General features: G+C 42.2%; 2 protein-coding genes across 5 annotated transcripts; both read right to left on the reverse strand.

Annotated features, from left to right (window-relative positions):
• Nucleotides 1-7,226: 7,226 nt before the first annotated feature.
• Nucleotides 7,227-95,950, reverse strand: LOC114549212 (disco-interacting protein 2 homolog C). Of its 3 annotated transcripts, XM_028569439.1 has the most exons (38): nucleotides 95,474-95,950; nucleotides 72,022-72,093; nucleotides 71,296-71,400; nucleotides 67,525-67,650; nucleotides 65,013-65,312; nucleotides 64,390-64,512; nucleotides 62,261-62,407; nucleotides 61,360-61,479; nucleotides 55,650-55,847; nucleotides 53,634-53,725; nucleotides 51,180-51,290; nucleotides 48,293-48,416; nucleotides 46,459-46,568; nucleotides 45,947-46,049; nucleotides 45,788-45,852; nucleotides 45,508-45,601; nucleotides 45,185-45,304; nucleotides 42,186-42,300; nucleotides 40,987-41,126; nucleotides 35,496-35,632; nucleotides 34,165-34,373; nucleotides 33,747-33,861; nucleotides 32,600-32,801; nucleotides 32,346-32,446; nucleotides 29,523-29,603; nucleotides 27,519-27,642; nucleotides 27,089-27,210; nucleotides 26,429-26,540; nucleotides 24,808-24,917; nucleotides 23,394-23,524; nucleotides 22,605-22,773; nucleotides 19,034-19,204; nucleotides 17,638-17,699; nucleotides 17,477-17,534; nucleotides 12,315-12,389; nucleotides 11,522-11,696; nucleotides 9,854-9,977; nucleotides 7,227-8,397 (listed from the first exon to the last, which is right to left on the reverse strand). In XM_028569439.1, the coding sequence occupies exons 1-38, from the start codon at nucleotides 95,550-95,552 to the stop codon at nucleotides 8,145-8,147; spliced, it is 4,875 nt and encodes a 1,624-aa protein (XP_028425240.1). In that variant the 5' UTR covers nucleotides 95,553-95,950; the 3' UTR covers nucleotides 7,227-8,144. The 3 variants fall into 3 exon arrangements, with proteins under 3 accessions (XP_028425240.1, XP_028425241.1, XP_028425243.1); XM_028569440.1 differs by lacking the exon at nucleotides 72,022-72,093; XM_028569442.1 differs by lacking the exons at nucleotides 7,227-8,397; nucleotides 9,854-9,977; nucleotides 11,522-11,696; ... (2 more) ...; nucleotides 17,638-17,699; nucleotides 19,034-19,204 and adding an exon at nucleotides 21,796-21,852.
• Nucleotides 95,951-99,637: 3,687 nt separating this feature from the next.
• LOC114549214 (uncharacterized) lies at nucleotides 99,638-111,186 on the reverse strand. 2 transcript variants are annotated; one of them, XM_028569443.1, is made up of 17 exons: nucleotides 111,099-111,186; nucleotides 107,069-110,120; nucleotides 106,939-106,971; nucleotides 106,227-106,368; nucleotides 105,917-106,051; nucleotides 105,773-105,821; nucleotides 105,296-105,432; nucleotides 103,931-104,034; nucleotides 103,681-103,791; nucleotides 103,221-103,481; nucleotides 102,964-103,034; nucleotides 102,619-102,804; nucleotides 101,721-101,790; nucleotides 101,469-101,597; nucleotides 100,853-100,926; nucleotides 100,514-100,583; nucleotides 99,638-99,975 (listed from the first exon to the last, which is right to left on the reverse strand). In XM_028569443.1, exons 2-17 carry the CDS (start codon nucleotides 110,108-110,110, stop codon nucleotides 99,829-99,831), a joined length of 4,761 nt encoding a protein of 1,586 aa, XP_028425244.1. In that variant the 5' UTR covers nucleotides 110,111-110,120; nucleotides 111,099-111,186; the 3' UTR covers nucleotides 99,638-99,828. The 2 variants fall into 2 exon arrangements, with proteins under 2 accessions (XP_028425244.1, XP_028425245.1); XM_028569444.1 differs by lacking the exon at nucleotides 106,939-106,971.
• Between the last annotated feature and the right edge of the window lie 2,096 nt (nucleotides 111,187-113,282).

Here is a 113,282-nt window from a genome sequence, read left to right on the forward strand (position 1 = left end):
TACAGTATTAGGAGACCACTAAGGTCTATATAAAAGAGACTTCAGATACAGTATTAGGGGACCACTAAGGTCTATATAAAAGAGACTTCAGATACAGTATTAGGGGACCACTAAGGTCTATATAAAAGAGACTTCAGATACAGTATTAGGGGACCACTAAGGTCTATATAAAAGAGACTTCAGATACAGTATTAGGGGACCACTAAGGTCTATATAAAAGAGACTTCAGATACAGTATTAGGAGACCACTAAGGTCTATATAAAAGAGACTTCAGATACAGTATTAGGGGACCACTAAGGTCTATATAAAAGAGACTTCAGATACAGTATTAGGGGACCACTAAGGTCTATATAAAAGAGACTTCAGATACAGTATTAGGGGACCACTAAGGTCTATATAAAAGAGACTTCAGATACAGTTTTAAGGGACCACTAAGGTCTATATAAAAGAGACTTCAGATACAGTATTAGGGGACCACTAAGGTCTATATAAAAGAGACTTTAGATACAGTATTAGGGGACCACTAAGGTCTATATAAAAGAGACTTCAGATACAGTATTAGGGGACCACTAAGGTCTATATAAAAGAGACTTCAGATACAGTATTAGGGGACCACTAAGGTCTATATAAAAAGACTTCAGATACAGTATTAGGGGACCACTAAGGTCTATATAAAAGAGACTTCAGATACAGTATTAGGAGACCACTAAGGTCTATATAAAAGAGACTTCAGATACAGTATTAGGGGACCACTAAGGTCTATATAAAAGAGACTTCAGATACAGTATTAGGGGACCACTAAGGTCTATATAAAAGAGACTTCAGATACAGTATTAGGGGACCACTAAGGTCTATAGAAAAAGAGACTTCAGATACAGTATTAGGGGACCACTAAGGTCTATATAAAAGAGACTTCAGATACAGTATTAGGGGACCACTAAGGTCTATATAAAAGAGACTTCAGATACAGTTTTAAGGGACCACTAAGGTCTATATAAAAGAGACTTCAGATACAGTACTAGGGGACCACTAAGGTCTATATAAAAGAGACTTCAGATACAGTATTAGGGGACCACTAAGGTCTATATAAAATAGACTTTAGATACAGTATTAGGGGACCACTAAGGTCTATATAAAAGAGACTTCAGATACAGTATTAGGGGACCACTAAGGTCTATATAAAAGAGACTTCAGATACAGTATTAGGGGACCACTAAGGTCTATATAAAAGAGACATCAGATACAGTATTAGGGGACCACTAAGGTCTATATAAAAGAGACTTCAGATACAGTATTAGGGGACCACTAAGGTCTATATAAAAGAGACTTCAGATACAGTTTTAAGGGACCACTAAGGTCTATATAAAAGAGACTTCAGATACAGTATTAGGGGACCACTAAGGTCTATATAAAAGAGACTTTAGATACAGTATTAGGGGACCACTAAGGTCTATATAAAAGAGACTTCAGATACAGTATTAGGGGACCACTAAGGTCTATATAAAAGAGACTTCAGATACAGTATTAGGGGACCACTAAGGTCTATATAAAAGAGACTTCAGATACAGTATTAGGAGACCACTAAGGTCTATATAAAAGAGACTTCAGATACAGTATTAGGGGACCACTAAGGTCTATATAAAAGAGACTTCAGATACAGTATTAGGGGACCACTAAGGTCTATATAAAAGAGACTTCAGATACAGTATTAGGGGACCACTAAGGTCTATAGAAAAAGAGACTTCAGATACAGTATTAGGGGACCACTAAGGTCTATATAAAAGAGACTTCAGATACAGTATTAGGGGACCACTAAGGTCTATATAAAAGAGACTTCAGATACAGTTTTAAGGGACCACTAAGGTCTATATAAAAGAGACTTCAGATACAGTACTAGGGGACCACTAAGGTCTATATAAAAGAGACTTCAGATACAGTATTAGGGGACCACTAAGGTCTATATAAAATAGACTTTAGATACAGTATTAGGGGACCACTAAGGTCTATATAAAAGAGACTTCAGATACAGTATTAGGGGACCACTAAGGTCTATATAAAAGAGACTTCAGATACAGTATTAGGGGACCACTAAGGTCTATATAAAAGAGACATCAGATACAGTATTAGGGGACCACTAAGGTCTATATAAAAGAGACTTCAGATACAGTATTAGGGGACCACTAAGGCCTATATAAAAGAGACTTCAGATACAGTATTAGAGGACCACTAAGGTCTATATAAAAGAGACTTCAGATACAGTATTAGGGAATCACTAAGGTCTATATAGAAGAGACTTCAGATACAGTATTAGGGGACCACTAAGGTCTATATAAAAGAGACTTCAGATACAGTATTAGAAGAAGAAGAAGATTTATTTATTTATATTAGGACAATGCACATTAATCAACATTTCTGTAAATGCGCCAGTGTTAGCCAGTCGGCTAATTTTCAACTGTAGTCCTAGTTGCATGCACAGTTAGGGGACCACTAAGGTCTATATAAAAGAGACTTCAGATACAGTATTAGGGGACCACTAAGGTCTATATAAAAGAGACTTCAGATACAGTATTAGGGGACCACTAAGGTCTATATAAAAGAGACTTCAGATAGAGTATTAGGGGACCACTAAGGTCTATATAAAAGAGACTTCAGATACAGTATTAGGGGACCACTAAGGTCTATATAAAAGAGACTTCAGATACAGTATTAGGGGACCACTAAGGTCTATATAAAAGCATCCAAAAAGCACCATGTCATGGGACCTTTAAAGTGCTATATAAATAAAGTGTTGTTTACTCACTTACTTATGAGGACACATTATTGTCTGATTTTATTTGTCTGTTTCAAAGTGGTGTCATGGTTTAAGTATATTTTCCTAATTATAAGGACTATTTTTAATGCAGGATTTTACTTGTAACATAATATTTTCACAGTGTGGTATTAGTACTTTTACTTCAGTGAAGGACCTGAATACGTCTTCTTGTTTTTAACTTGAGTTCTGTCTGAACTGTTTGTCTAACTGTTTACAGACTGAAATAAACTCTGAACATGTAGGGAGTTTAACGACCTGTATTTGTTGCAAATGACAGGACATGAGAAGAAGAAGAAAAGAAAGATGACTCAACAGATCGTTTAAATCAGTCAGGAATGCTTTTAAAAGTCTGATCGGACCTGAAGAGAGGACAGCAAATCAGAAACAGAAAGAAGATAGAGATTAAAAGAGGTAAAAGGTTTGTATTTATACTGAAGAGTAAATCATTCTGTTGGTGTCGGTCTTTTATTAGCAGCCGCTGCATTTCTCTAAATGCTGTTGGCATGTGTTAAACTTTCTGTTCTTCCACCTTTTCATATCCAAACTTCATATAGAACTCCTACATTTTGCGTTTTGTACACATTGTGTCCACACCCCGGTAGCTCACTGGGTACAGTGCGTACCAGGGCTCGAATCCGGCCCTGGGCCCTTTGCTGCATGTCTTCCTCTTTCCTCTCTGTTTCTGTGTAAATAAAAGCATAACATGCCATAAAAAAAAATGACTTTGTTAGGTTTAATAGTTCTGAAAAGTATCTTTTGGTCATATAGCACTGGATGTGCAGATTTAAGGACAATATGAAAACAATGAGCTCTTTGCTTGTTAAAAAAGAAGCAAAATAAGTCACAGTTTCTTATCCTGAAACCTGTTTTTCATCTGTCGTTCATATTCTAACTTAAAAAAATACACTGCAGTTTTCTATTCATTCTGTATTATCAGTTTTTTGTAAGATAATTCCCCCCCTCCCCCCTTAGTTTAAGAGTGACAGTGGATAGACAGGAAAGGTTGGAGATAGATGGGGGATGACACACAGAAAAGGGCAGCAGGTCGGATTCGAACCCGGGCCGCTGTAAAGGACTCAGCCTACGTGGGGCGCACGCTCTTACTGGGTGAACTAGAGGTCGCCCCCTGTATTGTCAGTTCATTTGATTTAAATGTGGTAAAAAATAAAGTCTATTCGTGTAGAATATCCCGTTGGATGAATGTGTCACCATAAAATGTGTTTCATGCTTCTTGAACCTCCGCGCACAGTCGCCGTCCACGCTGCCCGAGTCTTTATCGACAACGTTTCATTTCCAGGATTGTTCAAATTCCGCCGGATGTCCCTCATTTCGATCTTCCTCTTCCTTTGTGTTGGCGTTCTAACCTCCGGTGGATTTGTGAGGACTATGGTTAACTTCTCCTCAGATCTCTGCAGGGTAAATCCAGACAGCTAGCTAGACTATCTGTCCAATCAGAGTTTTCTGTTGCATGACTACAACAACTTTTGAAAGTACACACGTTCCACCAAAACAAGTTCCTTCCCGAGGCTATTTTGCTGAGGCACCGCGGCTCTGTACAGCGCTTAGCACCGCCCAAGACGATTGTGATTGGTTTATAGAAATGCAAATAATCCAAAGCTATCTTTTCACTATCCCGGAACGCTGTCTGGACTTACTAGCCAGACCCTCCTCCGCAGCCCTGTGGAGGAAGGTCTGGCAATGGAAGCCTAACACTGGACATTTTTCTTGTTTTTTTCATGGTGGCCAGCACAAAATGGTCTATACGGAGATTAACGGGGAAAGCAAACGTCACACACCGGGAGACGGCCGCAGGGAACGCGCGACAATAACGGGACGGTTGACGAGGAAACGACACGCCACACGCGGGACACGATCCACCACGCCAACCAACCTCCTTTCGCGGATTTTCGGCATTTCATACTACTCGCTGCCGTAGTCGTGCTGTGACCACGACATATGCGTCCCATTTAAATACATTAGTTAAAATTTTCGTGCCGGCCACCACGGAAAAAATTAGAAAAATTGATGAATCAATAGATTAAATAACGTTAATTAAATTTCACAAACTGCCATGAGACTGGGTTGGTATTCTACGTGATACGCAGGTATACATTAGACTACACCACTGGCCCTGCTCACCGCAAGAAGAATAAAACACGTTTACTGTAAGTCTGAAGCATGAAAACAAACCGGTCACATACTACTAATAATAATAATAATAACAAAAACTAGTCTGAGTTTTAGCCAATCAAAGCACTTTATTGCACTGTATAGTGTGACGGTGAGCCCATAGCAGGCTCTTATAAAAGTGTCATTTAATCTTTTTATCATGTGTACAAAACAAGTCACACACACTTGTACCGTACAAAATCAACACTATTTACATACAATACACACACACATACACACACACACACGCGCGCGCACACAAACACCCACGCAGGGACTGAAACATGACCGCTACGCTGCTACCAACAGACCCAAACAGCTATGTTAGCCAAACAAGCGCTAAGCAACTTCTGATATGCATAAAGTTTATTTTCTTCTCATAAAAAGACAATTTAAACAAATGAATGTTTATGAATTATTCTTAATAAAAGTTTCCATATAACCTGGAGACTCACGCACAGCCTGACAATTCCCAGAATTCACAGCAAGGTGTGGATTACTAACACCTAGTTTGGGGATAAACTGTTGCCTTAAAGTCTCTTTAAATAATAACAATATTCCCTCTTCTATATTCACACAGTGCACGTTGCTTGACGAGATTCTTTCAGGTGCTTTACGGGCTGAATTTCACGAGTTCACTGCAAGTCATTCAGTACGATGACTGAAAGCTCGGTTGACTGGCGCGGTGAAAAAGGAGGACTGTTGGGCTCCTTAAAGGCAGAGTGAGTAGGCTTGGTGGGCCTGGGTATCGCCAAGGATTTCCCGAATGGGTTCCGATTTACACGGTCACCGTTCGATTCGATGTCCATTAGGTTAGGCGAATTTCAGCGACAATACCAATTTAGCTCGGGTATAAAAGAACTTCTGCTGTAAATTGTACAAGCAAGAAGCAACCCTCAAATCTTTTTTACAATGTTTATATTAAAAATTATGTTGTCTTCCCGTTGACCTTGCAACTTTTAGTTTTCCTGGGTCAAAATTACAACTTTCTTTTTCAACGTTTTGGTCGTCTTTTTCAAAACTTTTTGTCCCCCGATGTTTTTGTCACTTTTTCCGATGTTTTGGTCAGTTGTTTTCTGCGCCTTTTTACATTTTTGTGGGTTTCCCACCCCTCCCCACGTTTTTTGAAGCTTTTGCGAAAATTTTTGTCGCTTTTTTCAACGTTTTTTTCATAATTCTTTTTTTGAATGCTATAAAATTGAATAAAACATCCAAATTTAAAGAAAGTAGTGGGCTCATCATTTATTTTACTTGTGAAGAGCGTTGTGTGGAACAATCCGCGTTATTCTTCTGAAAATTTGGTTTCTAAAAATGGGTCAAATTTGACAACACGAGGGTTAAGAACTGTACACCACATTCATTGAGTGAAAAGGCATATATTAAAAAGATCGATATCAGATCACTCAAACAAAGATCGATTTGAATTGATAAAAGAGAATCGATCATTTTAACCCAGCCCTAGCGGTTTGTAAACACATTTAAAGTTGGCCCCTCCTCCCCGAGGGTTACGGTGCCAACCCCAGATTTGTTTTCGCCGCTGCTGTTTCCGCCATTTTTGTAGTGTCCTTCTTGGATGTGTGTTTACGATCTGACACCTGGAAGCTACGTTTTTAAAGAGGCTGACGCCCAGAAAACGCCCCAGAAATACAGGCAGAGGGTGTCTGCAGATACACACACTTAACACAGGTTATTTACATTGCTTTTTAGGACAATCCTACTCATTGTGCCTTTAAAGTCAGTCCCTCCAGAAAAACGCGATTTAGCGATCGCATAATTCAATGCATAATCAGCCGAAGTCCGCATATTTATGCGGGGGCCGCAGCTTTTCAAATATGCTGCACTTTTGCTGCACAAATTACCGATTTCTGCACAAAATATGCGGGGCTTGCACGATTTCATAATCCCCGCATTTTCGTTGCAAAAAAGTCACATATATCTTAGCAGAAAGTTGAAAAATGTTGCGTTTACTTCACACAAGAGCAGCCATTTCCCCCTGTTGCCATGGGAACGTTATGAAGTGACGTAATTACGCGACGTGAACATCATCGAAAAGCAGGGTGTTGGGGGGGAGGGGGGAGGGGAAATCACTTTTTTTTCTCTTTTTCATCAAACCGCAGTTTGTGCAAGTTCCCGCAATTTCATCGCATAAAATTGCATAAATATCCTGCATATTCCATCGCATTTTTTAAGAAAACGTGCCGCATAATTTCTGGAAGGACTGTAAAGTTTTGCTGCATTTGCTTTAAATCAACTTCTTTACTGAGAAATATTGCACTTCCACGTGTGTGTCTGTGGTCAGAACCTTGACGTGAGAAAAAGGCTGGTTTTGTCTCCCAAGCTTCAATCAAAGTCTCTCTTCTGAGCCACACACATATAGTTTGACGGTCTTTTTTTGGGGGATGTTTTTAGTTTCAAGTCTCCAAAAAAACGTTGTTCTTATTTGTGGATAAGGATAAAAAAAAAAAATCTGTTGCGTGAATCACATTAAAACTATGTCAGATGTCTCTGTCACACACATTAACACATGAGGAACGAACACGCCTACACGCACACACGCGCACGCACACACACACTCAGGGTGCAGGTGGAGAGAGCTGCATATAGGGGCTACTATACCTCATTGTGTTTTAGGTACCTCTCCATATAGATTATTATGTCTATGTACAATATTTATATTTTTACAATTATCTGGCTGCCCCTGTTTCTAATTGAAATAATACCACAAATCTGGGATTTACTGTGTTTTGAATCGACCAGTAAAACATGACAGACACAGTCTCTAGTTTCTCTCTCTCTCTACTTCTTAAACCTCTGAAAAACGCTCGGAGCTGACGCTCCGTACACAGTGTTCCCCTAAGGCTTTCTACAGTGACGAGCTCCCGGTAAAGGTCACGAGATTGAACGGGGGTGTAAAAAAAGAAGAAGCGCATACTCCCACTGGACAATCAATCAATCAATCAGCCAATCAATCAACCAACCGGCACAACACGACTTTAAAGAAAACGGACGACTTGACACCACACCATATGCAGGTTCAAAAATACAGTACATCTTGATTCTGAGAAATAAATGAACAACGGCAATATGCACGGCATACAAACGCATGCTCGCTCACTCCTGAACACACACACACACACACACACACGCGCGCACACACTCAGGCTACATGTTGTAGGCCACGTAGATGGGATCCAGCTGGTCTTGTAAGAAGCCGTCGCGGAGGTGCATGCGCTGTTTCTCGCCGCGGGAGTTGATGGGGATGACGCCGATGTCCGTCACCACGACCACGCCCACAATCAGGTAGTGCTCCTCCAGCACCGCCTTGGTCACCATGGGAACCAGGTCTAGGGCCTCCTGCTCGGAGCCCTCCAGCTCCACCACCACCACCAGCAGGTTGGTCCAGGGGAAGACCGCACTGAGGGGACACACACATTTGATTTATTAGGTTTCTACTGTTAATAAAGCCGCAGTCATTGTTGGTTTTTTTGGGTCACTAGGGAGCAGCAGAACTCCTCAACAAGATTAAAGCAGACCCATAATGTACCGTATTGGTTAGGGTTGGGCATCGAGAACCGATTCCTAATCGGAATCGTTTCAAAAATTACGATTCCATCAGAATCGTTTCTGTATTGGAATCGTTTTGGAATCGTTTGGAGGATTTGGTTTCAAATCCAATCATCACTTCCCAATTTAACATGCGCAGGTTTTGGTTTCCGTAGCAGCCAGGCGCTTGTTGTGTTACAGCCATGGAGCACAGTAAGCGGCGCTCTAGCGTGGCTTTATTTTACGTTGAAAAAGCTGTAAAACTGCAAATCACCGTTGAATCAAAATAAAACTTTCCTCTTATTTGTGAAAGTAGGCATGTGACCCGTTTCAACTCCACCCCTCAGAGAATCGGAATCGAGAATCGATAAGAACCGGAATCGAAAGGAAGAATCGGAATTGGAATCAGAATCGTTAAAATCCAAACGATGCCCAACCCTAGTATTGGTTCATACTTGTATTTTGGGTTTTCGGGATTCGGCTGCCCAGATAACAGCTTTCCCTGGCATTAGCATGTAGCTCCATGTACTGAGCAGTGGATTGTAGGGGGGGAATAGCAGCACTTTCTACCGTCAAAAATCACCAATAAAAGGCGTCTACACCAAATATTACACAAGCGGACATCTGCAGCCAAAATGTGACCTGACATTTGGGAGAAATTGTCAACATTTGCAGCCAAGATTACAGGTTTCCCTGATGTTAGCATGTGGCTACACGTGACAGAGAACGTAATGTAAACATTGCAGTAGCCTGGAGCAGATGACCATATATGGAAACCGGCTCTGTACGACGGAGCCGAGAGTAGAAAAAACAGTTGGAACCGGAGCGTTCGGAACAGTGGGAAATCTGAGGTTTGGTCTCACAGGGATTTCTTTTAACCCTTGTGTTGTCTTCCCGTCAACGATGACGTTTTTGATGCCCTTTTTTTCAGTTTGTTGTTGCTTTTTCCAACGTTTTTGTAAAAAATTGTAACATTTTTCTTCTTTACTTTTCAGCGCTTATTTCTACGTCCCATATTTTCTGATATAAAACAAAAATTGAAAACGGGTCAATTTGACCCTAAGTCAACACAAGGGTTGTATAGGGTTACCTCATTATTTGAAGCTTTGGCCACATTTAACGTGAACATACGACATTGTAACATTATAGATATGGCAGAAAATACAGAAAAGGTCTCATTTAAGAAACACATCTGACCCTTGTCATGATGAACATTTGACTATTTAGACAACCATCTGTCTCTTAAGCTGCTAGACGTTCCACTTCTTCCCCAGCTGGTCTCGAACTGCGTCTGTGTGATGCAGGCAGCGTGCACACATCCAACCTACCACTCCATGATGCTCTTGTGCGCGCGGATGACGGAGGTCTCGATGTCGATGGGATGGTACCTCATTCCCCTCAGCTCCATGGCCTCCTCCAGAGCTCCCACCACAAACAGAGCATCGTGTCTCTCTGTTTTGGAGAATCGATATTTCGGGTCATTCACAGGTTAAATAACTGATTGAAGTGAACTCGTTCCAATCTGTCGTCCCCAGCACACTTACGACACGAGGGAAAAACATCTGCTCACTGGTAAAAAAAAAAAAAAAATGGCTGAAGTGTACAAGCATGAGTTTAGTGTGTAGGGGACTGCAGATCTGGGACGAGCTGGATGAAAGATTGAAATTGTTGTATTCTGACTCCGTCTTCATGTCTGAAGGAAAACTTGCTTATAACATATGATTGCTTAATATTATTTGGGTGTTATAATTGCACTGGGATCGTCTGTATATCGTGGTATTTGTCTGTGTTGTGTGTGCTGTGAATTGATTATTTCAGTGTCTGTATATTCTCTGTTGTATGTTTAATGTTAATGGTCCCCTCCGAAAAGCTTTTAGTAGCTTATTATGTTTGCTTATTGTTTGTTTATTAAAAGGATCCACATTAGCTGATGCCAAAGCAGTCAGCTACTCTTCATGGAGGCTACTCTAACCCCCCCAATACATTACATCAACATTACAAGGATATATGTAAATCAATGTGCAATACACATACTGTACACACATGTACATTTCCCTTAAAACGAGAGATCAAACTAACAGTCACACTCAGGAACTATTACATTGTAAATAACGCATCTAAAACCTTTCGCATTGACAAACATTTTCATTTAAGTTTAAAGGTCCAATGTGTGGGAATTTCTCCCATCTAGCGTTGAGATCATATAACGGAATCAACTCTCTCGCACCACGCAGTTCAAAGTACGTATTACAGCTACGGTAGACTGATGACGCTTGCTCTTTTCAATCTCCTTTTTCTTTTTCTGGGCGATGAAGAAGACTCCTGTTCCTGAAATTTGGATTTTGAATACGTGTGGTCCTCCATGTGTCCTTCTTCAAACTCGCCGTGTCCCGGGAAGCTACGATACCCGTTAGCAGCATTAGCAGCATTGTGAGTTTATCATGTGACAGCGAAAACGTGAAAGGCGGAGCAGTTTGTCCTGTATGTCCCTCACCTGCTAACGTATTTCAAGATGGAGCGTGAATATGGAGCGTTTACCCCAGTTCATGCAAATGAAAATGTAAAATTTCAAGCCAATAGGAATACTTGGAATTGATGGTGGAGGTAAATATTCATGAAAAAGGACAAGTTTGTGAACGGGCAACACAGATTTTGGTAATGAACAACTACATATGTTACACACTGGACCTTTAAGAATCATACAAGACTAATACTTATAATACTAATACTAGGTACTTTCCAGTATTCAATCTTTAATCTGCATGATTTATGCCCCTGCATGTGCTTTTTGAAAGATTATTTATATTTAATTAACCAAATATTCAGTTTTTGTTTTGGGGGTGTTCCCCATTTCACGCGTCCTACATATGATCATTGTACCTTCTGAAATTGTGTTTTATTGACACGACGATGAGGTGTGAATAAAACATTTTTAAAACAAGGCAGAGAGAGAGACTTGTTGGTGAAGCGGGCGGAGAGTCAGAGAGGAAACTAACCTCCGTTGGCGTCGGTGAGCTCGGTGCGGCGGAGGAAGCCCAGGTAGCCCGTCCTGGCCCAGACCGTCTGAGTGTCTCCGAAACTGAGTCTGGAGTTGAAGTGATCCGACTGCAGGACCTCCTCGCCGTAACCGCTGTAGTAGCCGCTGCCGTTATGAGCGCTGTGCACCCAGATCTGCAGAAACCCACAGAGCAGAGCACAGACTTCACTCTACTACACATTAATGAGGCCGCCTGCTACTACTTCATTCAAATCTATTTCAAAATTTGGTGAAGAAATAATGCAGGCAACAACAGAATATTTCAGAGTGGAGACCGTAAATAATTAACCCTTGTGTTGTCACACAACACAATTATATATATATTTTTAAACTAAAATGCCCAAAAATAACATGGATGCATGGATGTATTTCATACAACGATATTCGCAGGTAAAAATCAATGATTACTTTCATTGAATTTTGGGTGTTTTATTCAGTTTTATAGCATTTGAAAATGATATCAGTCTGTGATTCACTCAACATCCTCTGATCTTAACTATTATGCAAAATAATTCATAATTTCTGCTTTTTTTAATCTAAAAAAAATAGGTATAATTTCATTTGAACTAGTTTATTGACCATGAATAAAAATGAGCCTTAAAAAAGTGACAAGAAAAGTTTTAAAAAGTGTCAAAAGCATTGAAAAAGAGACAAAAACGTTGGAAAAAAGAAAAAGAAAAAAGAACAGGAAAGGAGAAGGAAAACCAGAAAGGAAGAAAAAGAGCAAAGAAAGAGTTAATATGTGTGTGGACCTCTCCGAGGTGGGAGTCTCCCAGCGGCCCTTTGGTCTCTGGGTTGGCGATGATGATGCGAACTCCGGGGAGGATCTGAGGAAACAAAAAAAAGAAAAGAAAGTAAAATGGGTTGCCATGGTTACCGCTTCCCTCTGACTCCCGTCTTCAGTTCCAGCACAAACACAAAAATAGACCCAGCTGTTTACATTGAACTCGCAGCCATAGCTCACGACTTCTTAACGCAGATTTGACTTTAGGACAGACAGATGTGTCAGGGACAGATGTGTCAGGGACAGATGTGTAAGGGACAGATGTGTCAGGGACAAATGCAGATGCGATTACACCTCGCATCTCATCATCTTTTCCACGAAAACAACAAACAGAAACCCAGTCAAACATTTTGTTCAGGAAGCATTCAAAGAACATAACGGGCTGACTGGTAAACAGGCTGTCCCCCCCCCCCCGTCCTCCTCCTCCCACATACAGTGAGTCAAATAAAGCGCGGGCTGATCAATAAAACCATGACGTCCTTGATTTGTGTGTCAGTGTGGGGGAAGAAGACACGCCGACGTCTCATCAGGCTCCGAGAAAAGATCCATCATGCTGCTTTCCTGCAGCTACACAGAGTCACTTCCCTTCGCAGATCAGGACTGGCTTTTTATTTTTACACACCGTTTATCAGACAGAGCTCATTTCTGTTAATCTGTTAAACACGAGGGGCTGCACGATACCAGATATGATGACCGATATTTGGAACCGATATGCATTTACAGTGAAAATGAACATCTTGAAGTCAAAATTAAGATTTTGGAATGTTACAAACTCCAACACCAAACTTTGTTTAAATGCTATAAGCAAGTATTTCATAAATTAGAAACTTTCAACATAATAGCCAGTAACAGATAGTCAGACAGGTGGTGATGGCGCAGTGGATACGACACGTGGATACGTCAACCAGAGCGCCCCTGAGGAAGGCACTTAACCCCTAGTTGCTCCAGAGGCGTGCGACCTATGACATATATAGCAATTGTAAGTCACTTTGGATAAAAACGTCAGCTCAATGACATTTAACGTAATAGTGTTGTGGATGGGACATTAAGTCAGACTCAGTGGGGAGTGAATCCGAAGAAGAGGGACAGACATAGAGCTGGAGCTGTTTCATGTCAGCAAACTTTCTCACAAAGTTATGGATCTTTTCTCTCAGGTTGACCCTTATATCACTAGGACCAAGAAAGGGGATCACATCACTCCCGTTCTGAAGTCTTTACCCTGGCTTCCAATACTTCTGCTGGTTTATAAATCACTAAACGGTTTAGGGCCAAAATACATTTCTGATCTGTTACTACACTATGAACCCCCCCAGACCTCTCAGGTGGTCTGGGACAGGTCTGTTTGCTGTCCCCAGAGTCAGGACTAAACATGGGGAAGCAGCGTTCAGTTTTTAATGCTCCACATATCTGGAACTAACTCCCAGAAAACTGCAGGTCTGCCCCAACTCTCGGTTCTTTAAAATCAAGGCTTTCTTTTTGATGTTGCCTTTCTTTAAATAACTGTTCATTTAACTGTTATTACCTGCTCTTTAATGTTTAATTTCTTATACTGCACTGTAACTTTCATTCTTGTATTTGAATCGTTTTTATGTAAAGCACTTTGAATTGCCCTGTTGCTGAAATGTGCTATACAAATAAAGCCGCCTTGCCTTATATATTTAGACATTACGTGACGCTGTCAGCTCTGCTGCTGACCTCGCTGACAGACCTCGCTTTAGTTGCTAAGAGATCTGTAATGAAACTGAAATAAGTGCTGCTCAGCGATCAGATGAGCACAATGTAATTTGCTCCGGGATGAAAACCTGCCGCTTTCAAGTGCTGCGGGAGGACTCAGATGATAAGATGATTTGAAAAGAAAAAAAAAAAGAAGCTTTTCGAGGACATTTCTTGTCTTTATCAGACAGTCAGAAGAAGAAAACGCTCGTTGGCGCGACATGTTTGCACAAGTTGTATGCATATCCACATATCGGATTCTTATTGTGAGAATGGAATTTCAGCTGATAATCACATTAAGTTAACCCCAATAATGTGGATATTTTTCTTACAAAAGCTGCAAAACAACAGCAAGCTTTAGGCAACAAAGAACCTGTTTAATATGAAGACACTGGCAGCAGTTTGGGAGAGAAAATATATTCTTATTTAACTACAATTTGTCTACAATAAACAGTGTTGGCTGTAGGAAAGTACAGTGATCATTTTAAAAAGTTAGCCTTTATTGTGTCTTCACATTTCTGTAGATCAGCGTTGTTTTTCACCAGCCACAACTAACGGATCACCTCTCAGTTCTACCTTGGCAACAGTACGAAGGCAAAAAAAAGGATGATTGTTAATGATGAATGACGACGGAAATGAACAGAAACAAAATGTACTAGTTGTTCCAACACGTGTTGTTTTTTAAAATGTCCACTATAAATAAAGTCAAATAAAAGACGTGAATCCTTCTCCTGAATGTGGGGGCGAGAGTCGTGTACTGCCGGTTAGGAGATCTTCTTCCTTCACCATCTGCCACGATGTGATGAGTGGTTGCAATCATTTATAATTATATCTAGATCAGGAGTTAACTAGTTAAGAGTTTGTTATCTTGGGAAAACAAAAAGTGAGTGAAAGAGTTTTCTCGTTATAACTGATAATTATCTTGAGTCAAATATTTTCGGCTTTCTCACGAAAAAAAACAACTTTGTTAGTCAGACTTAAAGCTTTAGTGCGTAACTTTTTGATATTAGTGAACGTCCGTTACATTCAAGCCATTGCCAAATGAGTTGCTACAAAGCTAATTAAAGGTGCCATGCCACACGTAGTTCATTACTTTGTGGTAATGTCTGAAATTCGACCGGACTCCGGACTACCGGGAAGATTTCTGCCAGTTCTCATTAATATTCAACGAGCTAAGCTGCTTGATGCTGATTGGCTAACAGCTAGCCAATGAGAGCCTGGCTGTCAGAATCCTTTACCCAGCCCAACTGGGCGAGCTCATGAATAGTAACGAGCTCAGTATTATGCTTGTATTATGTGCACGCGCCGATAGTGTTGCTGTCATCACTTAGAATACCTTATGGGGGCGACGGAAACTACGCACTATAGCTTTAATGAGCAACTCAATCCAGACAGCTAGCTAGTCTGTCCAATCTGAGTTTTCTGTTGCACGACTAAAACAACCTTTGAACGGACACACGTTCCACCAAAACAAGTTTCTTCCTGAGGCTATTTTGCAGAGGCACTGTGGCTCCGTCCGGTGCTTAGCACCGCCCAAGATGTTTGTGATTGGTTTAAAGAAATGGCAATAAACCAGAGCACGTTTTTCTCCCATCCCAGAATGCTGTGTGGACTAGCCAGACCCTCCTCTGCAGCGCTGTGGAGGAAGGTCAGGCAAAGCAAGACTAGGCACAAGTGGACTTCTTCAAGTCACTGGACATGTATACAGAGCATTCGGAATCTGCGTCTCAATTAGGGGTTTTTACCACAGTTTGCGACAGTTTACGGCCTCTTGCCTGTTTACGGCAACAGTTTGCAGGGCTGCGGTAGAGATGCATGCCCAAAAGAAAAGAAGGAGAAACTCCGCTACTTTTAAACTTTATGAAAGACGTGGATATCAACAGGTTTTTGGATATGCGCACACATCACAAGGCTGAATCTTTTCAAAAAGCTGGTTGAAGGAATGAAAGAGGGACGCTGTGTTCGCACGGTCCAACAAGCCCGCCGGCGCTATAAAACTCTGAAACAAATCCTATTTTATAGTCACTTTCATCTGCAATGTAAACAGCTTATTCTGAAGATTGTCTTTTTTCCAAATAAAGACAAAAATAGGAATAACGTGCATGTAAATGTAGCCATTTATGGTTTCTGGTTTTAGGATTTTTACCAACGAAGAAAGGCAACATATCAGACAACCATCTGATGAATGTGATGTTATCCTTCCTTCACCCACGTCTCCACAGACAGACAGTGTCGACTCAAACCTGCTGTCAGCTTTGACTCAGCCGATGTGGGAGGATGTGCAGTCGAGAACAGAAATAGCCCGATCTTCTGTCAGTCAATTTGCTGCATCTAGAGAGTCTCTCCGTTGTGAGCTTGTGTCTGTCGTGCGTCAGTTGTGCCTGACAGTTAAGTAGGGCTTTCTAAATTAAAGCTCTAGTTCGTAACTTTTAGATATTAGTGAACGTCCGTCGTCCGTTGCATTCAAGCCGTTGCCAAATGAGTTGCTAATAAAGACTATCAGTTAGGCCTGCACGATTTGGGGAAAAATATGAATCACGATTTTTTTTTAGCTTAGAATTGATATCACGATTCTCTGCCACGATTTTTTTCTCACGAAGTGTAAGTGGCAGTACCAAACATAGATTTTTTTGGCACCTATAGCACATTGCGCATCACAACAAGCCTGTAAACATAGAGGCTTCAATGAATAAAGAAAATAAAGTACATACTGGCCTTTTAAGTATAGTAGGTGACCAAAAATAGTGACATATAACACATTGAACTAAATATGGCCCTGATATAGGCTCTATCTGAACTCCTTGAACATGTCTTTACATCGTGCAGGCCTACTATCAGCTCCACACAACTCTCAGTATGGCTGTGTTCAGAAGATTGTGGTGTCCGGCGACTTTCCCACTGTGAAGATAATGACCTCTTCAGTGAAGCTAATTACCTCTTCTGAAGAGTCCATCGTGTTTTTTTAATCCTCTGTGTCCTCCTTGGCTACTAGCAACTGTTTGGAGGAAGAGGAATGGGGGTGGTGCACGATCACAGAAGGCTTGTATCATGTGAATGCGCCAACAGTGTTGTTGTCAGTTGTTGTTAGAATTCCTCATGGGGCCGACACAAACTACGCACTATAGCTTTAAAGAGTCCGTGGCAAAATGTAATAATTTCAAAATGACTGTTGTTTAATTTGTTTCATTTTGATCTCCTCAGGTTGCACACACAAAGTCATGAATCATATCTTGCAACGAGGGAAATAAATCTAATAAAACGTGCAGTTTAATTGGATCAGTTTGGAAAAAAACATTGTGTGGGCACGCTTGTTTTTAATAAACCCAACCTGCAATCACAGTTTAGGACAAGGACAAGTCTTGAGCTTGAAAAGATGAGCCCATGCTACACATCAATCTTAATGTAAATCAAACTCACCTTGCCAGATTCCATTAATGGCAGACTGTGAGGAGAGCCTCTTTCCACCAAGCGAACCCTGAAACACACACATGTGGAAATGTAACAGTTCTGTACCCTGAAGAGAAAGAAAAAAAAAAAAAAAAAAGAAAAACTAAAGCTGACAGGACAGACTGTGGTACCTGTCATGACGCAGCGCTCTCATGTCCACGTACACAGTGGTAGGGTCCGGTCCTGAAGTGCCCTGCAGCCAATCACAGCACAGACACAGTGAGCAGGAGAACTGAGACAAAGACCATAGCTACCAGTTCTTTTTGTTTCTTTTCTGGCTCTTGCTTTCCATTGTGGAAAGATTAACAGTGGATCTGGCAATACCAGTAACCAGTAACGATACCATGTTTTTCTCCCAAAACTTGTTCATCATTTAGCAGAAGACAACACGTTTTTAAAATGACAAATGTCGTCTGAATACAAGCAGCTATATAAGAACTTTGTGTCAAGAAAATAAACTACATTTAGATTTCAATCAGGAACTATCTGATCAAAGAACAAGTCAACTAGATCACACGTCTGACCATATATTCAATGCTGCGTTTCAGTATTTGACAGTAGAGTTTCAAAGATTAATGGATTAGTTGTCAACTATTAAAATCGCAAACTATTTTGATAATCGATTAATCGTTTTCAGCCATTTCTATGAAATAAAACTCTCTGATTCCAGCTTCTTAAATGTGAATATGTTCAATTTTTGAGATCAACCGACGATGAAAATAATCTTTAGTTGCAGTCCTGTTTGACAGCTCTAAAGTAACAGAAAGATATTGTGGACTCATTCCCAGCCTTGTGACTAAACAGCATGTAAATAAAGTTACTTTACATAGTCAGCAGAGGTGGATCCTTTAAGTTTAGTCCTTCAGTACTAATAGCACAGCGTAAATGTGCATTGAAAATGTTACTTAAGTAAAAGTATGTAAGTATCATCACAAAATAGTACTTAGAGTAGTAAAAGTGAAAGTATTCAATGCAGAAAAATCCTCCCAATCAAGTGTTTAATCGGCATAGATAAAGGCATGAAAAGAAAAGACTGAAGTAAGGTACATGTACCTCAAATTTCTACTTAAGTACAGTATTTGAGTAAATGTACTTAGTTACATCCCACCACTAATATTCAGATTGAACTGCTGTCAATTAGCGCTTCAAAATGATACAATCTTTATGAAGGTTGCGCATTTTTTGAGTAAAAAAAAAAGAAGTGTTTTCATTGCAACATCATTACTGTGTGCGTATAGGGTGGCATAGGGGGGCAATAATGTCTGTACATTTGTATGACTTTATTTATCTGTATTGTATACTGTGAATACTGTGTCTGTATTTTACTGCGCCATCTACCTGCCCAGTGACTACAGGTGGAAACTAGCAATTTGCTACAACCTGGCACAAGACATCTATTAATGTTTTTTTGTGCAATGTCCCTGTACAAATGAATACATTACAAATGACAAAGTCTCCTTTTACAATCTGTGGAGTTTCTGTGGTGTCGGTGTGCAGCTGCTGCTGTTGTCGCTCGTCTGTTTCTACCTGCAGGCAGATGGCCAGGTTGACTCGGCAGCCGAAGGCCGTGCTGACAGACCGTGGGTGAAGGCCAAGGTCTTTGAAGAGCTTGGAGAAGGAGTGTGTGAGCGACATCCTGGGCCTCTCCTCCGCCACCACGACGCAGGCCCGAACCCGGGACAGATCCAGCCCCCGAGCCTGGACCAGAGACGAGAAAACACACATTTGATCACAAAATAGACAATGGAGGGGCTTCCACCTTCGACCTATCTTCCTATTCTTAAGGCAAGGCCAGGCAAGGCAGCTTTATTTGTATAGAAAATTTCAGCAACAGGGCAATTCAAAGTGCTTTACATAAAAACAGATTTAAAAAAAAATTAAAAACAGATAAAATACGAGAATAAAAGTTACAGTGCAGTATAAGAAATTAAACATTAAACAGCAGTTAAAACAGTTAAACATATAAAAGCAGATAAAATAGGAATTTCTCTTTATATGCTTATATAGATTGTCATACAATTTCAACAATGTAACTTCAGTATAACAAATGAACAGTTATTTAAAGAAATGCTGTAATCGGAGATAATTGTCATAGATGTATATAATATCAGTGTTCAATGCTAAGGTTTTTTTTTTTTTTTTTTTCGGGCTAGTAAAAAACAATTCTACTTGCCCAAAGTACATTTTTACTGGCCCCTGTACAATAGTCGTCGAAAAAATGTTTTACTCCAAAAAAATTTAATTAAATTAAAAAAACGTAGAAAAAAAACGTCAAAAATATATAGAAAAAACTGTCCAACTTTGAAAAAACCCTGCCCAAAAAAAAAAAAGCTTAAAAAATGCATTAAAAAAGCGTAAAAAATGTAAACAAAAACGTTGAAAAAAACAGCATTAAAAAAAAAATGATTATGATACGATGATGCCCGAACAGGCAAGTGGGTTGTTTTATTTACTTACTGCCCCGGGCCATCGGGCAACCCTTACTGTTGAACCCTGAATATATATGTTTTTTAAAGAAGCCGTCTACATCCCTGATTTTATATATATATATATATATATATATATATATATATATATATATATATATATATATATATATATATATATATTTTTTTTGTTTTGTTTGTTTTTGTTTTTAGGAGGTCTTTGTATAAACGTTTAGCTTCCTACCTCTCTGACACAAGCTTTTTAAAACTTTAGTAGAGTAAAAACATCCAAATCCATCTTGTCCAGCTGCTGCTAGACGAGACAGAACCCCCCCCCCCCATTTTCTTACATAATATAGGATTAAGGGGCTTCTTTTTATTAGGAGACTGACTGGTCAGTTGTGTTTTACAAATGTATTTACAGAGTTGACTGTTGGACAACTGTAATCAGAAATAATGATGCAAGGGCCTGACATGGTCCTACTCAGATTCTAGTCAGAATAGAAGTCTGATACTGCTCCATTGGGCTGTGATTATGGGACGTCTTTCAACCAAACCAGACTCTGAACTGAATTGGATAGACCTACAACCAATCAGAGCATCGGATAAACCTACAACCAATCAGAGCAACGGAGTATGTGACGTATGTTGAGCGACGCATAGTTGTCAACAGAACTCAACTGCACGCACGCTGGAAGAAGTAGAAGAAGAAGATGAGTGTAAACGATCCTTCCTGGTGTTGTAAAAAGACTTTAAGGATACACGGAGTACTTACCAACACGATCATCATTTTTGAGGGAAATAGTAAAGGTGAATGCATATTCCAACAAGTTCTCTGTTTAGGATTAGAACTCGACAACACAGCAAACAAATCTTATCGCATTTTTCGGTCCTGTCAGGACTTAATAATACGGTTGGAACTGTTGATCATCTGTCCATCATCGTATAAAGCCCACCCTGACAATTTGATTGGTCCAAACAGCTCAGGTTGGAGAATAGTTGCTCCACAACGGATCAAGTCCAGACCGAACTTCCCGACCTCAAATGGTGTGGGCGGGGCTAAATTCGGCTGGCATCCAGGCTACAAGGGCACACTACAGATGATGCGTCCAGCGCCCAATCGACCCAAAGATTTACCTCCCACACAACTTGGATAACCCCATCAGTCGATCGTCGACCACTCCCGACAACAAAACAATTTAGAAAGTGCTCACCACCGATTGGCCCAAGGGCCTGTTGTAACACCTCGTCCTGTGTTTACCGATTCTTGTTTTTTTTTCCTTCATTATTTGAATTGAATGTAATCCTGTTTATACTGGCTTTAATTTTTAGGAGAGGTCTTTGTTTAAAGTTTTAGCTTCCTACCTGTCTTACAAAAGCGTTTCTTTAATACTTTATTAGAGTAAAAACACATCCAATCCATCTTGTCGAGCTGCTTTTTTGGGGGCATTTTTAGGCCTTTATTTCCACAGGACAGCTGAAGAATTGAAAGGGGAGAGAGTGGGTGGGTGTTATTTTCCAGTTTGAAGGTTTAGCTTTGGTTTGGGCTTCATTGCTTCATGTCACAAGTCCTCACAAGTAGAGAAATATGCAGGTGTGTGTAAGTAAAGAACATTTCTACTTTTCACTCTGTGTTCAGCCTTCCGTCTCCATGGAGACTTAAACAAAAAAAAGATTTAAAATTAACTCTGCGGTGACCAATCAGAGGCGTCGGAGAGTTCAGACGTGGCCTCAGGCTTCAGCAGACAGAGACGGAGTTTATTAGCCGAGCCGAGTCAGAGGACAGATTGGAGACAGCTGGACAGCGTCAGAGTGGGTGGGCTGTTCACATTTAGCTACAGGACCAGTTCTAGTCCAGCTGTTCAGATTCTGACTGTGACTGGCGTTGGAGCTGGTAATCAGACTTCAGTGGGGGCCAATCTGCTGGGAGAATAGTGACAAAGTGGCCAATACGGTGACATCACTTCCTGTCCTGTACAAGACTTCTCCCAGAGGAAGACTTGTCTCACACTTACTTTGAACAGAAATTCTTTCCGTCGGGTGAAAAAACAATGTCTGATTTATCAGCATTATTGTTATTGTAAATAGCCGTTATAATCTCATTATAAATGATTTATTCAGAATTAACAATTGGCTAAAACAAAACTGCTCTTGCCTGGGTTAACCGTTTGTTGATCTGCTGCTACTAACATGTCGGATGATTGAATGACTGCAATGGTGTTATTCTTGTTTTGCTTTTATGTAGTCTCGCTTTGCCAGAACCCTCCTCCGAAGCGCGCTGGATTGGTGGAACACGTGTACGTTTAAAAGTTGTTTTAGTCGCGCAACAGAAAACTCTGATTGGACAGCTAGTCTAGCTATAGCTGTCTGGATTTACCCTGCAGAGATCTGAGGAGCAGTTCACAATTAGTCCTCAGAAATCCACCGCAGTTTAGAATGCCAACACAAAGGAAGCCCAAGGCAACAAATATCCGGCCTAAATGAGTGAAATCTGGCGGCAACAGAGCAATCCCGGAAGCGTAACGTCGTGGATATAGACTGTGACTGGTTGACTGTAAAATTGAATTGCCCTTTTGGCATAAATGAAGCTGTTTGATTCAAATTGAATTGAAATAAATGTCAGAAATATCACTTGACGTGACGTGTCGGTTTGCTGCTTGTGTCTTGCTGACCTTGAGCGCCTCGGTCTGCAGGCCGAGTCCTTTGGTGCACAGCTCCATGACGCTGTAGGAGCAGAAGGTGTCTCGCACCCTCAGCTGGCTGACGGCCAGCAGCCACAGCGCCGGGTTGGACTCCAGCTCCACCGGGGGGATCAGGATGGACTGGTGGCCTGAATACACACTGCAGAAAACACGGAATGTATTTTCCAGAGAAACATGGGAGTCGTTCATAATAACAGTCAGGGGCAAATGTGAGTTATTGTTGCTATAAAGTCCTTGAGGCTGAGATAACTCTCATACCGGAGGTGATTTGCAGTCTGCTTTATTTATAAGACATTCGGCAGCAGAAAATCTGCTCTCGCCAAGTTCACAATTTATGAGCCGAGGATTTCAAACTAAGCAGACCTGAGATCTAGTCTGCTTTTGTTATTAAAGGACAACTTTGTGACATGAATCACAGTTTGAGTATATCGTGTAGAAAACCTTCCATAACCTGCGGTGAACTATGATGAAAGATGATCGTCAGTGATAATAAAAGAACATACGTTATGTGGCCAGAAGGCCGGGAGACTAGAAATTTGCAATGCAAACTGGACTTTGTTGAGATTACAGTATATCAGGCAGGAAGAGGCTAATAACGGATTAGTTAAATTATGGGAAATGTAGGATCCAGTGTTTTGGGAGCTTGATTCATATCAGCAGTTAAAAGTCAGAAAGAAAGTAACATTAGGTATATACTATTAAAGATGGCTAACTAAAATACATCTTTAAAAAGGTGCTTAAGTGGACGGAGACTCGGACCTGCAGAGACACCAGAGGACGAAGCCGAGGCCGCAGTAGGGATCCAGACAGATGGCCACTTCTCTGGACGGGTACAGCTCACACTGCAGCTTCACCGACCGACAGAAGGCTCCAACGGCATTATGGGACATCTGGAGAGAGTGAAGGAGGGAAGGGAAGAGACACAACAACAACAACACACACACACACACACACACACACACACAGACGAACAACGAACAGGGTAGAAAAATGGACAGTTAATCTTAAAATGTCATACTTTTTTGGATTACTTTTTATTAGACTTGGCCTCTTTTCCTGAATACAACAAGACCTGAATATGCTCAGATTCATGTTCCGTTCTAGATGTATCTGCTCTGGTGTAAACTGGGAGAGGACACACTTTCACACACATATTTAAGAAGCTTTGGGGTTTGGGGGCTTTCATTCTGCTCTTTCATAAGCCTGTAACAATTATTACATAATTGTCTGTTAATTATTAAAAAATAATCACGGTTTCTTTGTTTAACTGCAACTAATTGCTAACATTAGCTATGGTCTTAAGGTGTGTGACTGGTTATTGTTAATTATTTTTAATTTTATAAGTGATCCATGGTCATACTATATATTTTGATTATTATTTCAGTTGTAAGTTGTTGGCACTTGACCCTGAACACGTTCATGTTTTATGATAATAAAGAGGCGCGGTTTACTTCATAGGCTGTGTGTTTGTGTTATTATATTATTATCTGGGTCACATGACTGTGATATATAACCAAAATATGTATCCTGGCATTCACTGAAAACTTGAATTTGTTTTAAAAAAAAGTAATAAATCAATAAATATTTTTTAAATTTGACTGAAAGAGGCAATTATATTGGTAATCGCAATTATTTCTGAGACAATTCATTGGCCAGCAAAATTTTGAATTCTTATTGCTCTAGTCTTTCACCACGTTTCCTGTACAGTATGTTGTGTTAACGACTGAATGGAATAAGGAGTTGTAGGAGCCACATATTGTATGTCGTTTATGGTCTCATTTATATTATGTATTGATTATTATATTGTAGGTGGTGGGCGTTTTCATCACGGTTTGAGCCGAAGTGATAACATATTTGTTTGCTTCACCTGTTCACCTGGGAGCAAACGCTTTCTGTTGACCGCCGCACTAACGCACTTATTTCGACTCACAAAGTAACTTTACATTTGGTAACTGCAGTGCTAGTTGTATTTTACGTGTGGAGGAATAAATCATTTCAATACAATCTTGAGCGCGGCACAGTGTTTATGCATCTCTCAGTGTTTAGTCCCTCGCGGCAGCACTCTGTTGGACTGCTTACAGCCGCACCAGGAGGGACTCCTGTCCCGGGCGACGGGGACGAGAGGCCGTGAGCGGTTTTTGGTTCGGGTGATGAGAATTAACGCTGAGCTGACCTGAACTCCGGCCAGCATGCCGGTCGTCGACACGCTGAAGTCCAGATAGGCCAGGCCGTCGGGGTTGGTGGGCTTATAGAGAGCTGGGGGCTTCTTCTTTGGCAGGTCATCTGCAGGACACACACACACACACACACACACACACACACACACACACACACACACACACACACACACACACACACACACACACACACACACACACACACACACACACACACACACACACACACACACACACACACACATTTTTGTTTTATTACAGTCAAGAGGACAGTCTGTTGAGTTACACTCAGAAACACTAACCTCAAGTTGAACCCACAATGCAGTAAGCAGTCACTGATGGAGGTTTAAAACGTCCTGTTGTAGCCGATGTTTTGTTACATGGCTAATACTTAAGTTACTATTTACCAGATTCTTTTTTTTTTCCTTAATAAAATTAAAGAATTTTACATTTCAGGTAGGGCTGTGCAATTAATCGACTTTTAATCGCGATTACGATTTCGGCTCCTAACGATCACAAAAACAATGTAATCGGTTATTTTGCACATTACATTTTGCAAATAAACTCTTATTTTGTCTCGTGTTCTGAAGAGGAGTTTAAAAAGTTCAATAGGAAAAGTATAAAGGGACATTTCACAGTTCAAGTGTATTCACTGTTGATTTGTTCAACTGTTTCACTGGTTTTTTTAAGTTCAATGAATGCAACATCTTTCCAAAAAGTCAATGAGTAGTCCTGTTAAATAATCGTGCTTTCAATATTGAAAGTATAATAGTTGCAATCATGATTTTTTATCCATAATCGAACAGCAGCTCTACTTTCAAGTGTAGAAAAAAGTCAAAAGTTCACATTTTTATGTTCTTTATGACTGAATGTTTATCGCAATTTACTGCATACCTAAAAAAAAGTGCACTCTGTAATAGTGACCAGCAGCAAACCCAGTCACATTTTACAGTAGGGGCTCCTTCTACAGGTTTATTTTACGGTTGAAGTGCAACACACACCAGATATGTCAAACAGACAAAGAAGTAAAAAGTAGAGTAACAATTATCTTCCAATCCAGGAAGCAAATGTGACAAAATTGCAGCTTAATGTGGAAAGTAATGGTGGAATGTTTTGGGTTAAACAATATCCTGTGCAGTTTTCCACCAATATTGGCAACGGTGGAGCAGTGTTTTGGATGAGTGGGTCCATGTTTTGTTTGTATCTCATGCTGTTGACGGTTTCACAATACAGCTGGTGGCGGTAACGCGCCAAGAAACATGGCAGTTTTCCCATTCAAACGCAGGGAAACAGAAGACTGCTAGAAAGTGTGGATGTAATCTGAAATCTACTTTTCTCAGGGGAGCTTTAAGGTTGACGTTAAAGTTAAAGGTGCTCGAAGTCATGTGATGCGTTTTTAGGCTACAACATTTTTCGTCACATACAGCAAACATCTCACTATCCGCTAGCTGCCTGTCCCCTGAACACACTGTAAAAAAAAACGCGGTAACGTCGTGGATATAGACAGCCCAGGCTCCACAAACGCCAACTGCTTACAGCCGCAACACAGTCCATTTCCATTTCCATTTCCAAATACATATCTTCACAAGTATAGTCCAACAGGAAAAGCTGCGGTACCGGTGTCGAGGACTGGCGGCCAGTTCCTGATGTCCACGGTGGCCGTGGCCTCTTTGGAGCGCAGCAGCTTACAGATGACCGCCGTGGTCATCACGCAGGCCGAGTGGCTGACCTGCAGGGACAGACGGGGGAGGATATTCAGGTTACAGCTATGGGATAAGGGTTTAATTGTAATTTTTTATTTAACAATTTTCCCAAATAAGGTCAGATGTCAGCTACACAGCGGCAGCCCTGGAGCTAGCAGGGCAAGCTAGAGTCCCTTAGATACTTTTTTATATATTTTAATATTAGATACAAGCAAGGGAAATAACAAAAGGACGTTGATAGGACTTGATAATCATTATCTTTGTCCCAAAGGTTGTCCATGCCTAGATTTTAGTTCATGAAATGACTTGTACAAATGTTGTTTTCATATAAGACAAAGCCTTTATTGATCCTTTATGGCTATATAGAGAAAAGTAAAAAATAAATAATTAGAAGTAGTGCATATAAAATGAAAATAAGAAGAGATGAGACTACTAACTAATGGTGGGTTAGTAGTGGGTTAGTAGCAGCAAAGTCCCTAGAAACTCGACTTTAAAAAACATCCATTGAAAAGAAATCCTCAAAAACAAAAAGTAGTATTTTATAGTATTTTATAGTATTTTTACGGTCCCTGACCTCCACAATCATCTTGACGGTGGGCAGGGTGGTGGCGATGTTCTGAGGGTGGGGCGGTCGCACCGTGATGGGAACACAGCCGGCGTACAGGGAGCCGTAGAAGGCTGCGATCAGGTCAATACCTGCAGGACACACACACACACACACACAAACACACACAGGCAGAGAGGTGTCAATCAATTCAGTTTTGTCCGATGTTCCTAATCTTCTGTAAATTTAGTTTAGTTTTATTGGTTTACACATATACAAATGCTACAGATTAATATACACATATATACAATCAATAAAAGATGTGATGGAGAGATGCAAAAAACCCTTAATCTGGGCACCCTCCAATGCATAATCTACTTCAAATAGAAAGAAACTAAAATATTGATAAGAAAAGAAAAGAAAAGAGGGAAAAAAAAAAAAAGAGTGTATCCTCTCAGACCTGGAGGGTAGACCAGAGCGACGTGGTCTCCTTCCTGGAGGCCGGCTCTCTCCATCAGCAGAGCAGCCACGCGCTCCGCCCTCTTATGGAGCTGCAGACAGGTGAGGGAGCTGGACACCGCCCCCTGTAGGAAGGGAGGGAGGGAGGAGGAGAGAGTGATGAGAGGAAAGGGATAGATGGATTTTGAAAGTGATCAACTCTGTACAACAAGAACCTTATTATAAGACATACTGTAAGAGGCGTCTGTATTACAACGAAATGACGTTGGCACTCCCTAAGTATTAAAAAACACAACAACAATCACAACAAACACCAAAAATGTACAACAACAAAAAAAGTTTTTTTTAATGATTGTTGCGGGCAAAAATCCTTGATTATGCGGCACGTTTTCTTAAAAAATTTGATGGAATATGCTATATGATATTTATGCAATTTTATGCGATGAAATTGCGGGAACTTGCAAAAATTGCGGTTTGCGTGATTACGTCACTTCATAACGTTCCCATGGCAACAGGGGAAAATGGCTGCTCTTGTGTGAAGTAAACGCAACATTTTCCAACTTTCTGCTAAGATATATGTGACTTTTTTGCAACGAAAATGCGGGGATTATGAAATCGTGCAAGCCTTGCATATTTTGCGCGGAAATCGGCAATTTATGCGGCTAAAGTGCGGCGTTATTTGAAAAAATGCGGCCCCCGCAAAAATATGCAGACTTTGGCTGATTATGCATTGAATTATGCGATCGCATAATCACGTTTTTCTGGAGGGACTGAGGAGCAGGAGGTGAAAATGTCCCAGCAGTAGATAACGCACATCACAGATAACAGATTAGGTATAGCACATAGCAGCCTCAGTAATAAATTGTGATATGAGATTAGTAGGGCTGTTCTCGATTGAAGAAATTCTTAGTCGACTAACACTCATTCAATTGTATCGACTAATCGATTAGTTGATTTAATCGACAGATCTGTAAATCTGAGTTTCTCCACAAAGAGTAATGCAAAAGCACCACTTTAATTCTTGGGTTTACCAGAGATGTGCTCGTACGTTTCTTGAAATAAGTCATTCAGCATGAAAAAAGCATCAAACATGACTAATCGACTAAAGAAATCTAAGTTGACTAAGACCAAAACGACCGATTAGTCGACTAATCGACTAAGAGGGAGCAGCCCTAGAGATTAGGAACCATTTAACAGTTTCACTGCTTGGGGGAAGACTCCTTCATACTACTCACTACTACCTCCTTCATTAGTTATATCTCCCCCTGACCTAGTTTTGTTTTAAGACATTCCCCGAAACTCTTTTATGATGCGCACCACTAAATGTCTCTTCAAAACCGAGCTGCAAGAAGAACAACTTACAGCCTTCTTATTTTTCAGCAATTTTGTCCGCAGCACTTACCACTTTTCACTGAAACATGTATGGTAAAACTAGGGCTGGGTAACGTTCAGACATTTTCAATACCGGTACCGTTACATATACTGTGACTTTGATACCGGCGATACCAATTTTATAAAAAATAAATAAATAACATTACGGGAAAAATCTGTTTATTTATTTTTCAGCTCCTACTACGTGAGCCCTGTCTCTGTGTAACGTTGAGTTTTTCCTGCGTGTCTCTACGACTTGTACCTTTAGACAGCCAATCAAAGACATTATTAAATCTTGGTCGAAGCATGTTGCATGCTGATTGGCTCACTGACCCTGGTGAGATTTACTCCTTAGGTGTTGAACTTTGGTATTAAATGACAAGGCATTTTACGGAGGCAATTTGGACGGTGCCTAGAAAGTATTGAATATGGTACCCAGCCCTAGGTAAAAAAGACATTTATAATTTGTTACGATTTTAAGACACTGCAACATTTTATCTGGCTTAGATCAAAGGTCATGTGTGCTTTATTTATGGTTTTAAAATGTCTGCAGCTAATAAAACAAGGGTAAGGCTGTGGCACAGCTGAGAGACTTAATAATATGTAAGGTGTGGTCGGTGGTGCGTGTTGTTACCCGGGAGCTGAGCAGGGTGTAGAGGATGTGGTCTGGTGTGGTCTGAGCTCTCCACTGCAAAACCTCCGACAGGAACAGGAACTGAAAAACACAGTCGGAGCTTAAGGGTTCAGGACTTCATCACAGTGGATCATGTTTTCTTTGCATCCAGATCCATTTCAAATTTAGACTTTGTTTTTGCAAAACAGATCTTATTTCTGCACACATTTCCCCACATCTTGAAGTTAAAAAAAAAAAAAAAAAAAAAAAAAAACCTGGCCCTGATTGGTGCATCTGAACAGGGAGTGTCGGATTTTTGCAAATCGGAATAGGTGGTGCCAGAGGAGCTGGATTTCTTTTTTAAATGACCTGCTTCATGTAGTTCTACTGGAACATAGGGGCAGTTTCAGCAAATATGACAGAAAGTTAGTTTTATAAGGCTCACCTACTGCACCTTTAAGAAATCTTTCTGATCTAAATTCACTGAATTAATAACAGTAAAGATGCATCAAACAGGTTCCCAGAGGCCAGAACATAATGTGATTCACTGAGAATTTCTCCAAACATCAGCACTTAAAAATGCACATAACACACAAGTAGTCATATTATGCTTTTTGTTTTTTTTCCCCTTTCCTTTATTGTGTTATATATCTTTTTTTGTCCATGTCATAGGTTTACATAGTGAAAAAGCCCAAAGTCCCCCCCACCCCAAAGGGACTTACCATCTCCAACACAAAACACTGTTCACAAACTGCTCCAAACAGCTCTGTTGTAGTCCAGCCTTTACTTCAGAGACCAACGTGGTCACTTTGGAACACACGTTATAATGCTCACCTAGCTGCTAGCATGGTACACCCTCATACTCTGCTTCTGACTGGCTAGTAGTCCTTACCTAGGTACTGTCAGGGCACGCCCTCATACTCTGCTTCTGACTGGCTAGTAGTCCTTACCTAGGTACTGTCAGGGCACGACCTCATACTCTGCTTCTGACTGGCTAGTAGTCCTTACCTAGCTACTTCGCATGTGTGACTCCCAACAAAAATGGAGGAGAAGTGCGATGCCTCACTCTGTAGCTAAAACAGAGAGCTCAACACACAGGGTGAAAATAGGAGCTGAAGCAATGGGCAGTACAACAAAAATATGGTGTTTTTTTTGAAAATGTAACCATATTAACCTTGCTGGTATAACCTCTAAACAAAATTATGAACCTTTAAATGAGCATAATATGAGAATTTTTTACTTGCGGCCAATACTGGAGCTGTCTCATCCATGTGTGGGTTAGGGTTAATAAATCTTTAGTTTCATCCATTATATTCAGCAATGTGTCTGCTGATAGTGCATTACTTTTTTACTATAGCAGCCAGGTCTCTGCCTTTTATCCAGAACATTAAAATGGTTCAATCAATACCACAGAAAGTGAAAATTTCAAAGCGGGTAAGAAACGACCTGCCGATGCGTCAAACTGCCTCTGAAGTATCAATTTATGACCATTTTACCGATGAAGCAAATGGAAGCTTTTCTTGAAACAAGCGATGGGCCTGTGGAGAAAGTCTGTCAGCTGCTAATGACTGGAAAAATCAATCGCAACTCCTGACAAAGTCAAGAGTGTCCGCTGAATTCATTCTCTAAAATGTCAACTTCTCAATCAGGAACTAATCAAAACATTCTTGACTTTCACTTGACATGTAGTTTCTAAACTTCTGCAAATTTTGGAAAGTTTCATGCAAACGAGGCTTCCAAAAATCCTCATATTGGAGAAACTGGAACCAGAGAATGTCTGGAGGTTTTCATTTGGAAAATGATTTAACCACACAGATTACCCGTCATTGGCCGCCGCGACAGCGATTCGGTATCGTTTTCACCTTGTGAGACTGCTTGTGTGTGTCGTCATGGCAAAATGCGTCCCTGGAGACACTTACTGTAGCGGGAACTCCTACGGAGGCATTTTGAGTAATCTGCTAGCTGTTCATATCTCGGCAGCTAGACTTTGTCACTGCGATAGCATCGCGACCGTGCAAGATGCAGTCAGGACACTTTACAGGTGTGTAGTTGCGATCAAAATGAAGACTTAGTTAAAAAAGGTTGTGTTTGTGGCCAGGTTGGGTCGAATTGGTAGGGCATTCGCACATACAGTATACATAGAGGTTTATGCCTCGAGGCAGAGGTCCAGGGTTCGAGTCCGACCTGTGACGATTTCTGGCATGTCTTTCCCCCCTCTCTCTCTCCCCTTTCTAACCTAGCTGTCCTGTCCATTAAAGGCGGAAAAGCCCCCAAAAAATATCTTTAAAAGAAAAAAGGTTGTGGGGTTTGCCGCAGGAGGGACACGCAAAAAAACGCAGCGGAAAAGATGAGACCGACTCAACTTTGGAGCAACCCGGCGTCACCCTGCGGTGGCCAATCATGTAACCGGAGATCAGACTTGTGGGTGTGTTTTGAGCTATTGTTTGAGGTGTTGTGAGAGTCCCGTAGAGTCAATGGGAAACATCACTGCCTCTATCGCTGCCACAAGAAGGTTTTAAAAAACTATGAGGCTAAAAAATTAAAAACAAGCACTGAACTGAACTGCCCGGGAGTTTGTGTTAACAGCTGAATGTTTCGTGCAACAACAAAGCCCTCGCTATGTCTCCTCGTTTCTTTTCTTTCTCTCTCCCCTGTGAAATAAAGCTGCCTTCAAGTGCCGTTGAAAACGTCGTTATCTACAATCGATCTGACGGAAAACCCTAATTGTGAAATATAAAGTGCTATTGTGCTTTGTCGGGGGTGGGGGTGGGGGTTTAAGAACACAACAGGATGTCACACAAAGGGGCCGTTTCATTGAATGCCCCGTAAGTGTGTGAGTCCTACCTGGTCGTTATCGTCAGTCTGTCCCAAATCTCTGCCGCTGGCCTGAGCGATCCTCTTCCCTGACACCAGATTCCCCACCATCACAGAGGCAGGTCCAATCTCTGCAGCGCACACACACACACACACACACACACACACACACACACACACACACACACACACACACACACACACACACACACATACATTAACAGCTGTGTTCAGCAATGAGCTACAGGCCCAGAGCGTTCCCAGACCCCGTGAACACCTCCCACCTGGCTGTTTCTGCCGTGGTTTGGGCAGGTTGGTGACGCAGGTGTGGGGGCACATGAGGACATTGCAGGGGTGCAGCCCCCCCTCCAGGTACAGCTGCTTGATCTCTGACAGGTGGATGCCGCCCAGAGGAGTCTTAGGCAGAGTGTTGGCCGGTACCAGAGCCAGGCAGAACACGCCCACCCCGTGGATACTGTCAATAGCCTGAGGGGGGGGAGGGAGAGAGAGAGAGAGAGAGAGAGAGGGAGAGAGAGAGAGAGAGAGAGAGAGAGGAGGACAGTGGAATTATCCGCTGCTGAGGAATTATTGTAAAATTGTGGTTTAGGAAACATGTAGTCCCAGGTTCAGTGATTTCCCTGACTCCTTCCGTATGTCTACTAGGGGACAGATCACAAATACCGAATATATCAAAAAATAATTTTTTCTGTCATTATGGTGGGTTTGGTCTGGGACTGGACTAATGCAATGATGGAGACAGCATCTTATGAGTCTATGCTTCACAAACTGTCGGCTAACTAGGAGGATGGGATGACCTCTTGGGATCTGTTTTGGACCTACACAAGGGCTAATGACAACTCAACCTAAGAAAGCAGAGACTAAATACAGCATAGCTTCTTTGTCGACTGAATTTCCCACTTATATTTCTTTATTTTTCAAGTTTTATTTTTCCTCTGTGACATGTCGTATGTTTATGCCAAGATTCCGAAATGTATGACCAAGCCTGTACTTACTGTATATACTCTGCTATCAAGAATTCAATCAAAATTGAAATGAGAAAAATGGAAAGCATGTAGTCCAAACGAATGAAGATTAGATTAGAATTAGATTATGATCTAAACAACCACGTCGACCACGACTACAATTCAAAGTTTCTCCACAAACAATCAGGCAAAAGCACCACTTTAAATCTTGTGTTTACCAGAAATGTGCCTATAAGTTTATTTGAAAAAAATCATAAAACATGACCAATCGACTAAAGAAATCTTAGTGGAGTAAGACCAAAACGACTGACTAGTCGACTAATCGACCAACAGGGGTCAGCCCTAGTTGGGAGAGAGTTTGCATTGTGTTTTGAGTTTTAGATCCTGCTGGAAACGTAGTGACCCAAGAACTGAATCTGGTCAAAGTACCAGGTGAGATGTGATGTACCTGCAGCACGCGGCTCATCCACTGGAAGCTGTCCTCCTCGGTGGAGTCGGGTCTCTGCTCGGCCACCACCACGATCCTCTCGTCCCTCAGCACGGTCACGGAGAACACCGCTATCCTGCAGGAGCGCAGGAGAAACAACATGCAAGAAAGGAGGGAGGGGATTAGCTCAGGGCTCAGTTAAGACTGGTCAGTTTCTGTCAGTTTCTTCATTGATATCTAATCAATGGGCTAAAAAGGGATGCCAGATTGTGCGGAAAGTCTTAAGGGAGCCTCTTAAAGAATACCTGATCTTTTCAAGCCTTAGACCAGGCATTTTTCGATACTTTAGAGGCAATTTGGTCGGTGCCTAAAAAGTACTGAATTGGGCACCCGGCCCCTACCTGTGTGTCCTGCTCATGGCGTAACAGTCTCTCCTCACCTGCCCCTGTAGACGAACTTCATCGGCTCCACCGCCAGCGCCGTGGCAACGATGTCGTCGGCGTTGTGCCTCCGCCCGCTCACCATGATCAGCCCGTCCATTTTGCCGGTGATGAAGACGAGGCCGCCGGGGCCGATGAAGCCCAGCAGGCCGGTCCGCACAAAGGCGTACTCGCTGACCAAACCCCCGCTGGAGCTCACCGGGTAAACCTGCAAACAAACACACCCACACACACACACACGCACGCACGCACACACAGACACACCCACACACATGCACACAGAGACAGACAGACACACACACACGCGCACAAATATGCACACACACAGACACACACCCACACACATGCACACAGACAGACAGACAGACACACACACACACACACACACAGCGCACAAATATGCACACACACAGACACACACATGCACACAGACAGACACACACAGACACACGCATGCGCACTCACACACAGGCACACACATGCGCGCGTTTCAGTTGCGAGGTCGCCATGGCAACAGGCCAGCGCTACAGCAGAGCTGCATGATAAAATCAGATGCAGATATTTTTAACTTGGGACTTTTATATTGATAACGTCACGCTGCTGCTCTGTAAAGGGGAGTTTATGGCCAAGCAGGCGCTGCAGAGCAACATTAAAGACACATTGCGATATTACAGAGATTAATATCCCAAACCCAGCCAAAATCATTCTCTAACCTCAAAACAGAAATGCTAAACATCCATTTTTAAGTCTGATTTTACGTGTTTAAGTCACAAAATCTTTTCTTACAACATGTGAAAGCTTTAGTTAATTAGAAGAGAAAAACTGAATGTATTATATACAGTATATATGATTGTGCTGTGAAACACAACAGGCAGATAATCGACAAAACTACACAGTCAAATTATCAGTATTTTAGAGTCAAAACAAAATGAGCTATTAGCTTTTTTTGCCATTTTTCCAACTGAGAGAAAATCAATTCAAAATATTCTCCAAACAATTAATAATGAATAAAGTAATACAAAATGCTGTGCCAAATTATGCGTAAATTATCAGGAGACTTCTATCGGAAATAATCTGCAACATTTTTGAGAATGGATTCATTAAGTAATTTCTTTAAACATAAACACCTAAAATTCTCCGGTTTTAGCTAGGTTTTTAAAAAAAAAATGTAATCTTCTACGAAAAGCAAATTGGTTTGGGGCTGTTGGTCGGAAAAAGAAAGTTTGTAGAAGTCACTTCAGGCTGGGGAACTTGAGATGGACATTTTTTGTTATTTAATAGACCAAACAACAAATAAATAATCAAAAATATCCACAAATAGCCGCCTCACCTCAAAGGTGTTCTTGGTCATGCCGGTGAGGCCGTAGTAGGAGGTGCCGGTGGCGATGGAGCAGACGCAGAACTCACCGATCTCGTCTGTCTGACAGAGCTGAGGGATGCCTTCAGGTTTCACCACACACACCAGGCCTGGAGGGGGCCAGAGACACACAGACAGAGAGAGAGACAGAGAGAGACACAGAGACAGAGACACAGAGACACAGAGACAGAGAGAAAGAGACACATAGAGAGAGAGATAGCGACACAGAGACAGACAGAAAGATACAGAGACACAGAGAGAAAGACACACACAGAGACAGACAGAGATGGACCAAGAGAGAGAGACAGACAGACAGACAAATAGAGAGAGACACAGAGACAGAGAGATGGAGACACAGAGACAGACGGACAGACAGAGAGAGAGAGACACACAGAGACAGGCAGAGAGACAGACAAAGAGAGAGAGAGACAGACACAGACAGACAGACAAATAGAGAGAGACAGAAAGAGAGACAGATATAGAGATAGACAAACAGAGAGAGACACAGACAGACAGACAGACAGACGGACAGACACAACAAACAAAGGGTTAACAACTTTGAAATCTCTTCTGTTCCCATGAATACATTTCTATTTTAACAAAGTTATTTTTTCACACAGGGAAACAAATGGCGCTCCCACCAGAGTCCACTCAACATGCACCTGTTTATGGGAATAAATATCTAAAAGTAGGTTGTTCTAACCCAGCTGTGGCGTTTACTTCATGTTAGTTTCAACCTAAAACCAGGTGACACAAAGAACTGGGTTAAGATAAGAGAATATCTGAACAACAGGAACTGGTGCCAGCACTATATTCTTAAAGATGTGGCATCAATGTGGGATTTTTACTGTCTTATAACACAGAATGGCTGAGTGCTGCAAAGTCACTAAAGTAAGTACATTTTATTTATTACTTTTTTGTTAAAGACGCCCCGATCAGGTTTCAGGGCGCTGCTGCGAAAACGCGAGGCGCATACAGCGGGAAAATGTGAGGCGCTCAGCAATGCAAAAGCAGCGAGTGAAACGTTTCCCTCTCATCGAAAACCATTTCAAAAAGCTGCCCCAGGCCACTAAAACACACGCTGTCTGATCGCAGCCTTTAAATGAGTACTTTTACTCTACATAAAGTACTTTTTGTTGCTAATACTTGGGTAAAATGCAGGACTTTAACTTATAACAGAGTATTTTCTACAGTGTGATATTTACTTTTACTTAAGTAAAGGATCTATATCAGGGGTGTCAAACTCATTTTAGCTCATGGGTCACAGCCCCCTAATTTGATCTCAAGTGGGCCGGACCAGAAAGATCAGAAACTTGATCTGCAACAGAGTTTCTTGTCAGCTTGATGTTGGCAAACACAAGTTGGTTCTGCTCCGACAGCGGAACTGGAATAAATTACTTCTCTGCAATTTTCTAGGGCTGTGCTCGATTGAAGAAATTCTTAGTCGACTAACACTTATTCGCTTGTATCGACTAATCGATTAGTTGATTTAATCGACAGATCTGTAAATCTGAGTTTCTCCGCAAAGTGTCATGCAAAAGCACCACTTTAATTCTTGTGTTTACCAGAGATGTGCTCGTACGTTTCTTGGAAGCATTAAACATGACTAATCGACTAAAGAAATCTAAGTTGATTAAGACCAAAACGACCGATTAGTCGACTAATCGACTAAGAGGGAGAAGCCCTACAATTTTCACACTTTGCAAAGTCCTCCGGTGGGCCTGGTTGGACCCTTTGGTCGGGCCGGTTCTGGCCCACGGGCCGTATGTTTGACACCCCTGATCTAAATACTTGCATATTTACTGTATCTGTTGGGATTTAACAGGGCTGTTGATCAATCTTGAGTTCAGATTTTAAGATTTTAAATCTCAGTTTCACGTTGATGCTCTCTTATGGAAGAAAAACCTCAAAACAAGCTTATTTCTGAGGGTCCAACAGAGTTTAGTGAAGCTAACAGATGAAATAATTCCTCCTTTAATTGAGTTTCTCACAGTGTGTGTAGTTCCCGTGGTGAACACTGGGTGGTGTGAGTACTCATTACCCCAGTGGAGTTTAATTTCCAGTGTATTTATCTGTATATCTTCCTTGAGGAAAGGTTTTGTGATATTCAGCCTAACCTTACTAAACAGCCCTCTAATGTGAAGTACATTTACAACACAGTAAGAACACATTAAAGGTGAAAGGTACGATTAAGGTTGTAAAATAGGCTAAGGGGCTCAGCACTTGTTAGAACGTGTAAAGTGCTGTGGTGAAACTACAGTTACTGTCTCCAAATATACACAATTAAGGAGTCCTGGAATTTGATATTACTCTTTCAAATCAGCATTCTTTTCATTCAAACACCATTGTAAATACATGATATTGAATGTTAAGAATAATTTACCTATGTTATTGTGTACTTATTATTTATTTGAATGTGCTAACACACACTAATAATTGCATTGCAAAGTGAAGGGCTAAAACAGTTTAATTAAACCATTAAACATTTTCTGTTTCTCTTTGTCTTTTTATGACACTGAACTGAACATTTTTTGCATGGATTCTTTTTATAGACCTTGAGAATATAATCAATGTTGACATAAAACGCTCGTTGCAGTTCTAATTAAGCGTACACAACAGATTTAATTCAAGCGTAACTCTCGCCAAAATGCAACCTAGGGTCTTTTTGTGAATGTACCCTTTCGTTTAAAAGCATAATTATGACTGAAGCGCCACTTTTAAGATTGACCGTATTCTCGTTTTCAGTCAAATGGCCTTTTGAATGGGAGTGCTAGGGGCACTGCTGTGATCACATCATAATCAACATTTTTAAACACTAAGAAGGCTCGACACAACATGAGACTTTGCTCCAAGTATCACGAGGGGTTCCACACATGAACTCAGAATTGAGAACATTGTTTGTGTACCCAGAGTTTACTAAAAAGGAAGGTTTTAACAACTCACTGTAGCTGCTGGTTTTTCCACTCACCGTCCATCTCGCCAGTCAAAAATAGTCGATCTCCGAATGCACCGTAACAGGGAGGAGAGTAAAGATGGAAAGCTCCTAAAGCTTAGTTCCATATACATGCACAGATTATTTGTTGTTTTGTCGTTAGTGAGAAACAATATTGACCTTGTAGTTGAAATAGGAGCCTCATATAAGAATGACATTTCCTCCGATGGAGTCCGTTCACTCGCATTTGGAGATCGACTCTTTTTGACTGGCGAGATGGACGGCGAGCGGAAAACCAGCAGCTACAGTGAGTTGTTAAAACCTTCCTTTTTAGTAAACTCTGTGTACACAACCAATGTTCTCAATGATGAGTTCATGTGTGGAACCCCTGGTGAGCAAAGTCTCATGTTGTGTCGAGTAGGGCTGTGCAATATATCAATATTATATCGATATCGTGATACGAGAGTAGATATCGTCTTACATTTTGGATATCGTAATAAAGTGATATGACATAAGTGTTGTCTTTTCCTGGTTTTAAAGGCTGCATTACAGTAAAGTGATGTACTCTTCTGAACTTACCAGACTGTTCTAGCTGTTCTATTATTTGCCTTTTCCCCACTTAAACATTATGTCCACATTACTGATGATTATTTATCTAAAATGTGAGTGAAAAAGTGTTGTTAAAGCACCAATTATCAACCCTAGAATATCCCGCAATATCGATATCGAGGTATTTGGTCAAGAATATCGTGATATCTGATTATCTCCATATCGCCCAGCCCTAGTGTCGAGCCTTCTTAGTGTTTTAAAAATAGTGATTTTGGATGTGATCACAGTAGTGCACCTAGCACTCCCGCTCAAAAGGCCATTTGACCGAAAACGAGAATACGGTCAATCTTAAAAGTGGCGCTTCCGTCCTAATTATGCTTTTAAACGAAAGTTTGACTCAGGGTACATTCACCCTAGGTTGCATTTTGGCGAGAGTTACGCTTTCAGTCCATGACATGTCAGCCAAAGTAATAATGTCAGTGGTGTCAGTGGATTCTTCACTAGGACCTGAACAGATGATGCATTATGTCCTAAAAGCTGTTTTTTGTCCCGTGTCACCTCGTTAAACTACCTGTGTGACGTTGTCCTCAGAGACAAAACTTGAGTTGATGAGAATGGATTGCAGCCATATTGCCAATTCTCCAATCTTTGTGTTATTTCAGGTGTTTGAAGCTCTTGAAAAACGTAAAGCTGAACCCACTTAACTCGCTCAGTCATGAGGAGAGAGAACGCTCGCAAAAAATTGGACATTGATGAAAAGGAGAAGCTGCACATTTACACACCCTTAAAACTAATTTTACGATTTAATGGACTTAATGGATTTTTTTTTTGCCATTCAGAGCATGACAACACTGGAGGCCGACAGATTAAAAGGGATAGTTCAGATTTTTTTGAAGTGGGGTTGTATGAGGTACTTAGCCCCTTTCATACAAACATTTGAAAAAGCTTTGAGGCCTTTAACTTTTGTATTCAGAGCACATTAGTTGGCCACTGACGCTTTTGTAAATATTAAAGGGATAGTTTGGATCTTTTGAAGTGGGTTTGTATGAGCTACTTCTCCACAGTCGGTGTGTTAGCTGCAGTAGATGGCGGTCGGCACTAGGGCTGCACGATGTGAGGAAAACATCAAATTGCAATTATTTTACATAGTCATATTATCTCTAGTTAGACTTAATGTAGGGCCCTATGGAATCTGCCTTTAACTTTTTTAAATTCTTAATTTGCTGATTCCATATATATATATATTTTTTTTTTGTTCTTATTTTCATTTAAGAATATTAAAATTAAAAACTAAATTAAATGATTACAGTGTGATTTTTTTTATTATCTATACCAAACAAAGATCTATTTCTTTAGTCCGTAGGATACGATTTGTAGGCCGGGACGTCTCTGTAGCACCAAAATGCTTAATCCAGAACGGTTCGACACATATTTTGCCTTTAACTAATAGTGCACCCCTCTGCGATTTGGATGTTACACTAGTTCATATTGTGATTTTGATAAAATTGCGATTATTTGTGCAGCCCTTGTCGTCACGCCCCCAGTTTGTTCAATCAGTTCAATACTGTATTGCCATGTCAACACAGTTGATTGGAATTAGTCTTGGCACCAAAAAAAAGGCAATACATACACAGGAACATACAATATATAAAAGACAATCATTCAAACCAGTAAAAAGCTGTAAAGACCTTGTGCTATTGCAACTTCCCATAAAGTGTCTTGTGCAGTCTATAAAGTGCATTTGAATAAGGTGCATTTAGTACACGTTAACTCTGCAAGGCGCCTGAGCATTAAGGAGCCTAATAGTGGCGGGGTAAGTACGGTTACAAAAGCGGGATGTTTTGCCCCTGAGACTTTGCACTCTCTTTCCAGGGGGCAGTAGTGTGAAGAGGGGCCTGGCAGGGTGGGAGGTGGAAGCAGGAAGGAGCACCGACACGGAAGCTAAGCAACGTCCAGCTGTGGACGGGGGGCAGAGAGACGTACCTCCTGGTGTCACAGTGCCCACGTCCTGTACGGTGAGCACCGAGAGGCGTTCCTCTGTGTCCACCCTGACGACCGAGTAGGTCAGACCCTGCATGGACAGGACGCCCCGCCCCGGAGGCTGGCTGCTGTCCTCCACCGACCTGAACACAAAACACACTCATACTGTCATTAACCAACGTTACACGCCGCTAACAATACAGCGAACAGAGTCTGTAGTGTGAGTTTTTGACATCTTATAACAGCTTACTGTTATTTCATGTGCACACTTGCATTATGATGATGTAGAAATGTCCATGTGTATGTGTTTTTTTAAATACCAGCTGACCAGTTGTGAGAAAATTCAAAAAATTTAGTATTGTAGAGGTTCTTTGTCTCGAGTTCAACAGGTATAAATCTTGAGCTTACATTGAAATGGCCTCGCGTGTTTAACTATTTTTTATTTACAACTTTGCAACTATTTCTCCTTTTTAAGAAATGAATAGTTCACCCACAAACCATAGAAAGTGTACATATTATTCACCTTTCTATAGGCTCTCTATGGTCCAAGAAAAAAAGTTTTCTATCAAATGATGTTAAGAAGAGCAGAGTGCCGAAAAATTAAAGCCGGTCAGTGCAAACGGACTTTGACGGAGGGCGAACGAAAGACAGCAAAAAAACTATTGCTAAACAACGCATTTTTACTCAACAAATTCCTTCACGGGAGGATAATACAAAAATGTTTTTAGCAGAAATGATTGTTTGGATTTCTATGAGTCCAAGAATGGATACAAGAGTCCTTTGCTGAAACTGAAGATTGATAATTGGAACTTCTAGTTTTGTTGCTGCTTCAGTATTAAACGTTAAACTCTGGCAAAACTCTGAATTTACAATCTGACTCTGTTGTGCAGCAGTCTGTGTTGATCTTTGAATGATTGATTCATTGATTGATTAGTTATTGCAGGTGCAGACAGGCTCTTCTTGTTACTTCCGCTGTGTGCTGGAGAGGCAAATAAACCGGACTTCTTTGCGAGAATGTGTATAAATGTGCGAATATGTTTACAGTATGTACTCTCCGTGGATGCATTTGCACAGGTGAATGTGTGTTTTTGTGAGACTGTTTGCATATTTGTGCTCGTGTGTTTGCATGTTTGCATAATGTGTGTACGTAAAGCAGGGTTGAGTGTGTGTGTGTGTGTGTGTGTGTGTGCGTGTGTGTGTACCTCCTGATGGCCACCGTTAGGGCCTCGGGCGAGCTGGCGCAGGGACAGATGACGTCAGCTCTCAGCCCTTTAGTCTGAAAGACGTTGAGGAAGGCGTCGCAGGAGGAGATGGACCCTGACGGACAGAAACCGAAAACAAACTGTCACAAGTGGTTCATTTCAGGTGTTTCGGTGAATTTCGTTTACTCCTGACATGAAACGAGAACCCAAACGGCCGTTCTACGAGGGTCTAAAAAGAGTCCTGAAAGACATTTTTGTGTTACGACGCTTTGTGAATGTTTTTATCCTAATTAACTACATTACTGATGCCCTTTTTCTTGTGAGGCTGTGCCCGGTGGAGGTGGGAGCCAGAGGCTTCGTGGGCAGATCGACATCACACCTGCTCAAGGACCTGGGACTACGTGGAGCCACACTGATCAGATCCACCAAAGAGCTCTCTGAGGAAGCTGAGAAATGCAAGCCACTGGCTCTGGCTGAAACCACGGAACAAGGCTTGGGGAGTAACATCCAATTAGGTTTTGCTGCAGGGGGTGTCAGGGAGACGTCGCTGTTCACTGCCCCTGCCACCGGGAGATGTTCTGGGTTAAGGGGTGAAACGTCAATGAGCGGTGGTCCCCAGCTGAAGACCCTGCAGCAAAACCTTGCGGTACGCGGTCAGGTTTAGGCCTGCCTCAGGGAAGAGGACGCCCCTGCCGTGCACAGTCCACCTCAGGCACCGTTGGAGGTGTGACAGGCCTAAGGCCCAGCAGAAAGACCACCTCGCTGTAATGAATAATTGTTTTCAGTGCACTGTAGAGATCTGATGCTACCTTTATGGTTTTTGTTAAGGTTATGGTGGCAGCACAGTCATAAGCAGGGACTATTTTGAAATAATCCCATTGGCAGTGGTGGAAGGAGTACTCAGATGTAAAAATACATGTTTTAAAAGTTAAAGTCCTGCATTCTAAAGACTACTTAATCTTACATTGTGTAATTTTTTTAGTTCATTCTTAGCAAATATATGCTCATTCATGTGTAATTACTTCCCCCAACTAATCAAAGTATTCTCGTAAGCGTAGAATCTGCCATTCAGAATACATACGGCAGCCATGTAGCGGCTCCATCTTTAAAATACATTAGCCAAAGAAGGATTTCGCACTTTTAAACTCAGTGGCACCGTGACGAATGCCAGGGGGAAATTACTCGCCAGGGAAGCAAAAAAGAGAATTAAAACGACAATGCGACAGGCAAAGTCACAAAAGACCAATTGGAGTGGCTAGAACAGCTGCGTGTAAACACTGGAGATACTAATTTCAGGTTCAGCCACCGTAGGAGTTGAAATGCGTTCGGAATGGGAGGGGCTAGAGAGTAATATTCAGTTGGTTGTCATATACAATTTCCCCGCTAAATGGGAGAAATTCTTACACAATGTAGCTTTAAGTAATTATTTAAGTATTATCAGCATAATGCACTTGTATTATGAAAAGTAAAAGTACTCATTCTGCTGTATAAGGTCTCCTGTTATCGGACATTATTAGATTGTTAACACTGAAGCATCAGAGCAGCATTAAGCTGTTGTAGCTGCTCGAGGTAGAGCTAGTTTGAACTACTTTATAAACCGTTTTGTAAGCAGTTTAGTCCAACCTAGGGCTCAGGCCCTCCAATGGCTCACCGGATAAATCTGAAGCGTCTTCAGATGATTGATTAGAGTAGGAAATAGGAAAACAACAACATTCTGATACTCTACTTTTTTTTATTAATTTCTTTTGGACTTTTCTCGAAATTTTGCCTCTTTGAACCTCGAAAATTCATTAAAGTGCTCATATTATGCTCATTTTCAGGTTCATAATTGTATTTAGAGGTTATATCAGAATAGATTTACTTGGTTTCATTTTCAAAAAACACCATATTTTTGTTGTACTGCACATTGCTGCAGCTCCTCTTTTCACCCTGTGTGTTGAGCTCTCTGTTTTAGCCACAGAGTGAGATATCTCACTTCTGTTCCATCTTTGTTGGGAGTCGCACATGTGCAGTAGCTAGGTAAGGACTACTAGCCAGTCAGAAGCAGAGTATGAGGGCGTGGCGTGACAGTACCTAGGTAAGGACTACTAGCCAGTCAGAAGCAGAGTATGAGGGCGTGCCCTGACAGTACCTAGGTAAGGACTACTAGCCAGTCAGAAGCAGAGTATGAGGGCGTGCCCTGACAGTACCTAGGTAAGGACTACTAGCCAGTCAGAAGCAGAGTATGAGGGCGTGCCCTGACAGTACCTAGGTAAGGACTACTAGCCAGTCAGAAGCAGAGTATGAGGGTGTACCATGCTAGCAGCTAGGCGAGCATTACAACGTGTGTTACAAAGTGACCACGTTTGTCTCTGAAGTAAAGGCTGGACTACAATAGAGCTGTTTGGAGCAGTTGGTGAACAGTGTTTTCTGTTGGAGATGGTAAGTCCCTTTGGGCTGGACTTTGGGCTTTTTCACTTTTGGCGCTTTTTCATTACATGGTACCTACTCGCCTCGCCTCGACTCTACTCGCCTTTTTTGGTTTTCCATTACGAAAAAAATTACCAGGTTTCAAAACTGCTCCCAGCTGCATCACCATATAACACACCAGACTGAATATTCACTGTGACGGATTACCAACGTCAAGCAGGGTCCAAGTCTCTGCAAGCTGAAACTCAAATGAACTGAAACTAATTGCAGCCTAGAACATAGAAAAAAATAACTTGTTGTGTAAACAATATGCAATTGTGTGACAGTCTGATGGTTTTGGAACAGAAAATGAAAGATGTTCCTGATTTCTGACTGTTATAGTTCAGTCTGGTTTCCACTCCATTCAGTCTGACTCAAAACCATTTATCACACCAAATGTGCGGCGATGGACACATCCTGCTCTATTCCTGTAAAGTGACCCAGTTCCCTGACTTCCCAAGAGACTTTATCTATTTCCCTGACATTCTCTATCTCAAAGCCGCCTCTCTAAACTCCCCCACGCTAGTAAAAAGTGAAAACTGTGCCCTTACAGGGGTTTGATCCGTCGGCCACCAGCAGCATGCGCAGCGAGCTCAGGTTGATGTCTTTCTGGTCTTTGTGGGCCACCAGAGCCCAGTGCATGTCTCTGGACTTCACACACGCTACCTTGGCTGCAGGGAGAGACACACACACACACACACACACAGAGAGAAAGAGAAAGAGAGAAAATTAGCAATTTAATCTATTTGACAAACTGACTGTTTGACAGACAGGTGAATGGAGTTGAATTGACTGAGCTGAGTAGCAGGTCGAGTGTGTGTGTGTGTGTGTGTGTGTGTGTGTGTGTGTGTGTGTGTGTGTGTCTGTGTCTGACCTTTGTACTGGCAGACTTTCTGGATCCATGACAGAGGGTTGACCTTCATCAGCGAGTAGGGCACGCTGATCACGTGCATCATGTTCATCACACTCTGCACGACACACACACACGCGCACGCACACACACACAAATTAACTTTTAAGACTGAAAGGTTTTTTTTCCTTTTACTTTATGGGCCCGTCCCCACATTCCACAGCTATTCATTGCTCCCTCCCCCCTCCCCAACCCCACCCCCACCCCCCCAGTCTGACACCCCTGTCTAGTAGGCAGGTCTTACCGTGAGGATGCCGTTCCACAGGCCCACGTCCTTCTTAAAGTCCAGAACGTTCACTATGGTCTCCGCTACAGACAGAGAGGGAGAAGAAAAGGGTTCAATCACTCAGTTATGACCTGGAGGCTGAGCAGTGTGTGTGTGTGTGTGTGTGTGTGTGCCTACCCTCGGTGTAGCTGCAGGACTGGGTGAGAGCCTGGCAGTGTGTAAGCAGAGCGATCCTGGTCACCGTGACTCCCAGCACGCTGCCGTCCTTACAGGTTTTATACTGAGAAAACAAACGGAGGGATCAGTGAAATCAGACGAGACGGAGGCCTACCAGTCATCAAGGTGCACTGTGTCCAATCCATCAACTCATTGATTCCTTGCCTCATCATTTCATCCCTAGTGTACGTTAAAGTATTGTCAAGTGCTGCCTTTGCTGCTTTACTTAACCAAATTAAAATAAGGAGATACAGCGATGACCACTGAGACACTTAATACGGGAACTTATATTAAATAAAATAGGCTACTTTGTTCCTTTTTTTATGTTGCATACATTTTAGCCACATTAGTAATTAAATCTCCAGCAGACGCAGCAAAGACCAGCAAAGAGTGTGAGTTGGAATCAACAGACAGGCTGAGGTCCCAGCTTCTGTTGAAAGGAGACACTTTATCAGCTGAGCCGGTTAGCTCACCTCTATGTAAGCAGTGTCGTTGTTTGCATCTTTGATGTGAGGGAACCAGTCTCGGGGAGGTTTGGAGAGGTGCTTGGACTCTGTTACAAACCACAGCAACTTGGGCCAACCTGCAGAGACAGAGAGGGAATATTATTATTATTATTATTATTCTTCATCTGAATAATACAACCAGAAAAAAAAAGACCCAGTTGTTCCACACGTCACCCAAAATAATGAGAAAAAAAAAGAAGGAACTACAACAATTCACATATTTCTATAAACATGCAAACACCTTCATTTAATCTCAAGTACTGTACTAAAGTACAAAATACAATCTGAAGAAAAAAAAATGATACAAGAACATTGAAAAAATGGACAAAAAAAAGATTTAAAGGTGCCCTGCCATACAAAACCTTTTTTTACTTGCATTTTTTTGAAATATGTCAGGTCCATATGTATTTGTGTTATGTGGTGAATGTGAAAATGAACTGCTACCTCCTTTGTCAGCTCTAGCCACTGAAAAGAAATAAGCAGAGAAATCAGGCCAATTACAAAAGCTGGTCAGTCTGACATCATATTGCCTGAGCTCATTACTATTAATTAGCTTGCCCAGTTGGGCTGGTTAAAGGATTCTGACAGCCAGGCTCTCATTGGCTAGCTGTTAGCCAATCAGATTCAAACTGCTTAAACGTTGAATATTAAGGAGAACTGGCAGAAATCGAGCTAAGTCTTCCTCCAGGCTTTCTATACCACGCTAGAATGGCTTGAAACAAGGTAACCAAGGCATTTCTTCCACAAAAAATGTTACAGAGTCCACGGTAGAACTTCAGACATTACCACAAAGTAATGAAATACGTGTGGCAGGACACCTTTAAAAAAGTGGTGAAAAAAAGAACAAAAACGTCAAAAAGCGCAAAACACCTACAACAAAATAATCGGAAAAAGTGACAAAAGAAAAAACTTGTAAAAAAGTGACAAAGACGTCGGGAAAAGTGAGAAAAAGTGTCGACCAATTTTAGTTTTAAATTTTGACCCAGAAAAACCAAAAGTTGCAGGTCAACGGGAAGACAACACAAGGGTTAAAACCTTTTAGAGATGCGTGGTTCTCATAGGACAGCGACGCTCCAAACATATGATGATCTTATAGACCATGATGCATTGCTGTAGATTAAACTACCCAACTGTATATAAAGAAGTTAAAATGAGCCCAACCTTAAACATCTACAGCAGGGAAATGCAACGTACCCATGAATGCAGCAGGAATATTAATCCAGAAACATCAGACAGAAGAGGAAAACACTGACGGGGAACATTTTACTGCAACATACACACTTTTACTGCTGAGTATACTTACATACCGGTACGTTTACTTAAGTAATGTTTTGAATGTGGTGAATGAAAGTATTTTTAGTAAAGGACCAGAGCTTCCTGCTGCTCTGGTCTATAATCATCTGGCCAAAGGACTACAGTTGAAAATTAGCTGGCTGGCTAACACTGGCACATTTACAGAAATGTTGATTAATGTGTGTTGTCCTTTATAAATAAAGAATCAGACTAGTTCTTCCAACACTGGGAGTGACACAAAATTCCGAAATTATAATTAAACAGTTTACACACGAAGTCAACATTTCAAATACACAAAAAACGTTTTTTAATTGATTGTTTAGAATGACTTTAAAGTTGGATTTTCCAAATGGTTAACACATCAATTTAGAATGAAAGCTCGCTCCCTTTCTTCTCTTCTTCTAGTTTCCTCATGACGTGTCCTGAGACGGGCCTCCCCTCCCCTCCCCCCCTCCCACAGAGAAACATCTTTACAATCCAGCGATGATTGAGGGATTTTCACGCTCACCTTTGAACTGTGGGATCTCTCCTGTTGCGCTCTTGGGCAGTCCCTTGTGGCAGGCGTCACTGGTCAGCGCCACGGTAACGCCACAGCTGCCCAACAGGAATCCAATCTGCTGACTGCCGGCATCCTATTGGACGATGAAGGGAGGGGGGAGGGTGGGGGGGAGAGCAGACAGTTACGCTCACTTTTCCATCAGAAATCATCCCACTGAATCAAATTCTCATTCACATTTAAATGCAGGTATAGAAACAACTGGAATCATATTTTACTAAACGCTGTTGTTTCATCTTCTTTAACAAAAAAATAAAATAAAAAAAAACATGCCACATGCAGCAAAGGTGTGGCTGACAGAAGTGTGGCACTGCTGCTGCACTCTTTCTTCAGCCCAAACCCGAAATTTTATGGAAAATCCTGCAGCACAAATGCAGGATGGGGGAGGGGGGAGGGGGGGGGGGTTCAAGAGAGGCGGCCAACGTGCAGCAATTTGTGCTGCCGCAGTCATCACTGTGTAACCGTGCCGACCCAGTGCTCACACTGCTGCAGAGACCAGCAGCTGACCGGCTGAGATCAGATACAGCAGTGGTTCTCAAATGGGGGTACGTGGACCACAAGGGGTACTGCAGGGGGTACATGAGCGCTTTTTGTTTCACATTTTTTGTCTCTGTTTTTGAAGTTTGTCATTTTTTTTGTTTTTGTCGCTTTTTGTCACAATTTTCAACCTGTTCTTGCCTTCCTTCTTTTCTACTGTCTTCTTTTTTTCTCCATGTTTGTCGAAGTTTTTGTCAAAAAACAATTTCGCCTTTTTCAAGGTTTTTGTCACTTTTTTACAAAGCTTATCTTCCTTCTTTCTACTGTGTTTTTTTTTACAAGTCTGTCGCTTTTTACGATGTTATCCTCGCTGTTTTCTAAGTTTTTGATAATATTTTCCACCTATTCTTGCCTTACTTCCTTCTTTCTACCGACTTTTTCCAAGTTTTTACGTTTTTTAAGTTTGTGTTGCCTTTTTTTCATCAGCATTTAAATGTTTTTCAGTTACATGTTGTTTGGTAAATCTAGTGCTGGTCAGGGGGTACTTGGCTTGAAAACACAATTCAAATGGGGTACATTATGGAAAAAAGCGTGAGAACCACTGAGATACAGTGATACAATTGGCAGTTAAAAAAAACACACATTTTGTTTGTTTTTTTAGAAAGCTTTTTGTCAAAGTAGCGAGTTCCAGGAGGCCCCGGCCGGGACGTGATGGTGAGAAGATCAACAGTTGTAGCTTGGCTGATAACAGTGAGTCTTTCTGTGACGGCAAGCGCAGCAGGACGGCTCGTTTCTGACGGGTTTCTCCGCTCGCTGTCGTTCAGACGGGATTATTTTCTCAGATAAACTTGTTGCTAGCAAACAAGCCAAGTCCGAAATCCTCAAAACATTGTTTCAACAGTGAGCGGTATCACTGAGATGTCCCCACACACACAGACAAACAACTGAAATGAAACACAGCGCGGTGTCTGGAGCTCCCGGGCACGAGCTGAAAAAAACCCCGACGTGGCCGAGGCCGAGAGGATTAACATTACACAGCAGCGCGGTGAAAAAAAATCTCATTACCTGACCCCCCCGTAGAGAAACTAATCCTCAAACTAAAGGAGAGCTCCAGATAAGCTACAGAGCGTTTGGTCCAGGCAGCGCAGCCAGGTGACAGGGTGTGACTCTGTCAAGGTAAAAAACAGTTATGTCTGGATTTCATAAACAGGAACGATTCCAGGACTTTTAAACTCTGTGGCACAGGGGGGACCAATAATTAGTAAGATTTTCTACCGCATAGAAAATCTGCTTAGAAGCATAGGGAATATCGGATAGGATAGAACAACACAATGTAATTCTGCTAAATAAAACATCCCATGAAATATAGGGGTGGGAATCACCAGAGGCCTCACGATACGATATCATCACGATACTTATGTCACGATACAATATTATTGCGATTTTAAAGATATTGCAATGTTCTGCGATATATTGCAATTTATTACCTTTATCAAATTTTTCCCAATTTCAAATTATGTCCCCAAAAGAAAACTTTGTCAACCTCTGTTTTATCTAAAAAGATACATTTCTCTCTTTACTTTTATTGCTGCAAAATGGGACTGTCAAGCTGACAAACTGACCAACACATATATAATAAAAGATCCATACTTCGCGTCTGTGTATCGATACAGTATTGCCATGGAAAATATTGCGATACTATGCTGTATCGATTTTTTCCCCCCACCCCTAATGAAATATCACATTCATTATTTATTTCACTTGTTTTAATTTTCAACAAATTTCAGTATACCAGAAAACCAAGTGACTAGAGCTGAAGATCTTTGTCTGAACCCGACGGAACCGACGGGTTCGGTCTTAATTTCTATCACTGTACACGGGGTCGGACGGGGCTCCGGGTTGCGCGGTAAATGAGCGGTCAGGTGATGCGGTCAGGTGATGCGTTTCGATTAGCATGAAAATGGATGTTGAGGAGGTGAAACGGAGCCTGGCCTCTGGAGGACTTATTTTATTTCTTTGTTCCTACTTCCAAGTGGCCTATAGCCTATGTTAGTCATGAATAAATGATGTTAAAAAAGGCAAAAGAGCTGTATGTGTGCGCAAATTTGAATAATGTCGGGCTGTAAACGGGTTCAGGCTTTTAAAACGCTGTCAATCAAAATGTACTTGTCGGGCTCGGGCCTTGTCGGGCCGAACTGTTAAGGCCCGATTACAGTTCTTTAAAGTACTTTTCTTCAATGGGAATCACAATTGTCAGATTGACAGCACTCTAGCCTAATGGAAGGGCAAATCATATTTCAGGAGGGGCGGTGCCACCCTGTGCCCCCCTCCCAGCTGCCGACCCCCCCTGTTCATAAAGTACCTTGCGGCTCAGGGGGACCTCGATGGGAACGGGGACCACCTCAGCCAGCAGACAGCCGTAGAAGGCCACCATGAAGGCCACAGGGTCGTTGTTAGGAAACACCAGCGCCACCTGGGAGACGGGGAGACACAGGCTGGGGTCAGAGACACTAGGAAGCAGTGGTATTTATTTGTATAGCACATTTCAGCAACAGGGCAATTCAAAGTGCTTTACATAAAAACATTAAAGAGCAGTTAAAAACGATTAAAAACAGATCAAATACGAGAATAAAATGTACAGTGCAGTATAAGAAATGAACAGTTATGTAAAGAAAGGTCTTCAGCCCTGATTTAAAAGAACTGAGAGTTGCGGCGGACCTGTAGTTTTCTGGGTGTTTGTTCCAGATATGTGGAGCATTAAAAACTGAACGCTGCTTCCCCCTGTTTAGTCCTGACTCTGGGGACAGCAAACAGGCCTGTCCCAGACCACCTGAGAGGTCTGGGGGGGTTCATAGTGTAGTAACAGATCAGAAATGTATTTTTGTATTGTAAACCGTTTAGTGATTTATAAACCAGCAGAAGTATTTTGAAATCAATTCTTTGAGGCACAGGAAGCCAGTGTAGAGACTTCAGAACTGGAGCGATGTGATCCACTTTCTTGGTCCTAGTGAGGACTCGAGCAGCTGTCTGATAGATTTTTTAGCGAGACCTGTAAAGACTAACTACGTACATTTGCTCAAGTACAAATGTTGAGGTACTTGTACATTAATTGAGTCTTTTCTTTTCGTGCCACTTTCTACTTCTACTCCGCTACATCTCAGAGAGAAATATTGTACGTTTTACTACATTCATCTGACTAATTATTAGTTACTTTACAAATCAAGATTTTTGCACATAAAACACATGGAGTTTATAAAATATGAGGTTTTATTATAAATGAAACTACATAACAGTATAACGGCCCACAAGTCCAGATGAAATGATGAGACCATTAAACACACTAAACTGTTTGGATCCTTTCCAGTTTCTACAATGGGAGCATTTTTCTGCATTGAGTATTGAAGGCCAGTCAACCCATTTCTCAGGGCTAAGGAAGTAAATTCAGAGTTTTTAAGCAACAAACTCATTTATTTATCTCTGTATGCTAAATGAAGCTGGTGTTGTTTTCATATGTCAGATCACTTCTTCTCTGACCCTTCTAGGAGTCCAAGAGAATTCAAAAACAATGAATCATATGTTTGTGGTTGAGAGGTTGTGGTATAATTCTAGCTGTATTTAAAGGTGCAGTAGGTAAGAATTCTAAAACTAACTTTCTGTCATATTTGCTGAAACTGACCCTATGTTCCAGTAGAACTATATGAAGCCAGTCCCTCCAGAAAAACGGGATTATGCGATCGCATAATTCAGTGCATAATCAGCCAAAGTCCGCATATTTATGCGGGGGTTGCATTTTTTCAAATACGCCGCACTTTCGCCGCATAAATTGCATGATTCCATAATCCCCGCATTTTCGTTGCAAAAGAGTCACATATATCTTAGCAGAAAATTCCAAAATGTTGCGTTTACTTCACACAAGAGCAGCCATTTTCCCCTGTTGCCATGGGAACGTTATGAAGTGACGTAATTACGCGATGTGAACATCATCGAAAAGCAGGGTGTTGGGGGGAATCCCTTTATTCCCGCAATTTCATCGCATAAAATTGCATAAATATCCCGCATATTCCATCGCATTTCCTATTGTCTAACTGCGTGTCAATCACTATCACTGCTCATGCACACACATTCATTCTCCCTTGTGGGGGGAGGGGCTTAGGAGACCGTTTTGGGCTTTATCAGAAAGGGGGTAGGGACTGAGAAGTTGTTGATGTTTTTGGCTAAGTCCTGGATCTTCCCAATCCTACCTACAGCACCTTTACAGAAGTAGTTTGACATTTTAGGAAAAACCCTTTATTTGCTTTGTTGTTGAGAGTCGGATGAGAAGATCGACCCCACTCTCGTATCTCAAGGTTCATATTGAACCAGCAGGCAGTTAGCTTAGCATAAAGACTGGAAACAGGGGGGAACGGCTACCCTGACTCTGTGCAAAGGTAAAAAAAAAAAACTTTGTTTTTGAACAGGTTAAACATACGAGATATAATGTGTTACGGAGTTATCTTTAGAGGTGCTGCTGGCAAATGTTTGTTAATGTTGGACAGAGCCAGGCTAGCTGTTTCCTCTCTTTATGGCTGTGGTTTCGTGACATGAGAGTGGTGTCGATCTTCTCCTCTATCTCGCAGCAAGAACATGAACAAGCATTTTCCCCAGAATGTCAAAAAAAATTTGATTACAGATTTCAAAACGAAAGCTCAGATTCATTAAGGCATTGCACACCATTTTGACGAATACAACAATAACTTGCTGCAAATGAACAACATATGAATAAAATCTGCATAAAGAAACCAAAAGCCGCGTGAGGTGGTGGAGGAGTGTGACTCACCCGATCCCCCGGTCGCACCATGGGCTCCTGCTTGCTGCCCAGTTTGTGGAGGATGTTGTAGGCAAGCTTGATGCTGCGAGACCACAGCTTCCCTGCAGGGAGCAGGACACAGGACACGAGGGTGAGAGAGAGAGGGAGGGAGAGAGAGAGGGAGAGAAAGAGGGGGAGGGAGAGAGAAAGAGAGAGAGGAGGGAGAGGGAGAGAGAGAGAGAGAGAGAGAGAGAAAGGAGAGAAAGAGGGGGAGGGAGAGAGAGAGACGGAGAGAGAGAGGAGGAGGGAGAGAGACGGAGAGAGAGGAAGAGAGAAAGAGAGAGGGAAAGAGAGAAAGAGGAGAGGGAGAGAGAGGGAGGGAGAGAGAGAGAGGGAGAGAAAGAGGAGGAGGGAGAGGGAGAGAGAGAGAAAAGAGAGGGAGAGAGAAAGAGGAGGAGGGAGAGAGAGGGAGAGAAAGAGAAGGGAGAGGGAGAGAGAAAGAGAAAGAGGAGGGGGGAGAGAAAGAGAAGGGAGAGGGAGAAAGAAAGAGAAAGAGGAGGAGGGAGAGAGCGAAGGGGACCCTCCTCGGCAGCGCTGTGGAGGAAGGTCTGGCAATGCCAGACTAAGTTGTACATAAGCAGCAGATGAAAGCATAGGAGTGCATGTCTGTGCACACGAGAGCGAGGAATCTTAATTTTAAAAAGCTTAATTTTGTATCTCAACTGCAGAGATGTTCACTGTTATTTTTTTACAATTTAAGCATCCAGAACCACTTGGAATGAGTGCAACAGGAGAAGATACAGTACCTCACAAAAGTGAGTACATCCCTCACATTTTAGTAAATATTTCATTATATCTTTTAATGGGACAGCACTGAAGAAATTACCCTTTGCTACAATGTAAAGTATTAAGTGTACAGCTTGTATAACAGTGTAAATGTGCTGTCCCCTCAAAATAACTCAACACACAGCCATTAATGTCTAAATCGCTGGCAACAAAAGTCAGTCCACCCCTATGTTAAATCCCCATAGAGGCAGGCAGATGTTTATTTTTAAAGGCCAGTTATATAATGGATCCAGGATACTATGCATCCTGATAAAGTTTCCAATGGCCTTTGGAATTAAAATAGCCCCCCCCACACACATCATCACATAGCCTTCACCATACCCCCACATCATCACATAGCCTTCACCATACCCCCACATCATCACATAGCCTTCACCATACCCCCACATCATCACATAGCCTTCACCATACCTAGAGATTGGCATGGTTTTATTTCAGTTAGCCTATTAGCTGGTTTGATCGCATTGAGAGATGATTTGATGGAAAGTACCCCATTACACTGTTATACTAATACTATAATTTTAGAGAGTCGAAAATGAAAAAACTTCAGGTGGCTTAAAATGATGCACTGAGAATTGTGCTTAAAATTCCTAGGGGGAGTAGTGCCAGTGAAATGTTTGTGTCTAACAATGTGCCCACTTTCATTGCTGTTTTAAGAACTTTTATGTATAGATTCATGTGCAGACTGACAGGGTCAACGAATATGATCATTGTGTCCATAGTTGATGTTTCTAAGAGTGACACAAGGTATACATCTTGCCTTTGGAAACAATGGACTCGAAGCCTGTATATGTTTTAAAAAATGATGCCTCAGATGGCACCATTCTTAAATGTATTAAATGTTTTGTATTGTATTTGTTTTATATATATATATATATATATATATATATATATATATATATATATATATATATATATATATATATATATATATATATATTTGTATTGTGTTGTTTCTATGGACCTCTGTGTCTTGAATAAAGTTGATATGATACAAGCTGTACACTAAATACTTTACATTGTAGCAAAGTGTAATTTCTTCAGTGTTGTCCGATTAAAAATATGAAATATGTACTAGAATGTGAGGGGTGTACTCACTTTTGTGAGATACTGTATTTGAATTCTTTGATGATCTTATTATTCTGCTGCACAAATCCATAATGTAAATGAGCGACTGGAGGACAAGAGCGCCTGGGTTACCATATGTGAGGACGTAGAGGGGCTTCCCCGCGGTGTCCAGGCTGGTGAGGCAGGGGGCTTTAGGAGAGATGGTGCCCCAGCGTTGGAGAGCAGCCTCCAGGGATGGCGGCCAGTTGGTGACCACGCCCAGCGCCTCGCCCCGCACCGGCATCATCTCCGCCCCCTCCGGCCGCGGCTGATTAGGGTCCTGCTGCTGGACTGGAGATGAGGAGACAGATACTGTCATCAGGTCACACACACACCTTCAGCGTTTCACGGTTTGTTTTCGCTCGGTGCGGGGGGAGGGGGGGAGGGGGGGACACCACATGGAAACATTTAGCCGAAGCCAGCGGCAGTGAGACGGCTGTGAAGAAGCTGCAGTCACACTCAAATCCACTCCTAATTAATTAGGTGGAGCTGTTGTTAACACAGATGTACTGTGGGAATGTAAAATGTGTGAGTGGACAGCCGCTATTCCTCTAATGTTTAGTTTCGAGGCAGCAGACAGGAAGGATTTGGAAGGATTCAAACTTTGAGCCGTTTGGGATAAAACGTGGATCCAGAGGGACTCATCCACTACATTAGGGCTGCACGGTCATCGCAATATCAACAGGCGCATTGAACACATCGCGAAAGGCTGCGGCATATAACGGAAGACACTCAAAGATTCTTTTGTTAGTTGAAAGGAAATATGGTTACACTTTACGTGAAGGTATCTACATAAGAGTGACATGAAACTGTCATGAACGTGTCATAAACATTATAAACAAGTCATAAACGTTTATGACATAACGCTTCTTTTAGTAAGTGGCGTCTCAGGCGCGTGCCCGCTAGAAATAGAACCAACGCCTATTTTTCACGCGACACGCAAGCGTGTTGGAAGCGTTTCCAGGCAAAATAGAATAGGAAAAGATGTTTATATGTCGTTTAGACACGAATACATACTAATGCTTGATGTTTGAAAGTCTCTAGGTTTTGATATAAATTCAGATATATAAATGCAATTTAAAAAAAAAAAATTGATTTTCTCATATTGCACCAAAAAATATTCTGGAGCCTATTTTGCCTATTACTGCCGACATTGTCTGTAATCAAATCAGAATATATTTATGTATAACATGGGATTTCATTTTATCAATGGGAAACATCCATGTGTCCAGACAAGGCTAGCAGCAGCAGCAGCGCCGCGTCAGACATGTTTCTGGTGTGTAAAGACAAGACAGAAAAATCCACGCAGCCGACACGCAACAGAAACGCCACACTCACGCCACGCTCATGCCACGCAGCCAGTGTGTAACCGGCCTTATGTAGATAGATACCGTCAAGTAAAGGGTTACCGAAAATATTAATAGAAAACTGCACTTTAAAATGTAAAGGTTATTCATTTTTTAGTGCTGCCTTTTACATTCAATTAAATGTTCAAGTAATCTTGTTAATACTGTTGGCAAGTAATATCGTTATTGCAATATTCAACAACGTTATTGGACATTTTTCTCAGATCGTGCAGCCCTAAACTACATCAACCCTAATCTATACTTTATCTCGTATGACCACAACACAATTATTTACAACACATTGCAAAAAATGTATCCAAAATACACTACAACACTGACTTTTTTTCCATACAGCTACAGTAGACAGCACTTCAGTCTAAAATGCAAGGTTTCTAAAGAAGACAATTAGAGATTAGAAATGAGGAGACAAAGAGTGAAAAATGCAGCCAGATGGTGAGAGCCAAGCACACAGCAGACAGACGTAATGATCTGCAGATCAAGATTCCTACATTATACATTTTAAGAAATACTCTGTGTTCTATTATGAACCAGGCGGATCATCAGCTGGTCCCTGTCATCTCTTCCATAGGACTCTTGAGATGAAAGTCAGTCTTTACACTGACACATGGCAGTGAAATCAATGGGAATGGGAGTTTAGCACAATTATCAGGTGAGAACATTTTCCATTTTAATCTACAGTTTAATACTCATTAAAACCTTCATGTTCATCTTTCTATCCGTGTTTACAGAACAACAACAGATAAATAGGAGCCACCAACATGCCTAAAAAGCTTTGGGTGGCCTTTAAAGTTGTTATTCAGAGAACATTAGCTGACCACTGACACTTTTGTAAATATTAAAAAGGGATAGTTTGGAGCTTTTGAAATGTGGTTGTATGAGCTACTTCTCCAGAGTCGGTGTGTTAGCTGCGGTAGATGGCGGTCGACTCAGCAACAGTTTGGAGAAGCAGGCAGGAGTACCGACACGGACGCTAAGCAATGTCCTGCTGTGGACGGGGGGGCCGCAGATATACACATTTTAGACACCTAAAAACATCTATATCAGTTTAAGTGTATGCTATATTCAGAATATCGTCACCGCTTCACCGTGCTGTCAGACAGCCCTTTACGACGGGGAACTGAAGCCGTTATCTCCGCTCTCTTCTAAGCCACCAGACTCCTTCATTTTACCTCTCAGAACACGGGAGTTGCTGCTCTACCTCTGCCTCCATCGGTTAGTTTGATTGGGTCATTGTGTGACTGTGTTTAAAAGGGTTAGGAACTGACGCAACTTACAAATAAACTAACCGATGGAGGCAGATCGAGACTCGGAGTCCTGAGAGGTAAAATGACTGTTCTTGTCAAAGGAGTCTGGTGGCTTAGAAGAGAGCAGAGATAACGGTTTCTAGTTACTTGAAGGTATCTACAGAATTCAATTCAATTTTATTCATAGTATCAAATCATAACGAGTTACCTTAGGACACTTTACACATAGAGTAGGTCCAGACCACACTCTATAATTTACAAAGACCCAACAATTCCAGTGATTCCCCCCGAGAGCAAGCATAAATGCGACAGTGAGAGAGGAAAAAACTCCATTTTTTGGGAAGAAACCTGGGACAGACCCAGGCTGTTGGTAGGCGGTGTCTGACGGGGCCGGTTGGGGGTGTCAGAAGAGTGACATGACACTGTCACGAACGTGTCATAAACATTATAAACGAGTCATAAACGTTTATGACATAACGCTTCTGTCATTTAGTGTCATTCGTTTTTTGGTCATGACAAGTTAGGGTTATGGTTAGGGTTCATGTGTTCATCACAGTGTCATGTCACTCTTATATAGACACCTTCAAGTAAAGTGTTACCCAATATTCTAAATATAGCGTACACTTAAACCAGTGTTTCTCAAATGGGGGTACGTCGTGTCCCCCTAAGGGTACTATGGAGGACTGCGGGGGGTACGGGAGTTGAGTTGAGTACGTGAGATATTTAACAAAATGTTTAATAGTTACGAGGCTGTTGTCCAGAACATTGTTCCTCTTTATGTAGAATTTTTTTTTCCTAGCAAAAATGACATTTGTGTTGCCTTCTTTGGACCTAATCTTGCCTTCCTTCTACTGTAAGTTTTTGATACTATTTTGACCTTTTCTTGCCTTACTTCCTTCTTTCTACCATCTTTTTCCAAGTTTTTGTCTTTTTTTCAGTTTTTGTCTCTTTTTCTCATCAGCATTTAAATGTTTTTTTCAGGTCCAAGGCTGTTGTTTAGTGAATCTATCGCTGACAACGCTGTACTGTTCCTTTTTTTTCTACCAAAAATTATTAGCACTGGTCAGGGGGTACTTGGCTTAAAGGAATACACCACCATTTGTTGAAATAGTTCTTATCACGGTCTACCCAGGCTGTAGGTAGGTGGGCCAACGCATTTTTTGTCTCAGTGCAAGTAATTGGGTTGTTTTTTTGTCTTTTGTTGGCTCACTTTTATTCACAACATGCTAACCGGCAACATAGGATTCCATTCACTACGCTAAGCTAACTAGCGGCGGCGCTGCCGGTGTTGCACCGGACTAAAACAATGCACGCACAAAAAATGTGTTGGCCCACCTATCTACAGCTAGAGGAGACCGTGATGAGCCCTATTTCAACAAACGGTGGCGTATCCCTTTAAAGAAACAATTCAAAAGGGGTACATTGTTGAACATTTTTTGAGAACCACTGACTTAACCTGATGTTTTTAGGTGTCTAAAATGTGTACGTGTATCTGCTGCCCCCCCGTCCACAGCAGGACGTTGCTTAGCGTCCGTGTCGGTACTCCTGCCTGCTTCTCCAAGCTGTTGCCGTGCCGACCGCCATCTCCCGTAGCTAATGGTGCGTTCTTTTTGTCTTGTAATCGCGACTAGTAGCTCGAGTGTAACGTCACATCCATGTCGGAAAACGAATAACCGCGGGGTTGTTGCGTTCTTTTTGTCACACAATACAATACGGAGAAAAGATGGATTTTTGTAACATTTTTAGTAACATTTAGGATTCTATTCACCCAGTTATTGACATATTACACAAATATATTTCACAATTTGATACATGAAAATTACGTTTTGATTAACATCAACGTTGGGCTACTGCTCTGCTTTCTGCTCAAGACTCGGCTTAAAGCCGTTGTTGTCATACAGCAACCGAGCGTCTCTAGCCAATTTCAGCTGCACAAGCTACAAAATAACTAATTAGGCGGTATTTAACTCCTAATAAGACTGTAGAGACATGTCTATAGGTAGCAGTATACAGCACTATGTTTAACTCCTAATAAGACTGTAGAGACATGTCTATAGGTAGCATACAGTTTATAATAAGACTGTAGAGACATGTCTATAGGTAGCAGTATGTTTAACTCCTAATAAGACTGTAGAGACATGTCTATAGGTAGCAGTATACAGCACTATGTTTAACTCCTAATAAGACTGTAGAGACATGTCTATAGGTAGTAGTATACAGCACTATGTTTAACTCCTAATAAGACTGTAGAGACATGTCTATAGGTAGCAGTATACAGCACTATGTTTAACTCCTAATAAGACTGTAGAGACATGTCTATAGGTAGCAGTATACAGCACTATGTTTAACTCCTAATAAGACTGTAGAGACATGTCTATAGGTAGCAGTATACAGCACTATGTTTAACTCCTAATAAGACTGTAGAGACATGTCTATAGGTAGCAGTATACAGCACTATGTTTAACTCCTAATAAGACTGTAGAGACATGTCTATAGGTAGCAGTATACAGCACTATGTTTAACTCCTAATAAGACTGTAGAGACATGTCTATAGGTAGCAGTATACAGCACTGTTTAACTCCTAATAAGACTGTAGAGACATGTCTATAGGTAGCAGTATACAGTGCTATGTGTACGACTTCTTCATTTGGTTACAACAACGACAAAAGTGGTTAAAATTGTAGAAAACCACAATGTTTACTACGTGTGATGCACGACGTAGCCATCTTTGAAAGTGAACTCGGGGTCCTCTGAGTTCAGACGACTTGACGAGTCGTATATATACGACCTCGGGGGGGCGTTCTTTTTTGGAACTTCCGGTTCGTAACTCCGGAAAACAACTCATAAATCAACTTCGGTGGACAAAAAGAACGCACCATAACACGCCGACTGTGGAGAAGTAGCTCATACAACCACACTTCACGAGATCCAAACTATCCCTTTAACACGTCATCACTATGTTGTGTCTCCAGGTGTTTCCTCTTTGACAAACACTTGTTTTTTAACACCTCGGCAGAATGAGGTGAGGTGTGGATGTCGGACACCTGAAGGAGCACATGGGGGGGGTTCTCACCTGTCCAACACAACAAGTGTTCTTAAAGGAACCATCTAGAGAATCACTCATGACTCCAAAGTATGAAGAGAGATTGGATAACTCAAATCAGACAGACAGAATCAGAGACGGTTTCTAACCCTCCAGAAGTTCATCAAAGTCATCGACAAAGAACTCCCGTAGCGGAGGTCTGCGAGGCTGCTTCAGTGTGTTCACGAGCTGCTGGATTTTAGCTGACACGCGACTGCTGACTGGAACACCTGTAAAAACCCCAGACACATACATTTTGGTTTTTGGCACCTTATTGATAATCTTTGTTGCTTATATTTTGTTTTTATTTGCACTCTTTATAATTTGCACTCTTTCCTACTCGTACTGCAACTGCTGCACAACAATTCCCCCTCGAGATGAATGAAGTTTTATCTTATCTTATCTTATACACACGGGGGGGGTGAGGATATAATGTTTTAGGCTAATGTTTTAGAATAAGTGGAAAATAAAAAGTGGTGGCCTGGGTTGCTTGCAAGACAGTCCTTACTGTATTACCAATAACAATTCCTTCAAACTTCAAGTGTTAACGGCAAGTTTTTTTTGAGATAGTGACTGCTGATAGATCGCTGGTTTAAAATTTCTAGATGGCTTCCACAAAACACGGGAAAGAACTGACTAACAAACACTGCCGTTCTTCAGCGAGGCTTTCATGCTCTTGTGGAGCTGCTACAGGCTGCGGTCGTTCAGTTTTCTAACTGCATGAGCTGCATGATTGTGAAGCACGTTGATTAAGAACAGCTTTCTTTAAAAAAAATAGAAATAAAAATAACACAGGAAAAGGTAAAAAAACAAACAAAGAAAAGTCCAATCTGTTCATCCAGGGGAGTGACATGAACAGACACAAAGTAATTGGTCAGTTCTCTACGGCGATGGTCCAATTTGAGCTCACCTCCTGATTAAGGAGATTCTATTTTTGGGCCGACTTCAGTATTCTTTATTCAGAGGCTCCGGTTGGGAGACAGGCTAAAAAGGTGCCACGGCGACTCTTACCATCGCCCGTCTCCATGCGCTCTGCGTTGCCATACTTCTGTGTGTTCCTGGCAATGGTTCCCATATTGGCCATGTGGTGACGCTCGGTGTGGGAGTGGGGCGAGTCCGACGAGTAGCCCGTCACATCCGGGGGGGCCGAGTGATTCTCTGCAGGGAGACGAGGGAGGGAGGGAGAGAGTGAGGCAGGCAGGCAGATGGAGAGAGGTAAAGATGGTGACTAATGTGTGTGTCAAGCGCTTTGTTTTATTATAGACACTTAAACACGTTTTGATGTTTCGGTGTTAAGCTGGGTCACATCCCTGCAGCGAATCTACTCAATACAATACCTGTTTCCAAATAATACTTCATTCGTGTTCTTATACTCAAATTAAAGCATGTGTTATGATACAAAGTGTAACACTTCAAAATAAAACCTGCTTTTCCAATCATCAATCGGGTGACATTTGAAGGTCCCCATGACATGGTGCTCTTTGGATGCTTTTATATAGACCTTAGTGGTCCCCTAATACTCTATCTGAAGTCTCTTTTATATAGACCTTAGTGGTCCCCTAATACTCTATCTGAAGTCTCTTTTATATAGACCTTAGTGGTCCCCTAATACTGTATCTGAAGTCTCTTTTATATAGACCTTAGTGGTCCCCTAATACTGTATCTGAAGTCTCTTTTATATAGACTTTAGTGGTCCCCTAATACTGTATCTGAAGTCTCTTTTATATAGACCTTAGTGGTCCCCTAATACTGTATCTGAAGTCTCTTTTATATAGACTTTAGTGGTCCCCTAATACTGTATCTGAAGTCTCTTTTATATAGACTTTAGTGGTCCCCTAATACTGTATCTGAAGTCTCTTTTATATAGACCTTAGTGGTCCCCTAATACTGTATCTGAAGTCTCTTTTATATAGACCTTAGTGGTCCCCTAATACTGTATCTGAAGTCTCTTTTATATAGACTTTAGTGGTCCCCTAATACTGTATCTGAAGTCTCTTTTATATAGACCTTAGTGGTCCCCTAATACTGTATCTGAAGTCTCTTTTATATAGACCTTAGTGGTCCCCTAATACTGTATCTGAAGTCTCTTTTATATAGACCTTAGTGGTCCCCTAATACTGTATCTGAAGTCTCTTTTATATAGACCTTAATGGTCCCCTAATACTGTATCTGAAGTCTCTTTTATATAGACCTTAGTGGTCCCCTAATACTGTATCTGAAGTCTCTTTTATATAGACCTTAATGGTCCCCTAATACTGTATCTGAAGTCTCTTTTATATAGACCTTAGTGGTCCCCTAATACTGTATCTGAAGTCTCTTTTATATAGACCTTAGTGGTCCCCTAATACTGTATCTGAAGTCTCTTTTATATAGACCTTAATGGTCCCCTAATACTGTATCTGAAGTCTCTTTCCCGAAATTCAGCCATGGTGCAGAATTACAGCCACTACAGCCAGTCCCACAATAAGCTTTCCTTAGTATGTGCCATTTCTGTGTCTGTAGCTATTGAGGAGGAGAGGGGGGGGGGGGGCAAGGTGGAGGGTGGGGGTGTGGCCTTGACCAACTGCCACTTTGCTCATTTGAAAGCCATGATGTCTCTCTCTCTCTCTCATGGGTGGGCCAAATTCTATGGGCGGGCAAAGCATAGAAAGGGGAGGTAACCTTGCTCCTTATGACCTCATAAGGAGAAGATTCCAGATCGGCCCATCTGAGCTTTCATTTTCTCAAAGGCAGAGCAGGATACCCAGGGCTCGGTTCACACCAATCACCATTTCTAGCCACTGGGGGACCATAGGCAGGCTGGGGGAAAGCATATTAATGTAAAAAAAACCTCATTAAGTGACATTTTCATGCCATGGGAACTTTAACTTGATTCCTTCAACACAAATATACAGAAATAAATCATTTTATCAGATGAAGAAGCTTGTCAATAACTATCCTAAAATCAATAGCACAGTGTAGTCAAACGTTGCTCTAATAAATCAAATGTATTATACAGCTATTCTTTTTTTTAGTTTATCAGTAGTTTCAGATCTTTTGTCTGACTTTGGCCTAAAATCAAAAACCAGAGCTCGGTTTCCTTGGAAATTTGGGTTGTATTTAGTGCAGCTGATATTTAAGTGTTTATGTGTGGGACGTACCGTCTGACTCCAGCGGCGGTGGCCACAGCATGTCAGATCCAAACTCACAGGACCGTCGCAGAGATCCGCCGTTCTCTGCTACACTCAGAGCTCCCTTCCTCTTCAGAGACAGGTGGCCGATACCTGAACGCACACACGCAGGTGTCAGTGTTTCCTCTATATGGATTTTGTATTTTCTGTGTACTGGATTGTTTACCTAAAGTAAACTTCTTTGACTTTTATGCACATCTTTTTTTAAATATTAGTTTTTCTAAAAAATCCCAATATATCGCCTTATGCACAGTATCGCAATATACTGCAATATATTGAATCGTGACCTGCATATCGTGATACATATCGTATCGCCAGATTCTTGCCAATACACAGCCCTAATTAAAACGGTAAGTGAGTCAGTGTAATATAATATAAATTGGAAAGTTGGTTGTTGGTTGTTGTTCGGACAGACCTGCCCCCACTGCTAAAAGAAATCCTAAAGGAAACACTGGGTGTGTGTTATACTGGTAACATGAAAGTTTTAACAATTTGCTGCCCAAAATAAAGTAACAAGCAAGTGTGTACAGGAAGAAAAAGATCCAACTTTGACAATATAAAGTGGAGACTTGGTTCCTCACTGAGAGTCTTACCGTGGTGCGACTGCGACAGGTGGCTCTGCTGGTGGTGCAGCTGGCCCAGGTGTGTGTGTCCCAGGTGTGTGTGCGCCAGGTGCGAGATGTGCGTGTGCGCCAGCGAGTCGGCCAGCCGCCCGGCGTTGCCGCTGCCGCCGCTCTGCGTGGACGAGGACGAGGAGGAGGTGGAGCCCAGGTGGGCGGGGCCTAAGTGGGACGGGCGGCTCATCCAGTGCTCCATGGCTGACATGTCGTCCCCTGGCCCGCCCCCCTCCTCCTCGGAGCCCGACGACGAGTCTGAGCACAGGGGCGACAGGCCTAGTGAGGGTCAGTAAGCGTTATCAGAAAACCTTCACACAACGTCAACACTAGAGCTGGAGCAATTCCACATGGTGCTGTACAATTCATGGTCTCCGAAAGAATTGCGATTAACAATATAATTGTCTTTGTCAGTCAAATTTTAAAAATATTTATTTATTACTTTTTTAAACAAATTAAAGTTTTGAATGAATTCCAGGAATCATCTTTTGGATATATATATATATATATATATATATATATAAAATAAATGTAACTGCAATACTGTAAATATATTTTACTACTATTTACTATATTACTATTGTTTGTTTATCTGTGTCTTGTACTTTCCCCCCTATCCCCTGCTGCTGCAACAGTGTGAATTTCCCCGTTGTGTGTATCATGGTCATGTGACCCAGATAATGTAGTAACCATAGACTGTAAATATTAATGGACAACGCATCCGGTTTGGCAAATTGCTGCAAATGCGGAAGTGCCTTAAACCTGCGTTCTATCTGAATTCCAGCAGGGGGCGACACATGCGGTTGCAAAAGGAGTTTGGTGTCTGTAGAAGTCTATGAGAAAGTGACCCACTTCTCACTTGATTTATTACCTCAGTTAACATTTTCATGAAGAGTTTTTGGTCTCAATCGCTAGTTTTAAGTCTTCTGCAACACAGGATGATGTTCATTTCTTTAATTATGGTCCCGTTGATTTTAAAATCGGCGATAAAGCAGGGGGTGTTTTAGGGCGTGGGAAATACACTCATTCTTTCAAGAGTTAGAGATGGTATTGTCGATACCGCTCTCATATCGGCACGTTAAATGTGAAACCAAGAAAGAGTCTGGTGCATAACTCTGTTTTTTGGTACCGTTCGATCAACCCAGATATATCAAAGTCCCTCGGCTGGCTGTAGCTTCGACATGTGAGCCTTTGATTCCTAAATAGATCTGAATTGGGCTTAATTGTCTCAATTAAGTAAAAAAAATAGCTCAAAGTCAAGCAGCAGACGATGATTCACCTCTTTTCATCATTGAAGATGTGTGATCTCTGAGACTGCCAGCTCTCAGAATGTCAATAATTAGTCAGCTCACATAGCACAAACTACAAGAACCAATTTAGTTGAAATTAGCTTCAAGCTGCATTAAAAAAAAAAAAAAAAAAGAGACTGAATTTACTTCTTTGAATAAGAGTTAATCATCTGAACAGAGGAGCAGGCACAGGGAGGCCCAGCAAACCCATCCATGTGAGCACAAGTCTTACATTTAAGTAACACAAGAGGCAGATTCATTGTCCCACCAGGATTTTTCTACCACAGCCTGTGTTGTCAGACGGTGTAAACACGTCCAGGTACGGGTGAGCCTCTTGGGGGAGACGTCAGGTTCACTTAAGATCTTTCTCCAAAGGTTAAAAAGGCAAATTACCGTGATGAAAATTATTACATTTCCTTCATTAAAACTCAATCAACACCCACAATTGCGGCATCAACTCTGATTATGTTCAATCCAATGAGCTCATATTTGAGGTAAAGGTTAACTCCATCCAATTCCAGCCAACTCCTCACAGTGACAGAACACATTCAAATAATAGTTCATAATAATCTGTGCTTTTTCCAGTTTTTCATGGCAGGCCACTTTTACGTTACAGCTGTCTGTTGTTTGTTTTAACTGTTAATCTGTCAGCGGGTTTGCATGCCTCATTAAATGTGTGTTTTAGCAGCTTTTTTTTTTTTTTTTTTTGGGTGAAATAAATTCCTCTAAAGAACCAGAGACACAGCATTACAACATAATCCTGTCTGGGCACAGGGCGGCCTCTCTGGGGTCACATTTTAGGCTTTGTGCCTAACCCGGTTCAGCTGAGATAACTAGTGTGTGTGTGTGTGTGTGTGTGTGTGTGTGTGTGTGTGTGTGAGTGTGTGTGTGCATGTGTGCACGTGTGTGTGAGTCTTTATCACTTTCCAAGCATTTTATAAATGCAAAGTCACAGGAAAAAAGATCAAACTCTCGGTCGCTTTTAATGGCGTTAGTCGGAGAATTTAAATGAATTCTCTCAGAGAAATGTGCACGTCAATCAGTCAAAAATAAAATCACCTTCTTCTATCTCACTATCTCACTTCTCAACCAAGAAGATGGGTGTATTTGTGCAGCGTGTGCAGGTGTGTGTGTGTGTGTGTGTGTGTGTGTGTGTGTGTGTGTGTTTGTGTGTGTTTGTGTTTGTGTATGTGTCTGGTCACCTGGAGGCGTGTACGCGTCCATGGAGGTCTGCACCACCAGAGAACGTCTTTTGGACGGCATCGGCACCGCCACCTTCCTCTCCACGTGGCGCGCCAGCACGGCCTGCACCGCCTCGGTGTGGACGTCTGAAAGAGGGAGGGAGAGAGGGAGGGACAGGGAGGGAGAGATAGGGAGGGAGATAGGGAGAGAGAGATAGGGAGGGAGAGAGAGATAGGGAGAGAGGGAGAGAGAGGGAGAGACAGAGAGGGAGAGGGAGATAGAGAGAGAGGGAGATAGAGAGAGAGGGAGAGAGAGATAGAGATAGAGGGAGAGAGAGAGAGAGAGGGAGAGATGGAGAGAGAGAGAGATAGAGAGGGAGCGAGCAATAGAGAGAGGGAGAGAGAGAGGGAGAGAGATAGAAATAGAGAGATAGAGAGTAAGAGGGAGAGAGAGATAGAGAGAGAGAGAGAGGGAGACAGAGAGATAGAGAGAGGGAGATAGAGAGAGAGGGAGAGAGAGCGATAGAGAGAGAGGGAGAGAGATAGAGAGATAGAGAGAGAGGGAGATAGAGAGAGAGGGAGAGAGAGGGAGAGAGAGATAGGGAGAGAGGGAGAGAGAGGGAGAGATAGAGAGAGAGGGGAGATAGAGAGATAGAGAGGGAGCGAGCAATAGAGAGAGGGAGAGAGAGAGGGAGAGAGATAGAAATAGAGAGGGAGACAGAGAGAGAGAGAGAGGGAGAGAGAGAGAGAGAGAGATAGAGCCAGGGAGAGAGAGATAGAGAGAGAGGGAGAGAGAGCGATAGAGAGAGAGGGAGAGAGAGATAGAGAGATAGAGAGAGAGGGAGATAGAGAGAGAGGGAGAGAGAGATATAGAGATAGAGAGAGAGGGAGATAGATAGAGAGGGAGAGAGATAGAGAGAGATTCTTTCACACAAAAGGCAAAAGGAGGAAACTTCCCCGGCTGAGTTCACTGAGTTTAAATCCAGCAGATTGGAGAAAAATATCAGTTTGTGTAGTACCACCTACTGTAGCTGAAGTCAAATATCAGTTTGTGTAGTACCACCTACTGTAGCTGAAGTCAAATATCAGTTTGTGTAGTACCACCTACTGTAGCTGAAGTCAAATATCAGTTTGTGTAGTACCACCTACTGTAGCTGAAGTCAAATATCCGTTTGTGTAGTACCACATACTGTAGCTGAAGTCAAATATCAGTTTGTGTAGTACCACATACTGTAGCTGAAATCAAATATCCGTTTGTGTAGTACCACATACTGTAGCTGAAGTCAAATATCCGTTTGTGTAGTACCACATACTGTAGCTGAAGTCAAATATCAGTTTGTGTAGTACCACCTACTGTAGCTGAAGTCAAATATCAGTTTGTGTAGTACCACCTACTGTAGCTGAAGTCAAATATCAGTTTGTGTAGTACCACATACTGTAGCTGAAGTCAAATATCCATTTGTGTAGTACCACATACTGTAGCTGAAGTCAAATATCAGTTTGTGTAGTACCACATACTGTAGCTGAAGTCAAATATCCGTTTGTGTAGTACCACATACTGTAGCTGAAGTCAAATATCAGTTTGTGTAGTACCACATACTGTAGCTGAAGTCAAATATCAGTTTGTGTAGTACCACATACTGTAGCTGAAGTCAAATATCAGTTTGTGTAGTACCACCTACTGTAGCTGAAGTCAAATATCAGTTTGTGTAGTACCACATACTGTAGCTGAAGTCAAATATCAGTTTGTGTAGTACCACCTACTGTAGCTGAAGTCAAATATCAGTTTGTGTAGTACCACATACTGTAGCTGAAGTCAAATATTAGTTTGTGTAGTACCACATACTGTAGCTGAAGTCAAATATCAGTTTGTGTAGTTCCACATACTGTAGCTGAAGTCAAATATCATTTTGTGTAGTACCACATACTGTAGCTGAAGTCAAATATCAGTTTGTGTAGTACCACCTACTGTAGCTGAAGTCAAATATTAGTTTGTGTAGTACCACATACTGTAGCTGAAGTCAAATATCAGTTTGTGTAGTACCACATACTGTAGCTAAAGTCAAATATCAGTTTGTGTAGTACCACCTACTGTAGCTGAAGTCAAATATCAGTTTGTGTAGTACCACATACTGTAGCTGAAGTCAAATATTAGTTTGTGTAGTACCACATACTGTAGCTGAAGTCAAATATCAGTTTGTGTAGTACCACATACTGTAGCTGAAGTCAAATATCAGTTTGTGTAGTACCACATACTGTAGCTGAAGTCAAATATCAGTTTGTGTAGTACCACATACTGTAGCTGAAGTCAAATATCAGTTTGTGTAGTACCACATACTGTAGCTGAAGTCAAATATCAGTTTGTGTAGTACCACATACTGTAGCTGAAGTCAAATATCAGTTTGTGTAGTACCACATACTGTAGCTGAAGTCAAATATCAATCTAATTAACTATTCATGGAGATGACTTACAGCAATGTAACATTTTTTAGCACGCTAACTTATGTATGACTACTCTAAGTGGCAGCTCAGCTCGGCTAACTGGCTCCAAACCAGCGATGCTTCTTTAATTTATAATTTAGTAACTGGATTTTAGTTTGTGGACTTTTGAATTAAATATATTTTGAAGCACATGAACCCATTAGAGAGGACAATGTTGACTTATTCAAGATAAGATATTGGTCAAGGGCTACAGCTGAGAGTCCAGAGACTTAATAGGAGTCAGTTAATAGGAGGACTTGTGTTTTTGTGAAGTGTGAGAGAATAACAGAAAACCTGCATTACATTTTTTTTTGCATTCTGTTTCAGTATTTGCTTCCACATGGCTGATGAAAGTAAGACCTTTTGGAACACCAAGATGTCCAACTTATGGGAAGCACAGGATGAAGTGTTTTTAGAACTTGAACCAATAATTGGGACTAAAAGTCTTCGCTGAGTTTGACTCAAAAGTTCCCCAGCTTTATGAAAAAAATGCAATCTATTTTTTTGCTCGAGTACTCCTCTACATGACAAAGACATCCATCCAGATGCAATTTTACTGTTTTGTGTTAAATTAAGTAGTAGCAGTATCAATTAAACATCTACATCTACATAGCAGGGCTGAGCAATTTATCCAAGTTTAATAGCGATATCAGATTATTTTGCACATTACGTTTTGCAAGTAAACTTTTATTTTGTCTTGTGTTCCAAATGGGAAAATAAAATGTTCAAACGGGACAAGTATTCAGGGAAATTATAGTTCGATGTATTTTCGGTCAGCGTAACGCTTATCAGTTCAATTTTCAAAGCACAAACCGACATTTGGAAAAACTAATTGAATAATTGGAGCCCAGACGCAATTTTGTAATTTTCTCAATTTCTGATTCCTCTGAATAAAAAACAGAAAATTGGAAGAACAGGTTAAAATTCCAATTTTTTTAATTTGTCAAGGTGGAAAAAAATAAAAAATTGGATATTTTAACCCATTTTTCTCTTTTTCCAAATGTCCATTTGTGCTTAGAAAATGTAACTGATAAGCGTTACACGGACCGTTTTCACGGTTGATTGGTTTAACTGTTTGACTTTTTTTTTAAGTTCAATAAATGAAACATCCTGCCAAAAGCCAAAGAGTAATCGTGTTAAATAATGGTGATTATGATTTTATACCGTAACCGAGCAGCCCTACTACACAGTTACATTATTCAAACATAAAGGAGGGAACATGTCTTGTCGTTGTATGGTAAATTTAGCAAACGTTCATTGACGGCGGTGATTTTGCTGCCTGTGGTTGTCGTGCAGGTGAACTCTCCGTACCTGATCGGTAGCGCTCGTCTCTGGTGCCGGAGGTTCGCCGCCGGTGGAAACGGGCAGCAGAGGGAGGGCCGAGTGGGGCCCGATGGGACATAGGCCCCTCCATACCTACAGAGGCAAGCAGGCAAGCAGGCGGACAGACACACACATATATACACACACACACACACACACACACACACACACACACACACACACACACACACACACACACACACACACACAGATATGCACATACACGTTTCACAAAAGCAATAAATACAGTCAGCGCCAAAAAAGAAAAACAAACATGGAGATGATTTGAATCGGCAGAAAAATTGGATTTTTCTGACATCATAAAACAAATAATTAAAAAAAATAACACAAAATGAAATCATAATAATGTGGTAGTGCTGTGATATTGTTCTGCTGTCTGACAGAATTCCCCTCCGTATTTTGTGACCCTTAACAACCAGAGCTACATCGCTGTCATGAACGAATGTGTGTGTGTGTGTGTGTGTGTGTGTGTGTGTGTGTGTGTACAGATTCAGAGGCCCAGGCTGAGCTCCAGGGAGTCTTAACCTACATTCACTAATGGCGGCGGATGAAGACTGAATCCATAAAGGAGAGAGTATCATCGCAACTGTATTTGTCATTACACCAAATCCATACCCTGGTTGTGAGGTGGGAATATTTTATCTATGGGAGGGGGTGTGTGTGTTAGGGGGAGGTCAGAGGTTGCTAAATTACCTCCAGCATGTGGAAAATATGCCCTGATCAGTTTGGACCTCTTCTTCTCATAACCCTTCTGAGTGATGTCCCCTGCGAACAGATAGAGATAAATAGAGAGTGAGAGAGCCAGCGACGGCTGTGTGGGCTGTTGTTGGTTTTTGACTAATGAAATAAGTTATAAAACATATTACTTAAACTTTTTTGGGGGGGTTTTAGTTAAAGGGAAGCACATGGCTCTCAGTTTAAATCTCCCGTCATACAGCCTCGTCTGTCTCTCCCAGTCTTTTAATGTCTCTGTCTAGACTGTCAATTAAAGATAATTAAAAAAAAGTGAGAAACATAAATAAAAACAACACAAAATAAACAATGAGATGAATAATGATGACAAGGAAGATGTAAGAAAAAAATAAAAAGAATAATGCAGATTGTTCAGTTCAAGAGTCAACTTCTACCAGCGGCTGTTGTTTTGTCTTCATCTCATTTAATGAAAACGTCTGACAAACATCTGGCAGGACTCGGCTCTACGGCACGTCTAGGCCTCGTCTGCCTTCTTAGTTCTTCCATCTTTGGTGTCGTTTTGTAGTTTCCATAACAGAGGACGCCGGACTCTAGCCGGGTCCTATCAGACTCTGGTACACTAGCCTGGTCCTACAAGACTCTGGTACATTAGCCTGGTCCTACCAGACTCTGGTCCACTAGCCTCTGGTACATTAGCCTGGTCCTACCAGACTCTGGTACATTAGCTTGGTCCTACCAGACTCTGGTCCACTAGCCTCTGGTACATTAGCCTGGTCCTACCAGACTCTGGTACATTAGCCTGGTCCTACCAGACTCTGGTCCACTAGCCTGGTCCTACCAGACTCTGGTACATTAGCCTGGTCCTACAAGACTCTGGTACATTAGCCTGGTCCTACCAGACTCTGGTCCACTAGCCTGGTTCTACCAGACTCTGGTACATTTCATTAGTACAGAGAGTCTGGCCACTCTCCATTGACAAGTGTTAACTTCCTTGAAGGCGGGTACTCTGTTGAAGTTTAAAACTATTGGATTTGCCAAGAGCCACTCTGGATCTGCCAGAACCAATCGCTAACGTTTGGCTTAGCATCACTAGCGTTCGCCTTCGCCGACTCCTTCACCACTAACGGAGCGAGCTGGAAAATCTAACTTTTCCTGAACCCCGTGGGGAGGAGGGCCACAACATCATGGCCACCAACACAACTCAGCAAAGATTGTTCTTGCTCTGGCTTTAACTTTTGGATATTCGTCGGCGTTGCCACAATGGGCCGAATGGCTTCGCTCGCTCTTTCTCCGCCGCCATTACGGAACAACAACTCAAACTAGTGCACAACCTCACCGTCATCGTTCTTAGCCACTCCCTCTGTTCACTGATTGGACCGGTCAAGATTGGCCGGGGAAAATCCAAGTATATATCGCAAACCCAGACGTAGTACTGAAGGAAAATGAAAATGGAGCGGAAGTACGTAGGAGGGCGGAGCCAGGCTAGCTGGACTCCGCCAAACAAATGAAAACCTGGAAGAGCAAAAAGGGATTTTGCGGAGAACTGTGACGGAAGAGCTGGCCGAGATGTAGACTTATTGCCACGGAGAGGGAAACAATGCAGGGAGCTCATTGTGTCCTACAGGAGACAAGGGATTCAACTATACAGTACCAACTGAACAGTGTGTCCAGTAGAGCTGCAACCATTAGCCGACTCATTGATTAGTCGATCAACAGAAAAATCTATTTTGACAATTGATTAATCGTTTAAGTCATTTTTCAGCTTCTCAAATATGGAGGTTTCCCGCTCTTTTCTGATTTGTATCACATACAACTGAATATCTTTGGGTTTGAGACTGACAAAAAAAGACATTTAAAGACATCACCTCGGACTTTGAGAAACTGGGATGGACATTTTTCACTATTTTCTGAAATGTCATGGCGCAAGCGATTAATTGAGAAAAATAATCGGGAGATGAATCGATAAAGAAATGATAGCTTAGTTGCAGGCCCAGTGTCCAGTACTACAATCCTCAGTGTGCTTAAAATAAAGTGCAAATTGCTTAACAGTCCGTGAAAACCTCACGAGAGATCCGATACTGGAATCAGGGAGGGATGAATCGGATATTTTTTGAAACTTTCGGAAACGGACAATCTGTAAATCATGTGAATGGCCACATGTGTGCAGCCAATGATTTCCCCTCCCTGGATGATCTTGACAGTTCTCGCTGCCTCAAAAAAGCCCAGAGCGTACGTAAAGATCCATTTCCCCCGGACACTTTCTGTTTGAACTACTGCCCTCGGAGCAGACGTTTCGGGTGGGATGGACCGATTATCGGCCTTAGCCGAATATCGGGCTTTTTTTTTTAGTATTTGTATCTGTGTTTTATTTGCCTGATAACCGATAAAGTTAGTGAATTAAAGAGTGTTCTACTTTGGCTCGGCTACAGCTCTGTGTCTGTCTCTCTGCTTCGAGTTCACTCACCACTGAGTCTGACTTAATGTCCCGCAGGGCTGCACAATATATGTTTTTTTTATCGTCATCGCAATATCAACTGCCGCAATATACATATCGCGGAAGGTTGCGACATATTGCGATAGACACTACAAGATTTTTTGTGTCAGTTGAAAGAAAATATCAGTAAAAAACTGCACTTTAAAGTGTATATGTCATTCTTTTTTAGTAGTGCCTGTCATTGTCAATTCAATGTTCAATTTGTTCAATAAAAGAATGTTAGAAATTATTATTTATTTTAAATTCAACTAGCAATTTGTTGTATTTTAAAAGAATACTGAAAGCAACAGAAAGGCAGAACTGAGTACACTCTGATATCTGTTAATTTATCGCAAGTCATATCGTTATTGCGATATTCAACAACATTATTATTGCACATTTTCCTCATATCGTGCAGCCCTAAAGTCCCGCCCGCAACACTATCTGACTCTCTGTTACTGGGTATTATGTTGGAAGTTTCTAATTTATTAAATAATTACTGAAAGATTTTTTTTAAAGTTTTGTGTTGGAGTTTGTAACATTCCAAAAACTGAATTTTGATTTCAAGATTTTCATTTTCACTGTAAATATATATCGGTTGTCAGTTTCATTAACTACTAATAATTGGTACTGGCCTTAAAATAACAGTATCAGTCGGTTTCAGGAGAAGTAAAATACGAACAAACTCTCTCAGAAACAGTTTTTATCCAAAAGCCATGACGAAGCGCTACTTGAGTTTTAAGGATGAATTGTGCAATGAATGACTTGTATGTGTGGTATGTTCGTGTTTTGTGTCTTTACTTTCAATATATATATAAAAAAAACTCTTTAAAACATTTTATAGTGACTTTTAAAGGTTCTTTTACATTTATTTATTCACCTGTTTGCTGATGTTTTGCACTGAAGGACTGCATCCAATTTCGTTGTACATGTACTATGACAATAAAGACTATTTGATTCTCTATTCAATGCCAACCCAAGATGGCTGTATATATATATATATATATATATATATATATATATATATATATATATATTTTTTTTTGTATATATATATATATATATATATATATATATATATATATATATATATATATATATATATATATATATATAGCACAGGCCAAAAGTTTGGACACACCTTCTCATTCAATGAGTTTCCTTTTTATTTTCATGACTATTTACATTGTAGATTCTCACTGAAGGCATCAAAACTATGAATGAACACATATGGAATTATTTACTTGACAAAAAAGTGTGAAATAACTGAAAACGTCTTATATTTTAGATTCCTCAAAGTAGCCACCCTTTGCTTTTTTATTAATAAGGGAAAAACTTCCACTAATTAACCCTGACAAGGCACACCTGTGAAGGTAAAACCATTTCAGGTGACTACCTCATGAAGCTCATTGAGAGAACACCAAGGGTTTGCAGAGTTATCAAAAAAAGCAAAGGGTGGCTACTTTGAGGAATCTAAAATATAAGACATGTTTTCAGTTATTTCACACTTTTTTGTTAAGTACATAATTCCATATGTGTTCATTCATAGTTTTGATGCCTTCAGTGAGAATCTACAATGTAAATTAGGGCTGTGCAATTAATTGAATTTCGATTTCAATTTCGATTTTGGCTCCCAACGATCACCAAAATAGTATAATCGAGAAAAAACGATTATTTTGCCATGTTCTGTTTTGCAAGAACACTCTTATTTTGTCTTGTGTTCTGAATAACACGCGCATGTGCACATCCGCCCCTCCCGAAGCCATAAACTCTCTCAGCCTATACAGTCAGGGAGGCAAGTTGTGTGCATATCATCCGCTGGAATATAAAAATTCAGCGCGAATAAAGATGGCAGAAGGAGATCAGCCACAGCAGCGTTTTTGGTGAGCAAAAAAGGCAAAACCAACTTGGTTGTCTGGGAGCAGCTAACGTTAGCTAACCCTGCGGCTGCGGTCCCTCTGCCACTGCCTCCCCGCTGTAGTAAACTTTGTATTCTCCCGACACGCTGTATTCACTTAAGTTTTTCCAGCTTAGTGGCGGTGCATATAGGCATACTGCTCAAAAACAACATGAAAAAACATAGTAACGTTCCCTCAGCATTTAGTTTTGTTGTTAAACTGTATGTAAAATGAGCAGGGACGTTAATGGCGTTTTTCCATTACGTGGTACCTGCTCGACTCGCCTCGACTCTACTCGCCTACTCGCCTCGACTCGCTGTGCGTCCGTTTTCCATTGAGGATTTTAGTATCGCTTCAGCGTGGCTGGTCGTCATAGCGACTGCCGTGGGCGTGGTTTAGTGGCGTCGCATTTCCCCAGACTCATTTCCTGGTTCTCATTCTCCGTAAACAACATGATATCAAAGAGATAGTTAACGTTTACTGCTCCAGATTTCCCACCGTGGTCACATATATATGACTCTAGAGTCGCTACTCGCTTTGTTTCTCTCACATATATATGACTCTAGAGTCGCTACTCGCTGCGGAGATAATCGCCGTCACTCTCTCCCTTCTCCCTCGCTCACTAGCTCCCCACACACACACACATTCGGCGACTCGACACACACACACATCACACATGCACACACCAGCGCACCAGTATAACCATCAGGCCACTTGTATGCTACGGAGAAAGCTCTGCGTGGAGCCTCCGGCAGCAAAAAAACACCGCTCGCTAAACAATTTAAAAATGCCGTCTCTCTCTAGCAATGCAGTGATCAGTGACGCTTCTTTCCGACCAATCAGCAGCCTGCAGGGTTTCACGTCACTTTCTCGGCTCGCCTCAGCTCGCTTGGAACCTCGACTGAGCAGGTACTAAAAAAAGTACCTGTTAGCAGGTACCAGGTACTTTTTTTCGTAATGGAAAACCAAAAAAGGCGAGTAGAGTCGAGGCGAGGCGAGGCGAGTAGGTACCATGTAATGGAAAAGCGCCATAAAACAGCTGTTTCACGTAACGTTACTCTAAGGTACCGCCTATGTGCTGGATTTTTCCTTAGTAAATAAGCGACATTATTTTTGTCACAATGTTTAGTAATGAAAGTAGTAGTGGTCATAGTGAGTGAAAATGTGATGTGAGATGCACATTGTGTTATGTATCTGGTATTGTTCATTAGCTGTGTAAATTATGTGTGATATCTGTAAAGCTGAACCGACTCACAAAACAGAATTTATTCTGATCCAAAGACTCTTTCTGTGAGATAAGATTATACCCTGGACACTATCCATTATATCCAAAGGTTAATGAGTAATCGTGTTAAATAATCGTGATTTCAATATTGACCAAAATAATCGTGATTATTAATTTTTCCATAATCGAGCAGCCCTAATGTAAATAGTCATGAAAATAAAGAAACACATTGAATGAGAAGGTGTGTCCAAACTTTTGGCCTGTACTGTATATATGTATATATTGACAACAAAACACTATACTGTAGTATCCCTGAGGGATTTTTCCCGCTGCCTAAGTGATCATTGATGTCCCCCCTCTCCACACCACCACCACCTGTCAATCACGGCACCCCAGGGCCCTCGCAGCGGGGCTAATGGGAGCTGATACCTCCTTGTTTGTGCCCATTAGAAGCTGCTAAACTGCCTCACGCCACCGTTCTCATTATCGATTCTTATATTCGACTGCCACGGATAGTTTTAGGTCGCCAACAACAGGGAGCCGGATCAAACCCAACGGTTAAAGAAATCCAGCAAAAGGAGACAGACAGCGGACTGATGTGCATTTTACCACACTATGAGAGACAGCATTCTCCTTAAAATAACACAACAGGTCCACTTGTTTTAGAAAGATGTCTGTGTGTTTTATGACACAAACACACTAGTGTCAAAGGACAAGACCGGAGATTCCACGAAAAGACCGAAACCAACCATGTGTTACAGTAGTCCGTCTTCTTGATGAGGAGTCATTTATAATATATATTATAAATAATGAGTCAAGTCATTTCCTAAAACAGCTGTTCACTGTAGTTTTATATCAAACAAACGAGAGGAAATAGTGCATTTGTTGTGGACTATTTTCAGTGGCGGATGAATCAACACTTGGTGCTCTAGTGAGTATTGGTGGCAGCAGGACTGTGTGTGTGTGTGTGTGTGTGTGTGTGTGTGTGTGTGTGTGTGTTGATGGTGATGAAGGAACATATCAGCCAATGCAACAGTGTGGCTCACTGATGGGCTTTTCAGGCTGTGATACACACAAACACAAACCTTGTTACTAGTTGTTGCTTTTGGTCTTTTCATGCAATGTGTTGACATTAGAAAATGATAGCGTATCACCAGGAGGGTCAGCACCTCCTAATCTGAGGCCATGGTTGGTTCTCTGCAGGAAAAGGGTGGGTTGCCTCTTTTGGGTCGGGACAGAGTCTCTGCCCCAAGTGAGGGAGTTCCAGTATCCCAGGGTCTTGTTTACGAGGGAGGGTAAAACGGAGCGGGAGATGGACAGGCGGATTGATCCAGTGTCTGCAGTAAAGCAGGTGTTGTACCGTTGACTGTTGTGGGGAAGAGAGAGTTTAGCCGAAAGGATTTACCAGTGGATCTACGTTCCAACCCTCCCCTATGGTCAGGGCCGGTCCCGTGGCAGAGACCAGTATAAGCAAATGCTAGTGGCGCCGGCAGTCCAAATGAGTAAAGAAAAGTTAAAGGTAATAAGAAACAAACACCAAAAATGCTGAAAAAAGCAACAAAATGTTGAAGAAAGTGCCAATGTCCACAAAATGCCAGAAAAATTTAAAAAACAAAAAGGTAAAAAAGAGACAATAATGTCAAAAAAATGCCAAAAACTTCAACAAAGTGACAATAACATTGGAAAAAAAAACTTGGGGAAAAGCGTAGGGGGAAAAAAAACGTCTAAAAAAAATGTCCAATGTCCAAAAAATGCCAGAAAACCTTTTTTTTTTTTAAACGGCAAAAATGTCAAAAAAAAAAAAAAAAAAAGGTAACAGCTGAAATCTTGCCGGCTCTGCCTATGGTCATGAGCTTTTGGGTAGTGACCGAAAGAAGGAGATAGTAGAGGCGTGGAAAGGAGCCAGCTGAGTTGTTTGGGGCATCTGGTTAAAGATGCCTCCTGGTCCAGTCCAGCTGGGAGGGTAGACCCAGAACACGCTCTAGGGACTAGATATCTCATCTGGCCTGAGAACGCCTTGGGATCCCTCAGGAGGAGCCGGAAACCGTAGCTGGGGAGAGGGACGTACCCAACTTGACCTGTTTCCACGCGACCCCAAACCTGGATCAAGTGGATGACAGCAGTTGGACATTTGGCCAGGACGCAGTTTTTGCAATTTGCTAATTTATTTGCAGCTGTTGCTTCGTCGGAAATAAGAGACATTATCACACCTGAGTGGTGACTCTGTTGCTCCATTCGCCAAAATGTGAACTCAGCTGTTTGCACACAGATTGTTTTTTCTTTTGGGGGGGGTGGGGCTCATGGCTCCAGGGAATAGTTGCAACTGTGCATCTATGCATACAAACAAATATTGACTACAGCGAGTTATTGCTGGCTGCTGCAATATTCAGGAGTCAGTTTGCAAAAGAGGGGGAATTTCTTAGAGACAGAAACATCTTTTGGTCAGCTTCATAATAACAAACACATTCCTGGACTACAAATCAAGTTCACAAATCTCCACTGAGCACACTGTTCTCTCTCGGTGCAGCCGGGCTGCTTTGGCAAAACTCAAATGTAATAAAAATAGTGTTGCAAATTTATGAATTAACGAGAAAAAAAATAAACAAAAGAGTCCTGCTGCAGAGCTGTGTAGGTGTGTGTGTAAGTGGGAGTGCTTTTACTGAGAGAGGAGTGAATGAAATGTGGCTGAAAAACAGAGCGAAGAAAAGAAAATGAGGTTCAGTTAGATAGATAGATAGATAGATAGATAGATAGATACGATTTCTTTAAATAAAGTGAGAGACAGAGAACGACAGCTTGCATTTCCAAATCGGACCGTGGAGAATGGCCAGAACATCTGGGTCCAATCTGCTCATCTGTGCTGCTCTGTGTGTGTGTGTGTGTGTGTGTGTTATATCTGAGTGAGGCCTTTTTCTTAGATCAACCGCAGCATAACAACATTCCTGCTTCTTCTTCTTCTCTCTCACACACACACTCACAGACACACACACACACACGCACGCACGCACGCACGGCCCGTGGGGAGACGCCATCTTCCACTCGCAGTGCAGCAGAGCAGGGAGGGTGTTGCCTAGCAACGGTTCACATGGAGAGAAAAAAAAAGAGGCCTGAGACAGCCATCTTGGATTTGGAGCATCAGATGTGAAAAGTGGGCTAATGATACCTGCCAGGGCGTGTGCATATGTTTGCGCCTGTGTGTGTGTGTGTGTGTGAGTGTGTGTGTGTCATACCAGTCTGTATTGGCAGCCTAATTACTTTCCCCCCTCTCCTCCCTGCTCTCTGACACTCGGCTGTGTTAATGGCACACAGCTGAGGGAGAATCGATCGCGGCCGACTGCAGATTGGAGTTTTTTCGCCCGCTGAGATTGTGCAGCCGAAAAGAGTTTTAGAAAAAGAAAAAGAAAAATCTCTTGAAAACTCATTTTGGCAGGTTCATCACTCACCTGTGATGTCGTCTGTAGTGAACGCATCATCCCTGGTTTTCGCAATTTCTATTCTTGGGAGTTCGTCCAAAAAGATTTCAACAAAAATATACCTTGAAAACTGGCTTCATCTGTTGATTATTTTCTAGATGAATTGCGCCCATAAAATATTAGTCTTGCATTGCCAGACTGCTGTTTTAGCGCTGGAGTAAGGTATGGCTACACCGCTTATCCATTGTGGGATAGGGGGGAAAATGTTATCTTGGCTTGTTTGTATTTCTTTAAACCAATCACAACCATCCTGGGCGGACTCCAGACACAGCGACGGCGCCCTTGAAGAATAAATAGCGGAGGGGAGGAACATCCGGCGTGTGAGAGACGTGCTGGATGTCAGGCTTTTTTCCCGGCAATGTAGCCAGACCTTTTTCCAGAGAAAAATGCCTGTTACAATTTCCTTAGTCTCCCTTGCCAGACCTATCTCCACAGTGCTGCGGAATAAGGTCTGGCCCCTCCACAAAACACACTCCTGGATAGGAGGGAAAAAATGGCCTGGGCTGTTTGCATTTTTTTTTAAACCAATCACAATCGTCTCGGGCGGGGCTAAGCTCCGGACGCAGCGACGGTGGCTCTGCTAAATAGTCTCGGGAAGGAACTAGTTCTGGTGGAACATTTGCACCCCACAAAAAAGAAAACGCCACATAAAATATAGAGATGTTCCGATACTGATATCGGTATCGGCTCAGATACTGCCTAAAACGCTGGTATCGGTATCGGGAAGTACTGGAGTTTATGCACCGATCCGATACCACGTAATAAAGCCCTAAAGAAAATCTACGTTAAAGTAGTTTATTTATGTTCTTTTTCCGTTATAACTGACTGTCAAACTGGAGAATAAAAGAAAGTTCTGGGGCATTCATTGTTTGTGTTTGTTCATGTTTTACAAAGAGTTTAACCTGAGCCAGACCGACAACAAAGATAGAAATCATATCACATCCATACAGGGATAGTAGTATACAGTTGTTAAAATGACCCACTGGTATCGGATCGGTACTCGGTATCGGCCGATACGCAAGTTCAGGTATCGGAATCGGTATCGGGAAGCAAAAAATGGTATCGGACCATCTCTAATAAAATATTAAATTAATTGTTCACACAACACAGTAACGTGAGCTATTTAAATTAGCTGATACATGGTTAAACCTCATTGACGCTGTGTGTACTTCATCCACCAATCGGTCCCCAAACGTCCCAGTTAGAGAGGAAATGCCGTAAACATATTCTTTGCAAATCTTTATAAATCGTTCCCTAAAAGAACCGAGCAGGTCTGGCTTGTTGCACGATCCAAATTTGTTTTTAAAACTCGACATTTTCAGCGTGGAGAGTTTTGCAAGACGACGGATGCTTCTGTCCGGTAAATGAAGTGTTGTCAATCCAGACTACAATTTCCAGTTACACTTTACTTGAAGGTATCTACATAAGAGTGACATGACACTGTCATGAACGTGTCATAAACATTATAAACAAGTCATAAACGTTTATGACATAACGCTTCATTTAGTAAGTGTCATTCGTTTTTTGTCATGACAAGTTACGGTTAGGGTTCATGTGTAATGACTGTGTCATGTGTTCATGACAGGGTCATGTCACTCTTATGTAGATACCTTCAAGTAAAGTGTTACCCAATTTCCTAAAACACAAGTAATAGACCAGACCGGCACATAAACGTCAAGGCCGGGTCCCTTTTTAAGGGATAGAACGCTGAAGGTCCTGGAGAGTTTGGATTATAATTTTGACAAGTCTGTTTGCATTTTTTTCTTGTTAAACAAAAGTTTGTTTTAAAGATATGTCTGATAAATATTTTGCGATCATAACTGAACCTGAATATCTGCAACACATCGATAAACTGAGATTAGAGACAAAAATGGGATGCTGCTAAAGCGTATAACACAGCGATTTGAACATTGCCTTAGTCCATATTGTGATTTTGATAAAAGTTAAATTAATTGTGCAGCCCTACTACCCATCCCTCCATCCATCTATTATCCATCACTTTCTGCTGGCTTCTCCTCTGCTGTCTTTTTTCCCCCTCAACATCCTGCTTTTATTTCATCTCCCTCTCTTTCTTATCACTTCATCATAAAAAGCCAGTCCACCCACAAAGACGCCATGGTAACCAAATCTACCTCCAGCAGGCACACACATACACACACACACACACACACACACACACACTATGAAGTATGCGTCATGGGTTGGGACCTTAGGCTGTCACCACACTCACATGCAGAGACCCGTGTGGACAGTGGAGCGTCCACTGGCACTGTCTACGGCGCACACACACACACACACACACACACACACACACACACACACACACACACACACACACACACACACACACACACACACACACACACACACAGAGTTGCAGCGGCAGCCAAGTGTCACGTCCACAAAGGCAGTGGGTTAAGATGCTAGCACTACGTTATAACTATGATTTATCCTTTCATTTATTCTGTTGATTAAGGCTGAAGCCTTATGAATACTTTCATAATTGATTCTGTTGATCTGTATAGTCCAAGGAAACTTCTTCAAATGTCTCATTTTGTGCGACCAACAGCCCAAAACACAAAATTGTCAAGTTTACAGCGATGTACAACTAACAAAAAAAGCTGAAAAGCTTTAGATTAGACGGCTAAAAACGGCAAGTATTTTGGTTAAAAATGGTTAATCTATGATCAAAATGGTTGATTATTTTTCTGACAACCAACTAATCGATTAAAAGACTAATTGCTGCAGCTATGCTATTAATAATTGGCTCTCCAAAGGTGAAGAATATTGATAAATAAATACCCATCTCCAGATATTGCAGCCTACAATGATATCTTTAAGTTGCATCCTTGCACAAAAAGAGCAACCAGTAAAGCCACATAAAAGTATCGATAGCCATTTTGATAAATATTCAAGATAATTTTTAAGCTGATAACAGAACATTTGCTGCTTTTTGTTTCTTTTTTTCTGAATCTTTTCAGTTCAAATAAGTACTGTGGGTTGGGATAACTTATGATGCGTATTTGTTTGAATTTTTGACAAATTACAGAGTAAACCGTTAACCAATCAATCAATACGAGAATAATCGGTTGTTGCAGCCCTACGAGCTGCCTGCTCCCTGAGGCTACGACAAGCGAACGTTTGGTGTTCACACTCAATAAATGACACTTAGTGTTCACCAATTATCAAAATTAGACCCAATTTTCGGTCGAACACCTAAGCCTAATCACCTAATCGTCTCTCCCACTCGTCACTTTGATCTAATTAAAAGTTTTGACTGTCGCATTCAAACAGACGAAAACGCACGAGAGATATTCAGGATTTTCTTGAAATAAACGTCTTGATTTTCCCTTTGCTCTTTTGCGTTTTTGAGACGTCCCCATCAGGGCTCTGAGTGAAGTGTTTTGCTAATGTATCAAGCAAACATACCCAATATTTGCTTGTTTCAGCCTCTCAAAAACTGTTTTGTTTAAGTTTTATATCGTTATAAATTGAATTTATTTCCCTTTTGGACGGTTGGTTATATATAAGACATTAAAGGAGAATTCCGGTTGATTTCAACCCGTAGCTCTGTTGTTTGTAAATCAGGACTACGGTCAGTAGCGAGAAAAACGAAAACAAACGGTGCCGCCTACACCGAGTTATCCTCCTGCTAGATTTTGCACCCAAAGGTCTTAAACAAGGCTTAAACAGGGCAAGTTTTAAACGTGTTTTTAGCCTCTAAACGTGTTCGAAATGCCATTACTAGTGCTTAGCCATGTGCAGTTATTCCTTACGAGGGAACACAGCAAATTGTAGTCAGACTCAATGGCCAAAACAGTAACACTGAGGATGCATCTATCATAATCAGTGTTGGGTGTAAGGCAATTACAGTAAAATATAAATGTTGGCTGTAACGCAGTAATATAGCTCATTACTAATTACATGTCGGTAATATCATACACGGGTCTCAGTAACGGGAGTTACAACATTTAGTGTTTTTTTTTCAAGAATTCACCAACACCATGAAACATTTCTTCACAGAAAAAAAAGTGAGAATTACAATAGCCTTGGAAAGTATAAATCATAAAGATGTTACCTCCAATTTGTCTGCAGCTGGTCTTTTCGCTTAGGAATGGCATTTTCCTTCAGATACCGGGACTTGACGCTCTTTTCGGTGAAGTCAATGTTCGCTACAAACACGGTAATCTCTCTCATGTAGCTAACGTTATCAAGCGAGCTGAAGTGCAACCAGCCATAACGGTAAAATCTCCCGGCTGCGGAGGTTGTAGACGGTGAAAGCTCAAGCTCAAATATCTCTTCATTTGGTTGGCACAAACTCGAAGCATTTTCTGATATTAGTCCTGATCTAACTCCAAGCTCCGTCTGTCAGCTCTGTGACAGGCAGGCTCCGCCGTTGCTAGGTTACCTATGCAAATGAGCTCCTGAACTCTTGAACTGCAGGTCAGCTCTGCTTCACTGCGGTGTCAGGTTACAGCCTATTGATACATGCTCATTACTATGGACAGGACCTCGGCAAATCATTTTTTTGTGGAAAAAATACATTTCGGATTATTGGATTGTCTGAGATCGGCACTCGATTGTTGAGGACTTGACCGAAAAGCAGTACATAAACAGAGGTAAGGATTAACACAACTTTTATGCCTTTCTGTCACATCTACTGCCGTCAAACTCGCTGTGTTCCCTCGTAAGGAATAACTGCACATGGCTAAGCACTAATAATGGCACTTCGAACACGTTTAGAAGCTAAAAACACGTTTAAAACTTGCCCTGTTTAAGCCTTGTTTAAGACCTTTGGGTGCAAAATCTAGCAGGAGGATAACTCGGTGTAGGCGGTAGGTTTGTTTTCGTTTTTCTCGCTACTGACAGTAGTCCTGATTAACAAACAACAGAGCTACGGGTTGAAATCAACCGGAATTCTCCTTTAATTCAAGACACTGTAGGCTCTGGAGAAGTGGGATCTTTCACTACTTTTTTCCACATTTTATAGACTAAATGGTTCATTAATGAAAACAAGTTTATTCCAAATTAAAATAGACGTTTGTTTCAGGCCTGATTCTGCGTGTTGAATATTTTCCAAACATCATCTGGAAGAGCAGGAATGAGTGTTTTTTCTGTGTGTTTCCTCTTGCTGCCAAAAAAACCCTGGCAGCGTGGTACAACATGTGTGATCAGAACATTTAAATCATGAAAACAGAGAATACGTCGGTGACACTGATGAGTGTGGAGTTCAGGACGATCACTTACTTTGAACTTCACTAAATGGCATTGTGTCTAAAAAACTTAACTTCAACCCACAAATGTCTGGTTTTTATAGTCTCGCATTGCCAGACCTTCCTCCACAGCGCTGCGGAGGAGGGTCTGGCTAGTCCACACAGCGTTCCGGGGATGGTAGTCGTCTGACTACAGGGAACAGAGCTCTGCTGTGGGCGGCAGCGTCTGTGGGTGTGTTGTATAATCTCACGGTTGACATGAGAAACAGGAGGCTTTTCGGTCCGGCTGAAAATCAATGTCATGATTTTCATCACACCCCCCAACCGGCACCGTCATACACCGCCTACCAAGAGCCTGGGTCTGTGATTGGTTTAAAGAAATGCCAATAAACCCATACCAGAGTGACTTGTGGACTAGCCAGACGCCCCTCCGCAGCGCTGTGGAGGAAAAACTAAGGCCGGTTACACACTGGAATGCGTGGCGTGAGCGTGTCAGCTGCGTGGCGTGTCCGTTTATATTTCGGCTCCCATGGTAACAGGTCAGAGCTTACACGCCGCCTGCATGAGACGCGCGGCTCGAGCTATAGAAATAGAATAGGGAAAGACACGTTTTACATATTAAAAAATGACATGTTGATGTTTGAAAGTCTGGAGGTTTTCAAAGACAGAAAAATCCACGCAGCCAACACGCAACAGAAACGCCACGCTCACGCCACGCAGCCAGTGTGTAACCGGCCTAACAAACGTTGCCGTCAAATGTCCAATCGTATTTCTAGTCTCAGTCTTCTAGTAACGTTTTTATTAGATATGAATCTAAATCTTAGACTGTTTCATTTGGACAAAGTTCTTGCACAGCTGATTGTTTTTATATGAAATCTTACATCTGAGAACTTCTTCTAATGCTTATATTTTTCAGATTGAGGTATCAGTACTGAAACTCGAGCACTTGTATTGAATCCAGTGTTGTAATGTAACGAAGTACAAATACTTCACTACTGTACTTAAGTAAAAAACAGCTTGCGCTGACCAAAGTGCTGTACATAGCGCATTAGCCACAGGGTAATAAAATAAAATAAGAAAAATAAAATAAAACATGTACAAATCAGTGATTTAGAAACATAGCAGGATAAGACAATTAAGATGCCGGGAAGGCCAATGTAAAAAGATGAGTTTTGAGCCTGGCTTTGAATATCACAATTGAAGGGGCATTTTGGTCCCACAGCTGAGAACCAGCAACAGAAAAGGAGGGACCTGGGGGCTACGTGAAGATGAATAATATCAGCTATGTAGCTGGGGGCCAGGGCGTGAAGTGCTTTAAAAACCATCAACAGTATTTTAACTTTACTTCGTTATTTATATTTCTGGGAACTTTTACTTTTACTCCGCTACATTTCCCCTGAGCATCTTAGTTACTCGTTACTACAAAATAACATCAGAAGAAGAAAAAAACGTTGGTGAGGTGATGCCAAGATGTTTGTTGCCAAGCGGCCAAAAAAACAGCCATAGGCCAAAACTAAAGAAGAAGAAGAGGAGGAAGCAGAATGACTGACAGTGTCATGGAAGCACCTGCTGCAGGCTCTGCCGCCATGGTAACAGACGATGACCACCCCGACGACAGTGGTGATGAAGATAACGTTACACACTAGACCATAAAGTTTATAATCAAAGTTGTTTTTTTTTTACTTCTAATACTTAAGTACATTTAATATCAGAAAATTACTTTTGATACTTAAGTACAGTACATATCAGATACTTTAAGACTTTTACTCAACTGCTTTACTTATTAATTGCTTCATGTAGTTCTACTGGAACATAGGGTCAGTTTCAGCAAATATGACAGAAAGGTAGTTTTATAAGGCTTACATACTGCACCTTTAATAGTGTTTCCTTTAGGATTTTTTTAGGTCCAAACACCCCCCCTCCTTTTTCTACCGAGTGACCGCGCTATTCTCCAACATGCACTCTAACAATGCAGCCCTATTTCTGATACCGTGGGGGGCAGAAATGTTGACGTGGGGGGGGGGGGCCGCCTAGAGGAAACACTGTTTAATGATCTAAACTAGTCCCCAAAATGCAACAATTGGTCCGACATCCAGCTGCTGGACTCAACTAATTCTCAGCGGACGTTATCCATTCAGTCTGCAAGTAATGATTATTTCTATCCATTTTTGTATTTCTTTTAATCCTCTGTAAAGCTTCAGAAGTGAAAGTGAAAAATGGCAATCCCAAATTCCAGCCCAATCTGACATCCTCATACGTCGTCGTTTTTGTTTGACCAACAGTCCAAAACCCAAAGTTATTTCATTCCCAGCGGTATAAAAACAGAGAAAAATCGGCTAATTCTCACATTTGAGAAGCTGAAACAAGAGAACGTTAGGCACGTTTGATAATATGGTGTGATAAATGACAAAAGTACCATGAAATGATTATGAACATTGACGGACTAATCATTGGAGCTTTAGACTAAAATCTCTTGATGTTGCCACTTTCAGGTCGGGACAGATGTTGAGGATAAAACTAGATACAGCTTTCAATAAAACCACAGATCCACTGAGCTCTAAACTGCTTATAAGAACAGCAGAGTACCACGAAAACAGATCCCTGTTGACTCTATACCACCACTATATATTCACTCATATATCTATACCGTTACTCTCATCACATGCTTCCAAAATTTTAAGTATTATTACTGATAAAACATCTCATTTTATAGGAACTTCTTCCCCAACAACATTGACTAAAATTACATTCCACAGCAGCTTTTTAATGGTTTCATTCATTAAGCGTAATCAACTTAACTAAACAACAACGTAGAATAATTAATCAGAGATTATTCATGGACATCCCGGGTAGCGTAGCTTTGATAAATTTTTTTTTTTGGCAGTGTGAGGCACTGCAGCTACAGATAAACAGGGCTACGCTGACCTGGAATGCTCTGCTTCAGGCCACAGATGTTGTTGTATGTCTGCATGCGCACAAACACAACAACCAGAGCTGCGCGGTTGGTTCATGGCGAAAATATAGAAACTTGCAAATACTGCGTTTTCCCAAATCTGCAAGAATTTGCAGGCGTAAAACCACAATCAACTGCTGTGACTCTTAATAAATATTTAGCACGGGAAAAAAAAAAAAAAAAAAAGAAGCTTTTGGTGTGATGTGAAATATTTATTTAGCAGAGGAGGTAACATGTAGCGTCGGTTTCACACCTGAGCAGCACTTTGTTGATTAAATATGCATGTGTGGACATTCCCTCTTCTTCAAATCAGTTTCTCTTTGTTTCTCCTGGTCAGAGACACCTCCCACACACACACACACACACACACACAATGCTTCAGCATGGCAAAAACAATGCACAACTCAGCGACAACTTCCGGGCCTGAAAAAGAGAAGCCACTGCGGATCTAAATTCCAGCAGTCGGTGACTCCACTGGCTCCAAAAAAAGAATTGTTTTCTACAGAAGTCTTTGAGAATATAAGCCTACGTCTCTCTTGATTTATAACCGCACTAAACCTTTTCCTAACCAGTTTATGGCCCCAATCGCTAGTTTCGAGGCTTCTTCAATACAGCATGATGTTCATTTTGTAAATTATGGTCCCATTTATTTTAAAACAGACCATGAAGGGCTAGAGCTGGGCGATATGGAAAACATCTAGTATCACGATATTGTTGACCAAATACCTCAACATCGATATTGTGGTGATATTGTAGGGTTGACAATTGGTGCTTACAAAAAAAGATTTTTTATAAATAACCATCATTAATGTGGATATAATAACTAAGTGGGGAAAAGGCAAATAATAGAAAAGCTAGAACAGTCTGGTAAGCCCAAAAAATGACATCACTTTACTGTAATCCAGCCATTAAAACCAGGGACAGATAACACTTGTGTCATATCACGATATCCAAAATCTATTACGATATCCAGTCTCGTATCGCGATATCGTTATAATATCAATATATTGCCCAGCCCTTTTTAGGGCCGTGGCTAAGCACTGACCTGTCAATCAGGGCAGAGGCTTAGCAATAGACCTTAACAGTCCCGCCCCTCCTCCGAGAGACCTTAGGTTCTCCATTCATTTCTCCCATAGACGTCTGGAAAAATCTCTATATAAAGAGTTTTAGACCGTGCCTTAGCTTAACCAGCTACGACGTGACACATAAGCATACAACATATCATTTAGAGTGAAAAAACGAACAGAAAATCCCCAAAAAGTCAAAAAGGTACAAGACAAGGTAAAAGACAAGGTCAAAGACTACCGCAAAAGAGCCGACTTTTATATTGATTTTTATATAGTGAATAGTGAACAGTCAACAGCAGTTCTTTCAGTAGTAATCGTGTAAATAATAAAAAATGATTGATATGACTGATACCTAGCTGAAGTGAACGGATAATGTTAACTAACGTTACCAACCTCCCTGCAAAACTCACCACAACTTTGTAGGTCCTGTCCCTCATGCCGGCCCTTACAAAACCCACAATCTGAACCTCGGACACACTACGTTCAATAACGTGACCCGATTTTAAAGTGGTTTTCACCCCTTTGGACACTTGTTCTCGTTCTTGAAAGAAGCCATCATGGCGGCCAAGGAGATCATGATTGCACTGATAAGTCTACCGTGCAGAAACGCAACGCAGGTTGTTTTCTTCTTCTTCTTTTTATCAAAGATCGTACATTGGACAGTAGCATTACAGTACCCTACACAGTACAGCAGCAAAGACTCTCACGGACTTTCGCAGGGTTAAACCAAACAGTAACATGACATGAGTTCCACCAATCAGAGGCATCACTGCGGGATTGTGGGATTGTTCAGGATTGTGGGTAATGAAGTACTTATCCAAGACATCGCGAATAAAAAGACATTCATCTCAAAACAAGGTTGGTGCCCCATGAACTTTTGGCGTCTATATGAGCACATACAATCGCTGAGTCATGCCGTAGCTGGTTTTAAGTCTACCATCGACGGTTACGATTTTATGGCTTATACTCCAATTGTCAATGGAGAAATTGCATTGTGTTTTTACTTTCGGAACCGGTTGTGGGCGGGCGGGACTGTTGAGCTCTATGCTAACCATGCTAACACTGTGGGCAATAAATTAGGACTGAACTGGTTTTTGGCTGTTGTCTGTGTTTTCATCTTAAACGTTGACCCTCTCACTTTGAGTTTCCACCTCAGCAAAGTCGATTGGATGATTTGGTCATCTGAAAAGGTCTTGTTCAGCGTTCTACCAAACAAGCTAGCTAGCTACCGCTGGCGTTAGCTGGTAACTTAAGGGAAAGTCTGCAGATTTTCTGTACTGCCGTACATGCAGATGAGCGGTACCAGTATCCGGACTGGAGGTCTGTGTTTAACACGTCGCCAAAACTCCGCTGGATGAGTCGTGTTGAAAGAGGTTGAAAATCAGCGACTTTCCTTCTTTTAGCGTTTAGCTTAGCGGCATTGAAACCCTAAACAACACCGGCTTAGCCGCGTCATCCTCCCCAGCTCAGCTTTTGTCCAAATATGGTCACTTCTGGCTCAAAAATACCAAGACAGCGACAGCCAAAATGCAAACTCCCGGCTTCAAAACGGCAATTTACAAACCAATGGGTTACGTGCATTCTTTTTACAGTCTACGTACACAACCAGAAAACTCCAGAGGACATTAAACACAGCACAGGGCACTACAGCTTCATCATGCAAGACTCTAACGGGTACTTTAAGGTCTGGTGGACAACTCAGCACTGGAGTTTGACAGCTACTGAACCACTAGGGTCTGTTAAAGAGTCCGAAAGCTCCCAGATCCTCTCCCGCTATCACCCGACGAGTCCATTTGACAGCTCCGTTTGTCCCATCTGCAAGTCAGCCTGCATAAGAGCGCCGAGCTAAATGCTCCGAAACGCCGGCGAACTGCGCCTTAATGCCCAGAGGTCACGGTAATACGGCAGAGATGATGTGATTTAGGCGACACTAAGCGAGGGAGAGAGGCTTATCCACCAGAGCTCAGCTGATTGCTGACTTTATCTAATAAACAGGTGGAGTGTCGGCTCGTCTTCTCAAAGACGACGAATAAAAAAAGTTTCATCAAATCGGACAGGAAATTGTTGCCTGGGGTTCATTTCTCTGCGTTTCAATAACAGCGACAGCTCGGTGTCCTCAGACTGCTCCCTATTTAAACACAGAGGTCTTTGTGGATTGAAAACTTTTTTAATGTTTGAGAATACTTGATTTTTTTGCTCAATTATGGCAGGGGTGTCCAACTCATTTTCCCAGAGGGCCACACTGGAAAAAGAGAATCACACCAAAGGCCGGATTTGTAGCATTTATTAACGTGCTTTTGTTACTACGAGTCACTTTTTTTTCCTTTTACATTTTGGTAGCTTTTTTTCCTCATTTTTGTTCCAACTTTTTTGTGGCTTTCTCAAACATTTGTCACTTTTCTGTAAATTTGTTGCTTTTTCCGACATTTTTGTACGCTTTTTGTCGCATATTCTGTTTTGAATGTCAGGTAACTGCTGTTTAAAAAACACTTTCCTGTGTTTTTGGTTTTGGCCCGCAACTAGGCGGGCCAAAATTGATTGTGAACCCAAATTGATTTATACGGGCCGGATCTAAATCTGCAACAGGCCGGATTTGGCCCGCGGGCCTCGAGTTTGACACATGTGAATTATGGGATGCTTCCTCTTATCAGTTGATTGTACTAGTGCTGAAATGTTTAGTTAAGTAAACAATTTGATGATCAGTTAACCCTGTTAAGTCACTTATCAAGCAAAATCCCCAAATGTTCTCCGGCTTCAGCTGCTTTTTTCAAACACTTTCTGTTTGAGAACGGAGTCTGAGCTTCAGGATTTTGTTAGAGTAAATGCCAACATCTTGATTTTCCTTTGCATGTTTTCAAGAGGTTATTTAATTTAGGAAATCACAAACGGGCCAATAAAGTGAAGTTTTATTGAGCTAAATTGCTAAATCGACCTTCTCGCATCTAAGGATGTTATGCTTTCTCGGTTATGTATCATTGTAAGTTGAAGTTCAAATTATTTCTGTCACCAAAATTCATTTCTTGATTAACTGATTTGTTTTCTTTAACAGTCCAACATGTTCACTGTTTAAATAATCAGTGCTTACTATCATAGAAAACAAGCACATATTCACATTTGAGAAACTGGAGTATATGAATTTTGGGTATTTTTGCTGAAAAAAAAAATTAACTGATGATCAAAATCGTTGCTGGTTATATTTCCGTAAGCCTACGCAATCGATTAATTGGCCGATTGTCTGTCTCTGCAGTAAACTGATCATGTTTTGGGTTTTGGAGTGTTTGTCTGTCTGAAGACGTCACTTGTTGTGATGGACTTTTTTTTATTATTATGACATTTTAGAAACTAAACAATCAATCGAGTACTGAAAAAAATAAAGATGCCTCATCTACTGCACACTATGCTCTTATTTTGTAGTGACCACACACATTCAAACACTCTCTGTTTTCATTGAGCACCAGTGACTGGGACACACACACACACACACTTTCCATTACACTATCAGGAGACCTGTCAGGCTTCATCCCGCTGTGATCCACCAATAACCCTGCCAGTCCTACACAAACACACACACACACGCATACACACACAAACCTGGATGCTTGGAGTGTTTCATTCTCTCTGACGCTCGGGCGAGACGTTTCCACTTCCTCCCGCCGTTTCCATCATTAATAACATCTGCCAGCAGCAGGTTCTGCTCTGATAAACACTCTCGGCTGGATTAGGAGCTCCAATAGGCCTGCAGCTGCCATAGTTTTACCTCTGTGTGTGTGTGTGTGTGTGTGTCACTGCAGTGAGAGAAAATAAAGGCTTTGATAAATGATGAGACTGATCAGTTGGAAAAGGGACAGTTTGATGAAAGCATACAGATTCCAGATTGTCTCTACGAATAAACGTAACCGCCTTTTCATGCTAAATTATTCAGCATTTGGCCCAGAATTTACACCCTGAAACTGCATCTATTCTACGTTACCCTGGAGACCCTGAGACTGTATTTTTCAGCTGCACATCACTGCAGGTGAGGCAGCTTTCACCGCAGACCTGACAGAAGTGACAGATGAGTAAAGCCGAACCTACACCACCTTCGACCGGCGCAATATCGGATTTTTGCTGCAAAGCAACATAATTAACCCTGGTTTGCTGCGACAGATCAGAATTACACAAATACATAATATAGCACGCATGAATCCACGATAAGTGGACATTTCAGGCAACAGGGTGGCTCACATCCAGCATGTATCGAGGCTTTTTCCCTCACAATGTAGGCCTTCCGCGAGCCCGTATGAATAAAATATGCCATCTCCATTATATAAGGCAGAAATGCCATGTTCGTATCTGAGATGGGTTATATAGGAGAAGGAAGAAAACAGCAGGCTGGATTGCTGTGATTGAGATCCAACGGCCCATAGAACAGAGAGAGTTTGTATCTGTGTATGGAAAGAGAGGAGAGGAAGAAGGGTGAGGGCGAGTGAGTGATAAATAACCCCAAGTATCCTTCTCATTATTTTTGCAGGCCCCAAAAACACAGAGAAAGGAGGCTGAGATCACGGGCATCAAAAGCCAAACTGCCCCTGTGTGTTGCGCTGTCACGCGGCGTTGCATCGCAATGCTATTGCTGCCCCCCCCCCCCCCCCCCCCCCCACACACACACACACACACACACACACACACACACACACACACACACGCGCACACACACAAACACAGGTAAGCTGATTGTGTCAACATCTCAAGGTCAAACAACGGGTTGGTTTTCGGACCCAAAACGGTCAGACGTGCCGGCCGGCCGGTCGGGTGTGTGTGTGTGTGTGTGTGTGTGAGTGTGTTTTTTTTTTAAAACGGTACCGCCGCGGAGACAAAGAGCAGCGGCCGAATCCCGCAGTGTTCCCGCTCTGCCCTCATCCTCTCCCGGCTGCACAGAGCTAGCCAGGCCGGTCCCTGGCTGACAAACATCTGGATGGGAGGAGCGGGAGGAAAACGAGAGGAGGAAGAGGAGGGGGGGGGGGCCGCAGGAATGAACGGTTAGATTCCGTTAGTGGGTAGGCTCCCGGTGTGGATGGTGATGATGATGGTGGTGGCGGTGGTGGTGGTGGTGATGAGATAACGAGGGAAAAGAGGAGGGGGAATGAGGCTTTTTTTTTTTAATGTCTTACCCTCTGACAGCTCCAGCTCCAGCTCCGCTAGCCGGGCTCGGATCTCCAACGGTATCGGCGACGCGTCACGGTCCGCCATTCGGCTTGTTCCGTAAAAAAAAACACCTCCCCGGTTCAACTGCCGCCGCCGTTGCTGCTGCTGTTGCTTAACGTTACTCCTGCCTCTTCCTTCGCTCGGAAAAGGGAGAGCTTCTCCTTGGCGGCCCCTCCTCGGCGGAGGCGCGGAAAGACTACGATGCGTCGAGGGAGAACAAAGAGAATAAATCTGGGTCTCGTTTTTTTTAACGGGGGCCCGCCATGGCGCCCGGCTCCTCGAATCGGTAAAGATCCCGGTTGCTCTCTCGGCTCTCTACGCTGCTGTTGCGGTGGTTGTGATGGTGGTGGTAGTGATGATGATGAGGAGGAGGAGGAGGCTCGCGCAGCCGTTTGCAGCTTCTTGCCGCTGGTGTCACGTGACTCTACGGAGGAAGGAGGCGGTGTGGCGGTCATCACCGGCAAGGGGCGCCGCGAGCAACCACACCTATAATAAACAGTGACGGTGTAGTTTTCCACCTGAAACACTGATCTGTTTTTGGACATATGACCGACATTCTATCTATTTATTTATTTATTTATTTGACAACGATTTTTTATTTGGTTCTTTTCTTATTTATTCTCCCAAACCTTTAGTTTAATTATCTTTATTTAAATAATGCATTAAAAAAATACAAAATTAAAAGCTTCAGCTTTTTAACCCGCGTGTGTTGACTTCGGGTCACATTGACCCGTTTTCAATTTTTGTTTTATATCAGAAAATATGGGACGTAGAAATAAGCGTTGAAAATGTGTAGAAGAAAAATGTAGCCTAAGTTTAAAACTGCAAAGATTAATCGACTAAAGCAATCGTCAACTATTTTGATGATCGATTGTCACAATTCTCTGATCACAGCTTCTAAAATGTGAATATTTTCTAGTTTCTTCTCTCCTCTGTGACAGTTAACTCAATATCTCTGAGTTGTGGACAAAACAAGACAGTTTTTTTTATAGACCAAACAACTAATCCATTAATCAAGAAAATCTACAGATTAATCAGCAATGTAGTTGTTAGTTGAAGCCCTTGCATAGTTTCCTTTTTGGAAATCTCAGCACAAAGTCTACCTAATTTAGTTTTACAAAGGCTTTCAACCACAACTTGTGGCCTTCATCAGCAGATGGAATTTCCTCATTTATTTATTTTTTGTCAGGGCACACCCTCACAAATACCTTTTCGATTAGCATAAAGGAATACTTAACCCTCAAAATGGTGAACGAAGAGTCCAAAAACGGAGGAGTCTTGATGAATTGAAGGAATAAGGGGCTGCGATTACTTCAAAACTAAGTTTTCTTCCAGAATTCAAGGTAACACGATATACAAATGATAATTTTTGAGGGTATGAAGTATTCCTTTAAACACACCCTAGTGGTGCAGACATTAAGGCCTGCATACAAAAAAGAAAGAAAATAGATATTTTCAGATATATTCTACTTATATTAATGGTCACAGATTGTGCCAACGCTGACATAATTTTGTCCAACTTCCTGCTGTATGTAGCCAAAAGAAATTATATCAAAACAGACAGAAGGCAAAGTTTGTGACCCATTTTTAAGCGTGTTTGGTCAGTGATGTTCTCCTGTTTTACAGATTGCCCGTCTTCTCCATTGCTCTGGCCTTTGCCTTTAAATGTGGCTATTCTTTATTCAACATCTGCATGTGGAAATGTAACCTCAACAGAATAATGGGATTAATATTAAAAGGTCATGCAGCCTTTTAATTAAGTCCAGTGTGATGGAACAAGCCTAATGTGGCAGTGACACATAAGTGATCATCAATTTGTCCCTCTAACACAGTGTAATTCATTAGCATCATTCATCACATTCATTAGGCCTATAGGCTAGCCTTCCAGGAATCAAATCATCCTCATTGTAAACAAGTGGTGGGGCCACTTAATGGGGAACTAATGGGACTCATCTGCCATCTGATGGTTAGAAGACAGAACCACAACCAAGGGTGTGAACATCAGGCATTCAGTGCTGGGACTCTGCAGCAGAAGTTCACAGCAGAGGGTGTCGTGAAAGACGTTAAAGCTTAAAGGTACACTGTGTAGCGTTTTAAGTATTTTATTAGCTAAAATCAATGTCTTCATTCATAAATATGTCCTCAGTGGTGTAAAATGACCTCTGCCAATGATCTGACTTCTCCTCGTAAGCGAAGAATTTCTTATCTGTATTTACATTGGACAGAAGAGTCCAATGAGGCTTCCGTGTCATTCCGCCATTTTGAAAAACTAATCACTGAGAAGGACGTGATTCCCCCCACTATGGCCACGCCAAGACCCGCCCTTCAATAGCTACTATTGGCCAGGCGTCTATGTTTACGCAAGGCAACGTAACCTGATTTCTACAGGTCCTATTCCCTGACCAATTGGCTATCCTAACCTTAACCACTCAAGGTGAAATGCCTAACCCCAACCAATCGAGCTGCTTCGTAGGGCGGGTCTTGGTGCGGCCAAAGTGGGATTCGGAATTTTGCAAGAGGGACATAGAGCACTAGCGTACCTGTCTAGCTAATCCACAACGCGTTTTCGTTCAGCGCCAGCGTCGCGTGACTGAAACCAGCTGAAACGGAGATCAGCGAGAGGTGTTTGTCACCGCCCCGGCAACATTTGAATACCTGCAACTGCCCTTTAGTTCATAACGGAGGATCAGACTTATGCCGAGCCACAGGAGGAGGAATCCTCGTCACCAAAAAAGCAAAAATTGGAAGACATGTTGTCGTAGCTTCTTGGTACATAACGGCTACCGTAGTTGCAACGTGCATTTGAAAACGCGAGGCGCTAGAGAGCACTATTCGTTTCAATGCAAAGTACAATTCCACCGCTAGACGGGAGAAATTCCTACACAGTGGACCTTTAAATAAATAAAGAAGCACAACATTGGTCTGGTGAAGACAAGCTTGGATTAATCAGACTGATTAGCTTTAAATCAACATATATAAAAACACAAACTAATCATTTTAACTTGAAAGGCACTTTAATATTTGTTCAATAATATGTACATCTGTACAGACAAAGTAACATGTGCCACAACTACGCCTGCTCTTTCTCCAGGACAACTGTTTCACATTTAAAATTGGATATTTTAAACAAAAGACCATTGGAATCAGTGCAGTTCAAGAGGCTCGTGCTGAAACGACGCTCGTCTACGGATAATGAGTAACTACTGCGCCCAGGCAGAGGCTCCGCGGGACGACCTGAACCGAGCCTACCTGGGTCCAAAACACTTGAGGGGGTTACACGTAACTCCACACAGGTGAGACTAAAGCTTTAACACACAAAAGCACTCATATCCAACGTAAATAAAAAATAGGACATAAATTAAATTCTAAAATGAAATTTAAAAAGTCGTGCAGAGATAAAGTTGTGATATTCAGTGCTTTTTTGAAGTTCAAATCGATACAGGTCTGATCCTGCCAGAACTCTCTCTCTCTCACACACACACACACACACACACACACACACACACACACACACACACACACACACACACACACACACACACACACACACACACACACACACACACACACACACACACACACACACACACACACACACACACACACACACACACACACGAACTTGGTTCATTGCAAGCCTGGACATCTCACCAACGTCTGCAAATGGAAACAAACTTGGTGACTAGTACTAATATTTTATGAAACAGCATCATGTGTGCCCACAGCGGCCCTGTAGACTAAAGAATAACACAGATGTATGAAAAGAAGAAGGGACAAAAAAAAAAAAAAAAAAAAAAAAAAAAAAGTCATGGCGGAACATCCTGTACAGCGAGAAAACATCAAACACACACACAAAAGGCAGGAAAAGAAGAGCCATCAGAAAAAACAAGACTAAATCAAAACCTGGCTCTCAAACTCATCTGAACTACAAACCAAGAAATAAAACTACAAAAAAAACGTAAAGTTGCAGATCAACATTTACAGATTCTTTCCAGCTTGCGCTCTAAAAACTAAAAGTTGGCAAAAACATCCTGAGTGGCTGGCGACCTCAGACCCACACGAGCTCGTCCTGTCGTGAACCAGCCAGCAGTCTGACCCCCCCACCCCACCCCCACCCCCACCCCCACCCACACATGCACACTGTCAGCTGTGTATATAAAGGCTAAGGTTTCCAGATCAGACCTAAATGGAGTTGATTTAAAGGCCGTTTGGCGGTTAATGCAGCATCTTCCTGCGCTGAGTGATGCCACATCGCTCCGTGCAGCAGGTTTGCGTAATAAGACAGTACAATGATTATCAGCTTATATCACACCCAATACGATTACTGTGGCAACACATCTGGTTTGGATGCCTGGCCCGGAAAAGTTGGGGTGTGCGCTGCCTCTGAAGGGGCGAAGTCAGCGGGCGGCGCCGGCTCATTGGACGACACTCTCTGGCAGATCTGGGCATAGCTTAGCCTCTTGGACTCCTGGCCAATCAGAGAACAAGATGGTGTCAGAGGCTCTCACACCTCTCCTCTCCTCTCCTGCACATGAATGGCTTTCAAACACAGTGCTCATCAAACAGATCGGATATCTAATATCTACTAACATCTAATGATCTTTTATCCTCTCTATCAACATACTGGGGTCAGAGGAGACTTTTAGAAATGTTACCTATTTGCCTTTCGATTATTTTTGGCTTCAAGCTACAAAACCAACAAGGCACGTGCTTGTAAATGTCACAGGATAACACAGTTGTTATTTCATATTTGCCCTATCTCTAATGCTCATAAAAGAATCTTACAGAAGGTCAGAGGTCAAAATGTCACATACAGTAAATCTGATTATTACTATTAAATGTTCTTGAATCCTCCTTTCTGTGATTCACTTCCAAGGTGTTTAAAAAAAAGCACTACCAATAATAGAGGACAGACTGAAACATACACTAATTTGAAATCTGCCATTTCAAATAGAGTTCTTAAATGAAAATAGAAGAAACAATTCGACACCATAAACAAGGCTTACTGCGACTGGCTCCTGTGTAAGCTGAGCTGGGTTGGCCTCGCTGGTCGTCTCGGCACGCGCCGTCACATTCCTACAGAGACGAGCAGAACACACTCACTGCACACAGCTCTGAGCATAGCTGGCCCCATGACAACTGGGAAACGGATAAAAGCCTACACATGAAATGTTCTTGCGGGTGAGGCAAGCAAAAGAAAAACACATCAAAAGGAGCTTGTGCTGTGGATCTGATCATGATGAGTAAAAAGGGAAAAAGTAAAGAATGTAAAAATAGAACTAGCCAGATGCTGAGTCTAACGCAGAGGTACATCAGCGTCCAGCTGCTGCCTCTCAGTTACTTACTGCTCTAAGATTGGCTGAGGCTCTTGAGACTTTGTTGGCACCGGTGCACACGGGCTGCTGATTTTCACTGGAACCTGTGAAGAACAGAGAAAAAGAGAGACCAATGTCGAGGGTTTACACAGTCTGGGTTTGAAACTACAAGATGAGACTCTTTTACCTTGTTGAGCAGAGTCAGATGGTGTGTGTGTGTGTGTGTGTGTGTGTGGGCTTGTTTAAATATATTTGTTGGGTCCAAAAACCAGGAGTCTAGTATACTTGTGGGGTCCCGACATCTTTGTGGAGCCAAAATGCTGGACCCCACAAGTTTAAAAGGGCTGTTTGAGGGTTAAGACTTGGTTGTAGGATTAAGGATAGAATTAGGTTCTGGTGTGTGATGGTTAAGGTTAGGGTAAGGGTTAAGGTTAGGCATTTAGTTGTGATGGTTAAGGTTAGGGTAAGGGTTAAGGTTAGGCATTTAGTTGTGATGGTTAATGTTAGGGTAAGGGGCTAGGGAATGCATTATGTCAATGACGGGTCCCCACAAAGATAGTGCCACAAACCTGTGTGTGTGTGTGTGTGTGTGTGTGTGTGTGTGTGTGTGTGTGTGTGTGTCAAACAAAAAGAGAGACTTGGTCACCTTGACGTTGCCGTTAGCTGCCTGTACCGTTGCCATGGCAGTCTTTGCCGGAGGAAGAGGAGGGAAGCTTGTCAGGCCGAGCTCAGGAGGAGGAGACGGCTGACGAGGAGGCGATTGACTTTGTGCATTCTACACAAACAAACAAACACACAAACACACACACACACACACACACACACACAACACACACAGTCAGTACACAACTAAGTGAACTTTGCAAACACATCCATGTGCTGCCCACTAGCTACTTACGCGATTGCTTGCGGCAGATTTGTCCCAGGACCTCGGGTTCTCTCTCCTCCTCTGGCTCAAGTTTCCTCTCCTTCAGAGACACAGCAGAGCAGCGATGTAACAGCAGCTCAGAGTCAAGGCGGATTTATACTTCTGCATTAAAGCGTCACTCAACATACTGTATTCTAAATGGGTCTGTGGAGGCACAGAGGGCTACATGTGTGCACTTTTGAAGAATTGTTATTCTGTATAGGTGCTGCCTCTCAGAGCAAACAGTCTTCACGGTCGTTAACAGTGAATTTAACCAGGTAGAGCTTCTATAGCTTGTTGGCTCTACCGTTTCCCTGCCTATTTTCTTTTCTATTTGTTGCCTCACATTTTTGCTTATTTCCTAGCTGAATCGTGTTACCTTTGATGCTGCTGTGGCCCAATTTCCCTGCTTTCAAAAGGAGGTTTATCCCACGCTTCATTTTCTTAGCTGGAGTTAGATTTCAATCTACCGGTGCTTCCACACTGTTTGGTCCGGTTCAAATTCAAATTTTAAATTCTGGTGCATTCGCCCGCTTGGTTTGGTTCGTTTGGGCTGGTGTGAAAGCTTTCAGTTGAACCTTTGGGTGCAGGCCTCTGGTCCAGCAACAGACTTTGTCAAAGATGATTTTTCCACCCATTCGTCATTGTGACGTAGGAGGTCAAACCAACTAGACTACAGGGATGAAAGCAAACTACGTCCATCGACAGCATCAGATATTAGTATGATCCCTCAGCTTTCCTCAGAGTGGAAGGATAATATGACATTAAAAAAAATTAATTACAACAGGTTATCACAACACGTCACTTGTTAGGAGGACCTACGGTGACAGTCATGCGAGTATCAGACTTCACAGCCATACTTGAGAGTTCTGGGTTGATGTTTGGTTACCTTCCCCGATCAGAAGTGGGCTCGCTCCTTACGCCTCTGCTCGGACGGCGCATGGTGCCCCGCGACCGTCCTCGACCCGGCCTCGGGGGAGAAGAGGAGCCCTCCGCTGGCGCCTGCTCGGAGGACTGTGAGGAATCATTTAGACTGGACTGCCAACGGTCAGAATTTGACCACCGTGAGCCTCTCCTGGAAGTAATCAATCATGAACGCCAGTAAGTGCATATTTACACCGACAACAGACTGACATAACACGTCATTACAAGTATGATGATTCAAAGCTAATAAATGGGATGGGCACGACAGATTTCTTTCTAATAACAGGTTACCAATTTGATGAGTAGCTACCTCATCCTGTGTGGGTTATGAGGTTTGAAGCTGGAGAATCCATTTATGAAGTCATTCATCAATGTTTGATGCTGCGGACGAAAAACAACAGCAGCTGAATTAGCCAACACAGGATAACACACATTCAATTAACCATGACCAGCATCAGTGTCTCCTCATCTAAGTTAAACAAGGATTATTCTTACTCTGTTCGAAGTCGATGCAATATTAAAGCCTACGACTTCATGTCGTACAATTTGGACATAAAAGGGACTCACGTCAGCACATTCTTGGTATCCTGCCGCAGCCGAAGCCCACACGTCATTGGTGAAATCATACAGCTGTTGGGTGGGGCAGGGCTGCTGGTAGCTGCTTGGGGGGAAGTAGGGGCGGTAAGGATTGCCGCACTGGTCCAGCTGAGCGGGTCGGTAGCCATTTTTTGGAGCGAAGGAAGTGACTGCCATGGTTTTGGCCTTTATCCTCACCATGATCGGCTTTCCCTTGAACTCTCGAACCTCTTCTCTGAGGTACTTGTAGGCCTAATGACGTGCACAGGGACAGTAACGCGATTCTCTGAGTGTTTTTCAAATCATACAAACTACAGAGTTTCATAGTCTTCCTGTTACAGAGTAGTCTGTTCTGATGAAAAGGTCTAAACCACCACCAACCACCAACATCAAAAGTATCACTTTAGTGATTAGAAATAAGAAGATCACAACGTATTTGGCTGCATTTTACCTGTTGTGCGTCGGTTTCCGATTTGAAAGTGACGAACCAGTTATCGTTGCTCACAAACTCACAGCTCAGGAACTTGGGAATGTTCTCCCCGTCAAAGAGAGCCTCCACCTCCTGCAGTACGACAGTGACATCAAACGAACCACAACCGTCACGTACAGACTTTACTGACAGCCACAAAACACACCGACACTCATCTAAGTCTATAAAGAAATGTTTGTAGTTTTTTTTTTTTGGGAGAAGAGGTTCTTGCCTCCTTGGGTGTGGTGTCAGGGATCTCACGCAGGATGACGACACATCGACTCTGACTGGGCCGGACCTTCTGTCCACAAGGAGCCACCTGGACCAGCGGCAGGGCTGCCAGCCAATGAGAGAAGAGGACGTTTCAGGACAATAATAATCCACATCTAAACTTCAAAATATTTCGGTAACACTTTACTTGAAGGCCTCTACATAAGAGTGACACGACACAGTCATGAACACATGAACCCTAACCCTAACCGTAACTTGTCACGACAAAAACTGAAAGACACTGAGTGACAGAAGCGTTATGTCATAAACATTTATGACATGTTTATAATGTTTATGACAAGTTCATGACAGTGTCACATCACTTTTATGTAGATACCTTCAAGTAAAGTGTAACCAATATTTCTTGAGTTGTTTGATTTTGGGATTGTATCAGGAAAAAGGTCTGAGCAATATACATGTTTTTGTGTGTGTACATACATACATATATTCCTGAGTATTTGCAGCAATGGAAATCTAACAATCATTTTTCCTACAGCCCTGCTCAGACCAAAGATTTGCGATGAGACTAAACCGTTTTAGAACGTTGCAGGGAAACGTTTCAGCGGTCTGAATCGGCCCGTCTCAGGTCGACTCAAACCAGCTGACGGTGTCGCCGCGACTCAGCTGTTCAAGTCCCTGAGGGCTGCTTTTAGAACGTAAGGGACTTCACCGGTTTTCAACAGCCAATAGAGAAGTCAGCCGGTGAAGTCAGCAAAAACTATAGAAATAACATGATCCGTGATCCTTTTTATTTTTATGTTACATGTAACAGCTGGTCGAAATGGCAGAGTTTCGGACGGAGCCTCAACGACAGAAGGCCCGGTAAGGTTATATGGTGGAGCGAGCTAGAGAGTGACTGAAGAGAGGGAGCGCCCACCGGCCTTTGAACAAAGCCGTGAATCAGAGGAATAAACCGTTGTTTTCGCAGATTCATCGGTAGAAATGCAACTGCAGCAAGCATCTCAATATTACTAACGTTACCCACATTCATATTAAGACGCAACAAACGATATATCCAGCTAGAAAAAAAGCCGAAAAGTCGGAAGTTAGAACGAAAGTATAAAGAGGCGTCGTTATGGAGACGATACACCGTCTCTGCTCGTCGCATCGGTGTGAACTAGCAGGTTTCGGAATGCTGCAGATTGCGAATCTTTGGTCTGTTAGGTTACATAAAAACACATAATCATTAAAAACTAATAATACCTGACCAGACTTATTCTGAATCCATACCCACAGCACAAGATCGGCAGCATTTGGCTAGTGGTTAAATGTTCACCCTGAATAAAAACTCAGTCAGACACAGAAATGTGCAGAAATAAACACTGACATTTCAAAATGCCGGCGATGAGGTCCAGGTCCGTGCTGATCCTCTTGATCTTGTCGAGGCTGGCCAGAGTTGCGATGGGAACATACTGGTCGCTGTCCATCTGAGAATTAAGGTACAGGTCGTTGCCAAGGTGCTCCCTGTGGAGGAACAGAAGGGCTTGTGAGAACAGTCTCTATTGAGGAATGTTTGGAGAGGTTACCAACGGTTAGGACGTATCGCACGTGTTGGACAACACACACACACAAAATAAAAAAACAACTGTATAAATTCCCCGACAAGGAAAATGGCTCATTGAAATACAGTTGTTGGTAGGTCAATGACAGCCAGAATACTTAACATCGCACCAAACCCAATTTGGTATTTGCACTGTTTTCTAAGAGCACTGACATTATATTACATAAAATGTTGTTTTTATGCCTAGACAACATGTTAATATTTGATGACATAACTTCTTCAAAAGAAGTGGTGACTTGTTACCTGGTCAGGCAGGACTCCAAAACGCTCCTCAGCTCTTCTCTAGTCTCATCTGAAAACAAAGTCATGACCGCAAAGTCAATGCTTTAGAGACAACACCAACTCAAGTTCATTTTATTCTGGTGAAAACCTAAATTGGACTGCTACCTGTAACAGGTGGGTCAATGGGCTCTCCATTAACTACTGAAGCTTCGGCACACAGCGTCTGGTACTCTGGTGTGCTGGGATCTGCTTCAACCACAGCCTCAGCCAGGCCCAAGTTCTCCAGCTGGAACTCGTACCCTAAAAATCAACCCCAAGGCATCTTACCACCATGCCATAACCAATATTTGCCTTGCAGACAGTTACATTCGTTCAAGTTCAGCAAGTTGTTTCCGTGTTGTAAATTATAAACTCATCAGAAAATTAACTCATTATTGTAATTCTGGGGTCCAGTCCCTAAGTAACTCCAGCCTACCTTCCTGATTGGTCAGATCGCTGGGGAATTGCAGCCATGGCTCATGAGCCTGTAGGAAGGCGGGGCCAGGGACGTCCAAGTTGAAGTTGTGATTGGTCCATACCTCAGCATTAGGGTTAAGGCTTGGGACAGCAACAGGTTCCTGAAACAAACAAAAAAAACACAATTTGTACAATATTAATCGAACATGAAAAGTCAAGTGCGCTTATTTTAAAAACAAGTTATTTTGAAAGAACAAATTAATATTAACAGTAGCAGGTAAGCTAGCAGACACTAGCTTGTGTGTTCAGGTGTTTTACATCAAGAATGGACAGAAGATGTTCTCTAGTATCTTTCATTGAATCAGATTCAACCTAAAATGCGATGCTCAAATGTGTATTTTATAAAATCCACAAAACTAAATGATATCTCATCTCACTCAATGTTAAAGCAATAAAGCAGAAGAAAGATTAATTCTCAGATGTAAATCACAGCTGATTCCACGTCATATTCATTCAACGGATAACAGACCCTCTGAATCCGAGTTAACTTACCCTTGTTATATCAAGGCTGTTATTTTATAAGTACATGTACTTGCATTATTACACATTTTCATTGTTCTATCTAAATTATACAAAACTGTGACTGTGTAACAATGCCACCTGTGTGAACAATGAACACTCGTCATGTAACATCTTAATAAAAAGGAGTATCGAAGACTCTGACTGCTGACCTGTTCAGATAGTCCAGCCAAGTCTTTCTTTCCCTGACAGAATCACATAAAAAAGAAATATTGTTTTTATTTTCGGGCATAAGACACGAACACTGAACCCAACTGTCTCACATGTTAAGCGAACACTTACAGACTGAGTGCAATCTGTGTGCCAGTCCCACACGCAGCGACCCTGAGGCATCACTGTGCTGTAGGGGTAAGCTCCCAGCAGAGCCATAGACGGCTGGAGCTCCGAGACCAGGGCTGGGATCTGCTCCACGTCGGCGCCCGTCCTGCTCTCACCCTGGCTGGGCTCGGCATCAGACGCGCCCTGGGCCCACGCCCCGCAGCTATCCTCCAGACCCAGTTTGATCCAGGGGTGGGGATAGAGGCGGCAGACGGAGGAGTCCGCGTCCTCTCCCAGCAGCTCGGACACCATCTCCCTCATCCCTCCTTCTCTCTCCCCCTCCTCGGCAGTAGCGGGAGGCTCGCGTCCCAGGAAGTGAATCTCGTATGACGGAGTTGAGGCATAAACGTCAATCTGCCCTGGGTCCACAGGGATCATGTCCTCCTGGCAGCCCAAAACCGAGCCATCCGGACAGCTGAAGTCATTAGGAATCACGTAGGAGTCATCACAGATGCCGGTACCGACCTCGACGCCTCGGGGTGGTGCGCCCGTAGCGGAAATATTTGGAGTTTCTGGAGGAATATCACTGTCAAGTGCAGACATCTCCCCCTGTTGTGAGATGTGAATCTGTATCCCATTGATTTCCTCAAAATAAATTTCATTTGATGAATCTCCAGCTCGAGGGAAACGTTCAGCAGTGTCATTTGGCAGGCCGATGTCGGCGTCAGGGTTCACACAGTCAGAGGAAACCCTGGAGCTTAATATTACGGGGGGCTCGGAGGCGGTTTGAGGCTGTTCTACTGTATCTGCAGATTCATGCTTGACTGGGGCATCAATCCGAGTCCCCTGTGCAGCTGCTGCGTCTTCTCCTTCCTCACACGCATGAATAAATACTTTCTCTGGTGGATTTTCCTCCAGTTGGATTTGTCTGCATTTGATTTCGGTAGGATTAGCTTCAGTCTCTGGACAGAAACTACGCTTACCTTCCACAGGAGGTGTGCACGGCGATGAGGAAGAGGGAGGTGGAGTGAAGGAAGCAGTAACGGAAAGCTCACTTTCAGCAGGAGGAGGCAGCGTGAGAGGGCCGAGACTTAAATCTTCCGGGCCGCGAAGAGCGAGGCTTGCATTTACAGCCGTGCTTGTATCTGGGCGAGAGGTGTTCGGAGCCGTTTCAGGTAAAACATCTGCAACATCCCCTCTCTCAACGGGTTTGCCGTTCTGACAGACTTCTGGTTTTGGTTCTTTGGCTGCCTGTCTGTCATCACCACTCATGACGACATCCTGAAGAGGCTCGTCTGACGCCACGGCACCCTCGGTTTTCACATCAAAACGGTCACGCCGTTTGTCACGATCATCGCTATGGTCCGACTCGGGCGGATCTACAACATCCTGACCAGGAGGCTTAATGCTGCTCAATTCAAATGTTGGATCGTTTGAATTTACATCGAATTTGTCTGATATTATGAAGTCACACGGGTGAGATGTGGTTTTAAAGTCCGAGAGAGGAGTCAGATGTGTGCGGCAGGAGAAGGCCGTCAGTTCAATGGGCAGCGTTGACTCAGCTGAGATGGAGGGAATCGAGGACACCTCAGTGAGAGTCGTACCTGCCGTGCCGCTGTAACCGACGTCACCCTCCTCACTGTGGCCTCTGCAGATCCTCAAGGGGATAGCCTCCCTCTGTAGCGAGGATTTATCCATCTCAAACGGTCCTCCAGACAGAGGAGAGAAAACCTCATCCCTGTGCAGCGGTTTGAGCTTTGAAGAACTGGAGCTGGATGCCTCACGTTTATTCTCCTCCTCAACACGTGCACTTTCATTTGCGTGTGACGTCATCAACATGTAATCCATGGATTCAAGTGTGTCCTTAGCAGCGGTCTGGCAGTCCAGATCTTTAAACGGAGTCCCGTCTGGCGTGGAGGCCCGAGGTTCCTCGCTGTTTATTTGACTGCTGGGCATGGGCAGCGGATCAGACGAAGAGTGGTCAACCTGCTCTACAACGGGATGAGGTAAGGAGGTCTCCTCTGCTGGGAGTGAATTCTCTGGGTGTGTCTGTGACAGGATGGTGGAAGACTGATGACTCGAAGCCGGTTCCTCATCACGCGACTGGCTGGTTGTTTTAGATTCTGGGACATATTCCTGGCCACAGGCTGTGGACGCCTGTGTGTGTGATCGGCCGGAGGCCAGAGACTCCGCCATGCAGGGCAGAGCAGCTGTTTCTGCTTCAGCTGTGCGCAGCGAGTGTGTTGCTCCAGCTGTTTGGGATTGGCTGTGGACGTGGTCATGTTCAAGGTCGTCGGCGTCGATGGAACATATGCTGTAGAAGCTCCGGGTCCTCGTCTCGAAACCTTGGCCCAGCGTTGTTGCGACGACGCAGACGTCCTCACCTTCCTCCTCGTTGTGCTCAGCTTTGGGGTAATCCCACCGGGTCTCCCGACACTCGCTGACCAGCGTCGGCGGCCGCTGGTTATCGGACACCTCGCTCCCAGTGACGTTGCCCTGGCAGTTAGCAGAGGGTAACCTGGCGGGAGACAACCAACATTTTTTCGACGGGTGCCTGTCTGGGAGCTGATTGAACCATAAAGCCCTGAGTGTGGCATTCTCCACAATCTTCTGTTTGGCTGGACTCCGTGTGGGCACCTCCATATACGGGGCCGGGCCACAGCTGGGCATGCCAGTATGTGTCATGCCTACCTCAGTCTCCGGGTTTGTATGTATGTTTGTGCTGGTTGTGATAATTATAGCCCCCTTCTCGTCGCGAGTGCTGGCTGCTTTAAAATCCCTCTCACTCCGCGTGGTGCTGTCCCCGCTGGCCACGGCCGCCTCTGTCCAAACTTTGTTGCCCAGTTCTGGTGGGCTTTCCTCATCTTCCGCAGGCTTTCTCTGGGCCGGTCCGTCTGCCACACGTTTTTCCTCTTCGTCCAAGCACACATGCTGAGCTACAGCCGCAGCGTGTTGCCTGACCTGGTCTGTCACGTCATTCAGCCCATCGGGGAGCGGAGGCTGTAACAGACTGCTCCTCTCACTCTGCTGGCCGGGGTTGAGCTCTTTACTAAAGCAGCACCCCATCTTCTCCGGCCTAAAGTGGGAATAAAACACAAGACTGCTATGGCCACACACACTGAGAGCCTACACAACACAAGACAAAATCATGAGCAGCTCCTCACGATGGCTCAGCCACATGCAGAAAGAGAAAAGACCCTCTACTCCCCCTTGCTTCGCCCCTTCCCTCCTCGTTTTCCCCTCCCCTGCCCAGAATAGCAAATGTGAAGGAGCTCACATGTCCCTGCCACTCAACAGTAGGCTGCACACCACTTTTTGTGTGTGTGTGTGTGTGTGTGTGCACATGTGTGTGAGTGTGTGTGTGTGTGTGTGGGGGAGTCCTAGTTAGGCGACAGTTTGAGAGGGGTCAGCACATGGCCCAGCGGCCACCAATCACAGAGCAGTAATGCAGCAGTGTCGACTCCTCCCTCTCCCTCCCTCCCTGACACTCCCCCTTCTTCCTTCCTCCCATCCCATGCGTTCACTTGTCTTTCCCTCCCGCTGATACCTTTCTCTTCGACTTACATCAGTTCTGCTCTCAATACTTTAGCTTCCCCCCCTCACAACCTCTTCCCTGCCTCCCCTCACAGGACCACTAGGCCCCCCATAAAGGCTGGAACATGGGAAATGCTAAAAGTCTTAACGGTCAGTTGTATTTTTTTTAAATAATACATTTATATAACAATTACTTTGGAATATTGTTATTTCTGTCTACTCTTTACATACATATATTCTATGTCTGCCCATCCTGAAACAGGGATCCCTTCTCTGTTGTCCTTTCTGACTTTTTTGTTTGTTTTTCGGTTTCTGCTGTGCGATTTTGGATTGCATAAATAAAATTGACTCGACTTTTTTTTTTTTTTAAACCAAATATGGTTTCCAGATCTAGATCTGACAGTGATTCCATACGAGTTCCCGTATCTAGCATTGGGTTGTTCGGTTACTTCAGAGAAGTACTTTACTTTAGGTAAGAACTACAGGAGTGTCCGTGTAGTGAGGGTTAATATTGCAGTACCTGGTAGAAGTAGTAGTATCCTGGACCCAGCGCTCCGTGCGTTAGCGGCACCTGTAGATCAGCTGGATACAGTGGATTCTGGTCTGACGTCATGTGAATCGGGCTCGAGGACAACTCAACGGGACGAGTGCTGCCACTGTCGATGGTCACCACGGAGACTGGCAGGGGGACCAGTGGAGAGAAGTAAATGAGTCACAACACCAGCTGGCATGATGGAAACAACTAGATTACTCAATATGGACTTCAACTGGTAAATACTGCACAATGAATTGCTGTAAAGTAAACAATAGAGTTAGATGTGTTGGACATAAGCAGATCTTATAGGTTCCCCTTCACGAATGACTTCCGTCATTACTCATTTTATTAATCAGTCAATATTTGACTATATAAAAGTCATAACTACAGACTGATGCAAATCACAACTTACCAGAAAATTAAAGTTTCAAAGGTTTCACTTAGTTAACCAACAGCTGACAAATCTAAGACAAACTAATTAATAAAGAAACTAAGGAATTCAAAAACCTCACACTGGTCAAACTTTAACCAGCTAATGCTTGGTATTTGAGCTTGTTTGGAGATTTAAAGGATTGAGTAACATTTCAAAAATAATTATCAGTTGAATTTTTCTGTTGATCGACAAACACATTCACTTACTAGTTTCTTTACAATTTCAAGAATACATCCATTCTAAGACTGAATCATTTCAAAATAGAGCACCACAATGTACTTCTTATAACTTAAGAAGAATTAGTCAATTAATCAATTAGTCAATCAACAAAACGCGGTTAATAGTTTACTTTGCTGAAATGACTTTACTGGCTCCAGATTCTTAAATGTAAATAACGTTAGTTGCTGTTTTCTTAGGATTTTTCTAGTTTTGAACTGTTGGTTAGACAAAAAAAAGAACTATTTTAAGTTGTCCTTTGGGTTTTAAAATGCGCTAATTTGCATACATTTCCAGAACAGAAATGTAAACATTGGATAAAGAAAATTCTTTAATTTTGTTGACATAGCTAGTCTTAGCTAGGTTTTTACAGAGGGAATTTGGATATCTATTTTTATTGCTCCATAAATCAGAAATACTGTAAACAGATAGCTAGCTAGCAAGCTATATAAAAAAAAATCTATTTTCTCGACCTCAAAATTGAAAAATTATGTTTTTGCCTGTAGTTGTCTCCCTAAATGCTAACATTAGCTAACTTGTTGGGGGGGGGTCATATCTGGTTAAACTTGGCGAGCTTGGTTGATTTTCTCCTATTCCAAACGACTGAAAGGCATTTGCAATAGAGTTTTGTGTAAGTTAAACTGGTCTCTTTAATAAATATCAATATAAGTAAGCTAGCTAACACTAAAGACATTTTTAACTGATGGCAACGCTAGCTAGCTAGGTCTGGCTTGATTTAACGTTAACGTTAGCTAGCTATTTAGCTACCTTTCAGCTCCCCAGTCGGTTACCGTTAAGACAGTCTTCTCGGCTGGCAACCTGAATTAACCTTGACTGTTAGCATTACCGTTAGTTGGTGAGGAAACACCTCCAATAAACACTTCTGCAAATGTAAGTTAAGTTAACCTAGCTAGTTGTTAAATTCTTATCTTCCGGAATTTAAACGGCATTTCAGGCGAAAAGCAGCAGCTTCTAATCATGCTAACCGCTAGCTAGCCAACGTTCACAAATCGAACAACAACAATAACGTTAAAAGATGCTAACGGTTGGGTCACAGCTAGCTGAAGCTAAATGTTGTGCTAACTTATAAAACTGGTAGCTCATATCAAGCAATCTGACTGGCTCATCGATATCCTTTGCACATTAAATATCACTCCGCGTCTGAGAAAAACAACGTGAGTTATTGCTTAAATAACTCAACTTTGTGTTGTAAAATGCGGGTTCTGATCGAGTTGTTTTTATTGATCGTGATTCACGAACTCACCTGCTGCGTTGAAGTCGCGCTTGATTTCTGGCTTTTCTCGCGGTGTGTTTGCGGGACTCTCTCCTCGTTTGCTTTCGCCCGCTAACGTTGTTGTTTCCCCGACCGTACTCTGTAGTTGCTATGGAAACTGTACAATTGTTTCGAATATTAATATTTTAAATTACAGGGTTTTATTAATATTTTAAATTACAGGGTTTTTCCCCCCCGGATTTTAGAAATACTGAAGTCATCAGGCTACAAATGCATCTCCCAGCAA

This window comes from Perca flavescens, chromosome 22, assembly GCF_004354835.1.
Source record: "Perca flavescens isolate YP-PL-M2 chromosome 22, PFLA_1.0, whole genome shotgun sequence".
NCBI lineage: Eukaryota > Metazoa > Chordata > Actinopteri > Perciformes > Percidae > Perca > Perca flavescens.

Coding starts and splice junctions, on each gene's coding strand:
- LOC114549212 (XM_028569439.1), bottom strand. CDS start 95,552: ATGGCGGACCGTGACGCGTCGCCGATACCGTTGGAGATCCGAGCCCGG. Junction 46,569..48,292: donor AGAGATCCCACAGTTCAAAG/GTGAGCGTGAAA, acceptor CTGTCTCTGCAG/GTTGGCCCAAGTTGCTGTGG. Junction 32,802..33,746: donor GGATGAGCCGCGTGCTGCAG/GTACATCACATC, acceptor CCCCCCCCTCAG/GCTATTGACAGTATCCACGG.
- LOC114549214 (XM_028569443.1), bottom strand. CDS start 110,110: ATGGGGTGCTGCTTTAGTAAAGAGCTCAACCCCGGCCAGCAGAGTGAG. Junction 106,052..106,226: donor CGATCTGACCAATCAGGAAG/GTAGGCTGGAGT, acceptor GTTGATTTTTAG/GGTACGAGTTCCAGCTGGAG. Junction 102,805..102,963: donor CATAACCCACACAGGATGAG/GTAGCTACTCAT, acceptor GATTACTTCCAG/GAGAGGCTCACGGTGGTCAA.